Source organism: Chlorocebus sabaeus, chromosome X, assembly GCF_047675955.1.
Source record: "Chlorocebus sabaeus isolate Y175 chromosome X, mChlSab1.0.hap1, whole genome shotgun sequence".
NCBI classification, from domain to species: Eukaryota; Metazoa; Chordata; class Mammalia; order Primates; family Cercopithecidae; genus Chlorocebus; species Chlorocebus sabaeus.
Window position 1 is genome coordinate 98,998,618 of NC_132933.1, and position 121,987 is coordinate 99,120,604.

At 42.7% G+C, this 121,987-nt stretch overlaps 2 protein-coding genes across 6 annotated transcripts; both read left to right on the forward strand.

The window, feature by feature from the left end:
• The first annotated feature begins 295 nt into the window (after positions 1-295).
• Positions 296-106,157, forward strand: PHF8 (PHD finger protein 8). Of its 5 annotated transcripts, none has more exons than XM_007991786.3 (23): positions 296-546; positions 2,608-2,797; positions 23,693-23,778; positions 24,165-24,273; positions 28,541-28,701; positions 29,609-29,750; positions 31,473-31,659; positions 35,026-35,188; positions 43,580-43,667; positions 43,989-44,095; positions 46,283-46,374; positions 50,419-50,508; positions 52,292-52,594; positions 53,356-53,459; positions 58,421-58,599; positions 59,222-59,307; positions 60,759-60,892; positions 61,482-61,795; positions 82,129-82,224; positions 97,941-98,050; positions 102,319-102,655; positions 103,591-103,675; positions 104,779-106,157. In XM_007991786.3, the coding sequence occupies exons 1-23, from the start codon at positions 531-533 to the stop codon at positions 104,855-104,857; spliced, it is 3,258 nt and encodes a 1,085-aa protein (XP_007989977.1). In that variant the 5' UTR covers positions 296-530; the 3' UTR covers positions 104,858-106,157. The 5 variants fall into 5 exon arrangements, with proteins under 5 accessions (XP_007989977.1, XP_007989982.1, XP_007989979.1 ...); XM_007991788.3 differs by lacking the exon at positions 296-546 and adding an exon at positions 940-1,658; XM_007991789.3 differs by lacking the exon at positions 296-546 and adding an exon at positions 1,692-2,302.
• Positions 98,086-98,336, forward strand: LOC119622600 (small ribosomal subunit protein uS14-like). The gene has a single exon (XM_037994927.2). It carries the CDS (start codon positions 98,135-98,137, stop codon positions 98,303-98,305), a length of 171 nt encoding a protein of 56 aa, XP_037850855.1. The 5' UTR covers positions 98,086-98,134; the 3' UTR covers positions 98,306-98,336.
• Positions 106,158-121,987: the final 15,830 nt, after the last annotated feature.

Below are 121,987 nucleotides of genomic sequence, written 5' to 3' on the forward strand. Positions count from 1 at the left end.
TCACTGGTTAGTAAATTGTGTGCACGCACACATTTATTTTTTAAAGCAATGGGACCCTTTAAGAAAATGAAATAGTAAGATAACTCCTAGAGAATTTTCTAGACTGTTTGAGAAAACCTAGGCCATCTTGAAGCATATGTATGAACCTCCACTAACTCAGCAAAGCTCCACTAACTCAGCCTTTCCTCTCATCCCCTAGCCCCTCCCCTCAGGCTATAGTCAGAAAATTGTGGGACAGGTGCAAACAAATCCTTGAACTGTATTTGAACTGAAGTGAAACAGTAGGGTCAAAGAAGAGTTCAGAGGGAGTTGTGGAGTTGGCAGCGCTTTACAGAGGAACTACACCGAGGGCCTGAGGACAGAACGCGGGTAGCACAGGGCGCAAGGTTCAACGTCCCTGCTCTGGGACTCAAGTCACTTGGCTTCTCGAAGCCCCTGCCTTCATTTGGTGATAATCACAGAGCTTCCTTCACGGGGGTGACAACAACGCAGAGACCGTGGGAAAGAGCCCAGCCCGCCGAAGGTGCTCAATGAACAGGAGCCGCGGTGAGTACTCCGCCTCTACCCCGGCTGAAGCCCGCCCCCGCCGCCACCTATTAATTTTGTAGTTTGGAGTCACCGAGTTCACCTCCTCTCATAGGAGGAGAAGGCCGGGGAGGAGGAGTGTGCGAGTCGGGGTAGCTTAACTCCCTGTTTGCCCGGAGGAGGGGGAAGGCTAGGAAGTTTCGGGCCCCACTCAAAATGGAGCCAAACGTCTGCCTCGCCTAAGATGGCGGCTTCTCCGCCTCTGGGCTCAAGGTCTTCAGCGGTGATTGGGCACCTTAAAGAGACTAGCGGGTCCAAAGGTGGCTGAGGACCGCCTTCCTTTCTCAAGGTGGCGCCCCGCCCCCTGGCTGCGTCACCCGGGAGCCGGCGGCTCGCGGTTCCCCGCCTCCGCCGCGCTCACCTCGCGAGCCCAGCCCTCATAAGATGGCGGTCGCCTTGGCTCTCTGGGTAGCGCCGCCACTCTCAACATGGTAGATGTTTACCCCGTATTTCTCCTCCCCTCTCCGCTTCAACTTCCTCGTTGCTTTGAATAAACTTTATTGACTACTCCGAATTGCCTACCACCGCCACTGGGCTTCTCCCAACGACTTTTCGGGCCGTGTGCCTCGGACGTGGCGGCCGGTTCATCTCTTTCCCCGTTGGTTTGCTCGCGACTATCTCCTGCTGGCCCAGCGACGACGCCACTTGCCCGTTCGCCGGGCGGCCGCCAGACTAGGCCCAAGCCGCGGTCTCCAGTAGGCCCGAACGGCCGGGCCGAGGGGAATGTTGTGGAGGAGGCTGCTCTGAAGCACCGTTGGGCGACTGGCGACGCGCGACCCAGCAGGGGGCTCCAGGGGAAGGCGAGCGAGGTTCCCGGCGGTACGGGGACTATCCCAGAATTCGACGCGCGCCGCCGTAGGGGCCGGAACTACCGGACGAGCCTCCGCTGAGGCGCCTCGCCGTCCCGGAGCTAGCCCGGCTGCCGGCGTGTTGCTGGGACTGAGCTCCGCGGGCGTGGAGTCCTTGTAGCCCAAAGCATGAGGAGGTCCCTGTAGGATTCTGGACCGAAGACGTTCTTGTCAGGTTTGGGGCGTGAGGAGGTTCCTGTCAGTTGGGGAAGCGTTAAGATTCCTGTAAGTTTTGGGGGCTGCGAGGGTATTACTGTCAGTTTTAGGATATACTGTGAGGTACCTGAACATTTGTGGGGACTAGGGAGCTCATCAGTTTGAGGGGGCTGCAGGGAAACCCTGCCAGTTCCGAGCGATGCAAAAGAATCGTTGCCTAGTTTCAAGAGTGTGAGGAAACTCTAGTCAGTTTGAGGGGTTTTGAATAGATCCTTTTGAGTTTCAGGGATGCAACCAGAACCCTGTCATCTTTAAAGTACAAAACGAGCTGGTCAGTTCAGAGATTTATGTTTATTTCAGTTTTGGGCGTGACGAGACTCCTGACTGGTCGGGGAAGGAATGATACTGAGAGTGACGGAAAGGATGATTTAAACTCTCGGAACACGACCCCAGAACTGTGATTTGAGTTGGGCGCCTAGTCTTGTCTGTCTTGTTCGTGGAGGCTTTGAGTAACCTGAAGAGACTTTCAGGGATCCCTTATTTCTCTCTGGTCGGCCCTGTTTCGGGGGGTGAGAGGAGGGTCTTGTCTTGAGATACCCCCAGCCTCATATTTGAGGCTGTGGTTTACGTCATAATAAAGGGAGCCTTGTGAAACGGGTCAGCTTTGAGAGGGTTCGGTGAGAGATGAAAGAAGCTTCCCGAAAAGGCTTCAGGTATTTTCCTGAAACCCGGAAAGAAGTTATCACTGACTCCGGGGCGAAGAAGGTCGGGGATGGAGGGTGGGGGGTAGGGGGTGGGGAGGGTGGGGGCGGTGGAAAGCCTGGAAGGTTGAGCGCCGTTCTTTACGTGTGAAAGAAATTCTAAAGGCCGGGTGGACTTTCTCTGGTTGCCCCCTACAGCCGCACCAGCTGTGTTGCATCCCGGCGGCGGTAACTCTCTATTGGGGAACTGAGGGTTGGTGCAAGGGGGTGGGGGGCGGGGGCTGATTCACTCTGTAAAAAGTGTTGTTTGTGCCTAGCCATCGTCCAGAGAGGACGCGTGCTGCCGCCTCCCGCCCCTCTTGACACGACGAACCTGGCCGGCCGCAGAACGCTCCAGGGCCGAGCGAAGATGGCCTCGGTGCCGGTGTATTGCCTCTGCCGGCTGCCTTACGATGTGACCCGCTTCATGATCGAGTGTGACATGTGCCAGGACTGGTTTCATGGCAGGTAAGGAGGGCAGGCCAGGCTACACAGGGTGCGGTGGCCAGGTGTGTTCACTTGCTCTCTCTTCCTTTTTCAGCTCTGTTTTTAGATTCCGGCTCAGAACCCCCTCTCCCAGACTCAGATTCTGCCATTTCTCCTTGCAGACCAGGACCTAGCTGACATTAGCCTCTGGTTTCTCCTTTTCCTGTGTTTTCCCCTATGTATTTCATCTTTGCACCTTTTTTTTGAGTGTTCTTTTTTTAGATTTATAAGACCCCCCCCTTTTCTTTGTGTCACAAAGAATCATTTTTATATTCCTTTCTATTTTATTTTTTATTTTTTTCGAGACAGAGTTTCGCTCGTTGCCCAGGTTGGAGTGCAATGGCGCGATCTCCGCTCATAGCAACTTCCGCCTCCCGGTTTCAAGCGATTTTCCTGCCTCAGCCTCCAAGTAGCTGGGATTACAGGCATGCACCACCACACCCAGCTAATTTTGTATTTTTAGTAGAGATGGTGTTTTTCCATGTTGGTCAGGCTGGTCTGTAACTCCCGACCTCTGGTGATCCGCCTGCCTTGGCCTCCCAAAGTGCTGGGATTACAGGCGTGAACCACTGCGCCCGGCCATCGTTTTTATATTCTGACAATTATGTTTTGCCTCACACACTGGCTTTGGGTAAAACAGTATTGCTTATTTGAGGTAGTTGAGTCCATAAACAGGGATTTGAGTTGTGGCTTTGTGCTTAGTTTCAGAGCGACCTTGCACAAGTTGCTTTGCTTTTCTGAGCCTCATTGTCTTGATAAATGTATCAAATATATCTTTTCTGACATTGCAAAGCAGTTTGGATATACTCCATAAATGGAGGCAGAAATGCAACAGTATTTTATTTCTACAGCATTTATCTGCAGAACCATCCAACTAAATTGAATTAAGCAGAATAGATATTGGGTAAAACAAGAGTAAAACCACTGATGAATTCCTTTCAGTTAACCGTGTGTGCACATAAGCCCCTGTCACCCAGAATTCCGGAGAGGTTAGTGTGTGCGATAAAACTAATATCCCATTAGTGGGATTTAAATCTCAGCTATGGAAAGACAACCTTGAGGGGGCTTTGTACACTGGAGCACAAAAAGCAGTGTATGGCACCCTCCTCTTGTTGCCTGTTAGATTCTAGAATTTTCAGTTGTCTGGTCTCCTCCAGAGGAGCTATTTCTTTCTCTCTTTTTTTTTTTTTGAGACAAGGTCTCACTCTCGTCACCCAGGCTGGAATGCAATGGCATGATCTCAGCTCACTGCAACCTCCACCTCCCGAGTTCAAGTGATTCTTGTGCGTCAGCCTCTGGAGTAGCTGGGAATACAGGTGCACGCCACCATGCCAGGCACATTTTTTTGTACTTTTTTGGTAGAGATGGGATTTCACCATGTTGGCCAGGCTGGTCTCAAACTCCCGACTTCAAGTGGTCCGCCCACCTCAGCCTCCCACAGTGCCAGGATTACAGGCGTGAGCCACTGTGCCTGGTGAGCTATTTCTGTTTATCACGCTCAAGACCAAACTAAAGGTGCTGGTGCTGCTAAAATCCTGCCCTCAGCAGGGACTGCCCCTTTGCCCCATATCCAAATTCATATTTAACTGATCTCTATTGAATATTTATTGTGTGCCCGGCACAGAGTTCTATTTACTGCCTCATGTTATTCAAGAGGGGACAACCCTAGAGGGTGGGACCTTTTCCTTTGCCCTGAAAATAAGTGGGGATTAAGATGTCTTTCAGGATTCCTGGTGTCTTTGCTAGTGCTGATCAAGTCACTCTTCAGCCTAAAATCCTTTCAGTGGTTCGCCTGTGGGATAAAATTTAGTATCCTTTATGTGACAGATAAGACCTTTTGTGATCTGCTTGTTCATTCTCATTTCCTGCCACTCCTCCTCTCTTGTTCTTTATGTCCTAGCAAGACTGAACTACCTATAGTTCTGGGAAAATTTTATACTCCTTTATGCCTTTTTGTCTTTGTACATGCAAACTCCCCCTAATGCCCTCCCCTTTGCAACTCACAGACTGTAAAAGGGGTAAAAGTCCTTCTTCCTCTTGGTTCCCATTGCACTTTGTATACGTCTTTATTAAAAAGTAATTATTTCATCATATCATAGTTATAAATATATCTGTGTCATTCATTAGCCAGAGCTTCCTGAGGACAGAGATGTCATCTTTTCATTTTCGGTATCTCCAGAACCTAGTTCAGTGCTAAACATGTAATAGATGCTGAGTACATTTTTGAATGAGTTAATGAGTCTTCATGAAAAAAAGCTGTTGATTGGGGCCCTTACTTTGGATTGTATGGGAAATGTGTTTTTTCAGACCTGTAAAATGGGCTCCTGCTGTATCTCCTCACTCTGGAAACAGGGAACAGGAATGAGTGCTTCCTGAGTGCTTATGTCTGCCAGACCCCGTGACAGGGACTTCAGGAGCACCAGTCAACAAGCCTGAAAGTTGGATATTTCTCTTTTAAATAATGTTCTTAATTTTTTCCTGGTTTTATAGTGAGACCTGCTTGTTGTAGAAAATACAGAAAAAGAATAAAGAAGGAAATAAAACTCACCCGAGTCTACTACTGTCTGGCACAATCCGCTGTTAAATTTGTTGTTGCAGTGTCTCCCATCTTTTGAGTTAGAATATAAATACATATTTTTACAAGATGGGATTGCATTATAAATACCATTTTACAACCTATTTTTTTTCTAGTTAATGTTTTAATGTAATTGCCAGTTCATTAAATATTCAGCTATACTTGATTTCTGATATCCCACGATATATATGTGTCACCAGTTAACTTGGTAATTTCCTTTATGGTTGGACATTGTACTTTTTTGAACATTATTTGTCCTTTTTTATATTGTGAATAATGTGAGGAAACTTTGGGGATTCTGGAAAAGTTTTGCATCTTGATATGAGTGCTGATTAAAACAGAAAAACATTATGGAAAGCATCTTTGCTTAGTAGGTACTTGACATTTATTTATAAGGAGCACCATTGAGGCCTTAAAGAATTCTAAACTTACAAATACAGAACTAGGCTTACGGGCCAGGCCCCTCTTTAATCACATTTCTATGGTGAGTTGTGTGTCTTCCTGTGTACACTCTAACACAAGTTAACCGCCTTAATTTTTTTCCATGAAATACACCAAATTTTAAAAATCTTTTATACTTCTCTCTATGGGCCCCCATTGAACAAGGAAGCTAGCTGAGAATCAGGTCCTTGGTGGGTGGCTGCTCTTGCTTACTCAGTGTGCATTGCTCACAGAAACACACCAGGCTTACAGTGTGCCATTTAAGTTTGTACTTCAGCACAATTGAAAATTACTACATACTATGGACTTCTATGGTTGCTTGCAAGAGTTAAGCCAACAAATTTTAAGTCCACAAATGCCTAGAGGTGATAGAAATCTGTTCATATCTCCAATGACTTTTTTTTTTTTTTTGAAATGGAGTCTCACTCTGTTGCCCAGGCTGGAGTGCACTGGCACGATGTTGGTTCACTGCAACCTCTGCCTCCTGGGTTCAAGTGATTCTCCTGCCTCAGCCTTCTGAGTAGTTGGGCCACCATGCCCGGCTCATTTTTGTATTTTAGTAGAGACAGGGTTTCACCATGTTGGTCAGGCTGGTTTCGAACTGCTGACCTCGTGATCCACCCACCTTGGCCTCCCAAAGTGCTGGAATTACAGGTGTGAGCCACCACACCCGGCCTCTAGTGACTTTTGTAGGTTAGATTTCTTGAAGTCCAGCTAGGGATTATGGAATATAATGCCAAGTTACTTTCTGGAAAGGTTATAACAAGGGAGGCAACTATTCCATTTTGCAGCTGAGAATCTGGAATTCGTGGAGATTAAGTGACTTTCTGAGTGTGGATTTGAACTTTGAATTATTTGATTCCAGAGCCCAGGTTCTCAGAAGTGGAAAAAACATGGTATTGCTTCATTCTTCCTGTAAGAAGATAGATTTTGCAAAAACACTTTGATTTGTACAGCAGTGGTTCTCAAACTTTAGCATGTATCAGACTCACTTGGAAGACCTGATAAAACACAAGTTAGGGATGCCCTAGCTACAGTATTTCTGATTCAGTAGGTAAGCAGGGCCCACCCTTGAGAACCACTGATTTAGAACATTATCCTGTCTTGGTTCCTTCCCCTTCTGCGGAGTGTGATAGCTTCTGATATTGGGGGATGGATGGAGTAACATATCATTACTGTACACCAGTCATTCTCTTTTTTTGTACAGAAAAATTGGAATGAACATTCTTTTTTAATTCCTAAGTGAGCTAACACAGGAGGAACGAACTTTTTAAAAGTAAAGTTCTTCAACTGGGAATTTGTTTAAAATGCAATTTCTTGGGCTGGGACTGGGACTCAGCAATCTGTATTTTAACAAACAAGTGATCCTGATTCACCCTAACATTTGAGAATCATTGCTGTACAATAGTAGAGAAAACTAGTTGGCAAGCATTTATTGATTTCTGGGATTTTTAGCACAAATCTCACTCCTTTACAGTTTTCCTGTTTATAAAAGAAATATTGGTTGATACATGCCCAAGGGAGTAACTTTGGTGTGGATTTTTAACTCTAGAGGAAAGGGCACTGATTTCATATCTGGGTTCAAATTCTGATTCTGTTACAAAGAATTTTTCTGTGAAGCCTCAGTTTCCTTGAGAGGTTGTGATAATTTAAATACAATGGTTATAGCTATTGTTTATTGAGCACAAGCTAATGTTCCACTCACTATGCTGACCACTTCACCTAATTATCTTTATTCTATCTTTTTGGGGAGTTCTAAAAATTATTCTGTTTAATAGTTATAGGACTATTCAAATTACGTTACTTTATGTTGGATGTATACTTTCCAAGGAATTGACTCATTTCATCTAAGTTGTCAAATTTATGTTTGTAGAATTGTTCATAGTATTTCTTTATTATCCTTTTGATATCTTTAGGTGCTATAATGATAATTTTGTTTCGTGATACTAAAAATGTATCAGGCTGGGCATGTGATGTCATGCCTGTAATCCCAGCACTTTGGGACGCCAAGGCTGGTGGATTGCTTAAGCCCAGGAGTTTGAAAGCAGCCTGGGCAACATGGTAAAACGCCGTCTCTACAAGAAATACAAAAATTAGCTGGATGGGTGGCACATGCTTGTAGTCCCAGCTACCCAGGAGGCTGAGGCGGGAGGATTGCTTGAGCCCAGGAAGTTGAGGCTTCAGTGAACTGTGATCGCGCCACTGTACTCCAGCCTGGGTGACGGAGCGAGACCCTGTCTCAAACAAAAACAAAAAAAATTCGTTTTCATATTTGTCAGACTTACTAGAGGTTTGTCAGTTTTATCGATCTTTTCAAAGAACAAGCTTTTTGTTTCATTAACTTTTTCTATTGTCTTTCTGTTTTCAATTTAATTGATTTCTGCACTTTATTATTTTCTTTCTCCTTTGGGTTTATTTTGCTCTCTATCTAGTTTCTTGAGGTGGGAGTTTAGATTATTGATTTGAGACTTCCTTTTTTCCTGAAACGGAGTCTCGCTGCTGTTGCCCAGGCTGGAGTGCAATGGCGCGATCTCGGCTCGCTGCAACCTCCACCTCCTGGGTTCAAGTGATTTTCCTGCCTCAGCCTCCCGAGTAGCTGGGATTATAGGCGCTTGCCACCATGCGCAGCTAATTTTTTGTATTTTTAATAGAGATGGGGTTTCACCATGTTGGCCAGGCAGTCTTGAACTCCTGACTTCAGGTGATCCACCTGCCTCAGCCTCCCAAAGTGTTGGGATTACAGGTGTGACCCAGCACACTCGGCCTTTCTTTCTTTTCTGATGTAAGCCTTTAGCTGTTAATTTCCTTCTCAGCACCGATAGATTTTAATATGTTACATTTTCCCTTTTCATGTAGTTCAAAGCATTAAAAAAGAAAACAAAAAAAAAAAAGGTTTTTTTTTCTTGAGACAAAAACAGAAAGAAAAAGGTTTTTTTTTTTTTTTTTTTTTTTTGAGACAGTGTCTCACTCTGTTGCCCAGGCGGGAGTGCAGAGGCAGGATCATAGCTCACTGCAGCCTCCAACTCTTGGGCTACAGTGATCCTCCTGCTGCTCAAGGCATTTTTAAATTCCCCTTGAAACTTCCTGTTTGACCCATGAAGTATAGAAATATGTTGTTTATTTTTTAAGTTTTCGTAGCATTTCCTGTTATCGTTCTGTTGCTGACTTCTAGTTTGATAGTGGTCAGAGAATATGCTCTGTATGATTTCAATTCCTTTACATTTATTGAGATTTGTTTTATAGCCCAGAGTCTATGTTGGTAAATGTTTCATGATCACCGGAAAAGAATGTGTATTCTGCCATTTTTGGGTGGAGTGTTCTATAAATGTCAATTAACTACTGTTGGTTAATGGTGTTGCTGAATTCTTCTAATCCTTGCTGATTTTTTTTCTTTTTTCTTTTTTTGTTTGTTTTGAGACAGAGTTTCGCTCTTGTTGCCCAGCCTGGAGTGCAGTGGGGCGATTTGGCTCACCGCAACCTCCGGCTCCCGGGTTCAAGTGATTCTCCTGCCTCAGCTTCCTGAGTAGCTGGGACTACAGGCATGTGCCACCACGCCCAGCTCATTTTGTATTTTTAGTAGAGACGGGGTTTCTCCATTTTGGTCAGGCTGGTCTTGAACTTCTGACTTCAGGTGATCTGCCCGCTTTGGCCTCCCAAAGTGCTGGGATTACAGGTGTGAGCCACTGCACCCGGCCTACTCATTCATTCATTTATTTTTGAGACAGGGTCTCTGTGTCACCTGGCCTGGAGTGCAGTGGTTTGATCATGGTTTACTGCAGCCTCAAACTCCAGGGCATAAGCAATCTCCTCATGCTTCAGCCTCTACAGTAGCTGAAACTACAAGCACGTGCCACTGCGTCCCCTAATTTTGTTAATTTTTCGTGTGGGGAGGGTGTGGGTGTAGGTTGGTAGTACCTCCCTTTGTTGCCTGGGATGGTCTTGGACTTCTGGCTTCAGATGATCCTCCCACCTCAGCCTCCCAAATTGCTGGGATTACAGGCACGAACTACTGCTCTTGGCCCGAGTTACCTCTGTATTGCTTTTTTCAGTACTTGCTCTAGGTATTACATTATACATATAACTTACCATAAGCAACTGCTCTTGACATTTTACCAGTTTGATTGAAGAGTAGAAACTTTTTTCTTTTTTTTGAAACAGTCACACTCTGTCACCCAGGCTGGAGCTCAATGACGTGGTCTTGGCTCACCGCAATGTCCGCCTCCTGGGTTCAAGCGATTCTCCCGCCTTAGCCTCCCGAGTAGCTGGGATTACAGGCGCGGTAAACCGTACCTGGCTAATTTTTGTATTTTTAGTAGAGACAAGTTTTCACTATGTTGGCTAAGCTGGTCTCGAACTCCTGACCTTGTGATCCACCTGCCTCAGCCTCCCAAAGTGCTGGGATTACAAGTGTGAGCCACCGTGTCCGATTGAAACTTTACTTTTCTTTACATGCCTTAATGCTCTTTTGTTTATAATATAATTAATTGTTTTGTTGTTGTTGAGACAGAGTCTTGCTCTGTTGCCCAGGCTGGAGTGTAGTGGCACAGTCACGGCTCACCTGCAGCCTAAACCTCCTGTGCTCAAGTGATCCTCCCACCTCAGCCTCCCACCCCCTAGTAGCTGGGACTACAGGCATGCACCACCATGCCTGGCTGATTTTTTTTTTTTTTTGAGACGGAGTCTTGCTCTGTCGCCCAGGCTGGAGTGCAGTGGCATGATCTCGGCTCACTGCAACCTCCACCCTCCATGTTTAAACAGTTCTCTGCCTCAGCTTCCAGAGTAGCTGGAATTACAAGCGCCTGCCACCACACCTGGTTAATTTTTTGTATTTTTAGTAGAGACGGGGCTTCACCATCTTGGCCAGGCTGATCTTGAACTCCTGACCTCGTGATCCACCTGCCTCGGCCTCCCAAAGTGCTGGGATTACAGGTGTGAGCCACCGCGCCTGGCCGCCTGGCTGATTTTTTAAATTTTTTATTTTGTAGAGACTGGGTCTTTGTTATGTTGCCCAGGCTGGTCTCGAACTCCTGGGCTCAAGCAATCCTTCCACTTCAGCCTCCCAAAGTGCTGGGATTACAGGTGTGAACCACTGCGCCCAGCCTTGTTTATAATGTAATGAATCTTAAATATTTGTTATACATGCATTAAGAATCACATCATAGAGTGGTATAATTTTTGCTTCAACCATCAAACATGATGTAGAAAACTCGAGGAGAGGAAAAGTATATTGTATTTACCCATATTTTTACTCTTTGTTCAGTGTAATTTCCTGATGTTTCAGGATTCCTCCTTTATCATTTCTTTTCTGTTTCAGAGAGCTTCCTTTACTTGTTCTTTTTGTTTTTGTTTTTGAGACGGAGTCTCGCTCTATCTCGCCCAGGCTGGAGTGCAGTGGTGCGATCTTGGCTCATTGCAACCTCCGCCTCCCGAGTTCAAGTGATTCTCCTGCTTCAGCCACATGAGTAGCTGGGACTATAGGCGCCTGCCAGCACACCTGGCTAATTTTTGTATTTTTAGTAGAGATGGAGTTTAACCATATTGGCCGGGCTGGTCTCGGAACTCCTGACCTTGTGATCTACCCATCTCGGCCTCCCAAAGTGCTGGGATTACAGGCGTGAGCCACCGTGCCCGGCCTACTTATTCTTTTAACTATTCATTTATTTATGAGACAGGGTCTCACTCTGTTGCCCAGACTGGAGTGCAGTGGTGCTTTCTGACTCACTGCAATCTCTGCCTCCCAGGCGCAAGCGATTCTCCTGCCTCAGCCTACTGAGTAGCTAGGATTACAGGCACATGCTACTACCACCCCGCTAATTTTTGTATTTTTAGTAGAGACGGGGTTTCACCATGTTGGCCAGGCTGGTCTCGAACTCCTGACCTCAAATGATCCACACATCTCGGCCTCCCAAAGTGCTGGGATTAGAGGCGTGAGCCACCACGCCCAGCCTACTCATTCTTTTAGGGTAAGTCTGTTGGCAACAAATATGTTTAGTTTTCCTTCATCTGAGAATATCTTGATTTCCCTCGAATTCTTAGGGGATCTTTTCACTTGATATCAACTCTGGGTTTCTAGTTCTTTTATCTCAGTGCTTGAAAACTATTCTGCTACTTCCTTTTGCCCTCCATGGTTTCTGATGAGAGAGGCTTTGTCATTCAAATTGGTGTTCTCTTTGAGGTAATAATGTCATTTATCTCTCATTGCTTTCAAGATTTTCCTTTGTCTTTTGCTTTTAGGAATTTGACTAAGCCATGTCTTAGTGTGGATTTCTTTGGGTTTGTCTTTTGTTGTAGTCCTATAGGTTGCTGAGGCTCTGTTCATTTTTTTCCCAATCTATTTTCTTTCTGTTGTTCAGATTGGATAATTTGTATTGTTCTATCTTCAACTTACTGATTCTTTTCTCTGTTTTCTCCATTCTGCTGTTGAACTCATGTAAAGAATTTTCATTTAAGTTACTGTATTTCTCAGTTATAAAAATTCTGTTAGGTTCTTTTCTATATCTTCTGTTTTTTTCCGGAGATTTTCTATTTTTTGTTGACACTTTTTCTTTTTCTTTTGAAACAAGAGTCTAGCTCTGTCACCTAGACTGGAGTGTAGTGGTGCGATCTTGGGTCACTGCAACCTTCACCTCCCGGGTTCAAGTGATTATCCTGCCTCAGCCTCCCAAGTACCTGGGATTAAAGGCACACGCCATCATGCTTGGCTAATTTTTGCTGACACTTTCTATTTATTTATTTATTTTATTATTATTATTTTTTTCCCAAGATAGAGTTTCACTCTGTTGCCCAGGCTGGAGTGCAATGGCGTGATCTTGGCTCACTGCAACCTCTGCCTCCCTGGGTTCAAGCGAATCTCCTGCCTCAGCCTCCCGAGTAGCTAGGATTACAGGCACACGCCACCACGCCCAGCTATCTTTTGTATTTTTAGTAGAAATGGGGTTTCACCATGTTGGCCGGGCTGGTCTCGAATTCCTGACCTCGTGATCTGCCCACCTCGGCCTCCCAAAGTGCTGGGATTATAGGCATGAGCCACTGCCCGGTGACTCTTTCTGTTTATTCATTTGTTTCAGGCATGTTCTTAATCGCTCGTTGAAGCTTTTGTATCATGGCGCCTTTAAAATTCTTAGATAATTCCAGCATCTGTGTCATCTCAGTCATGACATCTGTTGATTTTCTTTTCTTACTCGAGTTGTGATTTTCCTTGTTCTTGATATGACAAATAATTATTTTAATTATATTCTGGACATGTTGGGCATTATGTTATGAGATCCTGGATCTTATTTAAGACTTCCATTTTTGCAGACCTTCTCAGACACTGCACTTCAGTGGCAGAAAGGGGGTACTACTTGATGACTGCCAGGTTGGGGTGGAAGTACAGGTTCCCCACTGATCTTTGGTGCTATCCACCACCTGCTAGGTGTCTCTAGTCGGTCTGCTTTCTTCCCTTCACCTTTCAGAGTTTTATATTTGTTTTGTATATAATGTCCAGGGTTTTTAGCTGTACTTGTAGGGATAGGGAGGAGTGCATCTACTTCATATTGTTCCAGAACCAGCAGTGATAGGTTAAATAATGTGCCTAAAGCTACACAGACAGCTGGACCACAGATCAAATCTGGGTCTCCTGTACTCTCACTGTAGAATACAGTACTATAGACAATATAAATCACTGTTTAAGTTGTTAGAGGTTATGGAAGATAGGGAAAATCAGGTATGTGCTATGTGCCAGGCATTGTTCTGGACACTGGGGTGGGGGAGGGGGGATATGGCAGTGAGCATGAGACAGTAAACTAACAGCTTAATATATAGTGTGTCAAGTGATAATACATGGTCTAGAGAAAAGTAAAGTAGGGTGAGCAGGAGAAGGAGTACCACCCCAGGGTTGAAGTAGTGGTTACTTTATATAGGATGATTACAGATGGGTTACATATGAGCCTGAAGGAAAGTGAGGAAGGGAACCATGCTGGTAAGGAGGGGAAGAGTGTTTCAGGTAGAGGAAATAAAGGACCCAAGTGGGGAGCAGACCTGGCATGCTACCATTCCAGTCCAATGCTATTGGAACAGAGTGAGTGAGGGGAGAGTAATAGAAGCTGAGGTTAAGGGTCGGGGGTGCGCAGATCATATACAGCAGTGATTTTCCAAGTATGGTTCCCAGACCAGCAGGATCAGCATTATCTAGGAACTGGTTAGGCCAGTTCTTGGATCCCACCCCAGACTGAATCGGAAACTTTGGAGATGGAGCCCCAGAATCTGTGGTTTAACAGCCCTTCAGATGCTTCTGATGCATGCTAAGTTTAAAAACCACGGGTATAGAGTGTAAGGACTTTGTTTTTACTCTGGAAGGGAGCCACAGAAGTTTTTTGAGCAAGTGAGAGTTACGATCTGATTCAGGTTTGGCTATTGTGAGGATAGACTGAAGGTTAGGAGCAAAGTGGAAGCAGGGAGAATTTGGGGGCTACTGTAGATCATTATTCCTTAAAGCGTGGTCCCTGGATCAGCAGCATCAGTATCACCTGAGAGGTCGTTAGAAATGCACGTTTATAGGCCCAACCCATTTGTAGGCCCAACCCAGTCCTACTGAATCAGGATCTCTGGGGATGGGGCCTAGGAATCTGTATTTTAACAAGTTTACCAGGTGTTTCTGATATTCCCTAAAATTTGAGAAACACTGGTCTAGTTAGGCAGTGGTGGCTTAAAGCAGAGTCAGTGATGATGAGAAGTGTTTGGATTTTGAATATATATTGATACAGGATTTGCTGATAGATTGGATTGGGATTGTGAAAGAAGGAACTCAAGAATGACTCAATTTGGAGGAATTTGGTGTAAAGGGGACTAGAGTAATGGGACAGTGGCTGAGGGGATCACAAAAGGGTTTTTTTGTTCGGGTTTTTTTTTTTTTTTTTTGAGATAGAACAGTCTGTGTGCATGTCAATGCATATGAAGTTATTCCATTGGTGCATCTAGAATTTAGTGAAGCCTATTATATGACAAACTCATAAAGGAGACACTTCCTAGGTGCACTGGAACTTGCTGTGTCCTTTGCATTCCTTTAAGTCCTGTGTGCCTGGAGTTGGGGGGTGGAATGGTGGGAATGGTGGATGCTTCAGCTTCTGGTTTTATAGATGGTGCTCTGTCTGGACCTGGATCCTTGGGCACCCTCAGAAAGCAAGGTTGAGGAGATAAGCCAGACAGGATCTTGAGCAACATCATCATCTCTCAGGCATCTCCAAGCCTCAGCTCCCACTCAGTTCCACATCCCTGGAAGAATTGAGTGTCCATTTTGGAGCACTCATAACACTTGACTGTATTAATTACCCCACATTATATCCTGGTTACATATTGTAGTGATATAGTAGAGTCACAAAGTCCTGAATTTTTATCCTGCTCTGCTACTTAGTAGTTTTGTAATTGCCAACAATTAACCACTCAGACCCAGATTTCTCATCTGTTAAATCAGGATAATATTAACGATGATGATGATGATAGCTAATACTTATCATGTGCCAGGAACTTTAAGTACTTTACCTATTTTAGCTCATTTAATCCTCTTAACCACCCTATGAAGTGGGTACAATTAGTAGTTCCATTTCACAGATGCAGAAACTGAGATGCAGAAAGGTTAAGTATAAATTGCTTAAGTTTACATAGCTGGTAAGTGGCAGAGGTGAGATTCAAACCCCGGCATTTTGGCTCCTAAGCCTGTACTTTAAACCTCTGCTTCTGTGTTTAATGTCTGTGAATGTTGTATGGAAGGCCCTGATTTGTTGTGGAGATTAAATGTGATAATATGTAAAGTTCATAGCTCAGTTTTTTTCTCAGTGCCTTTTATGCTGACTTCAAATTCATTCACTCACTATCCTGTTACCTTGCTTTATTGACTTTATAGCACTTATGAAACTGTTTTGACACTGCCTCTCTGTCTCCCGCTCTAAAATGTCCAGTCCATGAGGGCAGTGTCTGTGCTCAATCAATATTTGTTGAATTTATGCACTCATTTACTTAACAAATACTGACTGCTTACCGTGTGCTTGGCTTTGCAGTATACGATGGGGATAACTCATCTTAATCACAAGACCTGGTGCTATAATAATTATCCTCTTGACTAAGGAAGCTACTCAGAGCAAATCAGCATTTACCACCCTTGGTCCCAGGTGGTAACTGTTGAGACAGTGTAGCCAGAAGCCCGATTTTTCATGTCTGCCTCCCTGATATGAGGAGTTGTCTAGCACTTTGAATGTTTGTTGAATAATAAAGTAAGGCAAGACTGAGAGATGGGAAAGGTGAGGACTTTTGGTAAACAAGATACACTATCTGGCAAATGTAGTGGGGACAGACAGCAGGTAAGTGAGCAGTTCCAAGGCCTTGTGGTAAAGGCTGAAATAGGGATAGTGTTGGGGGGGGGGGTGTGTGCCACAGCAGCAGGGAAGAGGAAGAGCAGGAATGTTTCAGGTAGAAGGAGATACATGTGATGAAACCCAGAGGCTAGAGCTATAGACAGAGTATGGCATTGAGAGTCTGCTGGCTTTTTAGAGCAGGGCTGGCTTCATAGGTGTGCAATTGCTATAGTCACATGGTGCCCCATGCCTGAGGTTTAATGTTCTGTGGTGGTTGTCTTGAAATTCTTAATAATTTTTCCTTTGATTTTGTGATTTGTATGTGATGGAACAGTGGAGCGTGCGATGGGGACTTAAGAGTCTTGGCTCATATGTGGTTCTACCTCCTGCCTTTCTACCTCCTCGAACAGGTTCTTGGCTAGCTGCCTGGGGCGCTGGGCCCAGGTGCAGGTGTGGACAGAGTCGGTTGGGTGCATGTACCCTGTGTACTAAGTCACCGGGCAGGGCCCCAGGGTACTTGTGTGGGCCTGTACTCGCCCCTTGAGTTATCGCTATACCCGAGGGAGCATGACAGTAAATAGCATATTAAAACTGCATGGTAAGTTAAGAGAGACCATGGAAGAAAGGAAAAAGCTTTTCTATTTTTTGAAAAGGGAGCTCCCACTTTCATTTCCATTAGGCCCCACAGATTGTAAGTGGGCTATGTAGTAGGAATGTCTCTCCTAGCGTATGCTGTATGTGAGGGGAAAGAGGTGAGCTCAGCTAGAGAGGCAAGGCCTTTTGGGCCATGGTAAGTTTATACTTTACCCTAGGAAAAATAGGGACCCTGTGAGGCATTTTAAGCATGGGTTGATAGGATCAAATTTGTGTTTTTAAATGTTCACTTTAGCTGTAGTGTGGAGGGCCGATTGGGTGGGGACAGAATAGGGGCCAGGAGTCCAGTTAGGAGGGCAGGACAATAACCGAGTTAGAGATAATAGTGGCCTTAACTAGCGCAGGGGCAGTAAGGATGACAAATTGGCACAATTGATAGCTAATAAAGAGAGTTGATAGGACGTGCTGATAACTTGGATAACAACAGCAAACATACAGAGCACTTACTATGGGCCAGGCAATGTTCTAAACACTTTCTAAATATTAGTTCATTAGCTTTTGATAACAACCTTATGAAGTAGGTACAGTTTTTATCCCCATCTTACAGTGAGGAAACTGAGGCACAGAGAGGTTAAGTAACTTGTCCAAGATCCCACAGCTAGTAAGTGGCACAGCCAGGATGCAAACCCAGAGAGTTGACCTAAAGTCAGTGTTCTTAACTTGATGCTAGAATGCCTACTTCAGGGTATAGTGGAGGGAGAGGGCTAGAGGTGAATCAGTGATGGCTGCCAGGTTTCTGGCTTGAATGCCTGGTGAGGTTATGGAGCCATTTGCTGAAGTGGGAAACCTAAGAGAAGGGAGCATGTTTAGGGGACAGACAGAGGGAAAAACTGAGTTTGGACATGTTGAATTTGAAGTACGTAAGTGACTATCCAGTAGAAATGTCTCCTCCAGGAGGCATTTGGAGGGAAGGGTCTAAAATCCAGCAGGAAGATCTGGCTTGGAGTTATGAGTGCATAGAGGGCACATGGAGCCCCGGGAGTGAGAACAGTGAGGAAAAGTGAGGAGAAAAGAGTGCCCAGGTAAGAGGACCTAAGAAACTTCAACATTTAAGGACTGGGCAGGAGAAAAAGAATTCATTGCAAAAAAGGAACAGCCAAAGACATAATTAAAATCACATCACATCCCTAACTCATAGTGGCTGTGACTCCCCAGTTCTTGTGGCTACCCAGGAAAAGCTAGAGTGCATTACAGTGGCTTACAATACCCTACTACGTGAGTCTATTGCCTTACTGACTTAGTACTGTCCTCCTAGCTCTCTACTCTAGAACACTCACCTCTTCTCTGCTACCTTTGTAGTCTAGGGACACTCCCACCACAGGGCTTTTGTACTCGCTGTTCTTATTGGGATGCTCTTCCTTCATAGCCACATGAGGGGCTTGCTCCCTAACTCCCTTTGGGTCTTTATTCAAAAGCCATTTTGTCAGTCTTTACCTGTCTTCCCTATCTAATATTTCACCCTCACTGCCATTCTTCCCCCCCCCGCCCCGATTGTGTGTGTATGTGTGTGGTGTATAGTGTTATATATTCACATATATATATTCCTCTATATTCCCCTTCCTTTTTTTTTTTTTTCTACCTAGGTCTTCTCATTATCTAACATACAATGTGTTTCACCAGTTGCATTGATTTATCTTGTTTCTTGTCTTCCTCCCCACTAGAACATCAGCTCTGTGAGGGCAGGGATTTTTGTATGCTTTGTTTTTTGTCTTCGTCTCACCAGCACCTAGACCAGACAGAGCCTGGCGGATGCTCATTAAATGTCTGCTGAAGGAAGGGCACCAGCCAAATGGGGCATTATAGAAGTAAAGGGTAGAAAGCTTGTCAGGTGGAGAGAGTACAGGGTTGGCAGTGCGAAAATGGTGCTAAGAAGTTAAGGGAGATAAAGCGGAGAAGTACTTATTGCTTATATCAACAAAGAGGTCAGGACATCAGTGAGATCTATTTTAAAGAAGGTGGGGACTAAGATCAGACTGTAGCAGGGGATGAGTCACAAAGTGCACATAGCAACCCTAAGAAAGTATTGATTTGGCTTTGATAGAACACCTCTTGATACTACTGGGCAGCTAAGGGTGGGAGGGAGACTTTTTACTCCATATACTTCTGTACTCTGAGTTTTGCACCATGTACAACCGTTACTTACTCAAAAAAGGGATCATTATCAAGCTGCATAGATTTATTTACTTTGTTTTTAAGCTGCATAGGTTTAAAGAAAGATGATGTTTGGCTGTGAAGGGGCAGACAGGAGGGAGGGAGGATGGAGGGTGGGTAGGTCTTGGTTTTTGAATTTGTAAACATGAATAGACTTGTTTAAATGCTATTGTGAAGAGAAAGAGAGAGAGAGATTGAAGATACTGCAGAAAGAAGGAATAATTGATTGAGAAGGTAAGAAAACATGTGACCCAGATGGAAAACTTGGCTTTAGAAGGAAGGAAAGATAGTACTGTTGTTACGACAGGAAAAAAAGGATGGGTGTAGAAGGAAGTAGATTTGGTGATGAGAAGTTAAGGTAGTTCACCTCTGATTACTTAATTTTCTGTAAGAAGTAGGAAGTGCATCGCCTCTCGGTCTTTTGGCTAAGATCAAGTGTAGAAGTAGGAAGTGGCTGGCATGATGGCTCACACCTGTAATCTCAACACATTGGGAGGCTGAGGTAGGAGGATCACTTGAGGCCAGAAGTTTGAGACCATTCTGGGCAACAAAGCAAGACACCCCTTTTCTACAAAACACACACACAGACACAAATTAGCTGGGCATGGTGGTGTGTGCTTGTCCTAGCTACTTGGGAGGCTGGGGCAAGAGGATCACTTGAGCCCAGGAGTTCAAGGCTGCAGTGAACTATGACTGGCACCACTGCTCTCCAGCCTGTGCAACCCAGTGAGACCCTGACTCTAAAAAAAACAAAGTAAAATAAAAACATTAAGGAACTCAAAGAATGAAAGCAAAGAATGCTTAAAATAACAACAACAACAACCAAAAACAAAAACCAGAAGTAGTAGGAAGCAAGGTAATTTGCTGAGAGAGAAGAGGCAGGTAAGGCCGGGCGCGGTGGCTCAAGCCTGTAATCCCAGCACTTTGGGAGGCCGAGATGGGCGGATCACGAGGTCAGGAGATCGAGACCATCCTGGCTAACACGGTGAAACCCTGTCTCTACTAAAAAATACAAAAAACTAGCCGGGTGAGGTGGCGGGCGCCTGTAGTCCCAGCTACTCGGGAGGCTGAGGCAGGAGAATGGCGTGAACCCGGGAGGCAGAGCTTGCAGTGAGCCGAAATCTGGCCACTGCACTCCAGCCTGGGTGACAGAGCAAGACTCTGCCTCAAAAAAAAAAAAAAGAAGAGGCAGGTAGTGGGGTAAGAGATTTGAAATAGCCACAGTAGATAATGAGAGAGAGTTGAGTGGGGAATTACAGAAGGATCGTCAGGCAGCATGATCCAGACTTTTTTTTTTTTTTTTTGAGACAGAATCTTGCTCTGTCGCCCAGGCTAGAGTGCAGTGGCACGATCTCAGCTTACTGCAACCTCTGCCTCCTGGGTTCAAGCTGTTCTGCCTCAGCCTCCTGAGTAGCTGGAATTACAGGCGCCCACCGCCATTCCCAGCTAATTTTTGTATTTTAAGTAGAGATGGGGATTCATCACGTTGGCCAGGCTGGTCTCGAACTCCTGACCTCAGTTGATCCACCTGCCTCAGCCTCCCAAAATGCTGGGATTACGGGCGTGAGCCACCTCGCCCAACCAATCCAAATATTTTGGACAGTGAATTTATGATGGCACCAATCCAATGGGTGACTTTTCTCTGGCCACATCTAGTGGTCTAGAGTTAGGTAGTTGTACTGAGCCAGGGTTAGGGTTTGCATGTGGGGATGAAAGGCAGTGGGGCAAGTGAGAATATCTGTAAGAGAATGATTGAAGTGAGGAATGCTGGAATCTCAACGAGATAAGGAAGGAGGGTAAAGTCAAGAGTGTGTGAATAGGTGAGTTTTGAGGGCAAAGAACAGGATATAGTGAATGACAGCTGAATAGATAGACTTGTGGTCAGAGAGGGTGATGTATGAGTTTCATACTCCAGAGGTACAGCAGTTGCTGGTGTTGACAGGGTCTGGGGGATGGTCATGAGAGTTGGTACCTGAAATGGGAGTAGAAGGTAGCAGTCTCTGAAGATGAGAAGATCAAGAAACTAAGTGCCTGGAATGTTGTATCTCCACATGGATACTGATTTCATGTAGGATGTTGGCAGGACTTGGGTTGGAGAAGAATCTGAGCAGGTTCTTCAGCAACTGAAGGGGTATGTTGGGGAGATGGGTATATGGCAGTAATGAAGAGGAGTGGGAAGTGGTATGGCTGGATGGTATGGAAATCAGAGCAGTGGGAGCTCTTACACAAGGGTAGAGGAGAGATGATCTGGAAGTCTCACCAGGGAGTGAGAGGGATGGCTCGCCACAACCCAGTCCTGAGTTATGTGGCAAAGAACCAAGGCACTTTTAAAATTTCCAATCTATAATGGGCCAATCCTTTTATAATGTAAAAAAAAAAAGAATTACTAGAAAATATGGTATGAACTGGCCGGGCACGGTGGCTCATGCCTGTAATCTCAGCACTTTGGGAGGCCAAGGTGGGCAGATCACGAGGTCAGGAGATCGAGACCATTCTGGCTAACACAGTGAAACCCCGTCTCTACTAAAAATACAAAAAATTAGCCGGGCGTGGTGGTGGGCGCCTGTAGTCCCAGCTACTCGGGAGGCTGCGGCAGGAGAATGGCGTGGACCCGGGAGGTGGAGCTTGCAGCGAGCTGAGATCGCGCCACTGCACTCCAGCCTGGGCGACAGAGCAAGACTCTGTCTCAAAAAAAAAAAAAAAATATATATATATATATATATATATGGTATGAACCAAAAAACATATAAAAGACAAGCCCAAAATTTTATTATTAGATTGAACGGATATAAAATTATTCTGTTACATTGCTGTAAAATCTTTTGCATAATAGTGATGCTTACTCTTACTTTCTGTACTTATCACAGACCTGTAGTAAATAGTTCACAGGCCAGCATTAGTCTGTGGATCACACTTTGTGAGTGGCAGTGGTGTAGAGAAAATGACTTTCCCATAGGAGAAACTGCATTCAGTTAAGCCTGGAAGGTGAAGGAGTGTTTGTTGAAGGGAGTGCCAATGTTCAGCAGTTTGTTTACCAAGTTGGGAAAGGGGACGAGCAGCGGGTGTTTAGAGTAGAGAAAGCACATAGCCACATGGGGTGAAAGTTTAGGAGAGATAGAGGTGAAGAGGCTTCCTTCTTCAGTACTGTCCAGAGGGAACGGGGGTATGAGATAGAAAGCATGCAGTCCAGGGAAGTGAGTTAATGCTACAAGGTCTGGGGAATATCTTTGAAGAAGGTTTAGGCAGGTGAAAGGTGAGGTCCAGACTGGACTTCTAGCACTTACTGTGAAACCAGATACTTACTGTGTATCAGACTTTATGCTCACTGTGCTGCACACATTAGTGTTATTTTTATAGAGATGGGGTTACCCTATGTTGCCCAGGCTGGTCTTGAACTCCCGGCCTCAAGCAATCCTCCTACTTTGGCCGCCCAAAGTACTGGGATTACAGGTGTGAGCTACCGCGACTGGCCATGCTTTGCACTTTATATACATTATCTTATTGAATCCTTAAAAACCCTACAAAGTTGATGGTGATATCCCTGGTTTATTGATAAGGTGCTGGTTTATAGGCATAAGATTATTAGTTGGGAAGATGGTAGAGTCCTAATCCCAGGAAGTCCATTTATGAGCATGATCTTGGCTGATACAACTTGAACTCTGCCTTAATGTTCTCTGCTGTGTGTGGCAAACCAAAGATTTTAGGACTTGGGTCTTCTTTTTTTTTTTTTTTTTTGGAGACAGGGTCTCGTCCTGTCACACAGGCTGAAGTGCAGTAGCACAATCATGGCTCACTGCAGCCTCAATCTCCTGGGTTCAAGTGATCCAGCTCAGCCTCCATGCTTAGCTAAATTTTTTTGTTTGTTTGGTAGAGTTGGGGGTCTCAATTTGTTGCCCAGGCTGGTCTTGAGCTCATGGGCTCAAGTGATCCTCCTGCCTCAGCCTCCCAAAGTTCTGGGATTACAGGTATGAGCCACTGTGACTGGCCTAGGTGTTTACTTTTAGCAAGAATTTATTTGGGGGGCTGCTGGTGCCTTCCCTAGTAAGGGAAGGTTGAATCTTGTGAGATTACCACCTCATATACATGCAAAGTCAAATTTTCAAAATTAAGTAAATCTTTTTAAGGCTTTAAAATGTGAAATAAGCAACAGATGTTTGTTGTAGGAAATTAGAAGCACAGATAAGATAAAAAGGATTATCTGTAATTTTTCATTCAGAACTACTGTTGACTAGAATTTTTTTTTTTTTAGTCTTTTTCGTTTAATAAAGTATCTCAAGTTTAAAAATTAGGTTATAAGACTGGGCGTGGTGGCTCACACCTATAATCCTATTACTTTCGGAGGCAGAGGTGGGTGGATCACTTGAACTCAGGAGTTTGAGACCAGCCTGGCCAATGTGGTGAAACCTGGTCTCTATTAAAAATACAAAAATTAGCCAGGCATGGTGGCACATGCCTATAATCCCAGCTAATTGGGAGGCTGACGCAGGAGAATCACTTGAATCCAGGAGGCAGAGGTTGCAGTGAGCCATGATCACACCACTGTCTAATACAGTAACCCCTAACCACATGTGGCTGCTGAGCACTTGAAATTTTAAATTTTACTTAATTTTAATGGATTTAAACATAAATAGCCACATGTACTTAATAGCTTTTCTACTGGACAGCACTGTTCTAGACCTCATAAAAAATAAAATTTCCATAAACCTTGACTGTTTTTCTCTTTTTCAGTTGTGTTGGTGTTGAAGAGGAGAAGGCTGCTGACATTGACCTCTACCACTGCCCCAACTGTGAAGTCTTGCATGGGCCCTCCATTAGTAAGTAGATCTTAGGGTTTCCTAGAGAAGACAATCCAGAGGAGAGACAAAGGAAAGGAAATTTGGGAGAGTGATTGCTTTTGCCTGAGCACTTCTGATTCTTCTTCCTCAGGAAATAGCAGAAGCCTGTGCAGGCTCCACAGGCCAGCAGCTATCTCACTGAGAGGGCAGAAGTTAATAACTTCACCTCCCTCTCTTCCTAAGGCTTATCCAGAGAAAGTACCCATCTTCACCAGAAACTTTCCTGAATCTGTGAGGACCTCATTGACTACAAATGCTCCAAGGGGTGGTTAGATTGGAAGAGAAGAATCTACTGAGGCCTTTGTTCTTGGTATCATAGCTCATGACCGTTCTGACTCACAATCTCTCATCTTTTTCTGGCTTAGTGAAAAAACGCCGCGGATCTTCAAAGGGGCATGATACACACAAGGGGAAACCAGTGAAGACCGGGAGCCCTACGTTCATCAGAGAGCTCCGGAGTAGGACTTTTGACAGGTGAGGAACCCTACCTCCAAAGGCTGGTGAATGCCAGGGCTCTGGGAGGCTGGAACTCACCTCTTCCTAGCTTTCCCAGTGACTGTCCCATTAGGAGCCTCCCCGATTTGTGAGTATCTTCAGGGCTCTGCAAATTCCTCTGGTTTGGTCAATTTCTGGAAAACTTTCGGTAGAAGAAACTCTTTTAATATAAAAAAATTATTGGTCATATATCTCTTTTATAATCGAAAAGAGGTTTTATCTTTTTAAAATTAAACTGGCCTTGTTAAAAGTAAATTACATGAAATAAGCAAAAATAATGAGTTAAAAAAAGGAACAAAGCAGTCTCTTTTGCTTGGTTTTTTAATTCAGTAGACCATGTTCAGGTTTTTAAAAAATAATTTCAACTTTGATTTTAGATTGAGGAAGTACTTGTGCAGGTTTGTTTAAGTGGGTATACTGCATGTGCTGAGGTTTGGGGTGCAAATGGCCCCATCACCCAAGCAGTGAACATAGTACCCAGTAGCTAATTTTTTAGCCCCTTCCCTGCTACCTCCCTCCCGACTAGAGTGGTCCCCAGTATCTATTGTTCCCATCTTTATCTATGGGTACCCAATGTTTAGCTCCTACTTAAAAGTAAGAACAAGCAGTATTTGATTTTCTGTTCCTGCATTAATTGGCTTAGGATAATGATCTCCAGCTGCATCCATGTTACTGAAAAGTATATTTCATTCTGTTTTATGGCTGTGTAGTATTCCATAGTATATATGTACCACACTTTTCTTTATCCATTCTACTGTTGATGGGCACCTAGTTTGATTCCATGTTTTACTATTGTGAATAGTGCTGCAGACATATCAGTGCATGCATCTTTTTAGTAGAATGGTTTATTTTCCTTTGGGTATATACCCAGTAATGCGATTGCTGGGTGGAATGGTAGTTCTCTTTTAAGTTCTTTGAGAAATCTCCAAACTGCTTTCCATAGTGGCTGAACTAATTTACATTCCCACTAACATGGTGTAAGTATTCCCTTTGCTCCGCAGCCTTATCAGGATCTGTTTTTTTTTTTTTTACTTGTTTTCATGTTTTCTGTAACCGAAGTGTTACTTGGAATAAGTGTTTCTTCAACTTAATATTTCTTATTTTATTTGTTTATTTAAAGGCAGAAACTCTCCTCTCTACCCCAGACTCCTCAGGTTCCTTCTCCAAAGTCAACCTGTTATTTGTAGATTCTTTCAGAAATGGTTTTTGCATATACAAACATAGATTTTTTTAATTCCTTTTTTTGACACAAGTGGAAACACTATATATTGTTCTGTATCTTGCTTTTTTTTTTTTTTGAGACGGAGTCTCGCTCTGTCACCCAGGCTGGTGTGCAGTGGCGCGATCTTGGCTCCCAGCAAGCTCCGCCTCCCGGGTTCACGCCATTCTCCTGCCTCAGCCTCCCGAGTAGCTGGGACTACAGGCGCCCGTCATCATGCCCGGCTAATTTTTTTTTTGTATTTTTAATAGAGGTGGGGTTTCACCATGTTGACCAGGATGGTCTCGATCTCCTGACCTCGTGATCCGCCCACCTTAGCCTCCCAAAGTGCTGGGATTACAGGCGTGAGCCACCGCGCCCGGCCCTGTGTCTTGCTTTTTTTAAAAAAACTTATGTATATTTGAGATCAATCCATAATAGCACATACAGATGTTCTTTTTCATGGCTGTTTAATATTACATTGCATGGTGTAACATTTATTTAGCAGGTCCTCTACTGATGGACATTTAAGTTGCTTCCAGTATTTTGCTATTACAAAGAAATACTGTAATGAATATCTTTGCACTTAAGTTTTTGCATACGTTGCCAATTACATCCATAGTGGCTATACCATTCTACATTCCCACAGATATAATGTGTGGAGGGTGCCGATTTTCCTATATCCTAGCCAATATTGTTTGTTTGTTTTATTTTATTTTTTTTTGAAATGAAGTCTTGCTCTTGTCTCCCAGGCTGGAGTGCGATGGTGTGATCTCGGCTCACTGCAACCTCCGCCTCCCAGGTTCAGGCGATTCTCCTGCCTTGGTCCCCCGAGTAGCTGGGATTACAGGCACCTGCCACCACGCCCGGCTAATTTTTGTATTTTTAGTAGAGCTGGTTTTTTTACCATGTTGGCCAGGCTGGTTTTGAACTCCTGACTTCAGGTGATCTACCTGCCTTGGCCTCCCAAAGTGCTGGGATTACAGGCATGAGCCACCACGCCCGGCCACCAATATTGTTTATTATCAATTTTTATTGCCTTTCTGATAAATCGTGAAATCCTACTGTTTCCACTTGTGCTTTTTCTCTTTTCTTTTTTTTTTTTTTCTTGAGGCAGTGTCTTGCTCTGTTGCCTAGGCTGGAGTGCAGTGGTGCAATCTCAGCTCACTGCACCCTCCGCTTCCTGGGTTCAAGCAATTCTTCTGCCTCAGCCTCCCAAGTAGCTGGGATTACAGGCACGCACCACCATGCCCAGCTAATTTTTGTATTTTTAGTAGAGACGGAGTTTTACCATGTTGGCCAGGCTGGTCTCAAACTCCTGACCTCAAATGATCTGCCCACCTCAGCCTCCCAAAGTGTTGGGATTACAGGTATGAGTTACTGCACTCAGCCCACACTTGTATTTCTTTAATTATGAAGGAAATAAGTAGTTTTTTTTTTTTTTTTTTTTTTTTTTTGAGACAGGCTGGAGTCCAGTGGTGCAATCACCACTCTCTGCAGCCTCGATCTCCCTAGCTTAATCCATCCTCCCACCTGCGCTTCCTGGGTAGCTGGGACTACAGGTGTGTGCCACCACACCCAGCTAATTTTTTTTTTTTTTTTTTGTAGAGACGGGGTTTTGCCATGTTGCCCAGGCTGGTCTCCAACTCCTGGGCTCAAACAATCTGCCTTCCTTGGCCTCCCAAAGTGCTGGGATTACAGTTGTGAGCCACTGCACTCAGGCTTAGATTTCATACATTTATAAACCAGCTTGATTGTTTTCTCTGTGAACTGCTAGCTTGTGTTGACAGGCATTCTGTTGTGTTACTATTACTGATTTATAACAGCTTTCTTGCAGAATATTTTAATTTCTATATGGTTAAATTTATTTATTACTATTTTTAATGACTACTGGGTTTTTCCCAGGTTTTTCTGCTCTTAAAGCTTTATTTTTTGGAATTTAATCTTTGGACCATCTAGGATTATGTAAAGAATGAGATAGGCAGGCCGGGCACAGTGGCTCACGCCTGTAATTCCAGCACTTTGGGAGGCTGAGGTGGGCAGATCACCTGAAGTTGGGAGTTCAAGACCAGCCTGACCAACATGTAGAAATCCCGTATCTACTAAAAATAGAAAATTTGCTGGGCGTGGTGGCGCATGCCTGTAATCCCAGCTACTCGGGAGGCTGAGGTAGGAGAATCGCTTAAACCTGGGAGGCAGAGGTTGTGGTGAGCCGAGACTGTGCCATTGCACTCCAGCCTAGGTAACAAGAGTGAAACACTGTCCCCCCCCCCAAAAAAAAATGAGATAGACATTGAGTTTAATATACTTGTCCCAGCACAAGTTGTCAGAGTTGTCAAATATAAATCTTTTCTCCACCATGATTTAAAGAAAACTATTTACTTTTCTTTTTTTTTTTTTTTTTAAAAAAAGAAAGAAACAGGGACTCTGTCACCCAGACTGGAGTGCAGCGGCATGATCAAAGCTCACTGTAGCCTCCAACTCCTAGGGTTCAAGTGATCTTCCTGCCTCAGCCTCCCAAGTATGTAGGACTGTAGGCCTGCACCACCATGTCCTGTTAATTTTGAATTTTTTTTGTGGAGACAGGTTTAGAAATGATGCCCAGGCTGAAACTCATTAAGTACGCATGTTGAGAAAGTTGTTGTATATGCATGTTGAGAAGGTTGATGTAAAAATGTTGCTGTTTTGTTTTAATCAGTCTTTTCTCTTTGATAGTGTTTTAAATTGGGTAATGCTGCTCTTGGTTAGAACAAATCTGCCAAACTCGTCAGATGTGTCTTTTCTTTCTGGCCAGGCTTTTGACTGATTTCTTCTTGTCACCCAGAGAAGAGCACCATGTTGGCAGAATACTCCCCACCTCTGCCAGTGACCTGGTCTCTAGCCTTGGACAGATCATTTCTTCCCTAGCAGATGAGGTTTTTGCCATTAGTTACCAGCTTACATTAAGTCCCCTCATAAAAACCCCACCTCTTGGGTGAGTGGCAGCCTCCAATAAGGCCTTTAGTGGGCAGTGCCTCAGGCTCAAGCTTTCTCTTCTGTGGCCCTCAGCTCAGATGAAGTGATTCTGAAGCCCACTGGAAATCAACTGACTGTGGAATTCCTGGAAGAAAATAGCTTCAGTGTGCCCATCCTGGTCCTGAAGAAGGATGGGTTGGGCATGACGCTGCCCTCGCCATCATTCACTGTGAGGGATGTTGAACACTATGTTGGTAAGACACTACAGACCCTTTTAATTGTAACATTGTTCATTCCTGTCAAGATCTGTGTCCCTTCCCCTCAAATCTGTTTTTGCATTTCCTCTCTAAACATCTTGGGAATCTGAGGTGAAATGCCTTGTCCAAAGTCATTCTTCGGCAGAGAGAGCCAACATCCTAGTCTCTTCTTCTTTCATTCACTCATTCGTTTATCAGAGACAGGGTCTTGCCCTGTTGCCCAGGCTGGAGTCCAGTGGTGTGATTAACTCACTGCAGCCTCCACCTCCTCCTGGGCTCTAGGGATCCTCACACCTCAATCTCCCGAGTAGTTGAGACTACAGGGATGCACCACCATGCCTAGCTAGTTTTATTTTTTGTAGAGATGACGTCACGCTATGTTGCCCAGGCTGATCTCCAACTACTGGGCTCAAGCGATCCTTCCGCCTCGGCCTCCCAAAGTGCTGGGATTACAGGCATGAGCCACCACGCCCAGCTCCTTCTCCTTTTAATAGTCTATACAACCCTAGGTTGAACTCCGTTTTTTACCTGGGAAGTTCTAGGGATCATTGTCTTCTGTTGAAATGAGAAAGCTTTTGACTGTGTCTCTCACATGCCACTTGTTATCTGGGCATGAGATTCTGTGGAGAGGATGAGAAGAAATGGAGAAGCAAGGCCCAGGCAGGTGGACTACTATGTGTGAGGCTGTGTGTCAGGTAGTTCCATTGCCCTAGCAGGGCACATAGATCTAAGGAAAGTGTGATGTGTTCCTACCCCTGCCCCCCAAACAAACACACACATATACATACAGTGTCGGTGGAGAGAAGCTTTGAGTGTAAGGCTATTCTAGGGACTGATGAGGGGACAAGAGAGTCTTCCACAGTCCCTGAGACTACTTGGTACAGAACCTATCTCTTTACTCCAGGTTCTGACAAAGAGATTGATGTGATTGATGTGACCCGCCAGGCTGACTGCAAGATGAAGCTTGGTGATTTTGTGAAATATTATTACAGCGGCAAGAGGGAGAAAGTCCTCAATGTCATTAGTTTGGAATTCTCTGATACCAGGTAAGAGGTGCAGGAATAGCAAACCTGACAAAGTGCCTAAAACTTGTGTGATATATCTAGTGTACATTCGTGTTCTTCTCTCTTTCTTTTTGAGACGGAGTCTTGCTCTGTCACCCAGGCTGGAGTGCAGTACACGATCTTGGCTCACTGCAACCTCCGCCTCCTGGGTTCAAGCAGTTGTCCTGCCTCAGCCTCCTGAGTAACTGGGATTATAGGCGCCCGCCACCATGCCTGGCTAATTTTTGTATGTTTAGTAGAGGCAGGGTTTCACGATGTGGGCAGGGCTGGTCTCGAACTCCCTACCTCAGGTGATCTGCCCGCCTCGGCCTCCCAAAGTGCTGCGATTACAGGCATGAGCCACTGCACCTCGCCTCGTGTTCCTTTCTCTTCTTCCTGGTGGTTTCTTCCTCTGGGATGGCGAGCTGGGTTATATTTTCTAGGGTAGCTGCTCATATTATAACACTTGAGTCATATTTCTCCACAGTTTATAGCATTGGATAGATTACATAGTAGCTATTTTAATTAATTTTTGTCTCCTTTTTCAAGACCTTAGGACAGCCTTCTTTGACCTTTTCCTCCTGTATACAACAGTGGCATAGTCATTGTGTAACTGCTGGGATAGGTCCTCAGTTCCTGGAAATAGATTTACTAAAATTACCCCAATGTAAGTTTCTTACATTTAAAAAGAAAAAGAGAAATCTATTTACCTTTAAATGATTCTATCTGGACTCACACACTCAATAGATAACGTATATAGTCTTCTCTTTGGGTCAGAAATGTAGGAAATACCAAGAAATCATAACTTATCTTTTTGCCCTTAGGAAACTTACTGTTTGATTATTTACATTTTTAACTTTTAATTTGTAGATTCATAGGAAGTTGCAAAAAAGTGTACAGGGAGGTCCTGTGTACTCTTTAGCCACTTTCCCTATGGTAACATATTATGTGATTGCGGTACAATATTAAGACCCTTGCTGTTGTTTCTAAGATGCAAGGTTAAACAACCTGAGAGTGTTTTAAAACTATAATTGTTAGTTTATACCTCACTTCATCCTGAAGGACTATTAAAGGTAACTTACAGAGATGTGGAGAAGCCAAAAAAAAACAAAAGAAAAATTAGGACAAAAGTGAAATAAGATTGGGAAATGGGATATGCATGTGGTGGGTACTCTGCACATAAAATGCATTTATGAATGTCTGGATAGTTGGTGGAGATGGACTGTAGAGTTTTCAGTGAATTTCCTGAAGTTCAGAACAAAGAGAGGAGTGCAATATTGTAAGATTTTACATAGGATAAAAACAACCAGATGTTTCAGAGAAACATTTCTTTACCTGGAACTGAGCCCTGTGAGGTTGCTCTAGTGGTTTCTCATAAAGAAGACACTATGAGATAGGGATAGTGCAATAACTTCTGTAGTCCACATGCCAAGTGAGTAGTCTGGAGTGGGGCTGGGGAGTATGAGCATTTAGTGGAGGAAATGAACACCTTTGACTGGAGAAGCCTATGGAGCTGGGACTTGGGATTTCTGGAGATGAGTAGAGTGAGGATACTGACCAGACTTACAGAACAGAAATAAGTGTCTTGTGTGCCTTTGGGGATTCTGTGGAGGGAACTTGTTCTCTGACTTATCTGACCCTCAGTGAACTGTGGGGTATTTTATTCAGGCCTCAACCTTCTATTCCCAATCAGCTGACATCTGCTGTCCACCCCTTCCTTGGTAGACTTTCTAACCTTGTGGAGACACCGAAGATTGTTCGAAAGCTGTCATGGGTCGAAAACTTGTGGCCAGAGGAATGTGTCTTTGAGAGACCCAATGTACAGAAGTACTGCCTCATGAGTGTGCGAGATAGCTATACAGACTTTCACATTGACTTTGGTGGCACCTCTGTCTGGTACCATGTACTCAAGGTAGGAATATGCATGGCTTCTGGAGGCAGCCAGGCCTTGGGCCTCCCTGTACGTGTCACATGGCAGCACAGAAACATTTTGAATTAGTTTGATTTACATTTTTGAATAAAAAATATTTGATTTGGCCAGGCATGGTGGCTCACGCCTGTAATCCCAGCACTTTGGGAGGTTGAGGCGTGCAGATCACGAGGTCAGGAGATTGAGACCATCCTGACTAACACGGTGAAACCCCATCTCTACTAAAAATACAAAAAATCAACTGAGCGTGGTGGTGGGCGCCTGTAGTCCCAGCTACTGGGGAGGCTGAGGCAGGAGAATGGCGTGAACCCGGGAGGCGGAGCTTGCAGTGAGTCGAGATCATGCCACTGCACTCCAGCCTGGGCGACAGAGCAAGGCTCCGTATCAAAAAAAAAAATCGATTCAAAAATGTTTGACTAATCAAACATTTTAAAATAATAGCAGATACCTGAGGTTTTCCTGGTTGTTACCTTCTTTTTTGTTGTTGTTGATGCAGAGGAAAAACAAAGATTTTATTTATTTATTTATTTGAGATGGAGTTTTAGTCTGTCGCCCAAGCTGACAGTTGCCAGTGCTGGAGTGCAGCGGCGTGATCTCAGCTCACTGCAACCTCTGCCTCCTGGGTTCAAGCAATTCTCCTGCCTCAGCCTCCCAAGTAGGTGGGATTATAGGCGCCCACCACCACGCCCAGCTAATTTTTGTATTTTTAATAGAGACAGGGTTTCACCATGTTGGCCAGACTGGTCTCGAACTCCTGACCTGAAGTGATCTGCTTGCCTCCAACACACCTCCCAAAGTGTTGGGATTACAGTCATGAGCCACTGCACCCAACCACTCTTACCTTCTTAATTGAACCAACTTATACTCATACCAGCATGTATGGAAACGTCCACATTTACTTTAGAAATTCCTGGCAACATGCGAAGCTTCCCTTCCTCCAACTTTATTGAGGTATAATTTATATACCATAAAATTCATCCATTTTGGCCGAATCCCAGCACTTTGGGAGGCCAAGACGGGCGGATCATGAGGTCAGGAGATCGAGACCATCCTGGCTAACATGGTGAAACCCCGTCTCTACTAAAAATACAAAAAAAATTAGCTGGGCGTGGTGGCAGGCACCTGTAATCCCAGCTACTGGGGAGGCTGAGGCAGGAGAATGGCATGAACCTGGGAGGCGGAGCTTGCAGTGAGCCGAGATGGCGCCACTGCACTCCAGCCTGGGCGACAGAGTGAGACTCCGTCTCAAAAAAATAAATAAATAAATAAAAATTCATCCGTTTTAATTGTACAATTTGATGAATTTTGTCAATTGTATATAGTCATTTAACTGCCACCACAGTGAAGATAAAACCTGTGTAAGAAATCTTTTTAAAGTCAGGATTTCTATAGTTTCCTTTTTAGTGATTGTTAACAATTTTGTAATTAGTGTATTAATTGTCAGTGACTATAAAGGATTTTTGAGGTCTGGAAAACAAATTCCTAATTCCTTAAATGATTTTGGTTTTCACCGTTGTTCACATTATTTAGTTTTCTTTTTTATTATTATTATTTTTTTCTTAAAAGACAGAATCTGGCTCTGTCACCCAAGCTGGAGTGCAGTGGTGCAATCATAGCTCACTGCAGCCTCTCACTCCTGGGCTCAAGGGATCCTCCTGAGTGCCTGGGAATATAGGTGCATGCCATCACTCCCAGCTAATTTTTTTTACCTTTTTTTTTTTTTTTTTTTAGAGACAGTGTCTCACTTTGTCACCCAGGCTGGAGTACAGTGGCATGATCATGGCTCACTGCAGCCTCGACCTGCTGTGCTTAAGCTGTCCTCCCACTTCAGCCTCCCAAGTAGCTGGGACTACAGATGTACACCACACATCTGGCTAATTAAGAAAATTTTTTTTTGTAGAGACTAGCTCTCACTATGTTGCCCAGGCTGGTCTCAAACTCCTGAGCTCCAGAGATCTTCCCACCTTGGCCTCCCAAAGTGCTAGGATTACAGACATGAGCCACCGTGTCCAGACAATTTTTTTACTTTATTTTTTGTAGAGACAGGGTCCCACTATGTTGCCCAGGCTGGACTCAAAACTGGGTTCAAGTGCTCTTCCTGCCTTGACCTCCCAAAGTGCTGAGATTTCAGACTTGAGCCAACATGCCTGGCCTAGTTTTCTTACCAGAAAAGTCAAAGGAAAGAATGGAAAACTTGGATTGTGGCTCTTGTCCAAGTGATCACAAGTCCTTAACTAGTTGTTTCCATTGGTTTATCATGTAGGAATTAGAATGTGTAAATGAAAGTGCTATTATGCAAATGTTAGGTTTAACTCTTATTTTAAAATAATTTCATTTTATAGAAAAGTTCAAAAATAATGGGAAGAATCTCTGCCCTTCCCCGAGATTCCTCAAATGTTACCATTTTATTATATTCTCTCTCTAAAGCAAACACAATAAAACGGTTATATATATTTTTTTTCCTGAGACATTTGCACGTAAAGACATAGTATTCCTTTATATCTTAATAATTCAGTTGTAGTTCTTAACTACAGGTTTGTCTTAAAACTTTGTCTTAAAAACAAAGACAATGTCTTAAATAATTTGTATAGTTATCAAAATCAGTAAGTTAACATTGATATACTAGTACCTAATCTACAGATCTGATTCAAAATTCTCCGGTTGTACAACTGATATTTCTAGTGTTACTTTTCTTCATTGAAATTTATTATTGGGAAATATTGGTTAAACCAATCATGCTTTGAGAATATATTTGTGCTACTGGGTTTTTGTTTCTTTCTTTTTCTTTTCTTTTTTGCCAAATTATCTTTCTGATGTTTATCCAGGCAAAACACAATTAGGAAATAAATGTTCTTCCAAAAGATAATCACATAACATATAATCTTCCAGAAGTCCTTGGGCTTTGATTGCAGGTGTGGGAAGGAACACTCTGTAAATGGCATTTGAAGGCAAATTCAATTTTCTTCTCATCAGTAATGTGGCCTTAAATTCTCCTAAGGCTACTAGTATTGATCTACTCATCTGTAGAGGCCATTTTTTATTTGGCATTGTGTCTAAAATAGGAACACTTGGGGTACATTTGTCTTAACTTGAACAATTTTGTTTGAAATGCCCTTTCCAATTTGTTTTTGTCAAGTTTATAGAAACTTAAAAGTACAAAAAGCAAAGTGACCTTTTGAAGTTTTCCAAATCCACATAAAAATGATTCTTGGATGGGTTTGGGCAAGAAATCTGGCATATTGCCATCATTTTGGAGCATGGGAGAAATAATAGCCTTTTGGAGTACCCATTAAGGACTTTTCTGGAAACCCTTGGTATTTTTGTCACTTTAACCTCTTTTTGTTTCAGGGTGAAAAGATCTTCTACCTGATTCGCCCAACAAATGCCAATCTGACTCTCTTTGAGTGCTGGAGCAGTTCCTCTAATCAGAATGAGATGTTCTTTGGGGACCAGGTGGACAAGTGCTACAAGTGTTCCGTGAAGCAAGGACAGACACTTTTCATTCCCACAGGTCTTCCCTTGGGTGCCTCTGGGAGGGTTCAGGGAGGGTGGAAAGAAGAAGAGAGCTTTTGGCCCCATAGCATATTAATCTGATTATGTGGGATGTCTTTCTCATATCAGCCAAAGGCACAGAACTGGGCCTTGAAAATTTCATGTGGTAGTCAGTGAGCAGCATGGTCACCTGGGGAGGCTGAAAGTGGGGAATGTCCAGGAGGAGGCTGATGGACTTCTTTGTCCTGGGTTGATGTCATCTTGGTGAAGATAGAGAACATGACTCTGAGCCCCGTAACTCTAGGGTTAGTGCCTGGGAGGCTGGCATTCTAGGCTCTAAGTCAGAATGACCTGTGGTGGGGATGGGGCTTTTTTTCCTAAATAGTATGTACCTGGGCTTCACTCTTAGAATTATGAATTCTTAGGTCTTGGGTGAGATTTGAGTATATTTATTGTGAAAAAAATCCCCCAGTTGTCTCAATTTGGAGAGAGTTGACATCTTTACTTGATTGGGTCTTGTATGAATACAGTATATCTCTCTACTTATTTAGATTTTCTTTCATTTCTTTAATCAGAATTAGTGTTAAATTTTCTTAAAATGTATAGTAGAATTCTCTAGTGTAATCACATATGCCTGGAGATTTGTTTTCTTGGGAAGTTTTAAATTAACATTCAATTTTAAAAATCTTCGTAAGGCTATTCAGATTTTGTATTTTGTGTTAAGTAAGTTGCGATCATCTGCTTTTCAAGGAATTGGTCTATTTAATCTAAATTGTCAAATGTATGTGTGGAGTTGTTCATAGTGTTTTCCTTTTTTTTTTTTTGAGATGGAGTTTCACTCTTGTCACCCAGGCTGGAGTGCAGTGACGCGATCTCGTCTGCCTGTGATCTCTGCCTCCCAGGCTCAAGAGATTCTCCTGCCTGAGCCTCCTGAGTAGCTGGGATTACAGGCTTGCACTACCACGCCCGACTAATTTTTTAATTTTTAGTAGAGATGGGGTTTCACCATGTTGGCCATGGCTGGTCTTGAACTTCTGACCTCAGGTGATCCACCCCCCTCAGTCTCCCAAAGTGCTGGGATTATAGGCATGAGCCACTGCACCCGGCCATATAGTGTTTTCTTATTACCCTTTTGATATCTTCCAAGTCTCTAGTGGTATTCTTTGTATCATTCCTGACATTAGTTATTTGTGCTTTCTCTTTTGTTTGTGTCAGTCTTCTACAGATTGGTCAATTTTTATTGATATTTCCAAAGAGCCACTTTTTTTTTTTTTTTTTTTTTGAGACAGAGTCTCACTCTGTCACCCAGGCTGAAGTGTAGTGGTGCGATCCTGATCCCGGCTCACTGCAACCTCTGCCTCCCAGGTTCAGGTGATTCTCTTGCCTCAGCCTCCCGAGTAGCTGGGATTACAGGCGCCGGCCGCCACGCCTGGCTAATTTTTGTGTTTTTGGTAGAGTTGCGGTTTCACCATGTTGGCCAGGATGGTCTCCATCTCCTGACCTCATGATCTGCCTGCCTTGGCCTCCCAAAGTGCTGGGATTACAGGGGTGAGCCACCACACCTGGCCCACTTTTTGTTTTATTGATTTTTCTCTGTTGTCTTTTTGTTTTCAGTTGTATTGATTTCTGCTTTTATCTTTATTTTTCCTTCCCTCTGCTTGCTTTTGGTTTATTTTGCTCTTTTTGTAGTCTTGAGATGAGAGCTTAGTTTATTGATTTCAGTCTTTCCCTAAATTTCCCTCTCAGCATTGATGTAGGTGTGTCACACAAATATTGATATGTTGTATTTTCATTAAGTTAAATGAGCTTTTGAAAAACTAAGATACATCTTATATATTGTAAAATTTACCATTTTAAAGGGTACAATTCAGTTCTTTATATATGTACAAGGTTGTACGTCACTGCTATCTAATACCAGAGAATGTTCATTATTTTATTTATTTATTTTTTGAGATGGAGTCACTTTTTTGTCCAGGCTGGAGTGCAGTGGCATGATCTCGGCTTACTGCAACCTCTGCCGCCGGGTTCAAGTGATTCTCCTGCCTCAGCGTCCCAAGTAGCTGGGACTACAGGCTTATGCCACCACGCACAGCTAATTTTTGTGTTTTTAATAGCGATGGGATTTCACCATGTTGGCCAAGCTGGTCTTGAACTCCTGACCTCAGGTGATCCACCCGCCTCGGCCTCCCAAAGTGTTGGGATTACAGGCGTGAGCCACTGTGCCTGGCCCAAATGTTCATTGTTTTAAAAAGAAACCCTATACTCATTAGCAGTCACTCTTTATTCATTTGTCCGCCAGCCCTTGACAACCCGTTTTTAACTTCATTTGTATATGGATTTCACCTTCTGAATATTTCATATAAATGGAATGTTGTAATATGCTGTCTTTTGTGGCTAGCTTCTTTCACTCATAATGTTTTCAAGAATCATCCATGTTATAGCATTTATCAGTATGTCCAGGCTGGAGTGCAGTGGCACGATCTTGGCTCACTGCAACCTCTACCTCCCAAGCTGAAGCGATTCTCCTGCCTCAGACTCCCGAATAGCTGGGATTACAGGCACCTGCCACCACTGCCTGGGTAATTTTTGTATTTTTAGTAGAGATGGGGTTTCACCATATTGGCCAGGCTGGTCTCGAACTCCTGACTTCAGGTGATCCACACACCTAGGCCTCCCAAAGTGCTGGTATTACAGATGTGAGCCACTCCCGCTCCCCAGCCAGCACTTCTTTTTTTTTTTTTTTGAGACGGAGTATCGCGTATCGCTCTGTTGCCAGGCTGGAGTGCAGTGGCGCGATCTCCACTCACTGCAACCTCTGCCTCCCGGGTTCAAGCGATTGTCTTGCCTCAGCCTCCCATGTAGCAAGGTCTACAGGCTCGCGCCACCATGCCCAGCTAATTTTTGTAGTTTTAGTAGAGACAGGGTTTTACCATGTTGGCCAGGATGGTCTCGATCTGCTGACCACGTGATCTGTCCGCCTCGGCCTCCCAAAATGCTGGGATTATAGGCGTGAGCCACTGCACTGGCCACTTCATTCTTTTTAACAGCTGAGTAATATTCTGTGGTGTGGATATGCCACATTTTGTTTATCCATTAGTCAGTTGATAGACATTTGAGTTGTTTGCACTTTTTGGCTGTTATGAGTAGTGTTGCTGTGAACATTCATGTACGAGTTATTGTGCGAACATGTGTTTTCATTTCTTCTTGGGTATATATCGAGGAGGGGAATTGCTGAGTCATATGGTAACTCTGTGTTTAACTTTTTAAGGAACTGACAAACTTTTCAAAGCAGCTGCATGCACCATTTTATATTCTCAACAGTAATGTATGAGAATTTCAGTTTCTTCACATCTTCCTCCAATGCTTATTGCTGTCTCTTTATGATTGTAGCCATCCTAATGGGTGTAGAGTAGTATCTCATTGAGGTTTTGATTTCTGTTTTCTGGATGACCTTTGATGTTGAACATCTTTCTGCATGTTCATTGGGCACTTGTATAGTTTTTTTTTTTTTTTGAGAAATAGCTATTTAAATCTTTTGCCCATTCTTTAGTTAGATTATCTTTTCATTGTTGAGTTATAAGAATTTATATACTTTGGATACTAGACTTTTACCAGATATATGATTTGCAAACATTTTCTCTCATTTTGGGGCTGTCTTGTCACTTTTTTGATAGTGTCCTATGAAGGACAAAAGTTACAAATTTTGATGTCCAATTTATTTTTTTCTTTATTTGCTTATGCTTTTGGTGTCTGAGAGACTTGTTTAATTCAAGTTCATGAAGATTTATGCCTAAGTTTTCTTCTAAGCATTTTATAGTTTTAGTTCTTACCTTTAGATCTTTCATCCATTTTTAAATTTTTGTATATGGTATGAGGTAAGGGTCCAATTTCTTTGTTTTGTATGTAGTTATCTAGTTGTCCCAGAACCTTTTGAAAAGACTGTTCTTTCCCCATTGAATTGTCTTGACACCTGTGTCAAAAATCTGTTGACCAAAGATGGGGGTTTATTTCTGGTCCTTGAATTCTATTCTATCAATCCTTCTAACAGTGTTATGCCATCTCGATTATTGTACATTTGTAGTAAGTTTTGAAATTGGGAAGTGCCAGTGCTCCAACTTTTTCTTTTTCAGTATTATTTAGCCCCTTGAATTTTTTTTTTTTTGAGATGAAGTTTTGTTCTTGTTGCTCGTGCTGGAGTGCAATGGTGCGGTCTCAGCTCACTGCAACCTCTGCCTCCTGGGTTCAAGCGATTCTCCTGCCTCAGCCTCCCGAGTAGCTGGGATTACAGGCACCCATCACCATGCCTGGCTAATTTTTTTGTATTTTTAGTAGAGACGGGGTTTCACCATGTTGACTCGACTGGTCTCGAACTCCAGACCTCAGGTGATCCACCTGCCTCAGTCTCCAAAGTGCTGGGATTATAGGCGTCAGCCATAGGGCCCAGCCAGTCCCTTGAATTTTCATAAGAATTTTTTGGTTCAGCTTTCATATAGGTTTTCTAGTTATTTTTTAGTGTTTACTCTAATTATTACTTTATACATACATAGCATATCACAGTCTACTAGTATTTACATATTACCTGTTTGAGGGAAGGGTTGAAACCTTACCTCTTTTTTTTGAGACAGAATCTCATTCTGTCACCCAGGTTGTAATGCAGTGGTAAGATGACAGCTCACCGCAGCCTTGACCTCCCGGGCTCAAGCAATCCTCCTACCTCAGCCTCCCAAGTTACTGGGACCACAGATGTACACTACCACGTCTGGCTGATTTTTTTTTAGTTTTAGTGGAGATGGGGTTTTGCCATGTTGCCCAGGCTGGTCTTGAACTCCTGAGCTCAAGTGATCCACCCATCTCGGCTTCCTAAAGTGCTGAGATTATAGGCGTCAGTCACCACACCAGGCCCAAAACCTTACCTCTTTTTACATCCCTTTATCCTTCACATTTTTCTACAATTAGTCATGTTTTACATTTTTCCATGTATTTGTCTTAAATATTTCTCTTCATACATTGATTATGAGATTGTCGTGCTACCCACTACACCAAGAGGGCTTCTGTTCTCTGCGTATGTTGAGAACTGTATCACAAAGTTTTATAATTTTTCTTTCCCTATGAAATATAATTTAGAAAACTCAAGTGAAGGAAATTCTGTGGTATTTACCCATGTTTTTACTCGTCTATTCTGTTTTCCTTTCTGGTGTTGAGAGTTTCAGGGTAGGTCTACTGTTGACAAGTTCTTAGTTTTTTTCCATCTGTAAATGTCTTGATTTTTTTTTATTTCATTCCTGAAGGATATTTTTCTGGATATAGAACTCTGGGTTAATAGTTCTTTTCTTTCAACACCTAAAGAATGTTTTGCTGTTTCCTTCTGGCCTCTGTGGTTTCTGATGAGATTTTGGCTATCATTTGAATTGTTTTTCCCCAATAGATAATGTATCATTTCTTGATACTTTCATTCTTTTTTTTTTTTTTCTTTTCTGCAGTTTGGCCATGATGTGTTTTTTTTTGGCGTGGATTTCTTTGGGTTTATAATGCTGAATGTGTTCACTGAGCTGCTTGAATGTGTAGGTTTATGTCTTTTGCCGTATATGTGAAATTTTTAGCCATTATTTTTCTTTTCTTTTTTTTTTTTTTTGAGAGGGAGTCTTACTCTGTTGCCCAGGCTGGAGTGTAGTGGTGCGATCTCGGCTCAGTGCAACCTCCGCCTCCCGGGTTCAAGTGAGTCTTGTGCCTCAGCCTCCCAAGTAGCTGGGATTACAGGCATGTGCCACCATGCCCCGCTAATTTTTGTATTTTTAGTAGAGACGGGGTTTCACCATATTGGCCATGCTGGTCTTGAACTCCTGACCTCAGGTGATCTGCCTGCCTTGTCCTCCCAAAGTACTGGGATTACAGGTGTGAGCTACCGCGCCAGGCCACCATTATTTCTTGAAATACTTTTTTAGACTCATACTCTAACTTCTGCTGGATCTCTGATTACATGAATGTTACGTATCTTGTCTTAGTCCCGCAAGTCCTTAAGTTTATTTTTCTGTGTCTTTTTTCTCTCTGTTCAAGTTCAGATTGGGTAATTTCGGTTTCTCTGTCTTCGAATTATTCTGTTTCTTCTATTGTCTCCATTCTTCTGTTGAGTTTGTCCATTGCATTAATTTTAGATAGAGTTTTTTTTTTTTTTTTTTTTTTGAGACAGAGTCTCGCTCTATCACCCAGGCTGGAGTGCAGTGGCGCGATCGCAGCTCACTGCAACCTCTGCCTCCTGTGTTCCAGTGATTCTCCTGCCTCAGCCTTCCAAGTAGCTGAGATTACGGGCGCGCACCACCTTACCCGGCTAATTTTTATATTTTTAGTAGAGACAGTTTTACCATGCTGGTCAGGCTGGTCTCGAGCTCCTGACCTCGTGATACACCCACCTCGGCCTCCCAAAGTGCTGGGATTACAGGTGTGAGCCACCACACCTGGCCCAGATACAGTACATTTCATTCCTAAAATTTTCCTTTGTTTCTTGTGTATTTCTTTGCTGAGAATTTCTATTTTCTATTTTTGTGTCAAGCATGTTTGGAATTGCTCACTAAGGTATTCTTACAATGCTTTCTTTCAAATTCTTGTTATATAATTCTATATTTGTCTAACCATATATTGTCTTATATATATTGGATTGTCTGTTGTTTTACAAGTCTGTTTTTCTCTTCAATTATCAATATTATTGGTACGATTTCATTGGTTTTTTAGAATGTTTAATACATGGTGAGGCAGGTCATTCACTCCCCACCCAACTCCCACCCACATCTGCTTTTCTCTTTTATAGTTTTCTGTTCCCAGGCATTTATTCATCCATCTTTGAATCCTTTGCCTGGTCTATTCCATAATGACTTTTCTGTACTGGGCATTTAGTAACTGGTGAATTGAATTTGCCCATTAGCGGTTTGAGTTAATTAATTTACATCTTGGTAGAAATGCCCACACACCAGGTGCAATCTACTTAGTGCCACAAGCATTGAGTGTCTACTGTGTGCCCTAGCATTGGGCTAAGTGCTAAGGACAAAAGATTGATAGGCTGTTTCAGTATAATCTACTAGCCACAATAGCACCAATAGACGTATTCACCCTTAGTTTTGGAAGCACAGAGAAGAGCGCTTAGTCTAGCCCAGAGGTTTGTGAAAATCTTAGGAGAGCGACACTAGAAGGGTGAGTAGGGATTAACTAAGAAAAGAAAGACAGGAATGGCATTTCAGACATAGGAAAAGGTGGAAGCAAACCAAAACTGTGTGACGCAGCTTATGGATACTAGAGCTTAAACAACAAGGGCTGGGGTGGGTGAAAATGAAAAAGTAGGCCGACTGAACTTACCACAGAGGCGATTGAGGGCCATTGAAGGTTTATTTGTTTATTTAGTTTCTAATGAAGTATTTCAGATGTACCAAAAGATAAAAAGAATAATATAGGTCAGGCGCAGTGGCTCACACCTGTCGCCCAGGCTGGAGTGCAATGGTGTGGTCTCGGCTCACTGCAACCTCCGCCTCCCAGGTTCAAGCGATTCTCCTGCCTCAGCCTCCCGAGTAGCTGGTATTACAGGTGCCTGCTACCATGCCCAGCTAATTTTTCTATTTTTAGTAGAGACGGGGTTTTGCCATGTTGGTCAGGCTGATCTCGAACTCCTGACCTTGGGTGACCCGCCCACCTCGGCCTCCCAAAGTGCTGGGATTACAGGCATGAGCCACTACACCTGACCCTAATTTATATTTTAGATATATCGCTCAGGATGGGATGTGAAGGATAGATATGAGATTATTGTAGAGCAGTGGTTTGCAAACAGTTGGGATTCCTTTATACTCTTAAAAATTAAGGACCCAGAAGAGCTTTTTATTGTGTGGTTTATGTTTATCAATTTTTACCATATAAATTAAAATAGAAAATTTAAAAATACTTGTTAATTTATTAAAAAATAATTATAAGCCCATTACATGTTAGCATAAATAAAAATTTTTTATGAAAACCATTCTAAAAAATGTTTAGTGGGAAGAGTGACATTGTTTTACATCTTTGCAAATCTCTATAATATCTGGGTTAATCAAAAATTGTTAGATCCCCAGATCTGCTTTTGCTTTCATTCTATTTGATGTCACATCATGTACCCTCTGGAAAACTCCACTGTATACCCATGAGAATAAGGGTGAAAAAGGCAAAGAACATCATAATATTCTCATGAATATAGTTTTGGCATCTCAGCTTCTCTGAAAGAGTCTCAGGGAGCCTGAGGATTCCTTGGACCACACCTTGAGAACATCTGGTGTTGGGGAGCCAGTTTGGAGGCTACCTGCTCTTAAGGAGTTGGGTTTGAGATGAGTAGGTAGTGGAGATAACCAGAGGAAGAAAGGCCCTTTGCCAGCTTTGATTTTACCTTGTTACACTGCAGGATGGATCCATGCTGTGCTGACGCCTGTGGACTGCCTTGCCTTTGGAGGGAACTTCTTACACAGCCTTAACATCGAGATGCAGCTCAAGTGAGTCCTGAAACTATGGTGATTCCATGTTGGCCATTCCTGTCTGCTGGAGTGAGGAGTACAATGTAGAAAGCCAGAAAGGAGTGGTTCCTCGTTCCTGATCATGTTCAGCTGAAGATTAACACCTTTTCTGCACTTAGTAGTTATTTGACTTTGGGCAAGTTATATAACCTTTGAGCCCAAGTTTCCTAATGTATAAAGCCAGATCTTGCAGAGTCGTTTTGAGGATTAGAGATATAAAGCATCCAGAACAATACCTGATTCATAGTAGGTGCTCGGTAAGTGAATCCTTGTTTTTGTTGTTTTGTTTCCTCCTCCTAGAGCCTATGAGATTGAGAAGCGGCTGAGCACAGCAGACCTCTTCAAATTCCCCAACTTTGAGACCATCTGTTGGTATGTGGGAAAGCACATCCTGGACATCTTTCGTGGTATGGAGCCCTTTGCCAACTGTCCTTTTTGCCCCTCTCCCCTGAGTGAATGAGTGTGTGTGTATGTGTAAGTAGCGCAGTCAAGACACGATACTATTTCATCACCAGAAAGATCTCAGTATGTAAATTAAAACCATATTGTGTACCTTAAATATGTTCAATTGTCAAAAAGTGGTAATTAGTGCTTTAAAAAAAATCTCCCTAGTGCTACCCACCCAGCCCCCAGCCCCTTCTTTTTTGAGACAGGATTTCACTCAGTCACCCAGGCTGGAGTGCGGTGGTGCGATCATGGCTCACTGCAGCTTCAAACTCCTGGGCTCAGGCAATCCTCCTAGGAGCCTTTGTTTGCCGAGTAGCTAAGACTACAGGCACGGGCCCCCACACCCAGCTAATTTTGTAATTTTTTTGTACGAACAGGGTCTTGCTATGTTGACCAGACTGGTCTCAAACTCCTGGCCTCAAACGATTCTCTCACCTCAGACTCCTTTTGCTGGGGTTACAGGCATGAGCCACAGTACCCAGCAATACTACCCCTTTATAGTTTCACCCACTGTCCTCCCCTGTACCATCCATAACTTCTGGAAACCACTAATCTGTTTTCCATTTCTATAATTTTATCATTTCTTTTTTTTTTTTTCCCCCAAGACAGGGTATCACTCTTGTCACCCAGGCTGGAGTGTAGTGGCGTGATCTTGGCTCACTGCAACTTCCACCTCCTGGGTTCAAGCTTCACCTACCTCAGCCTTCTGAGTAGCTGGGATTACAGACACCCGCCACCACACCCAGCTAGTTTTTGTACTTTTTTTTTTTCTTCTTCTTTTTGAGATGGAGTCTCGCTCTGTCGCCAGGCTGGAGTGCAGTGGCGCAATCTCTGCTCACTGCAAACTCCGCCTCCTGGGTTCAAGCGATTCTCCTGCCTCAGCCTCCAGAGTAGCTGGGACTATAGGCACATGCCACCATGCCCAGCTAATTTTTGTATTTTTAGTAGAGACGGGGTTTCACCATGTTGGCCAGGATGGTCTCAATCTCTTAACCTCATGATCTGCCCGCCTCAGCCTCCCAATGTGCTGGGATTACAGGCGTGAGAACCACCACGCCTGGCTGAATTTTGTCATTTCAAGAATATTGTATAAATGGAATCATATAGTATGTGACCTTCTCAGATTCACTTTTTTACTCAGCATAATACATGGCAGGGCATGGATTTTAACCTTTTTGTTTAGCAAGTGTGACTGAGAATATTGGATCACAGTGAAAGTATCTCTATTTCCTGCTGGTTAAGATAAAAAGCTCAATCTGGATAGTCTGAGAGTTTCCTGGATCTGCTTCCCCTGGAGATAAGGCCCAGTCCTGACCGTCCTGGCATCGTTGTTTTGGTTCCTGGGCGTTAGCCCAGTTGGAAGCCAATTTGCTTACTGGGTTTCCTCTTCCCTGATGTGATCGAGAATAGAATGGGTCCCTTACTTAGGCCTAAGATTCTTCAAGTTGACTTGGCCAGGAGAAATCAGTATTGATGAGTTACAAAGAATCTCAGGGGCCATGAGTACAGCCTCATAGCCAATACCTCAAACTCTTACTCTGCCACCTAGACTGTCACTTAAGTTTTCAATCAGATGTTGGATGACTAACTGTTCATTACTTATTCTAAACAGCTTGGTTCAGTAGAAAATTATTTATAGACCCTAAATCTGGCTGTTTGTAGTAGCCTCCTGACATAAGGCAGAACACAGCTAATCTATCTTGTACATGAATGGCCCTTCAAGTCTGTGTAGGTAGAATTCATAGTCCTCATGAGTGTTCTCATTTTGAAACCCAACAGGCACAGTAATGTCATGGAAGGGGCACAAGCCTCAGATTCAAATACACATGGTTTTAGTCATGGCTCTAGCACTTACTAGGTGTGTGCCTTTGGTCTTGACTTTGCCTCTCTGAACCTCAATTTCCTGGGCTGTATAATGAAGATAATACCTTGCTTACAGGATAGGTATAAGGGTTAAATGAGATAATAGATATCACATTCCTAGCACTTAGTAGGTACTCAGTAAACGAACACTATTGGAAGAACTGAGATCTGCAGTGGCGCTCAGAACCTTGAGCATTTTCTCTGGTTGTCTTAACAAAAGTCCCAAGTCCTTCACTTTCCTGCATGGCTTTGTTGACACTCTGCTTTCCTCTTTCCTCCTTTAGGTTTGCGAGAGAACAGGAGACACCCTGCTTCCTACCTGGTCCATGGTGGCAAAGCCTTGAACTTGGCCTTTAGAGCCTGGACAAGGAAAGAAGTAAATATGCATATTTCTCTACCTCCTCTGGAATTTTGCCCTTTGTAGGGACTGGATTTGGTAGATGTTTTGGAGAGACAGAAGAGTCCAGAGAAGCTTGTGGGCCCCTGGGTGTAGAGTGGAGGCCTGGACTAGGATTCCTTAGATTACATTTTAAAATCAATCTTTCTGATGATAAAAAGTAATACAACATTACTCTAGAGTATTAGAAAAATGAGGAAGAGCATAAAGAAGGAAAATTATTGCCTATAATTTTTACACTCAGCGGGAACTACTATTTAACACTTGCCTACATTTTCTTCTGGTCTTTTTTATGTGCATTTTAAAACATAATTACTGTCACACTGTGTGGTTGACACTTGAGCAATGTGGAGGTTGGGGTGCAGACCCTGCCCCCCATGCAGTCAGAAATCCACATATAACTTTTGCCTCCCTAAAACCTTAACTGCTAACAACCTACTGTTGACCAGAAGCCTTACCAGTAACATAGTCAACACATATTTTGTATATGTTATTTGTGTTATATACTGTATTATTACAATAAAGTAAGCTGAAAGCGTATGTTTACTGTTCATAAAGTGGAAGTGGATCTTCATAAAGGGCTTTATCCTTGTCTTCACATGGAGTAGGCTGAGGAGGAAGAAAAAGGAGAGGGGTTGGTCTTGGCTGTCCCAGGTGGCAGAGTCAGAAGAAAATCTGCATATAAATGGACCCATACATTTCAAACCCATGTTCTTTAAGGGTCAACTGTATATCCAATTTCATGTTTGAATCTGTTGGTTTATCTTAATTTTCCTGTGTCACCAAAGTTCTCCAGAAACATTTGATAGTTATGTGATATTCTTTTGCAGGAATGTACCATCCTTGCCTAACTACTTGCTTTTTGCTGCTTCCTTTTTATTTCTTTGAGGGAATAGTTTTAAAGAATCATACAGTAAATGTCTGTTTTTGTCCCTCATTTCTTGAATGTTTCTTCAGGATAGATTCCTGGAAGAACAATCACTGAATCAAAGTATATGAAAAAATGTAAGGCTCTTGATGCATACTGCCAAAGTGGGTTTTAGAAATGTGCGAGTGTCCGTTTATCCAACTGAACACTAATCAGCCATAAAAAAAAAAAAAAAGCTCTGTATGTACTGATTTGGAAAGATCTCCAGAATTTGTCAAGTAAAGGTGCACAACCGTGTGTATAGTGTGCCACTTTATATGTAAAAACGGGGGAAATAAGAATTATCTTAGTATACACTTGCCTGAATATATGATCTGGGATGTAGAAACTAATGAAAATGGTTACCTGTGGGAGTGGGATGATGAGATTGATGGCAGGAACAGGGTGGGATTGATGGCAGGGACAGGGTAGGAATGAAGCTTTTCAATATAATTTAATTTTATTTATTTATTTATTTATGAGACAGAGCCTTGCTCTGTTGCCCAGGCTGGAGTGCAGTGGCACGATCTCAGCTCAGTGCAGCCTCTGTCTCCCGGGTTCAAGTGATTCTCGTGCCTCAGCCTCCTGAGTAGCTGGGATTACAGGCATGTGCCACCATGCCTGGCTAATTTTTGTATTTTTAATAGAGATGGGGTTTCACCGTGTTAGCCGGGCTGGTCTCAAACTCCTGGTCTCAAACTCCTGATCCATCCACCTCAGCCTCCCAAAGTGCTGGGATTACAGGCGTGAGCCACCACACCTGGCCTTTCTTTCTTTTCTAATGTAAGCCTTTAGCTGTTAATTTCCTTCTCAGCACCAATATTTGATTTTTGATCCATGTGAATGAATTAACTTCAGAATACTGAATTTAAAGAACACACCAAGAAATCAAGAAAAGAAGAAATGTCAACATGTAATCTTAGGCTTTAGATACTCCCTTTTCTGGGTATACTGTGACCAAAGGTCTCTGCACTGCAGGCTTAACTTGTACAATCTCCTTAGTTCCTGTTGCCAACCTTCCCCTCAGATATTCTTGGATTTCATATTTTGAGCCTTCCCTTGCTCCCTGGGCTTACCTATACCTGGACCTTAGCCTGTGATTCTGTTTCTCCACACCTCTCAGGTGTGGCTACCTTGGGTTTCATCTCTGACCCCTCCCATGGAGTGAACTTTAGAGTGACTGTGTCCCAAAAACACCAAAAGGGAGGTGGGTGTGCCCCAAGCACTCATGACTCAGGATGGACCCAGGGACCAAGGGATGGCCCCAGAGTGATCAATGGGAGCTGGAGTAGAGTAGAACATAGTTCTGAGACGCCCATGCTCATGGAAAGACTCTTGTGAAGTGCAGATGATTTGTAGGGGAGGAACCTGCTCCCTTACCTTTCCAGAGACCCTGATCTGGGAAGGAGGAAGCCGTAAGATTATCTAGCTGGGTCAGATGGTTTCTCAGCTCCCCACCTAGCCACGAAAATAAATTACACCAGATAGATGAAAAGAGTTAAAGGAAAAAAAGAGAATTAAACCATGAGAAACAAGGAAATGCTGAGGAATTTTCTCTCAGCCCTCTGGATACAGAAATGGAGTGAAAAGTCACAAAGGAAAACCTTGAGATCTACATAAAAATGTAAATCTTGGTACTCAAAAAGAGGGCAAACAAAAGAGACAACTAACAGGGATCGCTCTGGGTTGCTGTTGAGCTAGCTGTGGGCCAGTTGCTGCTCAGCACAGAGTTCCTTCCTCACAAGTGGAGAGGCTGGTTTGTCCCCGCTGATCTCTCTGAGGTCCTTGACTTTTTTGAGAGGTGTGGCCCAAACCCACAACTTAGTTCCTTATATCTCTTGATACTGTCTTTTTTAGATAGATGTTTTACAAATATTTTCTCTCAGTCTGTGGCTTACAAAGTAGCAGAGGTGCTGAAACAGGTTTTTCAAAAAGATGTTTTGCTTTTTAAGTTCAGTTGATCAACTTTTTTCTTTTCGGGTCCATGCTTATGTCCTATCTAAGAAATCTTTGCCTAACTGAAGGCCACAAAGAACTTCTCCTCTGTCTAAAGCAGGAGTTTCCGGCCAGGGTACAGTGGCTCACGCCTGTAATCCAGCACTTTGGGAGGCTGAGGCAGGTGAATCACCCGAGGTCAGGAATTTGAGACCAGCCTGGCCAACATGGCGAAACCCCATCTCTATTAAAAATACAAAAATTAGCCAGGCGTGGTGGCACATGCCTGTAATCCCAGCTACTGGGGAGGCTGAGGCATGAGAATTGCTTGAACCTGGGAGGTGAAGGTTGCAGTGAGCCAAGACCACCACACCACTGAACTCTAGCCTTGGTGGCAGAGTAAGACTGTCTCAAAAAAATAGTAAGAAGTAAATAAAATATAATAAGGGTTTCCAACCTTTTGGCTTCCCTGGGCCATATTGGAAGAATTGTCTTGGGCCACACATAATAGCTGATGAGCTTAAAAAAGAAAAAAAAAATTACAAAAAATCATATAGGCTGGGTGCAGTGGTTCGTGCCTGTAATCCCAGCACTTTGGAGGCCAAGGCGGGTGGATCGCCTGAGGTCAGGAGTTCAAGACCAGCCTGGCCAACATGGTGAAACCTCGTATCTACTAAAAATACAAAAAATTAGCTGGGTGTAGTGGTTCACTCCTGTAGTGCCAGCTACTGGGGAGGCTGAAGCAGGAGAATCGCTTGAACCCAGGAGGTGGGGGGTTGCAGCGAGCTGAGATGGTGCCATTGCACTTCAGCCTATGCAAGAGTAGCGAAACTCTATCTCAAAAAAACAAAAAAGGTCTCATAATGTTTTAAGAAATTTTACTCATTTGTGTTGTCACATTCAAAGCCATCCTGGGCAGTGGGTTGGACAAGCATGGTCTAAAGGGTGTATAGTTTTAGGTTTTACATTTAGGTCTATAATCCATTTTACGTTTGTGTTTGTGTGTATGGTGCAAGATATGGATTGAGGTTCTTTTTTTTTTTTGCATGTGGATATCCAATTGGTCCAGAATCATTTGTTGAAAAGACTACCCTTTCTCCATTGAATTGCCTTGGCATATTTGTCCAAAATCAGTTGTCTCTTTATGTGTGGGTTTATTCCTCATGCCTCTTGTTTGACAGGCTCTGCCAGACCATGAGGATGAGATCCCGGAGACAGTGCGAACCGTACAGCTCATTAAAGATCTGGCCAGGGAGATCCGCCTGGTGGAAGTAAGGAGCATGGGGCAGGGAAGAGAAGGCATTTGGAAAGGCCTTGAGGCTCAAGTGGCAGGTTAGGCCTCTGCAGTTAGCATGAGAGCCCAGGGGAAGGGTCGGGAAGACCCTACCAAAGACACAATTCATTTATTCAGATAATTATTACTGTGTTTCAAGTGTGCTGCACATTGGGCTAGGTTCTTAAAACACATAAATAGTGCCTGCCCACAAAGAACTCAGCCTGGTAGAGGACCCTGAGCAAAGTTAACCTCTTTGAGTTTCAGTTTCCTCATCTCTAAAATGGGGAATAATTGTACCTACTCAAGGATTGTTAAAAGGATTAGGTAAGGTAATGTGAGTTGAGCACAAAAATAGAGTGCTTGGCACACAGTAGGTGCACAATAAATTCTGATGGTGGGTCGTGGTGGTGGGTGGTGGTGGTAGTTGTAGTTGTTGTTGTTATTAATATTTTGACTCAGTCTCTGCATTCTGCAAAATGACAGTTCTCTCGGGGTGAAGATGATTACAAAGCCATGTTTCAACAGGTGGCATATACCACGAGGCAGTAAGGTATAGTGGTAAGAGATTCAGAGAAACCTGGGTTCTGGTTCCTGCTCTGTCACTTGCAAGCCTTTCAGAGCCTCAGTTTCCTCATCTGTAAAGTGAGGATAACATTAACCTTTCAGGATTTTGTTAGGATCAAAAGCTAGTATATGTAGAGCCCCTCGCACAGTGCCTGGCAGAGTAAGTACTCAATAAATGTGAGCCATTGTTATTAGTAGACTTTATAGCAAAGAGAGAAGTTGGTGTGGGATGGTGAAGTAGCAGAGGCACCAGAGGAGAACTCCTTTAAGCTCAGAAGCTGTAAAGTTTTATTTAGTGCCCAGGATATATACATCCATGCTGAAGGGTGGTCAAAGTGAGCTGGGAAGTTGTGCTTCTAGCCTCACTGTTTGCAGCATGTTTCACTGCCTACACCATAGCTTACAGTGTCCACCTCCTACCTCTCATTTTCCTCCACTCCCATCTGTCAAAATCATTCAGGATAGTTAAAGGCCTACCTTTTCTCCAGTGCCTCCCACTTAAACCACAAAACTCTGGGCTGGTTGAAAGAGGACTTAGAGTATATGTGGTCCATGGGCTTTCAAATGACTTAAAGCAATGGAATCCTTTTTTAAAAATGACATCTTAGGTGGAAGGCCAATATTCAAAGCACAGCTGCTTTGAATAAGATGAAGGTGGGAGGCCTAGGGCTCCACTTGTTCTTTTTATTCGCCTTCTACCTTCCCCTGATTCTCAGGGCTCCTCCCAAGAAGCTCAAAGTAGCCACAGAACATCTTCAGAAATCATCTTTCCAGTCTAGTCCTTTAATTTTACAGCTGAGCAAACAGTCTCAAATGGTCAGATAACTTTCCTGAGCTAGTTACAGAGCTAGCTAGTAGCAGAATTAGGACTAGAACCTCTCCTTTTCTCAAATCCTGTAGTCCTTAGAGTTTGAACCACCCAGATTAGTACTTGATTATTTTCTGTTTCATGTCAGCTGCTTAGTGGAGTATTTTCTCTCCAATTTTGACAGTAGTGCTTTGCTCGTCTTCTTACTTGTCAATGGCTGGGTAAAGAAATGCCACCCAATAAATTCTTGATGACTCATTATGTAAAAGCTAGGGTGTGCATATGTGGAGCATCTGTAAGCCACTTCCATGGCAGTGCCACCAGTACCAGGAACAGACCTCTGCTCTTAGTGTTGAGAGAACCCTTGAGTAAGCTCTAACCCCCTCATGTACTAACACTCTTGTAGGACATCTTCCAACAGAACGTTGGGAAGACGAGCAATATCTTTGGGCTGCAGAGGATCTTCCCAGCCGGCTCCATTCCCCTAACCAGGCCAGCCCATTCCACTTCAATGTCCATGTCCAGGCTGTCACTGCCCTCCAAAAATGGTTCAAAGAAGAAAGGCCTGAAGCCCAAGGAACTCTTCAAGAAGGCAGAGCGAAAGGGCAAGGAGAGTTCAGCCTTGGGGCCTGCTGGCCAGTTGAGCTATAATCTCATGGACACATACAATCATCAGGCACTGAAGACAGGCTCTTTCCAGAAAGCAAAGGTGGGTGCTGGCCCATGAGTTCAGCCCAACCCTTTTGGGTGTCCCTTGGAAGAACAGGGTTTCAAAAAGCAGGCTATCCTGTCTGGCTGCCATGTCCCTTAGACCCCCTGGTGTTTGGCTACCAGTCCCACTCATTTAACAGGCATTTATTGAGACCTTTTCTATGCTGGGCACTGTGATAGGTGCTATGGATGTGACTCTCAAGAGGCTGACAGGCGAGTGAGAAAGACAGGCATAAAAACAAATGAGTGCAATCAAGTATTGTGAATGCCACAATCAAGGGTGTGTGTGGGACCCTGAGATACAGAGGAGGGTTAATTCTGTCTGGGTAGGGAAGATTTTCAGGAGCTCTTTTCAGAAAACATAACACTTAGCTGAATTTTGAAATGCTGGGGTGGGAATGAGATTTGAAAACATTGCGTGTGTCAGGTTGTAGTCTTGAGCAGGTCCTTGAGAAAAGCCCTCCACCAGGGCTCCATCTTGCCTCAAGATTGTGATTCTCTCCATGGGCATCTGAAGATGTGCCCCCTCTTTTTTAAGGGAACATGGTTCACAAGATTGATAGGTGTCCCCTGAACCAACCACACATTTTCAAACTCCTGCTCCTGTGATCAGTGGGGGTGTGGGGGGACAGTATAGCAGAAGGCCTTGGCTCAGGTGGTTTTGACAGTGAACTGAACCAGTGAAACCAGAGGGAATGTGCCGTCATGATTCCCATGGGAGTCCCAGACAGGTGACAACTGAGCTTCCTACTTCTGCAGTTCAACATCACTGGTGCCTGCTTGAATGACTCAGACGATGACTCACCAGACTTGGACCTTGATGGAAATGAGAGCCCATTGGCCCTATTGATGTCTAACGGCAGGTGAGGTGGGAAGGAGGAGCACAGAGGTACTGGGACTGTCAGTGGTAATATGCCACTGAGACAGGGCATGGAATTAGAATCTAGGGGTTGGGACATGGGTAGGAGGGACTGTACTTAGGGCAATACCTCGATAATATAATGTATTATTGCTTAGTTCAGAGAACCACGGTGTGGTGTTGGAGGTGGGTAGAGGGAGAGGTCTGAAATCGAATTGGCAATCCTGAGAAAGATTTTATCGGTTCTAGAAACTTCAGCAAGTCATTGGGAGAGAACCACTGGCAGCAATAAGTATAGCATACTTACTAAAAGCATTAGTTTTTTCTATACCTTTTGACTTAAGATTAGATTTTTAGGAATTTATAGAAATCCTTGCACACAAGTGTGTAATGATAAATGTTCAGTGTTCGCTGCACCATTGTAATAGTAATCGGAAACATCCAAATGTTCATCAGTAAGGGCTGGATAAATGATGGTGCATCTATAGAATGGAATATGTAGCCGTTACAAAGAATGAGACAGTTAAATATTGACACAGAAAGATGTTTAAGGTGTATTTTTAAAATCAGGTTACAGAATAATAGGAATAGTTCCATTTTTACTTTTAAAAGGGCATGTATGCACATGTATATATGTATGCACGTATGGAAAAGCCATAGATAGACTTTTGTATTTTTTGAAGAGGGAGGTTTAAAAATGGAATGTACAAGCGTTAGAAATAAAAACAATGTGAAAGAGCACACAGTGAAAAATCTCACACCCATCTCTCTTTCCCTGTTTACCTTCCCATGGACAACCAATGTCAGTGGTTTCCTTCCAGAGATATGTATGTATATTTAGGCAAACAAATAGTGTGTGTTATATATATATGTAAATATATTTTTTTAAAAAATAGAGATGGGATCTCTGTTATTGCCCAGGCTGAGCTCTAACTCCTAGACTCAGGTGATCCTCCCACTTCGGCCTCCAAAGTGCTGGGATTACAGATGTGAGCCACCTTGCCTGACCTAGTTACATATTTTATACTTGTTACACCAAGTTTTTTTTGTGTGTGTGTGTGTTTTGTTTGTTTGTTTTTTGTTTTTTGTTTTTTTTTGAGACAGAGTCTCGCTCTGTTACCCAGGCTGGAGTGCAGTGGTGTGGTCTCGGCTCACTGCAGCCTCTGCCCCCTCAGTTCAAGCAATTCTCGTGTCTCAGCCTCCCAAATAGCTGGGACTTCAGGTGCATGCTACCACACCCAGCTAATTTTTGTATTTTTAGTAGAGACAGGGTTTCCACATGTTGGCCAGGCTGGTCTCGAACTCCTGGCCTCGAGTGATCTGCCCGCCTCAGTCTCCCAAAGTGCTGGGATTACAGGCATGAGCCCATGTGCCCGGCCTTGTTATACCAAGTTTTTAACAGTGGTTATCCCTGGAAAGTACAGTAGGGAAGGTAAGAGCAAATTTTCACTTGAGTAACATTTGAATTTTGTACAATGAGCACGTATTTACTTTTCTTTAAATATTTAAGTATTTACTCTTCTTTAAATAATTTTAAAAGAACAAGTTCTTTTTTTTTTTTTTTTTTTTTTTTTTTTTTTTTTTTTGAGACGGAGTCTTGCTCTGTCACCCAGGCTGGAGTGCAGTGGCCGGATCTAGGCTCACTGCAAGCTCCGCCTCCCGGGTTCACGCCATTCTCCTGCCTCAGCCTCCCGAGTAGCTGGGACTACAGGCACCCGCCACCTCGCCCGGCTAGTTTTTTGTATTTTTTAGTAGAGACGGGGTTTCACCGTGTTAGCCAGGATGGTCTCGATCTCCTGACCTCGTGATCCGCCTGTCTCGGCCTCCCAAAGTGCTGGGATTACAGGCTTGAGCCACCGCGCCCGGCCTGAACAAGTTCTAAAAGAATAAAATAAAAGCTGTTTACAACAAAATTATGGACTTGGGAATCAGGCAATCCAAGGTTTAAATCCCAGCTGTGACACATATTCACTGTTCTACTTTGGCAAACTAATTAACCTATCTGAGCTTCAGTGTCCTCATTGTATGTATTCTATAGTTAAAACTTACCTTAGGGTTGTTGGAGGATTAAATGAGATAATATATGTAGAACGTTAACCACAGGGCCTGCCATATAATTAATACTTAATAAATGGTAGTTCTTATAAATATGATGATGTCGAGACAAAAGAATTCTCCATGAAGATGGTGATAACGATGATGTGGCCATGACCAGAATCTAAGAAGATTGTCAGAAACCCTGAAATACATAGAGGCAGGGAAAGCCAGTAAGGGCTATTTTCTAGATACTCAGAACACTAGACAGCAGCAGTCAAGAGCCAGGTGCAGAGTATGAACAATGTAGGAACACAAACAACAAAGGTACCTTAATAGCTGCCTTCTAGGAAAAGGTTACCTTCAGGTCCATCTGGGCCCACCTGGGTGGAAAATAAGGGAAAAAGGAATGAGAGTAGGGCAGATTCTGAAAGCAACAGAGCTATTCTTGGGGTTTGAGAATCCATTTACTAAAGTGTAAGATTAGAGAGACTGTTGAATATTGCCTTTGTCCAGAACTCACGATAGGTCTCCTGGACAGGAGAAAATTCAGTCCTAGGAGTCTAGCCTATAATGGCTATTGAAGGTACAGTAAGACATTTCCTGCCCCTGCCCCACCCCCAGCACTCCTTCTTGTGCTGCTGCCTATTACCCACTGCAGCGTCAGAAGCTGTTAAGTGAACCCAGATGGTCAGAAATATTTACAGATGATGTGATGGTATGTCTGGGCTTCTCTCCAAACTTTGTGTTTTGCAGAGATTGAGGTGTAGATGAAACAAGACTGGCTGTGTTGATAATTGCTGAAACTTAGCTGAGTGATAGGTACATGACAATTAATTATACTTTTATATTTTTGTGTATGTTTGAAAATTTTCTTTAAAAATTTTAAAAAATTGTTAGAGACAGGGTCTTGCTGTATTGCCCAGGCCGTCAGGCGTTCTCTCGCCTCAGCCTCCTGAGTTAGCCGATACTACAGACATGCACTACCACAACCCAGCTGAAAATTTTAATTATTGGAAGTTAATAGAAGACCAGGGCATACATAGCTGTCATTTATTGAGCATCTCCTCTGTGTCAAAGTCTTAGTTGTTTATATACACTATTTTATTTAATCCTCACAACAACCCCAAAAGTAAGTAGTAGTATCCCCATTTTACTAATGTGAAAATTGAGAGAGAACCTTATAATATTAGCTACATGGAGCAGTTGCCATTGATCAAGCTCTGTATGAGCTCATTTAATCCTCAACTCTCTGAGGTAGAAAATAGGTCAGTTAAATGACAGCCAATTCACTGAAAGTCAATTTAACCAAATTACTAGTTGCTGAATGTATCAGTGTACTGATTTGCCAAAAACATGTTTCTTTTTAACTGTTTATGAGGTTTTTTTCCAGCAGTTCATATTGGTTAATATCGTCTACTATGTGTAACAGGATTATCTAAGCCACTTTTGAGTTCTGGACAAAGGCAATGTTCATTTCAACCAGCAATCATGAGTTTCTTCACTTACTGGCCAACATTTGTTATTTTTTTTTTCTTTTTGACTATAGCCATTCTGGTGGATGTAAAGTGTAAACTCATTGTATGTGTTTTTTTAAAAAAAAATAAAAATTGTGGCCCAGTACAGTGGCTCACACCTGTAATCCCAACACTTTGGGAGGCCAAAGTGGACGGATCACTTGTTAGGAGTTTGAGACCAACCTGGCCAACATGACGAAACCCTTGTCTGTACTAAAATTACAAAAATTAGCCAGACATGGTGGTGGGCACCTATAATCCCAGCTACTTGGGAGGCTGAGACAGGAGAATTGCTTGAACCTAGGAGGCGGGAGGTTGTAGTGAGCCGAGATCATGCCACTACTCCAGCCTAGGCAACAGAGCAAGACTCCATCTCAAAAAGAAAAAAAAAAAAGCAAATAAAAATTAAAATTGTATTTAAGGTATACAATGTGATATTTGATAAAGTCTATACTGTGAAATGATTATGCCAGTAAAGCTAGTTAACATATGTATCACTTCACGTACTTACCATGTGTTTGTGGTGAGAACACACAGGTCTACTCTCCTATGAAATTTCAAGTATCAGTGCAGTTTTGGTTTTGTTTTTTTTTTTTGAGACAGAGTCTTGCCAAGGCAAGAGAATTACTTGAACCCGGGAGGCAGAGGTTGCCACGGGCTGAGATCACGCCGTTGAACTCCAGCCTGGGCGACAGAGCAAGACTCTCTCAAAAAAAAAAAAAAAAACAAAAAAATTCTGGATACAAATCCTTTGCCAGATAAATGATTTCCAAATATTTTCTCTCAGTCTGTGGCTTTTATTTTATTTTCTTAATGGTTTCTTTTGAAATACAAAATTTTTAATTTTACTTAATCCCTGGTTATATGATATTTTTCTGTGTTTTACTCTAGTTTTATAGTTTTAGGTTTTACATTTAGATCTGTGATGCATTTTACGTTAATTTTTGTATATGATGTGAGGTAAGGGTCCACATTTATTTCTTTGTATCCATTTTTCTCAGCAACTTTTACTGAAAAAACCATCCTTTCCCCCACTGAGCTGCTTTAGCACCTTTTGTCAAAAATCATTTGATCATAAATTTAAGGGTTTATTCGGAACTCAAAGTTCTTTTCCACTGATCTGTATGTCTGTCTTTATGCTGATATCACATTGCCTTGATTACCATAGCTTTAGAGTAAATTTTGGGATTGAACAGTATAAGTCCTCCAATGTTGTTCTTTTTCAAAATTATTTTGTCTGTGTTAGGTCCTTTATATGTCCAAGTATGTTTTACTATCAACTTTTTATTTAAAAAGCTGGCTGGATTTTGGTAGGGATTGTATTGAATCCGTAGGTCAATGTAGAGAGAATTGCTGTCTTGCTAGCGACTAACAATATTGCTAGTGACTGTTTTTATGTTCTCCTTCCCTTCAGTACGAAAAGGGTGAAGTGCTTATCCAAATCTCGGCGAACCAAGATAGCAAAGAAGGTAGACAAGGCTAGACTGGTGGCAGAACAGGTGATAGAAGATGAATTTGACTTGGATTCAGATGATGAGCTGCAGATTGACGAGAGATTGGGAAAGGAGAAGGCGACCCTGATAATAAGACCAAGTGTGTGTCTGTTCTTTCTTTTTCCTCCTCTACCCGTTGTTTGTTTGTTTGTTTGTTTGTTTGTTTGTTTGTTTTGAGATGGAGTTTCGCTCTTGTTGCCCAGGCTGGAGTGCAATGGCGCGATCTTGGCTCACTGTAACATCCGCCTCCCGGGTTCAAGTGATTCTCGTGCCTCAGCCTCCTGAGTAGCTGGGATTACAGGCATGTGCCACCATGCCTGGCTAATTTTGTATTTTTAGTAGAGATGGGATTTCACTATGTCGATCAGGCTGGTCTGGAACTCCTGACCTCAGGTGATCCACCCGCCTCAGCCTCCCAAAGTGCTGAGATTACAGGTGCAAGGCACCACGCCCAGCCCTTGCCCGTTTTATATTTGTTTTTGACCCTCTTGATAGACTTAAGACCTTAGGCCTGAGCTTGTTGACGTTCTGCTATACTATGTTCTGTAGGCCTTCATTGTTTCCTTTGTTCTAAAGATTTATTTATCACCTGATCCCTAACCTCTCTAAATTAGTCATCTGTGGTCATTACTTCCAAGAAAATTAGTCTTATTTTTTTTTCTGGGTATTTAGCTGAAATGCTAATCATAGCTTCATAATAAGTGCATTCCATTGTTTTCTAGAATTTCCCCGGAAATTGCCCCGTGCGAAGCCTTGCTCTGACCCCAACCGAGTTCGTGAACCAGGAGAAGTTGAGTTTGACATTGAGGTAGGATTCTGCCCTGGATCTAGTCTTCTGCTCATTCTGGTGATAGAGACAGAAGACAGATTGTCATTCTAGTTGGGGGATATGCAGGGAGGAAGATACCCTATGCATTCATTTCCTGAATAATTTATTTATTATTATTATTATTATTTTTTTTTTGAGACAGAGTCTCTTTGCTCTGTTGCCCAGGCTGGGGTACAATGGTATGATCATGGTTCACAGCAGTCTTGACCTCCGAGGCCAGCTCAGCCTCCCTAGTAGCTGGGACCACAGGCTTACACCACCAACGTAGCTAATTCTTTTCAATTTTTTTTTTGTAGAGATAGGGTCTCGCTGTGTTGCCCAGGCTGGTCTCAAACTCCTGGGCTCATGTGATCTTTTGCCTCGGCCTCCCAAAGTGCTGGAATCACAGGGTGAGCCACTGCAGTGAAATATTTATTAAGTGAAAGAGTGTGTGCGAAGTGCTGCTGAGCATGTAAATGGAAGATTTCGATTTAGTTGAAATACCTTAAACATCCTTTAATACAGAGTAGAATAAAAGTCAGTGTGGGCCGGGCACGGTGGCTCACGCCTGTAATCCCAGTACTTTGGGAGGCTGAGGTGGGCATATCATGAGGTCAAGAGATTGAGACCATCCTGGCCAACACGGTGAAACCCCGTCTCTGCTGAAAAATTAGCTGGGCGTGGTGGCACACCCCTGTAGTCCCAGCTACTTGGGAGGCTGAGGCAGAAGAATCGCTTGAACCCAGGAGGCAGAGGTTGCAGTGAGCCAGGATCGTGCCACTGCACTCCAGCCTGGCGACAGAATGAGACTCTGTCTCAAAAAAATAAAAAAATAAAAAGTCAGCCAGGTGCGGTGGCTCATGCTTGTAATTCCAGCACTTTGGGAGGCCGATGCAGGTGGATCACGAGGTCAGGAGATCGAGACCATCCTGGCTAGCACGATGAAACCCCGTCTCTACTAAAAATACAAAAAAACAAAATTAGCTGGGCGTGGTGGTGGACGCCTGTAGTCGCAGCTACTCAGGAGGCTGAGGCAGGAGAATGATGTGAACCCGGGAAGCGGAACTTGCAGTGAGTCGGGATCGCGCCACTGCACTCCAGCCTGGGCGACAGAGCGAGACTCTGTCTCAGAAAAAATAAATAAATAAAAACTTAAAAGTCAGTGTGATGTAGCAGAAAGAGTATGTGATAAGGAGTATCTGATGTGACCTTACACAGATTATTTAACTTCCCCGAGCCTTAGTTTTCTTATCTGTTTAAAATGGGAGTATACTACCTACCTCACAAAGATGCCTTGGAAATTAAGATAAAAAATGAATATTCTGCTTAATACTTGGTCTATACTTGGTGCTTAGAAGATACTAATATCAGGAGTCAGATCATCACCCCTATATTGGGGCCTTACCAGACCAATCCTGGGCAGCTGAGGTGATACACTCTCTCTCCAACAGGAGGACTATACAACAGATGAGGACATGGTGGAAGGGGTTGAAGGCAAGCTCGGGAATGGTAGTGGCGCTGGTGGCATTCTTGATCTGCTCAAGGCCAGCAGGCAGGTGGGGGGACCTGACTATGCTGCCCTCACGTGAGTACTGGCTTTTATCTCCCCTTTCCAGGCTATCAGACAACAACCCCCGCTCCCGCCCAAGGTGCCAGGTCAGCCAATCAGTAGATATTTATAGAGCCATTTAAAGGGACAAAGAATTATCCAGGGCATTTGGGTGAAAGAATAAAGTAGGCATGAACCTGTCCTAAGGAACTTAAGATCTGATGGCAATAAGCTGTATAGACTTAAAGAGGAATCAATTTTGGGCACTTAGGAAGTTGGGAAGAGGGGCTAGAAGAGTCATGCAAGGAGAATTGTTACAAAAACAATGAAAGGAAAGAATGCAGCATGCATAAACAGGGAGGGAGGTGTGCCCCTTTTTTGCCACCTTGCCTACTGTCTGTGGAGAGACTTAAGGCAAAAAGGACTGGCTTTTCATGAAAATAGTCTATGGTACTGTCTTGATCCTTAAGCTTAATTCCAAATTTTTCACTTAGGGTGATTCTCCCCTTTTTCCTCCCACCTTGATCCTCATAGCTGTTGTCCCTCCTCCCTGAGTATTCTGATGACTGGTTTACTCTGACAGTTAAAAACAACTGCCTCAGTATTTCTCCTCTGTCCCTTGCAGTGAGGCCCCAGCTTCTCCCAGCACTCAGGAGGCCATCCAGGGCATGCTGTGCATGGCCAACCTGCAGTCCTCATCGTCCTCACCGGCTACCTCCAGCCTGCAGGCCTGGTGGACCGGGGGGCAGGATCGAAGCAGTGGGAGCTCCAGCAGTGGGCTGGGCACAGTGTCTAACAGTCCTGCTTCCCAGCGCACCCCAGGGAAGCGGCCCATCAAGCGGCCAGCATACTGGAGAACCGAGAGCGAGGAGGAGGAGGAGAACGCCAGTCTGGATGAACAAGACAGCTTGGGAGCATGCTTCAAGGACGCAGAGTATAGTAAGGGCAGCTAAGATGGGTTCAGGCCATAAGGGGTCTCCTCAGTCCCAGTCTCCATCCTCGGCCCAATAGAGGACAGTTTGTAGTGAGCAAAGTCCTGGTCTTAAGCCTGATATTTAGTTTCTCTAAGCCGTATTTTCCTAATTTGTAAAATGGGAATATCTCACAGGTTAATGTTAAGAATTTGAGATTATGCTTACACAGATAATCTGGCACAGTTTCTTCCTCATGGGAAGCCTTCAAAAAATGGTAGTTATAATTTGCTCTCGTCTGTTTTTACTAATGTCCAACCTTTACCGCTGGTGACTCTTTTTTTCTCTTGCCTGTTTGACTGCTATCATCTGTGTCATTTGTGTCCTGTGTGGGCCAGTTTGTCCCTTTTGCAAAGGTACATAATGACCTTTCAGTGGGCTTTTTACATTTAAGAGATGACTTCTTTTTTTAATCCAAGATTTTATTGAGTACCACAATGTATAAGGCACTCTTGTATAATACAGGTGACTGTATAATGTAACTGCTTTTTGTTTTGTTTTGTTTTTTGAGACAGAATCTCCCTCATTAGCCCAGGGTGGAGTGCAGTAATGCCATCTCAGCTCACTGCCACCTCCACCTCCTGGGTTCAAGCAATTCTTGTGCCTCAGCCTCCCAAGTAGCTGGGATTACAGGTGTGCACCATCACATCACGCCTGGCTAATTTTTGTATTTTTACTGGAGACAAGGTTTTGTCATGTTGGCTAGGGTGATCTCGAACTCCTGGCCTCAAGTGATCTGCCCGCCTGCCTTGGCGTCCCAAAGTGCTGGGATTATAGGCATGAGCCATCACTCCCGGCCATTGTTTTAATATTTCAAAAGTTATACAAATATGGTTAACGCTTGCTGACCAAAATTGAAGATGGAGAAAGCAAAAATTCTTTTTGACTAACACTTTTTCCTCTCTGAGCCCAAAGACAACCTTTGTCATCATTTTCACGTATGCCTTTTATTTTGTTGTGTTTACATTCTTATGTAGACAGAAGTATAGTTTTATTTAGTCTGTGTGGTTCTGCAACTTGTTTAGTTTTCTTTCAATGTCAGTACAGAGATATACTTTATCAATACATAGAGATCTATCTGCTGCATAGTGTTCTGTAATATAGAAATATATCATATGTTTAATCATTCCCTACTGATTGACATTTAAGTTGTTTCTAAGTTTTTACTTTTACTAACAACACTGCAATGAAAATTCTTACAGTAACCTTTTGTGCCTATGTGCCAGTTAATATTTTTCTAGGGGGGATAGACCTGTTGAGTTGAAGGGTATGTAGAAGACAAATGTTAATAAATAGTGCCAAATTTCCCTCCAAAAGGGCCAGTATATGATCAGTGTATGAAACATACCTGTTTGCCCATAGCCTTACCAGCAGTGGATACTATCAGCCTTTTTAATTTTTGCCAATCTTATGGCAAAAGATGGTGTCTGTTTGTTTTATGTGTTTATTGACTCTTCTTTATTCCTTTTCTGTGAATTTTCCATTCAGTCTTTCACCCATTTTTCTATTGGGATGTTTTGTTTTTCTTATTGATTTGTAAGAGTTCTTTATATATTCTAGATGTGTTGGAGTATTTTTTGTATATTCTGGATATATTGAAAAATACTTCCTTTTAGGTTTGTGTTTAATTTTATTATGTCTTTCTAGCATGTAGATAATTTTGATTTTTACATTGTCATCTTTATCAATTTTTTTTTTTTTTTTTTTTAAGACAGTCTCACTCTGTCACCCAGGCTGAAGTGCAGTGGCGCAATCGTGGCTCATTGCAGCCTCGACCTCCGCAATCCCATCTCAATCTCCCTGGTAGATGGGACCATAGGTGCATGCCACCACACCCAGCTTATTTTTTGTACAGATGGGGTTTCGCCATGTTGCCCAGGCTGGTCTCGAACTCCTGGGCTCAAGTGATTCTCCTGCCTTGGTCTCCCAAAGTGCTGGGATTATAGGCATGAGCCACTGCATCCAGCCATCTTTATCAGTTTTTAATAGTTTTTTGTATTTTATGTTTTGATTAAGAAGGCCTTCTTATATTTTCCCCTAAAACTTACATAGGAGTTAAAATTTTAGCTCTTTATCTGGAATTAAGTTTTTGTGAATTGTGGGAGGTTAGAATTTAACTTTATTTTTTTCCACATTAGTAGTCATTTCCCCCAACACCGTTTATTGACTAGTTCATCATCATCCCCCTGACTTGAAGTTCTAGCTTTGTCACAAACTAAATTCCCAAATATATGGGGATTTGTTTTCCACTCTAGTCCAAGTTCTGTGCCTTAACAGCTGTATGACCTTGGCCAGGCTAGTTAACCTTTCTATGCCTCTCTGTGATAGTCATGCCTACCTCATATGTTGTTGTGAGAGTTAAATAAATATACAGAAAGCACTTAAAACATTGCCCAGCACATATAAGTAAGTACTATGTATTAGATACTGTTAATATTATTCTGTTCCATAAAATCAACTTGTCAAAACAAATTTTTATTTTACCAAACAGATGCTAAAAAAGAAAATGAAAATCAACTTGTCTATTCCTGTGACAATAACATGTAGGTTAGTTACCACAGACTTTGTTTCTGGTAGAGCACATCCCCTCTACAGACCTTGCTGTGAACCTGAGGAGACCACAGATGCTCACTAAGACTCTTATCTTTGAGCTAAGCTTTGATTTGTTTTAGGGACATGCCAGGTTCCCCTGGCCACCCACTGTACTGTGAGCAGTAAAATCACATTGACCTGCAGCTAAGACATCTGGACTTGATTTGACCACTCCTCTTAGAACAGCTCACTCAGCCTCTCCTCTCTCCTTCCCCTCACTGCTTTGCCCAGCAACCTTGGAAAGGCAGCTTACCAAGTAGAGACCTCCCTACTTGTTCTTATTTTTCCAGAATTTTGAGGCTGCTGTTGAGCTTTTTCTATTCCAGATGAATTTTAGAATCGGCTTTTCAAAGGATTGCGTGATGTTTGTGGATTAATTTATGGAGACATATCTTTCATCAGAGGCCTTTCGGCTATACTGGGATTTGTGCATTCCTGAATATAACCTTGTGTCCTGAAAATTTGTGCACTAAAAACAATAAGGCATGCAAAAAGAGATTAGGGCCACAGCCCTCAAAATCTATGTGACTTTGAAGCCAAAATGCAGACTCAAATAATAGCAGTCCTGAGTTAGAGCCCAGTGGCATTCATACCTGGCATTATAGTCAGTGGCTTCTCTATGGCCTTAAGCTCTGGACTCAAGACTTCCTCTTTCCAAATCTGGATTTTTGAGGGCATTTGGTTAAATAGATAGCAGCTTCATCAAATTAAAATCTGATCCAGGGCCTAGTCCCTATCAATCTTTTTTTGACAAACAAAAAAACCCAGGGGGAAATGTCTTTGCAACTTCATCTGCTTGGTCAGATAGCCTATCCCATCAAAACTAAATTTTGTAGAAAATAGAGTCACCATTTACTTTTTCTCTGATAGGCAAACTTGTGTGATTTTTAGTTTTTGTCTGTACGTCGTCTTATGTTGCTAAGGCTTTCTCTGTAGTTGTAAAAAAGCCTACCACTGATTGGTTGTAAACAACTACGGAAAATTGTTTTTGAACTGGTACAACTTCTGAACAGCTTTGAAATCATGGTTTTGTCTTTTTTTTTTTTTTTCTTTTTTTTTTTTTCGAGACCGAGTCTCACTTTGTCGCCCAGGCTGGAGTGAAGTGGTGTAATCTGGGCTCACTGCAACCTCTGCCTTCCTGCCTTCCTGGTTCAAACAGTTCTCCTGCCTTGGCCTCCCAAGTAGCTGGGATTACAGGCACACGCCACCACACCTGGCTAATTTTTTGTATTTTTAGTAGAGACAGGGTTTCACCACATTGGCCAGGCTGGTCTCGAACTCCTGACCTCAAGTGATCCACCTGCCTCAGCCTTCCAAAGTGCTGGAATTACAGGCATGAGCCACCAGGCCCAGCCATACATCTTTCTCTTATTTACCTTTTGGGTATGAGCAGCAGCCATCTTATCTTTCTGTCTTCAAACGTGGTGTGTCTCTATTTATTCATGTCTTGTATGTATCTCTTCTTTGGTCTATTTCTTCTTCAGTTTAGGAATTTTATTTTGGTTCATAAAAGTGGCATCTTTTTATGTATTACATTTTCTAATTGGCTGTTGCTAATAAGGAGGAAAATATTTGATTCTTTCCCATATCAATCCTGTGTTGGACTACCTTATTATACTGTTATTAGTTCTATTTGTTTTCAGTTCATTGTCTTGATTTCTTGAGGTAGATGATCTGTGTGTCCTGTATTAGTTTGATGGGGCTGCCATAACAAAATATCACAGACTGGGTGGCTTAAACAACAGAAAGTTATTTCCTTACACTTCTGGCAGCTGAAAGTTGAAGATCAAGGTGCCGGCAGAGTTGGTTTCTCCTGAGGTCTCTCTGCTTGGCTTGCAGATGGCCTTCCTCTTGCTGCCTCTTCCTGTGGTTGTACCTCTGTGCATACCTGCTGATGATGTCTCTCTGTGTGTCCTAATCACCACCTCTTATAAGATCACCAGTCAGATTGATTTAGGGCCTACCTTAACGGTCTTATTTTAACTTAATTACCTCTTTAAAGGCCCTATCTCTACATATAGTTACATTCTGAGTACTAGGGGGTAGGTCTTCACCATATGAATTTCAGGGGGCACCGTTCAGCCCATAATATCTTCCTCCTTTCCAATATTCATACCTCTAACTTCCAGCTTTATTATAGTGTTGAGTCATAGTGGTGATGGGGACATCCTTTTGCTGTTTTCAGACTTTAAAGGGAATACTGCCAGTCTTTCACCACTCAATATGTAGGTCTCTGATAGACTACTCTCATAGAGTTCGGGGGAGTCTCTAGCTATTTATTTACTCATTTAGACACAGTCTCGCTCTGTCACCCAGGCTGGAGTGCAGTAGCACAATTTCGGCTCACCGTAGCTTCCCTCCTAAGCTCAAGTGATCCTCCCACCTCAGCCTCCCGAGTAGCTGGGACTACAGGCTCACGCCACCACTCCTGGCTAATTTTTGTGTTTTTAGTGGAAACAGTGCTTTGCCGTGTTGCCCAGGCTAGCTTTATTTTAAAAGGCTTTTGTTTGTTTTAAAAGCAAGAATCATATTAGGTTTTATCAAATAATGTTGGCATATTTGGACATAAATACATAGTTTTTCTGTTAATTTGTTAATGCAGTGACATTAATAGAATTACTCATTTTGAATCGTTACTTTCATGAGATTAGCTGTACTTGGTCATGGTGTTTAACAATAGTTCGTCTAGTTTATTTGATTGCTAGTCATTTCAAAAATTAGTTTTTTGGCTTTATTGATCATCTCTAGTGTTTGGTATTTTATTCTCTTTTTAAATTTTCTGTATTCAGCATCTTGAGTTGAAAGCTCTGTTGATGTATTTTCAATCTGCTTTTTGGTAAAGCGTTTTTTAAATTTTATTTTATTTTATTTTATTTTATTTTATTTTATTTATTTATTTTTTTTTTTTGAGACGGAGTCTCGCTCTGTCGCCCAGGCTGGAGTACAGTGGCGCGATCTCAGCTCACTGCAAGCTCCGCCTCCCGGGTTTACGTCATTCTCCTGCCTCAGCCTCCCGAGTAGCTGGGACTACAGGCGCCCGCCACCACGCCCGGCTAGTTTTTTGTATTTTTTAGTAGAGACAGGGTTTCACCGTGTTAGCCAGGATGGTCTCGATCTCCTGACCTCGTGATCCGCCCGTCTCGGCCTCCCAAAGTGCTGGGATTACAGGCTTGAGCCACCGCGCCCGGCCTTAAATTTTATTTTTATTTATTTGTTTATTTTTGAGACAGAGTCTTGCTCTGTCACCCAGGCTGGAGTGCAGAGGTGCGATCTTGGCTCACTGCAACCTCTGCCTCCCGGGTTCAAGCGATTCTTCTGCCTCAGCCTCCTAAGTAGCTGGGATTACAGGCATACGCCACCATGCCCACCTAATTTTGTGTATTTTTAGTTGAGACGGGGCTTCGCCATGTTGGCCAGGCTGGTCTCAAACTCCTGACCTCACATGATCTGCCTGCCTCAACCTCCCAAAGTGCTGAGATTATAGGCGTGACCCACCACGTCCGGCCTGAAATTTTATTTTTTTAATTAACATGAAGTAAAATTGACTCTCTTGGTATACACATGTTCATATTCTTCCAGCCACCATAATCAGGATACAGAGCCCTTTGATCATTCCCTAACCTCCTTTGTGTTACTACCCACTTTGTAGTCATGCCTTCCCTCTACTCCTGGGCAACCACTGATCTGCCCTCTGTCACTGTGGTTTTGCCTTTGCCAGAATGTCATATAAATGGAATTATGCAGTATGTAATATTTTGAGACTGGCATCTTTTGCTTATCGTAATGCCCTTTTTTTTTTTTTTTTTTGAGATGGAGCCTCGCACTGTCGCCTGGGCTGGAGGGCAATGGCACAATCTCGGCTCACTGCAACCTCCACCTCCTGGATTCATGAGATTCTCCTGCCTCAGCCTTCCGAGTAACTGGGATTAAAGGCGCACACCCAGCTAATTTTTTGTATTCTTAGTAGAGACGGGGTTTCACTAAGTTGGCCAGACTGGTCTCGATCTCCTGACCTCGTGATCCGCCTGTCTCAGCCTCCTGAAGTGCTAGGATTACAGGCATAAGCCCCCACACCCGACCCACCATAATGCCTTTAATATTCATTCATGTTGTTGCGTATCAAAAGCTTGTTCTTTTTTATTGCTGAGTAATATTCCATTGTATGGATATACCCATTGAAGGTCATTTTGGTTGTTTCCACTTTGGGGTGATTACAAATAGAGCTGCTGTGAACATTCAGGTATAGGTTCTTGTGTGAATATGAGTTTTCATTTTTCTAGGATAAATACCCAGGAATGAGATTCCTGGGCAGTACGGGCAGTGGATGTTTTAACTTTACAAGAAAATGCTGACTGGGCGTGGTGGCTTGCGCCTGTAATCCCAGCACTTTGGGAGGCCAAGGCGGGTGGACCACGAGGTCAGTAGCTTGAGACCAGCCTGGCCAATATGGTGAAACCCCATCTCTACTAAAAATACAAAAAAATTAGCTAGGTGCAGTGGCACGTGCCTATAGTCCCAGCTACTCAGGAGGCTGAGGCAGAGGAGTCGCTTGAACCTGGGAGGTGGAGGTTGCAGTGAACGGAGATTGCGCCACTGCACTCCAGCCTGGGGGACAGAGTGAGACTCCATCTCAAAAAAAAAAAAAAAAAAGAGGCTGGGTGTAGTGGCTCACACCTGTAATCCCAGCACTTTGGGAGGCCGAGGTAGGTGGATCACGAGGTCAGGCGATCGAGACCATCCTGGCTAGCATGATGAAACCCCGTCTCTACTAAAAATACAAAAAATTAGCCAGGTGTGGTGGCAAGTGCCTGTAGTCCCAGCTACTCGGGAGGCTGAGGCAGGAGAATGGTGTGAACCCGGGAGGCGGAGCTTGCAGTGAGCTGAGATGGCGCCACTGCACTCCAGCCCAGGCGACAGAGCGAGACTCCGTCTCAAAAAAAAAAGAAAAACAAAAAAAACCAAAAAAAACAACTGTTTCCCAGAATGGTTATTTTACGTTCCCACTAGCAATATGTGGAATTCCAGTTGCTCTACATACTCATCAGCACTTGGTTTTGTCAATATAGTTATTTTAATCATCCTAATGAATGTATAGTGATATCTCATTTAATGGTTCATCTAATGGCTAATGATAATAGTGAAATTAAGAAATGTGGTATATATAAACAATGGAATATTATTGTTCACCATTCATAGATCCTCTTTTTTGAAGTGTCAAACAGACATTTTGAATGCATTGTTAAGATTTCTTGTTCAGGATTTAACTATGAATTTTTCTTTTTGTTTTCTTTTCTTTGTTTTTTGAGCCAGTCTTGCTCTGTCACCCAGGCTGGAGTGCAGTGCCACGATCTCGGCTCACTGCAACTGCTGCCTCCTGCATTCAGGTGATTCTCATGCCTCAGCCTCCTGAGTAGCTGAGACTGAGGTGTGTGCCACCATGCCCAGCCATTTTTTTTTTTTTTTTTTCCTAGTAGAGATGAGGTTTTACCATGTTGGCCAGGCTGGTCTTGAACTCCTGACCTTAAGTAATCCACCTACCTTGGCCTCCCAAAGTACTGGGATTTTAGGCATGAGCCACCACACCCAGTCTGGATTTATTTTCTTTAGTAGATATAGAATTTTCAGGTTATCTGTTTGATTTTTAGGTGAGTTATTTATTTAAATTAAGACTAGCCAAGTGCAGTAGTGAAAAGAGGGGAAAGAGTTTGGGTGAGTTTTTATAGTTTGTATCTTTCAAGGAATTGGTCTGTTTCATATAACTTACAGAATTTATGGGCATAGAGTTTGTAGAATTCCCCTATTATTCTTTAAATGTCTATGGGGTCTTTAGTGATATCCCCCTCTTCCCTTCTCATTCTTGATATTGGTAAATTGTTTCTTCTCTCTTTCTCTCTCTTTTTTTTTTTCTTTGCAATTGCTGGCACTTTGTCTTTTTTTTTTTTTTTAAACTTAAAAAGTGTTTTTAGGACTACAGGTGCATGCCACTGGCTGATTTTTTATTTTTATGGAGATGGGGGTCTCACTATGTTGCATAGCCTTGTGTCAAACTCCTGACCTTAAGTGATCATCTCTTCTGGACCTCCCAAAGTACTGGGATTACAAGTGTGAGCCAGGCCTTATTGTGTCAATTTAATTGACCTTTTCAACATTTTTTGTTTCATTTTCTGTTTTATCTTTGTCAATTACATTCCACTCTTAATGTAGTTAAGATTGCTGTAGTTTTATTCTTTTTCTGATTTCAGAGATGATTATTTAGATTATTTATTTGAGACCTTTTTCATATCTTTTTTTGCTATTTTTACTTTTATTCTATTTTTGTTTTTTGGTTTTTTTGAGACAGAGTCTTGCTCTGTCACCCAGGCTGGAGTGCAGTGGCACAGTCTCGGCTTGCTCCAACCTCCGCCTCCCAGGTTCAAGTGGTTCTCCTGCCTCAGCCTCCCAAGTAACTGGGATTACAGTCACGCGCTACCACGCCCAGCTAATTTTTGCATTTTTAGTAGAGCCGGGATTTCACCAGGCTGGTCTCGAACTCCTGACCTCAAGTGATCCGCCCAGCTTGGCCTCCCAAAGTACTGGGATTACAGGCATGAGCCACCATGCCCAGCCTTTTTTTTGTTCTGTTTTAGTATTTTATAAAGTTGATATATTAACAGCATATCGTATATATTTTGGGGATACATATGTGATATTTTGATACACATATACAATGTGTAATGATGAAGTTAAGCTTAGTGATATATCTATCATCAAACCTTTATTTTTGTGTCAGAAACATAATTCTCTTCTAGCTGTCTTGAAATACAAAATAAATTATTAACTGTAATTTCCTGACTGTACTAGTGAATGCTAGAATTTATTCCTTCTATCTAACTGTATTTTTGTACCCATTAACCAACTATTTTTCATCCCCTGCTTCCTTTCCCAGCCTCTGGTAACCACCATTCTACTCTCTACCTCTGTGAGATCCACTTTTTTAGGTCTCACATATGAGTGAGAACATGCAATATTTGTCTGCCTGTTCCTGGCTTATTTCACTTAATACAGTGATCTCCATTTTCATTCATTTTACTGCAAGTGACAGGATTTCATTTGTTTTAATGGCTGAATAATATTCCATTGTTTATATATACCACATTTCTTAATTTCACTCATTTGTCCATTGATGGATACTTAGGTTGATTCCATATCTTGGCTATTGTGAATAATATTGCAGTGAACATGGGAATGCAGATATCTCTTTGATATACTGATTTATTTCCTTTTGGATATGCCCAGCAGTGGAATTGCTGGATCATATGGTACTGTTTTCCATGATAGTTGTACTACCTTATATTCCCACCAACAGTGTATGAATGTTCCTCTTTCTCCAAATGCTGAAGAGTAACAAATCCTCTCCAGCATTTGTTACTTCTTGTCTTTTGGATAATAGCCATTCTAACTGAGGTGAGATGATTTCTCATTGTGGTTTTGATTTCTGTTTCCCTGATGATGAGTGATAGTGGACATTTTTCCCCATATACCTGTTGAGCCTTTTTTTTTTTTCTTTTCAACTTTTATATTCTGGGGTACATGTACAGGATGTGCAGGTTAGTTACATAGGTAAACATGTGCCATGGTGGTTTACTGCACAGACCAACCTATTACCTAGGTATTAAGCCCAGCATCCATTAGCTATTCTTCCTTACACTCTCCCTCCTTGCCACCGACAGGCCCTAGTATATGTTGTTCCCCCACTCCCATGTGTCCATGTATTCTCGTCGTTCAGCTCCCACTTATAAATGAGAACACGTGGTATTTAGTTTTCTGTTCCTGTGCTAGTTTGCTAAGAATAAGTTTCCAGCTCCATCCATGTCCCTGCAATGAACGTGATCTCATTCCTTTTTATGACTGCATAGTATTCCATGCTGTATACGTACCAGCTTTTCTTTATCCAGTCTGTCATTGATGGGCATTTTGGTTGATTCCATGTCCTTGCTATTGTGAATACTGCTACAGTGAACATACATGTGCACGTCTTTATAATAGACTGATTTATATTCCTTTGGGTATATACCCAGTGATAGGATTACTGGGTCAAATGGTAGTTGTGCCTCTAGATCTTTGAGGAATCACCATGCTGTCTTCCACAATGCTTGAACTAATTTATACTCTCACCAACAGTGTAAAAGCGTTCCTTTTTCTCTGCAACCTCACCAGCATCTGTTGTTTTTAAATTGCCATTCTGCTGGTGTGAGATAGTGTCTCACTGTGGTTTTGATTTGCATTTCTCTAATGATCAGTGATGTTGAGTTTTTTTTCATATGATGGCCCCATGAATGTCTTCTTTTTTTTTTTTTTTTTTTTTTTTGAGACGGAGTCTCGCTCTGTTAGCCAGGCTGGAGTGCAGTGGCGAGATCTCATCTCCCTGCAAGCTCTGCCTCCCAGATTCACGTCATTCTCCTGCCTCAGCCTCCCGAGTAGCGGGGACTACAGGCGCCCGCCACCACACCCGGCTAATTTTTTTGCATTTTTAGTAGAGATGGGGTTTCACCATGTTAGCCAGGATGGTCTCGATCTCCTGACCTCGTGATCCACCTGCCTCGGCCTCCCAAAGTGCTGGGATTACAAGCGTGAGCCACCGCACCCAGCCGAATGTCTTCTTTTGAGAAGTGTCTGTTCTTGTCCTAGGCCACTTTTTAATGGGGTTGTTTTCTTATAAATTTAAGTTCCTCATAGACTCTGGATGTCATACCTTTGCCAGATGCTTATATTGCCAAAATTTTCTCCCATTCTGTAGGTTGTCTGTTCACTCTGATGATAGCTTCTTTTGTTGTGCAGAAGTTCTTTAATTTAATTAGATCCCATTTGTCAATTTTTACTTTTGTTGCAATTGCATTTGGCATTTTTGTCATAAAATCTTTGCCCGTGCCTGTGTCCTGAATGGTATTGCCTAGATTTTCTTCTAGGGTTTTTATAGTTTTGGGTTTTACATTTAGGTCCTTCATTCATCTTGCGTTAATTTTTGTATATGGTATAAGGAAGGGATCCAGTTTCAATTTTCTGCATATGGCTATCTGGTTCTCCCCAGCACCACTTATTAAATAGAGAATCCTTTCTCTGTTGCTTGTTTTTGTCAGGTTTGTCGAAGATGAGATGTTTGTAGATGTGTGGTCAAATTTCTGGATTCTCTATTCTGTTCATTGGTCTATGTGTCTGTCTTTGTACCAGTTCCATGCTGTTTTGGTTACTGTAGCCTTGTAGTATGAAGTTGGGTAGCATGATGCCTCCAGCTTTGTTCTTTTTGCTTCGGGTTGTCTTGGCTATTTGGGCTCTTTTTTCATTCAATATGAATTTTCAAGTAGTTTCTTTAATTCAGTGAAGAATGTAAGTAGTGGTTTAATGGGAATAGCATTGAATCTGTAAATTACTTTGGGCAGCATGGCCATTTTCACGATATTGATTCTTTCTGTCCATGAGCATGGAATATTTTTCCATTTGTTTGTGTCCTCTCTCATTTCCTTGATCAGTGGTTTGTAGTTCTCCTTGCAGAGGTCCTTCATTTCTCTTGTTATCTGTATTCATAGGTATTATATTCTTTTTGTAGCAATTGTGAATGGGAGTTCATTCATGATATGGCTCTCTGCTTGTCTGTTGTTGGTGTAAAGAAATGCTTGTGATTTTTGCACATTGATTTTGTATCCTGATACTTTGCTGAAGTTGCTTATCAGCTGAAGAAACTTGGGCTAAGACGATGGGGTTTTCTTAGATATAGGATCATGTCATCTGAAAACAAAGATAATGTTACTTCCTCTCTCCCTATTGGAATACCCTTTATTTCTTTTTCTTGCCTGGTTGCCCTGGCCAGAACTTCCAATGCTATGTTGAATAGGAGTGGCGAGAAAGGGCATTCTTGTCTTGTGCCAGTTTTCAAGGGGAATGCTTCCATCTTTTTCCCATTCAGTATGATATTGGTTGTGGGTTTTTCATGTATGACTCTTACTATTTTGAGGTATGTTCCTTCAATACCTAGATAATTGAGAGTTTTTAACATGAAGGGATGTTGAATTGATTTATCAAAGATCTCTTCTGCATCTATTGAGATAATCATGTTTTTGACTTTAGTTCTGTTTGTGTGATGAATTACATTTATTAATTTGCATATGTTGAACCAACTTTGCATCCCAGGGATGAAGCCAACCTGTTTGTGGTGGATAAGCTTTTAGATGTGCTGCTGTGTTCAGTTTGCTCGTGTTTTATTGAGGAGTTTTGCATCATTGTTCATCCGGGATGTTGGCTTGAAGTTTTCTTTCTTTCTTTTTTTTTTTTTTTTTTGAGATGGCGTCTCGCTCTGTCACCGGGCTGGAGTGCAGTGATGTGATCTCTGCTCACTGCAACCTCTGCCTCCTGGGTTCAAGTGATTGTCCTGCCTCAGCTTCTCGAGTAGCTGGAACTACAAGCGCACACCACTACACCCAGCTAATTTTTGTAGTTTTGGTAGAGACGGGGTTTCGCCATGTTGGCCAGGATGGTCTCGATCTCTTGACCTCGTGGTCTGCCCGCCTCGACCTCCCAAAGTGCTGGGATTACAGGCATGAGCCACCGCAGCCGGCCGAAGTTTTCTTTTTTTGTTGTATCTCTGCCAGGTTTTGGTGTTGGGATGATGCTGGCCTCATAAAATGAGTTAGGGAGGAGTCCCTTCTTTTCAGTTTTTTGGAATATTTTCAGTAGAAATGGTATCAGCTCTTCTTTGTACGTGTGGTGGAATTCAGCTATAAATCTCTCTGGTCCTGGGCTTTTTTTGGTTGGTAAGCTATTTATTACTGCCTCAATTTCCAAACTCATTATTGGTCTATTCAGGGATTCAGTTCCTTCCTAGTTAATTCTTGGGAGGGTGTATGTGTCCAGGAATTCATCCATTTCTTCCAGATTTTCTAGTTTATGTGCATAGAGGTATTTATAGTATTCTCTGATGGTTGGTTATATTTCTGTGGGGTCAGTGGTAATGTCTCCCTTATCGTTTCTGATTGTGTCTGTTTGATTTTCTCTCTTTTGTTCTTCATTAGTCTAGCTAGTGGTCTATCTATTAATTTTTTCAAAAAAGAAGCTCCTGGATTTGTTGATTTTTTTGAAGGGTTTTTCGTGTCTTTTTCTCCTTCAGTTCGGCTCTGATCTTGGTTATTTCTTGTCTTCTAGCTTTGGGATTTGTTTGCTCTTGGTTCTCTAGTTCTTTTAGTTATGAATTTTGAGATCTTTCTAGCTTCTTGATGTGGCATTTAGTGCTACAGATTTCTTTCTTAACACTGGTTTAGCTGTGTCCCAGAGATTCTTATACATTCTCTTTGTTCTTATTAGTTTCAAAGAACTTCTTGATTTCTGCCTTAATTTCATTATTTACTCAGGAGTCATTCAGGAGCAGGTTGTTCAGTCTCCATGTAGTTGTGTGGTTTCGAGTGAATTTCTTAGTTTTGAGTTCTAATTTTATTGTGCTGCAGTCTGAGAGACTGTTATGATTTCACTTCTTTTGCATTTGCTGAGGAGTGTTTTACCTCTGATTATGTGATCAATTTTAAAGTGCCATGTGGTGATGAGAAGAATGTATATTTTTGTTGTTTTTGGGTGGAGAGTTCTGTAGGTATCTATCAGGTCCACTTGATCCAGAGCTGAGTTCAGGTTCTGAATATCTTTGTTAATTTTCTGTCTTGATGATCTAATATTGTCAGTGGGGTATTAAAGTCTCCCACTATTATTGTGTGGGAGTCTAAGTCTCTTTGTAGGTCTCTACGAACTTGCTTTATGATTCTGGGTGCTCCTATATTGGGTACATATATATTTAGGATAGTTAGGTCTTCTTGTGGAATTGAACCCTTTACCATTATGTAATGCTCTTCTTTGTCATTTTTGATCTTTGTTGGTTTAAAGTCTGTTTTGTCAGAAACTAGGATTGTGACCCCTGCTGTTTTCTGTTGTTCATTTGCTTGGTAAATTTTCCTCCATCCCTTCGTTTTGAGCTTATGTGTGTCTGCACTTAAGATGGCTCTCCTGCAGACAGCATACTGATGGGTCTTGACTCTATCCAGCTTGCCATTCTGTGTCTTTTAATTGGGGGCATTTAACCCATTTACATTTAAGGTTAATATTGTTATGTGTGAATTTAATCCTATCATCATGATGGTAGCTGGTTATTTTGTAGACTTGTTTATATGGTTGCATCATAGTGTCACTGGTCTGTGTACTTCAGTGTGTTTTTATAGTGGCTGGTCACAGTTTTTCCTTCCTATATTTAGTATTTCCTTTAGGAGCTCCTGTTAGCCATTTCTATGTCTTTTTTTGAGAAATGTCTGTGCTGGTATTTCACCCATTTTTAAATGAGATTATTTGTTTTGTTTTGTTTTGTTTTTTGCTATTGAGTTCCTTATATATTTTAGTTATTAATCCCTTGTCAGATGGATAGTTTGGAGATATTTTCTCCCATTCTGTGGGTTGTCTCTGTACTTTGTTGATTGTTTACTTTGCTGTACAGAAGCTTTTTAGCTTAATGTAATCATATTTGCCTATTTTTGCATTTGTTGCCTGTGCTTTTGAGTTCTTACTCCAAAACACTCTTTGCCCAGACCAATGTCCTATAGCATTTCCCCAGTATTTTCTTGTAGTAGTTTCATAGTTTCAGGTCTTACATTTAAGTCTTTAATCCATTTTGAAATGATTTTTTTGTATATGGTGAGAGATATAGGTCTAGTTTCATTCTTCTGCATATGGGTATTCAGTTTTCCCAACACCATTTATTAAAGAAACTGTTCTTTCCCAAGTGAATGTTCTTGGTGCCTTTGTGGAAAGTGAGTGGACTATAAGTGGGTGGATTTATTTCTGGATTCTCTATGCTGTTCCATTGGCCCATGTATCTGTTTTTGTGCCAGTGCCATGCTGTTTTGTTTACTGTAGCTTTGTAATATAATTTGAAATCAGGTAGTATGAGGCCTCCAGCTTTGTTCTTACTGCTCAGGATTGTTTTAGTTACTTGGCATCTTTTGCAAAGTTATATGAATTTTAGGATTGCTTTTTCTATTTCTGTGAAGAATGTCATTGGTATTTTGTTAGGGATTGCATAGAATCTATAGATCGTTTTTGGGTAGTATAGATACTTTAGCAATATTAGTTCTTCCAATCCATGTGCATATGATATCTTTCCATTTTTTGTGTGTCCCCTTCAATTTTTTCATCAGTGTTTTGTAGTTTTCCTTGTAGAGATCTTGCAATTATTTGGTTAAATTTATTCCCAGGTATATTAAGTTTTTTGTGGCTATTGTAAAGGGGATTGCTTTTTTTTTTAGTTTTGTTTTAGATCGTTGGCTGTTAGCACATGTAAATGCTACTGATTTTTGTATGTTGATTTTGTATCCTGCAACTTTACTGTTTTTTATTGTTTGTTTTGTTTGTTTGTTTGTTTTTGAGACAGTGTCGTTCTGTCACCCAGGCTAGAGCGCAGTAGCATGATCTCTGCTCACTGCAACCTTTGTCCCCCGGACTCAAGTGATCCTTTCACCTCAGCCACCCAAGTAGCTGGGACTACAGGCGCCCGCCACCACACCCAGCTAATTTTTGCATTTCTAGTAGAGACGAGGTTTTACCATGTTGCCCAGGTTGGTCTCGAACTCCTGAGCTCAAGCTGTCTGCCCGTCTCAGCCTTGCAAAGTGCTGGGATTACAGGCTTGAGCCACTGCACCCAGCCATCTTTACTAAATTTATCATTTATTTTATTTTTATTTTTTGAGATGGATTCTTGCTCTGTCACCTAGGCTGGAGTGTGGTGGCACAGTCTCGCCTCACTGCAACCTCTGCCTCCTGGGTTCAAGCATTCTCCTGCCTCAGCCTCCAAGTAACTGGAATTACAGGTGCCGGCCATCACGCCCAGCTAATTTTTTGTATTTTTAGTAGAGATGGGGTTTCGCCATATTGGCCAGACCGATCTCTAACTCCTGACTTCAGGTGATCTGCCTGCCTTGGCCTTCCAAAGTGCTGGGATTACAGGCGTGAGCTACCGTGCCCAGCCAGGCCTGTAGTTTTAATTGTTGTATTGGTATCAGGATAAAGCTGGCCTCATAGAATGAGTTTTGTGGAAATATTCCCTCCTCTTCAGTTTTTTGAGTTAAGGCAGAATTGTTGTTTTAATGTCTAGTAGAATTCAGCAGTGAATCCATCAGATTCTGGGCATTTCTTTGATGGCAGACTTATTACTGCTTCAGTCTCATTACTTCTTATTTGTTCAGGTTTTCTGTTTCTTCATGGTTCCAGCATGGTAGGTTATATGTGTCCAGGAATTTATCCATTTCTTCCCAGTTTCCAATTTGTTGGTGTATAGTTGTTCATAGTAGTCTCTACCTTTGTATTTCTGTGATATCAGTTGTAATGATTCCTTTCTCATGAGATATTTTTAATTTCTAATGTAAACATTTAGCACTTTAAATTTCCCTCTAAGCAGAACTTTAGTTGCATCCGCCAAGTTTTATGTTGCAATTTCATTTTTATTAATGGAAACATTTTCTGTTTTCCTGTGGGATCTCCTCTTTGACCCATGTTTATTTAAAAGTATGTTTAATTTTTATGTGTTAGAGGTATTCCAGTTATCTTTCTGTTGCTGCTTTTTCTGTTTGTTGAGACATCATTCTTCTGGTTTCCTTTTGTTCTTTGTCAGTGGTTTCCTTTTGCTCTTTCAGCATAGTTGATTTAAAGTCTTTGTATGGTAAATATAATGTCAAAGCTTCCTTAGGGACAGTTTTTGTCAGTTTCTCTTTTTTTTTTTTCCTGTAAATGGGCCATACTTCCCTTTTCGTTGCATGCCTCATGATTTTTTTTTGTTGGGAACTGGACATTTTGAATATTATAATGTGGTTTACTCTGGAAGTCAAATTTTCCTTCCTCAGTTTGCTTTTGTTGCTTATTATGAACTACAGTCATCTGTTGTTTAATGACTTTTCCCAGCTACTTTTTACAAAGATTGTATTCCTTATTGTGCAGTTAGAGTCTCCATTCCTTAGCCTCATTAGTAAGCTGAGATTTTCTGATTGAGATTTCCTGACAACTTTCTTTGTTTGGCAGACAGGAGTACAGTGGTACAATCTTGGCTCACTGCAACCTCCATATCCTGGGTTCAAGCAAGCTTCGTGCCTCAGCCTCCTGAGTAGCTAGGATTACAGGCATGTGCTACCATGTCTGGCTGATTTTTGTATTTTTAGTAGAGACAGGGTTTCGCCATGTTGGCAAGGCTGGTCTCGAACTCCTGACCTCAAATGATCCACCTGCATCTGGAGTTTCTTAAAGACATGATTTTAGCAGCCTTTTTCTTTGTTAATCACCCCCTTTCTTGTTGTGAGATTTTTATTGAACTCCAGAGTTCCATAAAAGTTGTTCTGACAGTTTTTGCCAGGTTGATGGTTGTTTCAGTGGAGAGATAGATCCTTGGAGCTCCCTATTACTACATTATCAGTGGTGTCACTCCTCCCTCCCTGCACCCTCTTCATGTGTGTGTGCGTGCACATATTTTTTTGTAAAAAACCACACCATTAAATTTACCATCTTTTTCCATTATTTACTTTTAAGCTCTGTTAGACTTGACAAATTTACCGTCTTAATCATTTTAAAGTGTACAGTTCAGTACTGTTAAGTATATTCACATTGTTGTGCAACAGATCTCTACAACTTTTTCATCTTGCAACACTTAAACTGTTTAACCCTAAACACTAATTTCTCCCCCTAGCCATTGGTCATCACATTTTTTTTCTTTTTTTTTTTTTTTTTTTTTTTGAGACAGAGTTTTTGCTCTCGTTGCCCAGGCTGGAGTGCAGTGGCATGATCTTGGCTCACTGCAACCTCCGCCTCCCAGGTTCAAGTGATTCTCCTGCGTCAGCCTCCTGAGTAGCTGGGATTACAGGTGCATGCCACCACACCCAGCTACTTTTTTGTATTTTTAATAGAGACAGAGTTTCATCATGTTGGCCAGGCTGGTCTCGAACTTATGACCTCAGGTGATCCACCTGCCTCAGCCTCCCAGAGTGCAGGGATTACAGGCATGAGCCACTGCGCCTGGCCTCTACTTCCTATTTCTATGATTTTGACACCTTTAGATACTTTGTAAGAGTGGAATTGTATAGTATTTGTTCTGGCCTTTTTTTCTTAGCCTAATATCTTCCATGTTTATCCATGTTGTAGTATGTGATAGATTTCCTTTTTTTAAGGCTGCATAATAACTCTGCTGTGTGTACACACCATATATTCTTTCTTTTTTCCTTTTTTTAAATTTTACTTTTCTGGGATACATGTGCAGAACGTGCAGGCTTGTTACATAGGTATACATGTGCCATGGTGGTTTGCTGCACCTATCAACCTGCAATCTGCATTAGATATTTCTCCTAATGCTATCCCTCCCCTAGCCCCTCTCCCCCTGACAGGCCCCAGTGTGTGATGTTTCCCTCCCTGTGTTCATGTGTTCTCATTGTTCAGCTCTCACTTATGAATGAGAACATGTGGTGTTTGATTTTCTGTTCCTGTGTTAGTTTGCTGAGAATGATGGTTTCCAACTTCATCCATGTCCCTGCAAAGGATACGAACTCATCCTTTTTATGGCTGCATAGTATTCCATGGTATATGTGTGCCACATTTTCTTTATCCAGTCTGTCAGTGATGGGCATTTGGGTTGGTTTCAAGTCTTTGCTATTGTGAACAGTGCCGCAATAAACATATGTGTGCATATGTCTTTATAGTAGAATGATTTATAATCCTCTGGGTATATACCCAGTAATGGGATTGCAGGGTCAAATGGTATTTCTGGTTCTAGATCCCTGAGGAATCGCCACACTGTCTTCCACAATGGTTGAACTAATTTACACACCCACCAACAGTGTAAAAGCATTCCTATTTCTCCACATCGTCTCCAGCATCTGTTGTTTCCTGACTTTTTAATGATCACCAGTCTAACTGACGTGAGATGGTATCTCATTGTGATTTTGATTTGCATTTCTCTAATGACCAGTGATGTTGAGTATTTTTTCATATGTTTGTTGGCTGGATTAATGTCTTCTCTTGAGAAGTGTCTGTTCATATCCTTCACCCACTTTTTGATGGAATTGTTTGTTTTTTTCAGCCCAGGTGATCTTTTTGTTCCCTTTGTGTGCGTTAAGCATACACCGTTTATTTCTTCATTCACGTAGTAAACAGTTACTGAGAACTTATGCTTCATTGTGTTAGTAGGCTCCCTTAATTTGAAATAAATAATACATGTTCCTGCCCTCATGGTAAATTGGAGGCAACAAATTTACTAATCAGCTCTTAAATACTATATAACAGCTTCAGTAGGGGGATGGCACAGGATGCTATGGAGAGCCAAGTAGGAGGCATCTCAATCAGATTAGGAGAGGGAGGGAAGAGTTCTTGTGAAAGGTAAATCTGAAGCTGAATTTTGAAGGGTGAGTAAATAAAGTAACTCATGAAGTTATTCACTAAATGGATGTTGGGTGAATGAATCAGAATTAGGTGAATCTAGGAGAAGGACATTTGCCGCAAGGATGCAAAGTAGAAGGGCATGAAATATATGTGGTACATTCAGAGAATCTTGGAGTTTAGTATGGATTAAGTAAAAAGTACATTTTTAGGGGAAGGGTAGGAGCTGGAGTAGGTGTCATTCTGTCTTCACCCTTTGGATGAAATCTCATTTTACCCTGTTTTCCCCTCTCCCTGCAGTCTATCCTTCGCTGGAGTCTGACGACGATGACCCTGCTTTGAAATCTCGACCCAAGAAAAAGAAGAATTCCGATGATGCTCCATGGAGTCCTAAAGGTAATCTAGTATTGTGTCTCTTAAACTCTGTAGGGGTGGTCAGGGGAAAACAGACTTGAGGTAGGAGGGATATTTAATATCAGAAGACCTGAATCAATCACTCATTTGTTTATTCAGCAAACATTTGAGTGTCTGCTGTGTGTCAGGCACTGTGTTAGGTTCTGGAGCTAAAATGACTAATAAGACACAGAGTTTATGTAATTAGTCCAATAAAATCAGAGGTAATGGAGCATGTTACATTTGATACTATATGGTTTGAGATAAAAGGAAGACCTTGAACAGATTTTAGCAAGCAGTCTGAGGCTTCTGAGAACGTTCTGATACCATCATCCCAGTGCTCCAGTAGTTTTGTTGTCAAGGAGGGAAATTCTACTGAGTGTTGAGCTCTATAAGGTCCAAGATTATCACCTATACTGAGAGGCCATCTCTGAGGAGGGAAGAATGACCGTTGAGTTGAACATGGAGTTTAGAGGATAATGGAAGACTTTTCTTCATCTCCTTGGCTGGATAGTATTCACACTGAGGATGCATCCTTCAGTTAGTTTTTGCTGCTTAACAGTCTATCCAAAACATAGTGACTTAAAATAACAGTTAATAATTTCTCATGATTCTGTGGGTTGGCTGAGCTGTTCTTCTAGTCCAGGCCAGCTTGCCTGGGGCTGCATGGTCTCAAAAGTTCTCCTTCAGGTGTCTCAGACCTATTTAGATGGCTAAGGCTTCTCTCTACATGGTCTTTAGTCTACCAAGCTCTTTCACAAGGTGGCAAAAAGGTTTCTAGCAGCAAGAGAGGACAAGCCCCAATGTGCAAGCACTTTTCAAGCCTTTGCTTATGTCATGTTTAATGTTGTCCCATTGGCTAAAACAAGTTACATGGCCAAGCCTTGATCCCATGGTTGGGAAATAGATTGTACCTTTTGAGAGGAGAACTGCAAAGTCACATCGCAAAGGATCATGCATACAAGGATACATGAGCACATCGAGGGCCATTACTGCAACAGTCTGCCATAGAGGTCATTGGGATTTCAGTACCTGTGGTTCCCCAGCAGATAAAGGGCTTGCTCTTCTCACCCTGCCTTATTTAGACTTTTTGGTGTTTGCTTGAGGTCGGGGAGGGTGAGGTAGGGGTAGCAGGGCATTCATCAGAAGTGTTATGTTAGTGAGTTAATCAGTAAATGTGTCTTTTTTAAAAAAATTTGGGGCCAGACGTGGTGGCTCACACCTGTAATCCCAGCACTTTGGGAGACCGAGGTGGGCAGATCCCCTGAGGTCAGTAGTTCAAGACTAGCCTGACCAACATGGTGAAACATCGTCTCTACTAAAAATACAAAATCAGCCAGGAATGGTGGCGGGCGCCTATCATCTCAGCTACTTGGGAGGCTGAGGCAGGAAAATTGCTTGAACCCAGGAGGCCAAAGTTGCAGTGAGCTGAGATTGCGCCATTGCACTCCAGCCTGGGCAACAAGTGCGAAACTCCGTCTCAGGGGAAAAAAAAAAAATTTGGCTAGGCGCAGTGTGGCTCATGCCTTTAATCCCAACATTTTGGGAGGCTGAGGCAGGTGGATCACTTGAGGTTAGGAGTTTGAGACCAGCCTGGCCAACATGGTAAAACCCCATCTCTACTAAAAATACAAGAATTAGCTGCATGTGATGGCATGCACATTTAGTCCCAGCTACTTGAGAGGCTGAGACACGAGAATTGCTTGAACCTCAGGAAGTGGAGGTTGCAGTGGACTGAAACCGTGTCACTGCACTCTAGCCTGGGCAACAGAGCAAAACTACATCTCAAAAAAAAAGAAAAGAAAACTTAGGCCTATTTTTAAATTTTATTTTATCCTATCCTTTCCAAGTTTATTTTTCCTGTCAAATTTTTCTGGTTAGCACAGTAGAAAATTTAGAAAATATTGAAAATAAAGGGAATTATAAAGAAGGATTCATAAACTTATGAATCTGCCACCCAGAAGCAACCAATGTTAACATTTTGATGTGTTTCCTTATAGTCTTTTCTCTATATATTTTTTAATTTTTATGGTTTAAATCACACATGTATACAATCTTTTTAAATTTTTTATTTTATTTTATTTTTTTTGAAACGGAGTCTATCTCTGTCCCAGGCTGGAGTGCAGTGGCGGGATCTTGGCTTACTGCAATCTCCACCTCCCGGGTTCAAGCTATTCTCCTGTCTTAGCCTCCCGAGTAGCTGGATTACAGGCACGTGTCACCATGCCTGGCTAATTTTTGTATTTTTAGTAGAGACGGAGTTTCACCACGTTGGCCAGGCTGGTCTTGAACTCCTGATCTCGTGATCAACTTCTGTCATTCTTTTTTTTTTTTTTTTTTTTTTTTTTTTTTTTTGAGACAAAAATCTCACTCTGTGGCCCAGGCTGGAGTGCGGTGGTGCGATCTTGGCTCACGGCAGCCTCTGTCTCCTGGGTTCAAGCGATTCTCATACCTCAGCCTCCAAAGTAGCTGGGACTATAGGCGCGCATACCGCACCCGGCTAATTTTTTTGTATTTTTAGTAGAGATGGGGTTTTGCCATGTTGGCTAGGCTGGTCTCGAACTCCTCACCTCAAGTGATCCACCTGCCTTGGCCTCCCAAAGTGCTGTGATTACAGGCCGTCAATCTCTCTTGATTACCTACTTTGTAAGATATAGTTGTTGGTAACCCTAGGGTCCTTTTGTAACCTTCTGTGAACCATTTTTTCCCTTGTGGGAAGTAAATCTAAAGCTGAATTTTGAAGGGTGAGTTAGTACAGTAACTCATGAAGTTATTCACTAAATGGATGTTGGGTGAATGAATCAGAATTAGGTAAATCTAGGAGAAGGACATTTGCCGCAAGGATGCAAAGTAGAAGGGCATGAAATGTATGTGGTACATTCAGAGACTCTTGGAGTTGAGTATGGATTAAGTAAAAGGTACATTTGTAGGGGAGGGGTACATTCCCTTTTGTAACCTTCTGTGAATCGTATTTTTTTGTTTATGCCGTCAGGGTTATTAACATATACATTGTTGTTACTACTCTACATTGACTGACTAGAAATTAACTGTAAAAATTGAAAACCAATAGAGATATCTGGCCTTTTAAGTTAATATTATATCATAAGCGTGTTCTTATGCCATTGTTTATAAACAATATTTTTAATGGCTACAAGATATCAGTTCCATGGATATACCTAATACATATGTAATTTCTAACATTTAGGCTATTTTCAAGTTTTTACAATTAGTAAATTTAGGGTAAATATCTTTATATGTGAATGTTTGTATCTCTGATCATTTACTTAGGATGGATCACCGTGAAACCTTAGAGGGGCCAAAGTGTGTGAGGTTATTCAATGAAAAGTTTCCTTCCCAGCCCTGTTACATAGTCTTGTAGTTCCCTACCTGGAGTCAACTAGTGTTATCAGTTTTGTTTGTTTGTTTTTGAGAAGGAGTCTTGCTTTGTCACCCAGGCTGGAGTGCAGTGGCTCAAGCTCCGCCTCAAGCCTCCCGAGTAGCTGGGACTACAGGCGCCCACCACCACGCCCAGCTAATTTTTTGTATTTTTTAGTAGAGACCGGTTTCACCATGTTAGCCAGGATGGTCTCGATCTCCTGACCTCGTGATCCGCCCACCTTGGCCTCCCAAAGTGCTGGGATTACAGGCATGAGCCACCATGCCCGGCCATCAGTTTTTTAATTTATCTTCTCAGAAGACGGTTTACACATATACAAGCAAATGCATGTATATGTTTTCTTACCCCCACTTCTTTTACTCAATTGGAAACATTTTATACACTGTTATATGCTTTGCTTTTCTCTCTTAAGAATACATCTGGGCTGGGCACGGTGGCTCACGCCTGTAATCCCAACACTTTGGGAGGCCGGGGAGAGCACATCACAAGGTCAGGAGATCCAGACCATCCTGGCCAACATGGTGAAACTCCGTCTCTACTAAAAATACAAAAATTAGGTGGGCGTGGTGGCACACGCCTGTAGTCCTAGTTACTCAGGAGGCTGAGGCAGGAGAATCGCTTGAACCTGGGAGGTGGAGGTTGCAGTGAGCTGAGATTGTGCCACTGCACTCCAGCCTGGGCGACAGAGCAAGACTTCATCTCAAAAAAAAAAAAAAGATTATTGATACTTATTGCAAAAGTGTTTCCCAGAGAAGTTGTACCAATTTACACTTCCATCAGCCATGTGTAAGTGCTTATTTATGAAATGTATGCAGGCATTGAACACACCAGTGAGGAGTAGTATTTGATTATGAGTAATGTCTCAAGCATCCTTAGTGAGTGCTTATTCTCTCAGAGTCACAAGATGGCTACTTCACCTCCAGCATTGGGTTGGGGTCTGGGCTGCAGTCAGGAAGAAGAAAAGCAAAAGGAAAAAGGGACAGGCATGCTGAGCGCTGAGCATTCCCTCTCCCCAAGGAGTTTTAAGTTCCCTTTTTTTAACACATCTCTTTGGCTGAAATTGTGTCAGATGGCCAAGACTATGAGCCAGATATGCCAGGGGATACAGTTTTTATCTAGGCATATTGCTGTCTCACAAAATGAGTGTTTTTGTTAGTAAGTAGGAAAGAGAGAATGATACTTGGTTGAGAATGAGTAGTCTCTGCCGTGAATGGTTTTTTTTTTTTTTTTTTTTTTTTTGAAACGGAGTCTTGGTCTGTTGCCCAGGCTGGAGTGCAATGGCGTGATCTTGGCTCACTGCAACCTCTGCCTCCCAGGTTCAAGCAGTTCTCCTGCCTCAGCCTCGCAAGTAGCTAGGATTACAGGCACCCGCCACCACGTCCAGCTAATTTTTGTTTGTTTGTTTGTTTTTTGAGACAGAGTCTCGCTCTGTCACCAGACTGGAGTGCAATGGTGAGATCTCGGCCCACTGCAGCCTCCACCTCCTGGGTTAAAGCAGTTCTCCTGTCTCAGCCTCCCGAGTAGCTGGGACAACAGGCACACACCACCACACCCAGCTAATTTTTTTTGCATTTTTAGTAAAGATGGGGTTTCACCATGTTGGCCAAGATGGTCTCGATCTCTCGACCTCGTGATCCGCCCACCTTGGCCTCCCAAAGTGCTGGGATTACAGGCATGAGTCACCACGCCTGGCCAATTTTTTGTATTTTTAGTAGAGATGGGGTTTTGCCATGTTGGCCAGGTTGGTCTCGAACTCCTGACCTCAGGTGATCAACCTCGGCCTCCCAAAATGTTGGGATTACAGGGGTGAGCCACCACACCCGGCTTCTACCATGAGTTTTTGATCTTTGGTAATTCGTAAGCAAACAACAGTATCTCATTGATTTAATTTACATTTTTCTGATTAAGCATATCCTCTGTGTTTTATTAGCATCAGAATTTCTTCCATTGTAAATTGTGTTTACATCCTTTGCCCACTTATCCATGTGGTTCTTCAAACTTTTCAGGTTGCCCACTTTATATAATAAGGGAATAGTCATCCTTTGTTTCATACACACACACACACACATTTTATACTTATAAGGTGCTTATGGTACTACTACTTCATTCTACATGAAAAATCTGAATATTTCAGTATCAAGTGTTGATCATTGCATATTCAGAGAGTAGATAATTAACACCCTTATATTTTTTAAGCATAATTTTTAAATATCTAATGTATTGATCTACAAAGAATTGCTTAATATGTGGTACTGAGCAGAAGATACAAATTGATTTTCCCCCCAAATAGATAACTGTTGGTGATAGAATCACATTCCCACTAAGCTGAAAATGTTTTCTTTGCCATGTCTACTGAGTCATACATATCATGGGTTGTTTGAGGCACATCCATTTTGTACCATCAAAGTTCTGTTTGCTCTTGTGCTGGTATTTCAGTTATTCACTACCTATTTATGACTTAGAAAAACTGCAGACTTTTTTATTTTGAGGCAGAGTCTCACTCTGTTGCCCAGGCTGGAGTGTAGTAGCCTGATCTCAGCTCACTACAGCCTCCGCCTCCCAGATTCAAGCGATTCTCCTGCCTCAGCCTCCCAAGTAGCTGGGATTAAAAGCACCCGCCACCACGCCTGGCTAATTTTTGTATTTTTAGTAGAGATGGGGTTTCACCATGTTGGCTAGGCTGGTCTCGAACTCCTGACCTCAAGTGATTAGCCTGCCTCAGCCTCCCAAAGTGCTGGGATTACAGGTGTGAACTACCACGCCCAGCCAAAAAACTGCAAACTTTTAAAAAGTGGCTTTTAGTTAACTAAAAAGATAGCTCTTTAAAATGAAGAACACCAAGTTTAACCCAAAAGGATGAAACTGTAGAGCACAGCTGCATTAGTTGGTGTTCATGGACCTTTGAATCTCCTATTAATTTTATGTAATTTCTATTGAAATTTTATGTAAATGCATGCATCTATGTATGTGTATTTCTTTAGTAATTTTTATCACATTTTCAAAGTGAGTTTTTAACTCAAAAAAGATGCATTCTACTAAGGTATTCTACTAAGGGGATTCCCATTAAGATCAGGAATAGGACTGATGTGCCCACTAACACTGCTATTATTTAGTGTTGTTCTGGAAGTTCATGCCAGTGTAATTAGAAGTGAAGCAGAAATAAGAACTGTAACTATTAGAAATGAAGAGACCAAATCACAATGTAAGCCATTAGGGTGAGAATCCTGTTCACTTTTGGCCATCATTGTATCTGTAGCACCTTGCCTAGTGCCTGGCCTATAGGAGATGTTTAATAAATCTTTGACAAGTGAAAGATAAGATATAATTTTATAATCGATATAGAAAATATAGATATGGGGCTGAGCATGGTGGTTAATGCCTGTAATCCTAGCACTTTGGAAGGGTGAGATGGGGGGATTGCTTGAGCCTAAAAGTTCAAGACCAGCCTGGGCCACATAGTAAGACCCTGTCTCTGCAAAAAATAGAAATAAAAATAGAGATATGATATAATTATGTAATCTCAGAAAATGAAAGAGAATCAACTAAAAACTGTTAATACTGATAAGAGAATTCAGTAAATTGGGTGATCATTGGATATATACCAGATATCCAAAAATCAAGAAGTACTATATTAGTAATAACCTTAATGTACTGAGAAAAGGAAAAATGCTATTGACAATAGCAACGAACATATAAAATATGCAAGAATAATTGTAAGAAAATCATGTGGAACCGACATGAAGAAATAGAGATTTGCCATGTGCCTGGTTATAAAGACTGAGTGTTGTAAAGAGTCATTTTCTTCCAAATTAATGTATACATTTAACACTAGCCTAAATCAAAATCCTAATGGAATTTTGTGGGGAATTCATTCTAAAAGTAATTTAAAAAGTAAACAGGTCTAATTAGCTTAAAGAATATTGGGATAGAGAAAGTAAATGAAATTAGCCTATTACATATTTGAATATACTGTAGTGCTATAATAATCATAAGCACAAGAACAGCCAGTAAATATTTTCCTTTTAAAAATTTTTGTTATGAAAGTTTTCAAACATAGATAAAATTCAAGAGGTTATTACCATGAACACCTATGTATATATATCTGTCACCCAGATTTAATAATGAACATTTTCCTGTATTTGCTTTATTCTTTTTTTCAAGGCATTTTAAGCAAAATCTCACGTGTTACGACATCTCTAGTTTTTTGCTGATTTTCTTTTTTTTTTTTTTTTTTGAGACAGATTCGTGCTCTGTCACCCAGGCTGGAGTGCAGTGGCACAATCTCAGCTCACTGCAAGCTGCGCCTCCTGGGTTCATGACATTCTTCTGCCTCAGCTTCCTGAGTAGCTGGGACTACAGGCGCCTGCCACCATGCCTGGCTAATTTTTTGTATTTTTAGTAGAGATGGAGTTTCACCGTGTTAGCCAGGATGATGTCCATCTCCTGACCTCGTGATCCTCCCGCCTCGGCCTCCCAAAGTGCTGGGATTACAGGCGTGAGTCACTGCACCCAGCCTGTTATCACTTAATTTCAATACTACACAAAAGCTTACCTGCTATATAGCTCCATTACCCTTCTCCTTTATGCTATTAATGTCACAAATTACATCTTTGTACATTGTGTTCATGAACATAGTAATTGCTTTATGTAATTGTCTGTTAATCCAGATAGAAAAAGTTACAAAAATATGTTGATAATGTCTTTTAAATATACCTATGTAGTTACCAGTGCTCTTTATTTCTTCATGTAGACTCAATTGTCTAGTGTCCTTTCCTTTCTACCTGAAGGTTTCCCTTTAACATTCCTTTTTTTTTTTTTTTTTTTTCCTGAGACAGAGTCTCGCACTGTCGCCCGGGCTGGAGTGCAATGGCATGATCTTGGCTACCATATAGCTGGGAATACAGGTGCCCGCCACCACACCTGGCTAATTTTTTGTATTCTTAGTAGAGACGGGTTTCACTGTGTTGGCCAGGCTGATCTCGAACTCTTGACCTCATGATACGCCCACCTCAGCCTCCCAAAGTGCTGGGATTACAGGCATGAGCCACCACGCCTGGCCCTTTAGCATTTCTTATAGGACAGGTCTACTAGTGTCAAACTATTTGTTTTTATTTATCTAGGAATATCTTGATTTCTTCATTTTTGAAGGATAGTTTTGCTGGATCTAGAATTCTTGATTGATAGTTTTTCTTTTAGCACTTAGAATATGTCTTCCCACTGTCTTCTTTTTTTTTTTTTTTTTTTTTTTTTTTTGAGACGGAGTCTCTGTCGCCCAGGCAGTGGTGCGATCTCGGCTCACTGCAAGCTCCGCCTCCCGGGTTCACGCCATTCTCCTGCCTCAGCCTCCTGAGTAGCTGGGACTACAGGCGCCTGCCACCGCGCCCGGCTAATTTTTTGTATCTTTAGTAGAGACGGGGTTTCACCGTGGTCTCGATCTCCTGACCTTGTGATCCGCCCACCTCGGCCTCCCAAAGTGCTGGGATTACAGGCGTGAGCCACCGCCCCCGGCCCTTCCCACTGTCTTCTAACCTCCGTAGTTTCTGATGATAAAGAAATCAGTTTATGTTGTGAGTCACTTCTGCCTTGCTGCTTTCAAAATTCTGTTGTCGGCCGGGCACCGTGGCTCAAGCCTGTAATCCCAGCACTTTGGGAGGTCGAGGCAGGTGGATCACAAGGTCAGTCAGGAGATCGAGACCATCCTGGGTAACACGGTGAAACCCCATCTCTACTAAAAATAGAAAAAAATTACCTGGGCGTGGTGGCGGCCGCCTGTAGTCCCAGCTACTTGGGAGGCTGAGGCAGGAGAATGGCGTTAACCTGGGAGGCGGAGCTTGCAATGAGCTGAGATTGCACCACTGCACTCCAGCCTGGGTAATGGAGCAAGACTCCATCTAAAAAAAAAAAAAAAAAAAAAAAAAATTTCTGTTGTTGTCTTTGGTTTGAGTTATGATGTGTAGCCTTTTAAATTTGTCCACCTTGGAGTTTGTTGAGCTCTTGAATGTATAGATTGTTTTTCATCAAATTTGGAAAGTTTAGTTGTTATGTCTTCGAATGGGTGTCCTTCAGATCCCTTTGGCTCTGTTCACTTTTCTTGATTCTCTTTTTGTGTGTGCTCATCAGACTGGATAATCTCAATTGACTTATCTTCAAAGTCAGTCATTCTTCCTTCTACCTGCTCAAATCTGCTATTGAAACCCTCTAGTGCAGTTTGCGTTTCAGTTATTTTACTTTTCAACTCCAAAGTATCTATTTGGTTTCTTTTTGTAATTTCTGTCTCTATTGGTATTCTCTGTTTGGTGAGACATCATTCTCATACTTTCCTGTAGTTCCTTAGACATGGTCTCCTCTAGCCTTTGAAAGCATTTAAAATAGCTGATTTAAAGTCCTTGTCTAGTAACTCCAACTTTGTCTAGGAAGTCAGGGACAGTTTCCACTGATTGATTTTTTTTTTTTTTTTTTTTTTTTTTTTGTGAATGACTATACTTTATTTCTTTGTATGTCTTGTAATTTTTTGTTAAACTGTACATTTTAAATGCTGTGGCAACTCTGAAAATCAGATTTTCTCCACTCTGCTCCTCAGAGAACACTCTTTTTGTTGTAGTTGTATTTTGTTTAGTGGCTTTTCTGAACTAATTCTGTAAAGTCTGTAAACTTGTGTGTGTGTGCCCACTGATGTCTCTACTCATTTAGCTTAGTAGATGTCTCATGATTGGGCACAGTTGTCTTGAAATGCCTGGAACCAGTGAGTCTCCCAGTGCTTGCTGAGGGGCTCTCTGTGTGCATGTTGGAGCATGCCTTCAGTCAGCCAGGCAGTTTACAACTCTGTGGTAGCCTTCACTTCTATTTGTGTACCACCTCAAAGTCAGAGGTGCATGCTTAGGGCCTTCTCAAGTCTTACAGCCGCAACACATGCATGTGGTCTTCTAATTTGCAGAAATGTATGAGAACTTGTCAGATTCTTTATGGACATCTTGTTCCTTAGCTTTTTTTAACCATTTGAGTTAATCTGTTGTTTGTCACAACTGTTATCCATCACCTTAAACAGCTATGACATTAAGCACATGCCTTTAAACATTTTTTAAAACACCCCCCAGGGAGGGAGAGGCTTTTAGTACTAGGCTTTGAAAGAAAGCTCTAGCTCCTTTCTGCTCACTACATTGCTGGGAACGTGGGCTGCTATTTTTCAAGGCGTTCACTAAGCTGGGGCAAGGTAGATGTGTCTAGGGCAAGTTAAAATGCACGAAGCTCATTGTTCTTACTGAGATTCAGCTGTTTTTCTTGAATCAAGTGCTTTCCAGGGTGCTGCAAGCCTTTTGTTAATTTCGAGTTCTGAAAAAATTTATCCTGACAATTTCTGCTAGTTTTTTTGTTGTTTTTATTGGGGAGTGAATTCTTAGAGGTCCTTACTTTGCCATTTTTACTGATATCACCCATCATAACATCTCATCTTAAATACTTAAATATGCATTGAATGATATTTTCTTCCATAACCACAGTACCATTATATCTAAGCAAAGTAATATTTATTTCTTAATATTATCCAGTACCATGTACTTATTCAAATTTCCCCCAGTTGCACCAAAAATATCTTTTGTAATTGGCTTACTTAAACCAGAATCCGTTCAAGGATTACACACTGCATTTGGTTATTATAATTTCTTAGTCTTGTTCATTATTTAAAATTTGTTAATATGACTATTTTATTTTATTTTTTGAGACAGAGTCTCACTCTGTCGCCCAGGCTGGAGTGCAGTGACGCCATCTCAGCTCACTGCAACCTCCGCCCTCTAGGTTCAAGTGATTTTCCTGCCTAAGCTTCCCGAGTAGCTGGGATGACAGGCACGTGCTACCACACCTGGCTAATCTTTTTTTGTATTTTTAGTAGAGACAGGGTTTCACCATGTTGACCAGCCTGGTTTCAAACTCCTGACCTCAGGTGATCTGCTCACCTCGGCGTCCCAAAGTGTATTGACAGTTTTATTTTATTTTATCGTATTGTATTGTATTGTATTGTATTTTTTTATTTTTTGAGACGTCGTTTCCCTCTTGTCCATGTTGGAGTGCAGTGGCACGATCTCAGCTCACCACAACCTCCACCTCCTGGGTTCAAGCGATTCTCCTCCCTCAGCCTCCCAAGTAGCTGGGATAACAGGCACCCACCACCAGGCCCGGCTAATTTTTTGTATTTTTAGTATAGACGGGGTTTCTCCATGTTGGTCAGACTGGTCTCGAACTCCTGACCTCAGGTGATCCGCCCGCCTCAGCCTCTCAAAGTGCTGGGATTACAGGCGTGAGCCATTAAAGTAGAAGCGATAGCACGTGAATACCCATAGTCTGAATACCCAGATTCTATAGTTGTAACATTTTGCTGTAGTTGCTTGATACATCTTTCTATATCTATCTGGCTATCTACAGTTTTTGCTGAGCCACTTCAAAGTAATGTACAGTCATCATAACATATTTTACCCTTTAATAATTTAGTATCTCCTAAGAATAAGGACATCTGGCCAGGTGTGGTGGTTCACGCCTGTCATCCCAGCACTTTGGCACACCGAGGTGGGCGGATCATTTGAGGTCAGGAGTTCGAGACCAGCCTGGCCAACGTGGTGAAACCCTATCTCTACTAAAAATACAAAAAATCAGCCGGGCTTGGTGGTGGGTGCCTATTATCCCAGCTACTTGGGAGGCTGAGGCAGAAGAATCACTCGAACCCAGGAGGTGGAGGTTGCAGTGAGTAGAGATCACGCCACTGCGTGACAGTGCGAGACTCCATCTCAAAAAAATTAAGGACATCCACCATTCCCCAGTGTAACCACACTACTTTTTTTTATACTTACCAAAGTTAGTAATAATTCCCTAAGATCTTCAGATACCCAATTCATAACCAAATTTCCCCAACTGTTTACACAAAATATCTTTTATAGGTTTTTTCCCCTCCCAAAACCCAGGTCTAATCAAGGAGGTTCCTTTATCCCCAGCTTAAAACAACCAGCATTTTCTCATGTTCATGTATTCTGTGGGTCGGGAATTTGGAAATGGCACAATGGTGACAACTTGTCTCTACTGCACAAAGTCTGGGGTCTCAGCTGGAAAAATTGAAGGCTGGGGGTGACTTGTTGGCCAAGAGTTTGAGTTATCTGAAGTCTCTTTCACTTACATGTTTGATGCCTGGTCTGGGAGGACACACAAGACTGAAAGTGCCAACATGTGGCCTCTCCATGTGACTAGCTTCCTCACTGCCCAGCAGCCTCAAGGCAATCAAACTTTTTACATGGCGGTTCAGATTGCTAAAAGCATGAGTGTTCAAACAAGCAGTGTGGAAACTGAAATTACCTTTACTGACCTAGCCTCAAAAGTCATATAGTGTCATTTATACCATATTCTGTAGGTTACAAATAAGCCTGCTTAGATTCAAGAGTGGGGCACAGACCTACCTATCCGTAGGAAAGGTGTCATAGGATTTGGGGTCATGTTTTAAAACCACCACACATACAAAACTATAGAGAATAATATAAAAGATATCCAGTATCCATGACTGAAAATTATGCATCAACATTTGGTAAATTTGCTTCAGATCATGTTTTAAACAAATGTTACCTTTAAAGAAAGAATTTCAGCCTTCCAAATTTCTTGTTCTAGAATCTGCATACTGCTTATCCAGAAATTCTCCTTTATAATAGCAATAGCTAACCAAGGAGTTTAAATCTAGGTCAGCAACACCACTACATCTTTTTTCTGTGACATTAGATTTTTTTCTTTAAAAATACAGTAAGACTGGGCATGGTGGCTCATGCCTGTAATCCCAGCACTTTGGGAGGCTGAGGTGGGTGGATCACTTGAGGTTAGGAGTTCAAGACCAGCCTGGCCAACATGGTGAAACCCCATTTCTACTAAAAGTACAAAAATTAGCCGGGCATGGTGGTGCATGCCTGTAATCCCAGCTACTCAGGAGGCTGAGGCAGGAGAGGCGCTTGAACCTGGGAGGTGGAGGTTCCAGCGAGCCGAGATCACCCCACTGCACTCTAGTCTGTGGTGACAAAGCAAGACTCTGTCTCAAAAAATAAATAAGAAGAGTTGATTGAGCTCCTATATATCCACCAGTGAGAATGAACAGTTATTGATATATTGCCATATTGGCTTCGTTTATCACTATCTTGGTTTTAAAATTTTTTTCTTTGCTTGAAAGCAAACCCCAGTTATGCCATTTCCCCCAAGTATTTCAGTATGTATTTCTAAAAAATGGACATTTTCTCACAAAACCTTACAACCTGTTATTATATGTAACAAAACTAACAATAATTTTATAATTCTTTGTTATCCGATTCTAAGTCCATAATCAAATTTCCTAAATTGTCAAACCATGAAAAGGTGTTTTTAATATTAGATTTGTTTAAATCAGGGTCTAAACAGGGTCCATGTGGCATTTGAATGTCATGCCTTTTAACCCTCTCAATCTAGAGAACTCTCCCCTTTTTTGTTCTGTGCTATTGATCTGTTGTTGACACTGGTGTAATTGTCCTGTCCTACCTTCTAGATTTGTCTGTTTGCTTACTTGTGACATTGTCTTTTTAAAGAGACTAAGCCAGTTTATCTTGTAGAATGTCTGCTTGTACCTGTTTCCTAAACACTGAAAGTAATATGAATGGCTTGCTATATTTTAGCTCTTCAACAAAACAACTACTCAGGTGATGTGAATTTCCTATTGCTTCTCATCAAGAGGTGCGTGAAGTTGTGTTGTGCTTTCTCACTATTAGTGACAGTAAAGTTCATACTTAAAGTGGTAATCTCTTGGTCTCATTATAAGTTTTTTCTTCTTGAGGTAAGCAGGTAATCTGTGAGGTAATATTTTGGTGCTGTGTGAATATCCAATTCCCTAGAATCAGTTGTTTCATTAGGACTTGCCAGCTTGTGATTTTCTAATTCTGTCATTCCTTCTACATTTAGTAGCTGGCTTTCTTCTGTAAAGAAGAGCTATCTCTCATCATTTGGGGCTGTTTGGTTATCCTGAAACATACTTCCTTTTGAAATGGTGGGATGAGTATTTTTTGATTTCAGGTTGGTAAGGCATTATAAAAGAGTCATGCAAGAGGGTGATCCTCTTCAGGAACTCATAGCCTGGTTGGTAGACAGAATAACACATCAGCATTAGAGAATGAGACAAGGTGGTATGTGCTATGTATCAAGTAATTTGTACAGATCATAAGTTCAGAGGAAAAAGATCAATGGAACCAAAGAGGTTTTGTGTAGGAGATTGATTTCAGCTTACCTTAAAGAATGGGTAGGTTTTGAATAGGCAGACAAAAAGGAAGATAGTACTCTAGGTAGTGTGGATGGTGAGGATGAAAGCATAGGGAGAGAGGATGAGCTGTACACACTCTGGAGATATAATAAGGGAGCCATCCGTCTGGAGAAGCTGAGAATATGGATGTGGAAATAAGGTTGGAGAGGTAAGTGGGCCAGAAGCAGAATATGGGACAAACTTAAATGCCAGTTCAGAGAGATTAACTTTTTATTTTTATTATTGATTTATTTTATTATTATTATTATTTAAGACAGAGTTTTACTCTTGTCGCTGAGGCTGGAGTGCAGTGACGCAGTCTCTGCTCACTGCAATCTCTGCCTTCCAGGCTCAAGCAATTCTCATGCCTCAGCCTCCTGAGTAGCTGGGACTACAGGTGTACACCACCATGCCCGGATAATTTTTGTATTTTTAGTAGAGATGAAGTTTTGCCATGTTGGCCAGGCTGGTCTCGAACTCCTGGCCACAAGTGATCCACCTGCCTCAGCCTCCCAAAATGCTGGGATTGCAGGTGTGAGCCACTGCACTTGGCCTGGCTTATTGTTTTATTTTTAGAGACAAAGTCTCACTCTGTTGCCCAGGCTAGAGTGCAGTGGTACAATCGTAGCTCACTGTAACCTCAAACTCCTGGGTTCAAGCAGTCCTCCCACTTCAGCCTCCCAAGTAGCTGGGACTACAGGTGCATGCCACCACACCTGGCTAACTTTTTAAATTTTTGTAGTGACAGGGTCCCACCTCGGCCTCCCAGAGCATTGGGATTACAGGCATTAACCATCATGCCCAGGCAAAGGAGGTTCACTTTTTTACCCCGCTCTGGGAGGTTCACTTTTACCGTTTAATCAGTATGTGCTTTGAGCATTTGTGAATTAGTTTCTTATGTGATGGCAAGCAAAATCTGGCTTCATAAAAAGCTAGAAGCAGGAAGACCAATGAGACCACCTTTGGAGAGCTTGTATGTAGGGAATATGGCTAGCATTCAGATAAATGTCTTAGTGACACCTTCTCATCCTGTTTCCCCTGCAGCCCGTGTGACCCCAACTCTGCCAAAGCAAGACCGCCCCGTGCGTGAGGGGACCCGGGTAGCCTCTATTGAGACAGGTTTGGCTGCAGCAGCTGCAAAGCTGGCCCAGCAGGTAGGTGCTGACACCGCAGGTCACCCTGCAACTAATAGCAGTTTGGTCTCCTTCCTTTTACCTCGTTGCACTTCTGAGAGCAAGATGGGTCACCAGCAGCTGTACTGGAGCCACCCGCGAAAATTCGGCCAGGGTTCTCGCTCTTGTCGCGTGTGTTCAAACCGGCACGGTCTGATCCGGAAATATGGCCTCAATATGTGCCGCCAGTGTTTCCGTCAGTACGTGAAGGATATCGGTTTCATTAAGTTGGACTAAATGATCTTCCTTCAAAGGATTATCCAAAGCATCTACTCAATGAAAAACCATGATAGTTCTTTGTACATAAAATAAACATTGAAAAAACAAAAAACAACAACAACAAAAAATAGCAGTTTGACTTAGAGCCTCAACACTTAGACCTGCAGGCTGATAGGATCCTACCTTTGTCTCAGTGGGGATTGAGTAACCTTTGATCTTTATCCTTGGCAGTATCCCAGCCCCCTCTTAAATCCCTCTTATCCCAACTCAATGATAAGCTACTTCCACAGGTTACACAGTTGACATGATTTAGGATGAAAGAAAATATTAGGCCAGAGAAAAACCCTTGCGGATATCACTTACCTTTTTTGTGTGTGAAAACCTCTCAGATGAGAAGGACCAGATCCATCCTTTGCTCTCATATGAAGCCCTGAGGGGGTGACTCAGCTGAGTATACTCAAGTTCTCAGCCACCCACCAGTATTGTAATTTGGTTGATTAGAAATTTTTCTTGTCCTCTTTATGAAATAATATTATCTTAATCTTCACACACTAATATTTTTTTTGTCCTAAAGAGTGATCTTCACTAGAATCAAGTTCACCTCCTAGCATTAACAGCTAAAAGTTCTTTAATGTGTGTAATGTGCTTAGGAGCCTTTGGAGGTGAATTTTCTGGTTCTCTCGCTATCAATATCCCGTTAGCTTCTAATCCCATATCCTATAGCTTAGAGCGCTATTAAGCATCTGCTTTGTTAGTTGCTTCCGTATACAATGTGTGATGTAATCTGCCCAATAGCCCTGTTCAACAGGTGATATTTTCATCATTTTATAGATGAAGAAAATGAGGTTCTCATTAAGTGACTCAGGATAATACAGCCAGTAAATGGAGGAGACAATTCAAACTCATATCCTCTAACTTCAAAGTTCATATTACTTTCTATTTAAATAAATGCTCACGTAGTGTAGTCATTACATCGTATTTAAATAATATTTAAATCTTTGGCAATCTTCTTTGACCAGAACTTCTCTCTCTTATGTATATCCCAATACAGTGTAAGCTGTAATTTGAAAAAGGGAGTTCTACTGTTTTATATAAACGTAAATTAAGTAAAGGTGTGAAAATTACTCTTAGTGCCTTTTAAGGAGCTGAATTCTGTTTGGGATGATCAGAGATTACCTCAAAGAAGAGGTTTTGAAATTGGGGGAGGGGCAGGCCGGGCGCGGTGGCTCAAGCCTGTAATCCCAGCACTTTGGGAGGCCGAGACGGGTGGATCACGAGGTCAGGAGATCGAGACCATCCTGACGAACACAGTGAAACCCCGTCTCTACTAAAAAAATACGAAAAACTAGCCGGACGAGGTGGCAGCCACCTGTAGTCCCAGCTACTTGGGAGGCTGAGGCAGGAGAATGGCGTAAACCCGGGAGGCAGAGCTTGCAGTGAGCTGAGATCCAGCCACAGCACTCCAGCCTGGGCGACAGAGCAAGACTCCGTCTCAACAAAAAAAAAAAAAAAAAAAAAATTGGGGAGGGGCTTTGCAAGCTAAGTTTCTGGTATGGGCCAGGGAGGCATTCTAGAAGGGAATTCCTTGGTATAGCACACAAAGCCCTCCTAAAACCCTCTTGATTTGGTCTCTAGTCATCTCCCTGACCTCCTTCCAGCCCCTCATGCACACCCTTTATACAGCCATACTGCACTGCAATACTCATAGTCCCCTCAATGAGTATATCAGATTGTCTCATGGTTTTGTGCCTTTACAAAAGATGTTCCTTTTACCCATTGAGAATCATACCGTCTCAGATGCCTTACCTAACAGCCCTTCGTACTACCTACCACCTCTTTATTTCAGAGGCCTTTTTCTATATACTTCTACAGCATTCTCTCGTGGTACTTACAATCATAAATGTATGTTTTGTTGTTTCTTACTAAACCATGAATACTTCAAGAGTGGGAATATATTTAATTTAACTTGGTATCCCCACTATGGTCAGAAAATGTGTTTAGTCAGTATTGGGGTGAGTGAGTGAGTGAGTGAATGAATGAATGAATGAATGAAACAGATCTTTCTCTATTGGAGACTTCATGTTGGGGAGTTAGTTAAAATAAGTAATGGATATAAGAATGAATTCTAGAGTCAGCCTGCTTGGATTTAAATTACATAAGAGTTCTACCACTTGGGCAAGTTGATTTCTCTTTACCTCGTTTCCTCATAGACTTCATTTTAGGATTAAATGAGGTAATGTATGTACAAGCTCTTTTAGAATGGCAGTTGGTATGGAGTAAGTACTATAGGCCTGTTAGCTTTTCATCATTATTATGAGTTGGCTAAGTGTAAACAGCCAGACTGTGGAAGATTATGAATGTCAGGCCAGGGAGTTTGAACTTGGGCGGGAATCTGCTAACAGCCTTTTGAGCAAGGGGATTGGCAAGGTGAAAGTGGTTCTGTCATAAGATGGTCTAGTTGTCTGTGGGGGTATCTGGATAAATTATATATGAAAGAGATTGGCAGCAAAGGTAGCAAAATTTAGGCTAGTGATCTAGATATGAAGAGGTAGTTCTGAGTTTAAGTGAGAGAAAAAGGGACAGAAATGCAGTTCCTGGTACGGGTAGAATAGCATTGTGGCTGAGGGAAGAGATTCTGAAGCCAAATGGCTTGGATGTGAATCCCAGTTTGGCCACTTACTGGTCCTGTAACCTTAGGGAAATGACTTAGCCTCTCTGTGCCAGTTTCTTCATCCTTCAAATGGGGTTATAATTCTTACTTCTTGGGTTTTTACGAGTATTAAATGAGTAATTATAGAAGAGTGGTTGGCATGTATTACTAATATTATTATTCTTGTACCCCAGAAATGCCTGTGGTAGCCACAGCTTGTCAGATCTTCAAAGGCAGGAGTAGGCTCATGTTGCCAAGAGAAGGCAAAAAAATGTAATCACTGAGTTGGTTTGTGTGGCTGTATAGCATTTCAGAAGGTGAAGTTATTTACATGCTCTCAGCACCACCTTTCCAGGTTCTCAGGGCTCCAGATGCCCGCTATACAAATGTCCACTATGCAGTGGATAGTAGATCCGTAGGGCACTGGATGGTTGAGATACAAGGTATTGGGAGAAGTGACACAACTCATTTGTCATTCCCATCCCCAAAGTGAGGTTTTTAGACCCAGTGACCTGGAGGATTGTCAAGCCCTCTGTTAAAAGAAAAAGACCAGCAAGGGGAAGAGAAGCCATTATAAGAGATGAAGATAGAATAATAAGTAACTACTTGTTGAATATCTACTATGTGCTGTGTATTTTTATGTCATCATTTAATCTTTTTAAAAACCCTAAAAAGCAGATATTTACCTGTTTTATAGATGAGGCAGCGGAGATTCAGAAAGGTTAGTCAGTTTGACCATAGTCATCCAATTTAGGGAACACAAGCCTGGATTTGAACCAGATTTATCTCACTCCAAAGCTAATAATCTTTCTAATCTTTCTATGCTCAGATTTTCCATTTTGAGAAGTTTGCAAGGTGTCTCTTCAGATAGACCTGGTTAAATGCTGGTCCCAACTACTTTTCAGCTGTGAGGCTTTGGGCTCAAGTTACTTAATACCCCTGCACCTCCATTTTCTCATATGTAAAATTAGGATTTTTTCTTCTTAGGGCTGTTATGAGAATTAAATGAGATAAAGTATATAAAGTGTCTCAGCTGCTAATGTAAATTTAGTTATTATGATTAGATGTGTCCAAGGTCTACCTCATTAGTGGCAACACTAGGACCAAAATCCTAGTCTCCAAATTCATTTACAGCTCTCTTGGCACTGTACTAAAATGTGACAGCGGTGACTTAAGGATGGATAGTAACAAAGAGATGATCTCAGGTATTGGAAGGCCTGTTACATGCTGTGTGTACATCCAGGCTAGACTTGGTACAGGTAAGGGAGAGGGTGGCAGGTTGCACAACCATATTGGCCATTGTCTAGTTAGTTCGTTTCCTGGGAACTTTTCTTCTTTTTTTCACTCCTGAATCTCTCCTCCTACTTGGCTTGTGTTTCAGGAGCTACAGAAGGCCCAAAAGAAGAAATATATCAAGAAGAAGCCTTTGCTGAAGGAGGTAGAACAGCCTCGCCCTCAAGACTCCAATCTCAGTCTGACAGTACCAGCCCCCACTGTGGCTGCCACACCACAGCTTGTCACCTCCTCCTCACCCCTGCCTCCTCCTGAGCCTAAACAAGAGGCCCTGTCAGGAAGTCTCGCTGACCATGAGTACACGGCTCGTCCCAATGCCTTTGGCATGGCCCAGGCAAACCGCAGCACCACACCTATGGCCCCCGGTGTCTTCTTGACGCAGCGGCGCCCTTCAGTTGGCTCCCAGAGCAATCAGGCAGGACAAGGTACAACGGCCATGTGGTTGTAGAACCAAAGGATCTTAGAGCCACCTGCCCTAAATCCTAAGTGCTCTAGTAGATGACAATACCAGGGAGGAACACTGAAGGCCAACCTAAGGTGCTTGGATTTGATCTTATGGGCCATGGAGAGATGTTGACTGATTTGAAATACAGACAAGATCAGGTTTTAGTTTTGAAAGATCCTTCTGGTGGCCAGAAGGAGGTAGAAGGTGGGCTAGAGATGGGAACTCTAGGGAGGAGGCACATATACAAGTTCAGGCAAGCAGGAAGAGTACCTGGGGCTCTGCCAGAGGGAGTAGAGAGGGAGGAGATGAACTGATCAAATACAGAGGCAGTCAAATAGGACATGGGAGGGGATTTAATGTGGGGAGACAGAGACAACAAAGAGTCAGGGGACTCAGGCCTTCCTTTCCCTCACTTTGGTCCTCAAAGCCCAGTCCCTAGAGTATGCAGCTCAAGGGCACGGAGGTTGGTGCGACGTTGAAGGCTGATGAAGATGAGAGTTTCTAATGAAGCAAGGCCCTAGGGATGGCAACTTCAGGGACACTGAGCTCTAATCACTAACCAGGCACTTGTCCAGTCCTGGTGGGTAGGATAAGAGGGTGTGGAAGCACATTTACCTCCCTGCAGGATCTTGGAAGGAAAATGATTGGGACCAGAGTAATCAGTGGAGAAAAAGAACCAGACAAACTGTAATCAGGGAGTCTCTTGCTGCTACAGGAGGTCATAGAAGGAAGAGTTAAAGCATGTGGTGTTGGTTGGAAGTAGTTAAGGAGGGCTTCCTGCCCAATATGGTCAAAGGATGGAGAAACTTTGTGGGTAGAGAAACAGGAAGGGGAGGTGGCCTGAGGGCAGTTGGTGCCAGATTTGGTGTTGAAGCCCTTGCCAAAGCCCTTGCTTACTTTTCCCTTCTCCCACAGGAAAGCGTCCCAAAAAGGGCCTGGCCACAGCAAAGCAGAGACTCGGCCGTATCCTGAAAATCCACAGAAATGGCAAACTACTTCTGTGAGCCCTCCTGTGTCCCACCCCTCACCCCTTTACCCCCATTGCCTTCTCCGTTGTCAACTCTCGGGGCATTCCTGGATCCTATCTGCCCCGGTCAAGGTGCTGAGGTGCATTGTCCTGCTTTCTTGGGACTTACCAAAGGCACGGACCCCTCCACCGACTCCTCCTAGCTCCCTTCCCCACTTTCACTAGAGCATCCTGCCTGCCTTCTCCATGCCTCTGAGTAGCAGGTAAATGGGAGAGGTTTCCAGCTGACTAGAACCCTCTTTTCTACTCGTCCAAACCACTCCCCTGTCACCTGCCTTGTCTGTTCTTTACTCTTGATCCCCTCCTAGAGCTGGAAGGCAGGATGAGGAGAGGTGTGAAGGAGCCTGAGCCATGAAGTGGGAAGCCCAGTGCTTGACACTTTCTGCAACTCTAGCCCTATATCCGGAAGCCTGCCCACCTCCACCCATTCTGTTTGCCCCATTTCCCCAGTCCAGTGGACATGCCCCATCTCCAGACTTGCTCATGGGAGAAGGCTGTGGTCTCTGCCCCCTCTTGCCAAAAGCTTCATGGAAATGAAGAGGAAGGCCTAGAGCCTCCTTCCTGCCCCACTGTGGGCCATTTCCAGAAGTGGCCTAGAAACGCCAACTTCACTTACCTTTCGGAAGAAAGGTGATTCCTATCACTTGTCAAGGTAGGGAGAGGTCAGATGCCCAAGCCTTTGACCATGGCTTTGTAGCCTGTTGGAGGAAGCTACTTTTAGCTGGCTACACATGAGGCCACTTGTTTTAGGGTGAGCTCCAGGGATTTGCCTGGATTTTGAAATCATGTAGAACATTATCCACGTGGCTGTGGCTGTGGCTGGGCCCTGGCAGGTGGAAAACCATCTCCCAGAAACCTGAAAGCACCTGCCACTGACGCAGATAACCCTGGCCCTACAGCTTGCTTGCTCCGCCTATACCACAGAGCACAGCCTGGACATTATGGAGGGTGTGGCGGGACGGCCCACACCTGGGTCCTCCATCGGGAACTTTTCATGCTTCTTTCTCCACCTGAGGTCTTGGTCTGAAGAAGACCTCAGGACTCACATCTTCACTCCTGGGCCTTTGCACTTCCAGACGACAGGTCATCGTTCAAGCAGAATGCAGACAGGCCATTCACGAGCCCAAGTTGAAGAGAAGAGACGCCCATCCGTGAAGGAGCAGACCATCCATCCGATCCTCCCTTCCCCTGTCCTTCCTTCGTGGATTATCTCCATTGTCCAGACAGTGCCCCCACCTCCCACCGCCTTGCCTCACTGGCAATCTGGACTCAATGGAGAACATCCCCCCCACCTCCATTTGGCACTGCCCAAGTGGAGTGTACCCTTGCCCTCTCCACCTGTACCACCCACTCCAACCTCACCCCAGCTTGCCCAGTGCTGCTGGGGAATTTAACAGCTACCATGCAGGCCACAGGGAATTTGTGAGGCTTCCTTCGTCATCTTTGTATCTCCAGTTTGTCTTTCTTTTCTCCGTAGCCCTGCCTCTACTTTCCTTCCTTGGAATCAGGGGTTCCTTTAGCCCATTTGCTTTCTCTACCTTGGGGACCCCAGGGGCCAAGCAGTTCTCCATCTAGTCACACCAAAGGCAGAAAGCCTGGCTACCTCCCCCCCTAGCACGTGAGTCCCTACTCCCCTCCCCTCTGTTTCTACCCAGCTTTGCTTACTTTGGGGATTTCAAGGCAGCAGAGGGTAGTGAGGGGAGGGCAAGAGAAGCCTCTGTCGCTGTATAGGCAACTGCCTGACTATGCGGTGACTGCTGTAACCAACATCAGGTCCCCAGCCCTTTTGTCCATTAACACCCCCTCTTGATCTTTCAAAGGCAGCTAATTGCTAGCAAATCCCCCTGATTCCGGCCCTTTCCCTCTGTTTCTTTGTTAGAAGTTTTCTGTGGAGCTGAAACCCAGCCTCCATTTGACTGGGTTTCATTTAGCTTAGTTGGGTTCTTGGAGCCCCCTGTTTGTTGTTTTGTGTTGTTTCCAATGAAAAGCAAGTTTACCCTCAGAGTTATGCTTTTCCAAAGAGGCTGATGTCTTTGTTTTTGTTTTTTTTTAATGTTTCAGGTTCTAAGTGAAGTGAGTTGGGGAGGGGTTGGGAGTGTTTAGTAATCAAGGTTTAGAACACCGTGAGATAGTTACCTCTGATCTCCAATTCCTAGCTAGGGGCTGGATAGGGGGAAGGGAGAGAGGATTTCTATTCACCTTTAATATATTTTTACAAAAAAACAATATAGAAACAAGCCCACCGCTTCTGTACATGTCTAAATATATTTTTAGAAGTGGGTAGGATTGTGAATTTCTGATGCAGGGCCTTTTTATAAATAGGTTAGAGTAGCATCATTCACACTTCTCTGTTGTTTTTGCCCCTGTCTTTTTCTTATGTTGTGTTACTAATGTAATTTATATTTTTTTTAGATCCTCCCTTTCCTATAGAGATAAAAGTGATTTATCTTGGCAATTGCTTTGCTTGGCATTCTTTTTTTTTGTGGTGGGGGTGGTGGTGTGGTGCAGGGTCCAGGAGTGCTGCCTTCTCCTTGTACTCCTTTGTCTCTCCCTCAGCAAGTTATTGGTGGGCATTTCCCTGGTGGTCAGCCTTATGCTTGAAGTGGGAAGGGTATTCCCACCCTCAGGAGGGACACACTTCACACACTTGAAGTAGATCATCAGAAGCAGAGTGAGCAGAAAAGAAAGGGTGCAATAATTCAAAGGGATCTGACAAGTTCAGTGGGAGGGCTTTCCAGAGACTGCTTTTGCAAGTGTGTCCTCTTTCTGTGAATGTGGGATTTTTTTTTTTTTCCTTCTCCCTGCATGGAAGACATGCACTTGTTGTACAATCTGAACTTAATTACTGTGCTTAGGGCCAGTACAAAGGTTAGAAGAATATAATTATCAGAGCTTGTTTTCACAATTATCGCACTTGTTTTCTTGTGCCAGGCACTACTCTTAATGCTTTATTGATTCATTTCATCCTCACCAACACCCTCATCCTACCAGCAAAGAAACAAAGTAACCTTCCTGTATCATACATGAAAATTCTGGGACCAACCTGGTTCCAGAATGTATATTCTCTTATCACTCGTTCTACCACTTCTCACTGATAACCACTACCATTTATTAAGTGCCTTTTGGGTGCCAGGTGTTGGGCTAGGGATTTTACTTAGGATATCTCATTTAATCCTCACTGAAAACCCCATGAGGATATTCACCCTGTTTTACAGTTAAGGAGACTGAAGTTTGCCAATGGTCTTCTGCAGCAGGATCTGCCTGATTCCAAAACTTACGTTCTTTGCCTTCACCGTATTAGAAAATCTTTTGAGGCTCAAGCACCCAACAGATCATTATTAAGCCTCTGTTGTGTGCAAGGTGCGGAATTGAGAGTTATCTCCTAAGGAAAGCACCCAGGGTGATCTTGGGAGACTCAGTTTCAAATTCACCACCACCCTGACTCTGTAGGTGAGCCAGGACAGGCTGCTTACTGTCTGTGGGTCACCTATTAAAGTATTTTGAACCCAATCAAGATTTACTTCCTCCTGGAGATTCTGCTTCTGTGAGTCTGGAGTGAGGCTGTCTGGTTTTGGCACCTACTGGTTAAATGACCTCCTCCAGTTCTCACAGTCTGTCTCAGCAGTAGATGGGGTTTTGATAAATGTTCATGTCTGAAGCATGGAGAACTGTATTTCCTGGTAGAAAGGAAACAGGAAAGAAGGATTTTAAAGCCTTTGCAGGAATGGTGGGCTGGGTTATTTTTGTCACCAATTCCCCCCACCTTCCTCAGTCAAGAGACAAAGCACTGTTTTGTGCTTTGTTTTTACCAACCTCAGATTGGAAGATAAGCTAGACACTCGGTCACCTTATTCCTCAGTCCAGGCAGGAGGTGCCAGCAGTTCAGAGGCTCCTGTCTCAAAATTGGGAGGGAAACAAGGCACCCAACTTCAGTCCTCCCCCTTCCCAGTATGGAGTGGAAAAGTGCACAGGACTTGGGGCTAAAGAGCCCTCCTTCTCAATGAGTAAGTAATTTGGGAGAAACTGCTTGTCTGTGTCTCAGTTTCTACATTTGCAAGATGGAATTAACTATGAAGCCCTCTAGAAGCTTGGTTGCCCCTAAACTTTCTGGATGTTGTTAATTCCCAAACCGAATCCTCTAGCCCTAACTTGTCCTGAGTACAGATTGCCATTTCTGCTATCTCATGTTGTTTCCCCTGCCTCAACTACACAGGCCCCTTCATCAGCACTCTGTACACACCAAGTTAACTGAAATGGCACTTGCCCTCCAGTAAGTTGAATGGAGGAGAGGAGCATCATATGGTACAGCATATTGATAGAGCTACGTAGGGAATCCATCCTAGAGAAGCGAGGAGATTGGGGAAGCCTTCCTATTGGGTGGTGCTTGAGTTGAAAGATGAAAAGCAATTAGTTGATCTGGCTAAGAACAATGGGAGAGTAGTCCAAGCCGAAGCAGTAGCATGAATAAAAATAGGTTGGGGGGTGTGTGTACATTCATACAGGTCAACAATATTGTAAACTGCAGCTGGGACTCACCTGGAGGAACATCAGCACAATCCCCAAGAGGGAATATGTAGTTTGAGAAGGCATATGATCATAATTGGTTAATTTTTAGGCATAATGTTTATTTTAAAATCCTAAATTATGGAGGATATGTAATTTTGATGTTTGTCGAAAGACCTTACTTTATCCCAAGAATGGCAGAGAACCTTTAAAGGGTTTTAAGCAGAAAATCACATGATCCAACTTGGCATTTAAAAACGATCCCTTTGGGCGGGGCGTGGTGGCTCACGCCTGTAATCCCACCTCTCAGGGAAGCAGAGGCGGGAGGATAGCTTGAGCCCAGGAGTTTGAGACTTGCCTGGGCAATATAGCAAGACCCCATTCTCCACAAAAGAAGAAAAAAAAAAGACAAGTGTAAAAAGGATCCCTTTGGAGGTGGGTGAAGAGGGGGAGAGACTGAAGCCAGGAAGGCTAGTTTGGAAGCTACTGAAGGAGAGATGGGGAGGGCACCATCTCATCTAGTGTCCCATTGAATGCCAGTTTCCTAAGGAAACCTTCACCCAACTGTCCAGTCAACTTGGACCTTTTCCTGGACTCCTACATCCCATGAAAGGCAGAAATCCCAGGCCATTTCCAGGGGGCAAACCATGAGTTGGGCCACTCAACCCAAGAGACAGAAGATGAACTCCTATATCCCCTTCAGCTTTTTAATTTTCAAAATAACCTCAGACCCTCTCCTTTTCCAAGGGACCCCATCGTAATGTCAGCACTCACCAATGAATGTGTTAAGAGAATTACAGTACCCATTTTGTATTTTCCTTGTCAGGAGTCAGTAGCCTCCCTCACACTAAATTCTGTCATACACAACCTTTCAGGAGTATCTTCCCAGAGTTCTATTTTCATCATCCGCTCCTGCTTAAGAACACTTCATGACTTCCAACTGCTTATTACACCCTCTGGCTCTCAAGGCTTTCCAGAACCTGGCCCAACCTGGAGACAATGGGATGTGGTGGAAAGAGGATATGCCTGGGAGTTGAGAAGACCAGTGATTATATTGCAGCTCTGCTTCCTATGTGATCTTGAACTGGTTGCTTCATATTTCCTTGCCTCAGTTTTGTCATCTATGAAATGAAGATATGATCCCTACTTCACAGGATTCTTGGGAGGAATTATATTAGCTAGTGCCTTTGAAGAAAATTCTTAGTTCTGTCTGGCTTTGAACATATATATATATATATATATGAATGAAAATTCAATGTCAGGCACTCAGGTGATCAGCAAACATAGTTTAATTTTTCCCAGTCAAAATTTGCCCAACACCTAGAATCTCGAAGTATAGAGAAAGTGAACCTTTAAGGAATTAGGGAGAGTATTCCAAACTGGGACAGGAAATTGAATTGTCTTCATGAGGGAGGTGGCTGAGTCAATAGGGGTGGTGGGCCTTAAACTGTAGTGGAGATAACAACCAAATCTAAGACACAAAGTTGTTGGAAGGTGCCAGAGTGCCATCCATGCCAGTTCAATATAAATTGTTCAGTTCTACAGTCATTTATTAAAGCCTGTTGGATCAGACCCTGTGCATGCCATTGAAGAGCTTGATCTTCATGTAGTTTAGTATACAGACATGGAAACCCACATACATCATAGTAGGGTAAATACTGTGTTACAAATAAGTTTGAGGTGCTATGGGAGCATGAAAGAAGGAGACCCAACCCAGTTTGAGTGGCAGGAAATGCTTTTAGGAAGATGTAATGCCTGGATTAAATTTGAAGAGCACTCACCAGGAAAAGAGGGCAGAGGATGAGTTGGAAAAAAAGCATTCCAAGCAAAAGGAACAGCATGAGCAAACTTGAGCCGAGATCGCGCCACTGCACTCCAGCCTGGGCGACAGAGCGAGACTCCGTCTCAAAAAAAGAAAAAAAAAAAAGTCATAAAGTAGCCTGGTGTGTGAGTGGAACTAAAAGCCGTTGAGTTGAGCTGGAGTACAGGCTGCAGTAAGGTAGCAAGTGTCAGGGATGAAGCTGAAGTGGTTGGCAGGGACTGGATCACGGAGGTCCAATGTTTTGGAATATTGTCTCTGGCGATCCTTGGGGTGAGGAGAGACTGCAGTGGGCAAACCTGGAGGTCAGTGTGAAGTTGATTGCAAGATTCCAGTTAAGATGTAATGAGGTCTAGAGGTCTAGGGCCAGGCGCGGTGGCTCACGCCTGTAATCCTAGCACTCTGGGAGGCCGAGGCGGGCAGATCACCTGAGGTTGGGAGTTAGAGACCAGTCAGGCCAACATGGAGAAACCCTGTCTCTAATAAAAATATGAAAAATTAGCCAGGCGTGGTGGCACATGCCTGTAATCCGAGCCACTCGGAAGGCTGAGGCAGGAGAATCCCTTGAACCCGGGAGGCGGACGTTGCAGTGAGCAGAGATTATGCCATTGCACTCCAGCCTGGGCAACAAGAGCAAAACTCTGTCTCAAAACAAACAAACAAACAAACAAAGATGTAATGAGGTCTAAACCAAATCTGTGGTTATGAAGAGACCAGAGACCAGAGACGTTAACCCACATCTCTTATTTTTTTTCCCTAACATTTTGTGATGAAAATTTTCAGACATGGCTCAAGCCTGTAATCCCAGCACTTTGGGAGGCCGAGACGGGCGGATCACGAGGTCAGGAGATCGAGACCATCCTGGCTAACACAGTGAAACCCCGTCTCTACTAAAAAATACAAAAAACTAGCCGGGCGAGGTGGCGGGCGCCTGTAGTCCCAGCTACTCGGGAGGCTGAGGCAGGAGAATGGCGTAAATCCGGGAGGCGGAGCTTGCAGTGAGCTGAGATCTGGCCACTGCACTCCAGCCTGGGCCACAGAGCGAGACTCTGCCTCAAAAAAAAAAAAAAAAACAAAAAAAAAAAACAAAAAAAAAGAAAATTTTCAGACATTCAGAAAGTCAAAGTAATTGTACTGTGAACACCCATATATCCACCACCCAGATTCTACAATTAGTATTTTAGTACACTTGGCTTTATCACATATGCATACCCATGTATCAACTCTATGCATTTCAAAATCATGGACATGTGTACACATTCCTTTAAACATTTCAGCATGCATTTCGTTTACTAGAGTTCAATATTTGAATCTTTTTTAAGGTAAAATATACAATGAAACAAATGCAGACATCTTTAAGAGTATAATTTCACGTGTTTTGACAAATGTATAGACCTGTGTAACCCACATCCCTATCAAGATACAGAACGTTACCATAATCCCAGAAAGTTCCCACATAGTTTGAAAGGGTAGGATTTGGAATGTGTGAAAATAGACATTCCAGGTGGAGACAACCTAGGTGACTCCCTCTCCAGCAAAGGCATGGAGGCAGGTAACTAGGTAGAGACACACAAACGTTAATAAACAGATGAATGCCCTTCACCCTTCCACCTCTCTCCCTACTAAACCTCATCTTTTTGGGTCAAAGCATGAAACAGTGAAGCAGAAAGGAGTTGAGTCAAGGGACTGTCAGGCCCTCAGGAGCTAACAGTCTTCAGGGGAGGAGGAGACAAGCACTGACAGTCACAATTCAGTGTAATAAATGTTGAATATTATATCATACCAGGGTCAGGGCTATAACCAAGGGAAGAGTGGAAAGTTAGGGAAAACACCACGAAAGTGCCACAGGGGTTTGGGGTGTGTGTGTGTGTGTGTGTGTGTGTGTGTGTGTTTGAGAGAGAGAAATGATAAGGTGAGTGATTCAGACTCTTGGGACTGGAGGAGCTCAAAGGAAAAGAGAGAAGAGCATTTGCCAGCCATGAAAAGTTCCCTGGAGGTAACGTGTGGAAGGATGTTGACTGTTAAGTGTGGTAGACATAAAGATGTTTCAGTTGCAGATAACAGAAAATGTGAGTCAAGCATAGGACATTGCCTCATGTAACTGATAAGTCTAGAGGTATGTGAGTTTTAGGCACAGTTTGATCAGAGCTGTGGTCCTGATCTCAGTGCTGCCCTATTTTCTGTGTGTTAGCTTTGTCTCCAGGATACTTCTTCATGATCACAAGATGGCTGCCTGCCACTTATAGGGATATGGTCACTTTCCACAATTATTTTTCAAAGGGCCTGAGTTTTGTTCCAGTTGAACTATCCCTGACTCAATCCCTGTGGCCCAGTAATTATGTCTACTGACTGATGTAGGCCTGCATTATATGGTGCAATCATTGTGGTGAAAAAAGGTCCCCCTGGAGTTGGGAGTGAGGTCATTTCACATAAACCACATGACTTCCACATAATACTTCTACTTGTGCTTATTTGCCATCTATATCTATCTTCTTCGGTAAAATGCCTGTTCAGGTCTTTTGATGTTTTTAATTGGGTTGTTTGTTACAATTGAGTTTTGAAAGCTTTTTATTTAGGATACAAATCCTCTGTTAGATATGTGATTTGCATATATTTTCTCCCAGTGTGTAGCTTCTCTTTTCATTCTCTTATCAGTGTCTTTCATGGAGCAAAAGTTCTAAATTTTGACAAATTCTAATGTATTGATTTTATTTATTTTATGGATTTCCCTGTTTAAGAATTCTTTGCCTAACCCTAGGTCATGAAAAATTTATGTTATCTTCTAAAAGTTTAATAATTTTTACATTTATGTCTATGATAGATTTTTAGACAATTTTAGTACATTGTAAGAGCTTTAGGTCAAGGTTCTTTTGCCAAAAATCAGGTGGCCATACTTGCATGGGTCCATTTCTGGAATCTCTGTTAATCTTATGTATCAGTCTCTCCATCAATACCATACTGCTTTTATTACTGTACCCATATAGGAATCCTTATCATGTAGAGTGATTCTTCTCATTTTTTCTTCATTTTCAAGATTGATTGGCTCTTTTAGGACCTGTGCCTTTTCATATAAATTTTAATACAAGTTTTTCTGTGCCTACACATACTTTGCTGGCGTTTTGAAAGCAGTTGCGTTAAATCTGTAGATCAATTTGGGTCGAACTGATATGTTGTTGAGGTTTTAAAATGATTTTTGATTTTATGTACTTTTAAATTGAAGTATAATCTACATATAAAGAAAGGCACAGACTCTAAATGTACAGATTGGTTAATATCTAAACTACCTATATGGTCCCAGAACCTACAACTTGTGAAATTCACAGGTAAATTGGTCTCTCTGGGGCATCTGGCAAAAGCAAATACCAAACCTGTTAGTACAATAATGATTAACAAGCCAGGCTGAACAGGATTTTCATAAATAACCCCCGGTTGAACATGAATGAAGTAATCCACAATAAGCAAGAGTCACAACAAACAGCGAGATTAAACTTCCATGAACTTCATATAACAGAAGAAGTTAATAGAGATAATAAAGTATATTAAAATGATTAAGTACATAAAAGAAGAATTAAAAACATAAAAGAACCAAACACTACTGAGAAAAAAAGAACAGACAGATTTGAAAAAAGAACCAAAGCAGACTTCTAGAAAAGAAAAACACAATAATTGAAATTTAAAACTTAATGGATGAGTTAAACAGAGATTAGACACTATTGAAGACATCATTTAACTGAAAGATCTTACGAAATTACTCAGCAAATAGCATAGAGAGAGTTAAAAAGAGGCAAAAGATAAGAGTCTGGGATATGTGGAGGATAGAATTGTTACAGGACAGAGAAATATGTTACAGGAAAGGGGTCCCGATCCAGACCCCAAGAGAGAGTTTTTGGATCTCCCGCATGAAAGAATTCAGGGTGAATCCACAGTGCAAAGTGAAAGCGAGTTTATTAAGAAAGTAAAGGAGGCCAAGCACGGTGGCTCACGCCTGTAATCCCAGCACTTTGGGAGGCCAAGGCAGGTGGGTCACCTGAGGTCAGGAGTTTGAGGCCAACATGGTGAAACCCTGTCTCTACTGAGAATACAAAAAATGAGCTGGGGCATGGTGGTGGGCACCTGTAATCCCAGCTACTTGAGGCTGAGGCAGGGGAATCGCTTGAACCCAGGAGGGGGAAATTGCAGTGGGCTGAGATCATGCCATTGCACTCCAGCCTGGGCAACAAGAGAAAGACTCCATCTCAAAAAAAATAAATAAATAAAAATAAAGGAATAAATGAATGGCTAGTCCATAGAGCAGCCCCAAGGGCTGCTGGTTGCCCATTTCTATGGTTATTTCTTGATGATATGCTAAACAAGGGGTGGATTATTCATGCCTCCCCTTTTTAGACCATATATAGTAACTTCCTAACGTTGCCATGGCATTTGTAAACTGTCATGGCGCTGCTGGGAGTGTAGCAGTGAGGACAACCAGAGGTCACTCTCGTCGCCATTTTGGTTTTGGTGGGTTTGGCTGGCTCTTTACTGCAACCTGTTTTATCAGCAAGGTCTTTATGACCTGTATTTTGTGCCGACCTCCTATCTCATCCTGTGACTTAGAATGTCTTAACTGTCTGAGAATGCAGCCCAGTAGGTTTCAGCCTCATTTTACCCAGCTCCTATTTAAGATAGAGTTGCTCTGGTTCACACGCCTCTGACATTTCCCACCTCCCTTTTATAAGAGAACCCTTAATTCTAAGGGTTTCAGAGAGATGAAGATCCATCTTCTATAACTTCTTCAGGTTGAGCAGGGGCGATGATATTCCTGCCTAACTATAAGGGTTTCTTGCATTCAGGGTAGAGAGGAACTCAGTCAGAAAGCATCATTATGGTAAGGTCCATTCATAACTCTTGAGTTTCAACAAAAGGTGATATCTAGAAGATTAATATGTGTTTAAGAAAACATTCAGTAAGTTTGTCCTGTATTCCTACACAAAGAGTATAACAGCAATATATTCCACAGGAGTAAAGCAAAATAAGTAGTTATTCCAAGGGGGCATGGCTAACTCCACATGTCCCCAGGCCTTATCTAGAATCTAATGGCATTAAGGTAGGTAAATTGAACAAGTTTCAAAAGTCAAAGAAACAGTTTGATTTTAAAGCATTTAGCAAATCTGATATCTGACCTCAATTTAGACCAAATGTCTACATTTTCAAGACATTTTATTTTACCAGTAATCTTTTTTTTTTTTTTTTGAGATGGAGTCTCTCTGTTGCCCAGTCTGGAGTGCAATGGCGTGATCTCTGCTCACTGCAACCTCTGCCTCCTGGGTTCAAGTGATTCTCCTGCCTCAACCTCCCAAGTAGCTGGGATTATAGGCACCCACCACCACACCTGGCTAAGTTTTGTATTTTTAGTAGAGACAGGGTTTTACTATTTTGGCCAGGCTGGTCTTGAACTCCTGACCTCAAGTGATCCACCCTCCTTGGCCTCCTAAAGTGCTGACATTACAGGTGTGAACCACTGCACCCACCCAACCAATAATCTTTAAAACTGTCTTTATTTTCAAAAGATTACTAAAGTCACGTAAAAAAAGGCATTAAAGCTATTTTTCTTTTTCTTTTTCTTTTTTTTTTTTTTGAGACAGAGTCTCACTCTGTCGCCCAGGTTGGAGTGCAGTGGCACCATCTCGACTCACTGAACCTCCTCCTTCTGGGTTCAAGCAATTCTCCTGCCTCAGCCTCCTGAGTAGCTGGGACTATAGGTGCATGCCACCATACCCGGCTAATTTTTTATTTTTAGTAGAGACGAGGTTTCACCATGTTGGCCAGGATGGTCTCGAACTCCTGACCTCAGGTGATCTGCCCGCCTCAGCCTCCCAAAGTGCTGGGATTACAGGCGTGAGCCACCACGTCCAGCCAAAGCTGTTTTTCTGACAAAATATTTAAGAGCTTATTTTTCTAACCCAATTAATTAGAGCTCTTTTATATATAAACAAACAACACATATAAATACACGGACAGAAGATTCAGCACTTGTAAGATTTTTCATTTGCCATTTTCTTAATTGTATGACCGGCTTCAGGGCAGAGCCCTTGGAGGAACAGGGCCAGAAAAGCATGCAGTTTCCAGAGCCAAATAAGCAGCAAATAAGCAGATGAAGGCAAATACAGATCCCCACAATTAAGGGTGCCATTTTATAATGGTTCCTGGATCCCCAAAAGGAGGGAAATACTACAGAAGACAGTGCAGTGTTTCTACCTTGTATCTCATTGCAAGGCAGCCCAAAGCCAGTCAGCCCATTCTGTAATCAGCCCATCCCTCATGGGAGTCTCATCTCCCAGTGGGGGGTGGGGATGGGGATGTTTCCTTATCTTCCAGGTGGCCAAGAACATGCTTCTCTGATCCAAGTGTGCAGAGTCAAGTGTCCCTCTATAACTACTATTAGCCATCCCTTAAAGCATATTTCCTACCTAGTTATTATACACCGAAGTTCTCTCATAATGCAAAGTAATTTCCGATACCCACAAAACTCAAAACCGTCAGATAACACAATGCAAAACAGAACAGGGCCTTTGATTTTGAGAGGGATCTATTTGCTTTTAATTCCTGGAGTTTCATGAGGAAAACAGAGGTTTTTTCCCAAAATGGAGTCTGTAGTGCCTCCTCTGTTTTTCCCAAGGAGTCCCAAGGCTACCAGAAATTATCATGTGTGCATTAAGAGTGACAAGACAAAAAAAAAAATGGAGAAAAATAATTCACTCGACTGAGAAGAAAAATTTTTCCAGAAAAACAAGTTTCAAGAAGAGAAAAACATAAAGGCCTTTAAAATATATCTATAGCTTGGATATATCTATATCTATATTCACTTTTAATTAAGCTGACTTTTAACAATAGTGCTCTCTAAAAAAGAAATCCTTTCAGACCTCTTATTACCCGACTTCAGCCATGCCAAGTGGCCAATATTTCTAGCTTCTGAACTTTACCAAAGGTAACCTCCTAGGTGCTTAGAGAAAGGAAAATTTAAGACACTCTGAGGAGGAGAAGAGAATAAACAAGGTCACACAGATATTAAACCAGAAATGACTTACTTCCTAGTGGGGAATGGAACCCGGACCTGTACTGTGAAAGTGCAAGACCTTAGCTACAGAGCTTAGCTACAGAGCTATAGCACAGGGCAGTCTCCATTTGCTTTCCCAGATGGAGTCTAGAGTAGTTAATTTTCAGCTTGCAAAGGCCTTTATCTATTTAATATGATTTTTAGAGCCAACTATGACATGAACCCTAAAATTCCTGTTCCCTGAAAGGCGGAGACCAAGAGGAAGTACCGCCACGTGGTTGAAAGGTCAAGCTCCCAAGGACATAAAACAACGTGGAGACTTCATCTAGTTTTTTGTTTGTTTCAGGGACCTGCAGCCAAGTTTGTTACTGACCAGCTTGCTGGGCTGTCTTGAAAAGCGGGCTTACAGGTGTTCTAAACCCATGTTTTATCCTAAAGTATCCCTTGACACAGAAAAACGAATTAATGGCACAAAATACATCAGCTTAAGACTAGACTTAGAATTCTGATTCTTTTATTTATTTATTTATTTTGAGACGGAGTTTCACTCTTGTTGTTCAGGCTGGGGTGCAATGGCACGATCTCGGCTCATTGCAACCTCCACCTCCTGGGTTCAAGCGATTCTCCTTCCTCGACCTCCTGAGTACCTGGGATTACAGTCATGCACCACCACGCTCGGCTAATTTTGTATTTTTAGTAGAGACAGGGTTTCACCATGTTGGCCAGGCTGGTCTCGAACTCCTGACCTCAGGTAATGTGCCCACCTCGGCCTCCCAAAGTGCTGGGATTACAGGCATGAGCCGCCACCCCTGGCCTAACCTTAGACTTCTTTTTTGCATTAATCAAAACATTTCAGAGGAGATAAACACTTTTTTTCTTGTTGTTTTGTTTTTTTGAGACAGACTCTTGCTCTGTCACTCAGGCTGGAGTGCAGTGGCTCAGCTCACTGCAACCTCCACCTCCCAGGTTCAGGCAATTCTCCCATCTCAGTGTCCTGAGTAGCTGGGATTACAGGCACAGGCCACCATGCCCGGCTAATTTTTGTATTTTTTTTTTTTTTAGTAGGGTTTCTTCATGTTGGTCAGGCTGCTCTCAAACTCCCAACCTTAGGTGATCTGCCCGCCTCGGCCTCCCACAGTGCTGGGATTACAGGCATGAGCCACCTCACCCGGACTGTTTTTGTTTTTGTTTTGTTTTGTTTTGTTTTGTTTTTCCATTCATTCAACATTTGCACAGAGAGAGAGAAGTCAGAAATCTGACTGGTAAGAAATTCTTACCGTTTTGTCGGCATGCCAGGCTTCTGGGTTCCCTTTCCCTGAGCGGCCCTAGTGATCCGGATTTCGGCACCATCGCCCTGGGGGCCAAGCTGCATCATAAAGGGAAATTAGGCCAGGCGCGATGGCTCAAGCCTGTAATCCCAGCACTTTGGGAGGCCGAGACGGGCGGATCACGAGGTCAGGAGATCGAGACCACCCTGGCTAACACGGTGAAATCCCATCTCTACTAAAAAATACGAAAAAAAAAAAAAAACAAAACTAGCCGGTCAAGGTGGCGGGCGCCTGTAGTCCCAGCTACTCGGGAGGCTGAGGCAGGAGAATGGTGTGAACCCGGGAGGCAGAGCTTGCAGTGAGCTGAGATCTGGCCACTGCACTCCAGCCTGGGCGACAGAGCGAGACTCCGTCTCAAAAAAAGGAAAAAAAAGGGAAATTATTATTTTTTCGTTCTGGCCAGAGCAAGCTATGCGCGATAAAACATAGATATTAGCCACTCTGCTTAGCATCCAATATCAAACTGGCAAGGCTTAAATTTGCCCCCAGATGGGCCCCGTCATCTTTAATCCAACCTCTGGCTTGGAGTTTCAACACGTGGTCTCTGGGCAAGATGGTCGCCCTGAGTAACAGAAAAGAAAGAGAAAGGCAGGCGGGGTGCGGTGGCTCACGCCTGTAATCCCAACACTTTGGGAAGCTGAGGCAGGAGGATCACTTGAAGTTAGGAGTTCGAGACCAGCCTGGCCAACATGGTGAAACCCTGTCTCTACTAAAAATACAAAAATCAGCCAGGCGTGGTGATATGCGCCTCTAATCCCACCTACTCAGGAGGCCGCAGGAGGAGAATCGCTTGAACTCGGGAGGTGGAGGTTGCAGTGAGCCTACATGTGCCATTACACTCCAGTCTGGACACAAAGCAAGACTTCATCAAAAAAAAAAAAAAGGAAAGGTGAGTGGGGGGAAAAGCAAAATAATCAGGAAGGCCAGAGAAAGACCCACCCGTTGCAGAGACACTGAAAAGTTCAGGCAAAGGTTTTTCCCGCAGTCCCGTCAGCTCTCAAGGTTTCCCCTTTTAGGGAGGAAAAAAGCTCCCCATGTCCCACAATCCTGTACAGGCCTAACCCTGTCACCCATAGCCATCAGCAGAGTGCAAGGCAGATTAATCCAAAGAGAATAGCAGTTCACATCCCATAGTGCAGAACCTGTTCTTAGCCAAGAGGGACTTTACAGAGAGGGACTCTCACCCTCCTAAATTGGGCCTCTAACCCAAGGTCGGTCAAGTGTCCTTGCCGTTTATTAAGAGGAGCCTCTAACCCACTCTGTCTTAGGAGAGACTCTAACTCCCCTAAATTGGGCTTTTTGTGGGGGGAGGGTGGGAGGGACAGAGTTTCTCTCTTGTTTCCTACACTGGAGTGCAGTGGCGTGATCTCGGCTCACCGCAACCTCCACCTCCCAGGTTCAGGCGATTCTCCTGCCTCAGGCTCCCGAGTAGCTGGGATTACAGGCATGTACCACCACGCTCGGCTAATTTTCTATTTTTAGTAGAAACAGGGTTTCTCTGTTGGTAGGGCTGGTCTCGAACTCCCAACCTCGGGTGATCCGCCTGCCTCGGCCTCCCAAAGTGCTGGGATTACAGGAGTGAGCCACCATGCCCTGCCCCAATCCCATTCTTTGCCCGGGTATATGCACCCCACTTACCCAAAGTCAGCCAACTAGTGCGTGCAGATGGTTTTCCTTTGGGTCAGGGGTCTCCTCAGTATTGTCCCTTCTGTGGGTCGCCAGAAATATGTTACAGAACCCCAATACTTACCCAAAGGTAGCCGATGGGTCAGGGTTTCTGCACTATAGCCCCTTCTGTGGTCGCCAGAAATATGTGACAAGACAGAAAAATGTGTTACAGGAAAGGGGTCCTGATCCAGACCCCAAGAGAGGGTTCTTGGGTCTTGCGCATGAAATAATTCAGGGCGAGTCCTCAGTGCAAAGTGAAAGCAAGTTTATTAAGAAAGTAAAGGAATAAAAGAATGGCTACTCTATAGACAGAGCAGCCCTGATGGCTGCTGGTTGCCCATTTTTATGGTTATTTCTCTCTTTCTCTCTCTCTCTCTCTTTTTTTTTTTTTTTTTTTTTGAGGCGGAGTTTCACTCTGTGGTCTAGGCTGGAGTGCAGTGGCGGGATCTCAGCTCACTACAACCTTTGCTTCTCGGGTTCAAGCGATTCTCCTGCCTCAGCCTCCCAAGTAGCTGGGATTACAGGTGCCTGCCACCGCACAGGGCTAATTTTTTATATTTTTAGTAGAGGCAGGGTTTCACCATGTTGGCCAGGCTGCTCTCGAACTCCTGACCTCAAGAGATCCGCCCACCTTGGCCTCCCAAAGTACTGGGATTACAACCACTGCACCTGGCCTCTGTTTGTTTCTTGATGATATGCTAAACAAGGGGTGGATTATTCATGCCTCCCCTTTTTAGACCATATATAGTAACTTCCTGACATTGCCATGGCATTTGCAAACTGTCATGGCGCTGCTGGGAGTGTAGCAGTGAGGACGGCCAGAGGTCACTCTCGTCGCCATTTTGGTTTTGGTGGGTTTTGGCAGGCTCCTTTACTGCAACCTGTTTTATCAGCAAGGTCTTTATGACCTGTATTTTGTGCCGACCTCCTATCTCATCCTGTGACTTAGAATGCCTTAACTGTCTGAGAATGCAGCCCTGTAGGTTTCAGCCTCATTTTACCCAGCTCCTAATTAAGATGGAGTTGCTCTGGTTCACACGCCTCTGACAGAATGAGATGATTTCACAAATGAATAATTGTAGTTGCAGAAGGACTAAATAGGGAAAGGTCAGGGGGATGTAATATACAATTGCCTACTCAATATTTTCACTTGGAAATATATCCAAAATGTAATTCTTAATCATCTGTTCCCAAACCTGTTTTTCTCTCGGCTTCCCTCATATTAGTAGATGGCAACTTCATCCTTCCAGATGTGCAAGCCGAAAACCTTGAGAATCCTTAATTCAGCCCTTTCTCACACTTCATATCCAAGCTGTAAGTTGTGAACCCCAAAAATCTGAGACAGGTCTCAGTTAATTTAGAAAGTTTATTTTGCCAAGGTTGAGGACGCATGACTGTGACACAGCCTCAGGAGGTCCTGCTGACATGTGCCCAAGGTGGTCAGAACACAGTTTGGTTTTATACATTTTAGGGAGACAATGAGACATCAATCAACATATGTAAGATGAACACTGGTTTGGTCTGGAAAAGTGGAACAACTGATCGGGGAAGGGGGCTTCCAGGTTGTAGGTAGATAAGAGACAAATGGTTGCATTCTTTTGAGTTTCTGATGAGCCTCTCCAAAGGAGGCAATCAGATATGCATTTATCTCATGAGCGGAGGGGTGACTTTGAATAGAATTGGAGGCAGGTTTGCCCTAAGCAGTTCCCAGCTTTATTTTTCCCTTTAGCTTAGTGATTTTGGGGCCCCACAATATTTTCCTTTCACAAAGCAAATCCTGTTGGATTTACCCAAAAATATTTGCAGGATCTGACATCTTTTCACCATCTCTGCTGCTACTACTTTGGCCAGAACAATTGTCACCTCTCACTTGGAAAATCACAACCTCCTAACCTGTCTTACTGTTTCCTCTAATTGCTTCCCTATAGTCTAAT

Coding starts and splice junctions, on each gene's coding strand:
- PHF8 (XM_007991786.3), top strand. Junction 29,751..31,472: donor TTGGAATTCTCTGATACCAG/GTAAGAGGTGCA, acceptor CTTCCTTGGTAG/ACTTTCTAACCTTGTGGAGA. Junction 50,509..52,291: donor GGGAGATCCGCCTGGTGGAA/GTAAGGAGCATG, acceptor ACACTCTTGTAG/GACATCTTCCAACAGAACGT.
- LOC119622600 (XM_037994927.2), top strand. CDS start 98,135: ATGGGTCACCAGCAGCTGTACTGGAGCCACCCGCGAAAATTCGGCCAG.